Here is a 133,967-nt window from a genome sequence, read left to right as displayed (position 1 = left end):
CAGATGTGAGAGCCAGAAAAGACCACCCCAGAGACAGGGGAGGAGCCCACACAGGGATAGCGGGGGTAGGGAGGTGGGGGGAGTGGAGGGAGCCACTGGGGCTGGGGCTGGGCCTGAAGGCGTGTCCGCAGGAGTCTAGAAGTAAGAACTCACTGCCCATTGAGATCGGTGCAATTTACTGTGTGAAAGACGCCTCTGGAGAATGTACTCCCTCGCCAAACAAGCGCTCTAGAGCAGCGGTTCTCAACCTGTGGATCCCGACCCCTTTGGGGGGTGGAACGACCCTTTCACAGGGGTCGCCTAAGACCATCGAAAACACATCTATAATTACATACTGTTTTGTGATGAATCACTATGCTTTAATTATGTTCAATTTGTAACAATGAAATTGGGGGTCACCACAACATGAGGAACTGTATTAAGGGGGCGCGGCATTAGGCAGGCTGAGAACCACTGAGCTAGAGGGAGAGGCCTGGGGGGGGGGAGGGCTCAGGGGTCACAGCTGGCGGTGTTGGGGGCTGGGCACCAGGCTTTCATTCAGCCCCTACCCCTGGGGCTGGGTGGCCTCGTGGGCACCTTCCGTGGTGGCCAGGCTGTACTCCGACCAGAGCAGGTCACAGGGCGGGGGCACTGCCAGTGGGTGGTCCCAGGGGCAAAAGCCTCTAAGAAAGGAATCCGGCGGCGGCGGCGGTGGGCACCTCGGGAGCCGGGGGCGGGGCGGGGGCGGGGGGCGGGCGCAGCGGGTGTCCGAGGCGCGTCCACAGCCCGGGTCAGCCCGACACTGGCGCGGACAGGGCCCCGGCGCGGGGTCCGCAGCGCCCCGCCGCCCCCTTGCGGCCGGCCAGGGCCCGCAGCAGGTGCGCGGCCACCAGCAGCTCCGCGCCCTGCACCAGCGCCGCCGCGATCGCCAGGCCGCCCGCCGCCCGCACCGTCCCGCGCAGCCACCGGCGGAGCGGCGCGCCGCAGCCCCGCACGTGCACCAGCCCCCGGGCCGCGTCCTCCTCCAGGCCCAGCGCCCCGAAGCCGCACTGTTCGTTGACGGAGGCTCCGTCCTCGCGGGGGTCAAGGCAGCAGGAGGCCGGCAGGCTGCAGGCCTGGACGCCCGGGGCGCTGCAGTTAAAGTACCTGGGGGGGGCGAGGGGGCGGGGGACGGGGGGGCGCGTCAGTGTGCAGGGCGGGGCCCAGGGTTCGGGGACCACACGCTGCACGGGCACCTCCTCCCACCTCCACACCTTTCCAGGGCCACACACAGGCCTGAATGCACACGCATGAGGCACACAGGCGTGAGTCCACACAGGCACACAATTGTGCACACAGACACAGACACGCACACACGTGGCAGGAGAGCATCCTGAATTAACCTAAAAGCTATTTTCATTTGACACTGAGATGGTTCATGTGCTGTCCTTATTAAAAAACTCCCAAAAGTGACTTCCTAGGTGCTGGCTGAGCTTCTGCATGGCCACCTGACTGTGCACGTGGGCGTGTGTAGGAGTGTGTCCACGTGGGCGTGTGTAGGAGTGAGTGCACGTGGGCGTGTGCGGGAGTGTGTCCACATGGGCGTGTGTAGGAGTGAGTCCACGTGGGCGTGTGTGGGAGTGAGTGCACGTGGGCGTGTGCGGGAGTGTGTCCACGTGGGCGTGTGTGGGAATGAGTGCACGTGGGCGTGTGTAGGAGTGAGTGCACGTGGCGGGAGTGTGTAGGAGTGAGTGCACGTGGCGGGAGTGTGTCCACGTGGGCGTGTGTAGGAGTGAGTGCACGTGGGCGTGTGCGGGAGTGAGTGCACGTGGGCATGTGTAGGAGTGAGTCCACGTGGACGTGTGCAGGAGTGTGTCCACGTGGGCGTGTGCGGGAGTGAGTGCACGTGGGCGTGTGCAGGAGTGAGTGCACGTGGGCGTGTGCAGGAGTGAGTCCACGTGGGTGTGTGTGGGAGTGAGTGCACGTGGGCGTGTGCGGGAGTGTGTCCACGTGGGCGTGTGTGGGAGTGAGTGCACGTGGGCGTGTGTAGGAGTGAGTGCACGTGGCGGGAGTGTGTAGGAGTGAGTGCACGTGGCGGGAGTGTGTCCACGTGGGCGTGTGCGGGAGTGAGTGCACGTGGGCATGTGTAGGAGTGAGTCCACGTGGACGTGTGTAGGAGTGTGTCCACGTGGGCGTGTGCAGGAGTGTGTCCACGTCGGCGTGTGCGGGAGTGAGTGCACGTGGGCGTGTGCAGGAGTGAGTCCACGTGGGCGTGTGTAGGAGTGAGTCCACGTGGATGTGTGTAGGAGTGAGTCCACATGGGCGTGTGCTGGAGTGAGTCCACGTGGGTGGGTGTGCCCCCTCTGGGCATGAGGACTCACAGGTTCTGCTGCCAGTCCTGGTAGGAGGCCGCCCCACAGCACTGCAGCCCGAGCTGGACTTGGTCCATGAGGAAGCACAGGTCAGGGTCATCCTGGTAGTGGGTGATGGCCACGTGCAGGGCGCGCTCCAGGCCGTCCTGCAGGGGGCCCCAGAGAGCCACCACCAGGGCCCCTGCCAGGGCCTCCAGCACCAGGAAGGCCAGGAGGCCCCCGGAGAAGCAGCGCAGCAGGCAGGCGTTCTCACAGAGGGCGCCCAGGCAACCCGCCAGGCTCACGGCGCTGACCGCCAGCCCCCCCAGCACCAGCCCCAGCATGGGGTCTGCAGGCAGGGGGCCCCCCCAGCTGCTCCCCAGAGAGCCCTTGACGGCCAGGCCCCAGAGCCCGATGGCCAGGGCCAGCAGGCCGAGCAGAGAGAAGAGGAAATTGGACAGAAAGATCAGGCACTGCAGGCAGCTGCTTCTCAGCGGGAGGCAGGGCAGGGAGGGGGCCCGGCCTCCCCCCAGGCCTGCCCTCCAGGCCCGTCCCTCCTGGAGCTCTGGGCCCAGGCAGCTGGCAGGGAGGGGTGGCTCCTGGCCCGCAGCATCCTGCAGAGGGAGGAGGGCCAGGGGTCAGAGCCTGCAGGGCGAGGGAGCGGTCAGTGGAGGGGGCAGTTCGGAGATCCTAGACAGCCAGGGACATGGGCATGGGGAAGGGGTGCCGGGGAGGTGAGGGGGCTGAGGAGTCGGGTGTTGGAGGGGGTGGAGAGGACGTAAGGGAGGCCCAAGGCCCCCGTGGGCACCATCTCCTGGGCCTGTGCTTTCCTGGGGGCATGGATGCACCCCGTGCTGGGTCAAATGCAAGGGCAAGGCTGGGCCACACCCCAGAGTCCAAAGAGGGTGCAGGGTGAGGTGAACAGCCCACCCCAATCCTAGCAGCTCCTACGGGCCCTGGGCCTGGGGACATCTCCAACTAGGGGAGGCCGCCAGGGCACTGACTCACCTGGGACAGCAGGGGCCTCTTCTCGCCCTCCTCCATCTGCCCCTCCCCCCAGGACAGGTGCGCTGGTCTCCGCGGCCTCTCTGGCGGGGACACAGACATGGGGGCCGGTGCTGTCCTGTGCCCACCACTCTGGGAGCCGGGAGCTCAGGGCCGGGTGAGCCGGGAGCCCCCCCGGGATGCGCGTCACGATGGGATCATGTGAGGAATCACATTTTAGGGCTCAGGACCGCCCCTGCTTGTCCAGACGCAGCCGCCTTTCTTCCTGAGCCAGTTCTCGGCCTCGCTCTGTGGGCACCAAGGGGTGGGCTGCCCCATGGCCATCACTGTGGGGCCCCAGTTGGGCCTCAGCCTGGCAGTGTCCACGGCTGCTCCCCCTGCTCCCCCAGGGACATGGAGACCTGTGACCTGGCACAGTGACCATCTCGGGCCACTCGCCCACGGCTAAATGCCACTCATTCCCTGTAAAAACGAGCCAGGCCGCGTCCTTCCTGGCTACGAGGTACCTGGGATCTGAGCTCCCAAGGGGTAGGACTGCCCCGGATGGTGTGGCTCAGCGGACAGAGCGTCAGCCTGCAGACTGAAGGGTCCCAGGTTCGATTCTGGCCAAGGGCACATGCCTAGGTTGTGGGCTCGATCCCCAGTGGAGGGCGTGCAGGAGAGAATCCAATGATTCTCTCTCATCATTGATGTTTCTCTCTCTCTCTCCCTTCCTCTCTGAAATCAATAAAGAAAATAAAGAAATACTAGGTATACCGGTTAATAATGTGGATTTTTTTCGATAGATAGAGTTACACACATGTTGATATATATGCGATTGGATATGTATGCTGTTGTATTGCTCCTTCAGATGACCACTTGTTCTGATCGACGGCGCACACACTTTCTGAGCAGCACTTCAAAACGTATGAAGAAGTGGAAAATTGGGTCTCTGAATGGTCTGCCTCAAAACAAGAAAAGTTCTATTGGGACGGTATCCACAAATTACCTGAAAGATGGGGGAAATGTGTAGCTAGTGATGGGCATTACTTTGAATAAAGCACTTCTGATGTTTCTTTTGAAATTATTGTTTTCTTTGATTATAAAATCTGCATTACTAACTGGTCAATAATGTGGATTAACTATTAACCAGTTATACTGTGGATTAATGATTAACTGGTTAATAGTGCAGATTAACTATTAACCAGTTAATAATGCAGATTAACTACTAACCAGTTAATGGGGGTTGACTATTAACTGGTTAATAATGCATATTAACTAGTAACCATTAATAATGTGGGTTAACTAGTAACTGGTTAATACAGATTAACTAGTAGCTGGTTAAAAATGCAGGTTAATAATTAACCGGTTAGTAGTGCAGATTAACTATTAACCATTAATAATGTGGATTGACTATTAACCGGTTAATAACGCAGATTTTGTAATTCAAAGAAAATACAATAATTTCAAGAGAAGCATCAAAAGTGCTTTATTCAAAGTAATGTCCATCGCTAGCTACACATTTCCCCCATCTTTCAGGTAATTTGTGGAGACCGTCCCAATAGAACTTTTCTTGTTTTGAGGCAGACCATTCAGAGACCCAATTTTCCACTTCTTCGTACGTTTTGAAGTGCTGCTCAGAAAGTGCATGTGCCATTGGTCGGAACAAGTGGGAATCTGAAGGAGCAATACAACAGCATACATATCAAATCGCATATATATCAACATGTGTGTAACTCCATCTATCGAAAAAAAATCTGCATTATTAACCGGTACACCTAGTACATACTAAGAAACAAAACAAAACAAAAAAACAAAACACGGTTTGGCTCAGTGGATAGAGCGTCGGCCTGCGGACTGAAGGGTCCTGGGTTCGATTCCGGTCAAGGGCATGTACCTGGGTTGCGGGCACATCCCCAGTGGGAGATGTGCAGGAGGCAGCTGATCCATGTTTCTCTCTCATCAATGTTTCTAACTCTCTGTCTCTCTCCCTTCCTCTCTGTAAAAAATCAATAAAATATATTTAAAAAAAACAAAACAAAAAAACCGAAGGGGTAGGACTTTGTCATGGTGACCCTTGGGCCTAGTGCCTAATATGCCCTAAGGAAAATCAGTGTAGCCCTGGGCGGTGTGGCTCAGTTGGTTGGATTGTTGTCCCATAAACTGAAGGTTCATGGGTTCAATTCCCCGTCAGGACACATGTCCAGGTTGTGGGTTTGATCCCTGGTTGGGGCGCTTACGGAGGCAGCTGATCAATGTTTCCCTCACATCAATGCTTCTCTCTCTCTCTCCCTTTCCCTTCCTCTCTGAAATCAATACAAACATGTGAGAGATGGAACCAATCCTTAAAAATAAAAGGATTGGTGATGAAATAAGTCAGTGGAACAGCATGTGTCCCAAACACTGACATTGTAACAGTCACAACAAAACCAGGTGGAGAGGGCAGGGCCAAGTGGAACAGGTCCCGACTGTCTCCAGCACAGCAGTGACATGAATACCATCTGACAGTAAACCACAGGGTTAAAAGCATAGCTTTTCGCCGCTTGGATGTTCAGTAACTGTTTTGCAATCAAGGGTAGGGTCAGCTACAAAACCTGCAGGGCCCAGCGCAACCTGAAAACGCGGCTCCGTGCGCAAAATTACTAACAATTTCAAGACGGGGCGCTGAGCGGGGGCCTCTGTGGCCGGAGTGGGGACGCGGCCGGACAGGCCTGCAGGAGGGACATTGCTCTAAAACGCAGCCAAGCCGAAGCCGGTTTGGCTCAGTGGATGGAGCCTCGGCCTGCGGACTGAAAGGTCCTAGGTTCGATTCCGGTCAAGGGCATGCACCTGGGTTGCGGGCACATCCCCAGTAGGAGATGTGCAGGAGGCGGCTGATCGATGTTTCTCTCTCATCGATGTTTCTAACTCTCTCTCTCTCTCCCTTCCTCTCTGTAAAAAATTAATAAAATATATTAAAAAAAATAAAAATAAAAATAAAACGCAGCCAAGCCCTGGCCGGTGAGGCTCGGAGGCTGGAGCGCCGGCCGCAGACGAAGGCTCCCGGCTCCACCCCGGGGGTCAGGGCCCACGCCTGGGTGGTGGGCTCCCTCCCCAGCGGGGGCGAAGCCCAGCAGCGACTCTCATCATCATGTTTCCATCTTCCTCTCCCTTCCTCCCTGAAATTAAGAAAAAATATATAAATTTTTGTTCAGTTGCGGCGCACATGCAACAGGACTTGACGTCAGCTCCCGGTGTATAGAACCCGCCTCTCCGAGCGCTTTCCCCGAGGCCGCGGCCGGGGCCTGGGCGGGGCGCCGCGAGGGGCGGGACCAGGGGGCGGGGCCCAGCGAGGGGCGGGGCCGCGCAGGGCCGCCGTGCGCATGCGCGGCCGTTGGTGCGCCCGGAACCCGGCTTCGGGGCTGCGCGGTCCGGGGAGCGCGTTCCGCGAGGCACCGGACGTCGCGGCGGTGGCTGTCCGGCGGCGGCGAAGCTGGAGCGGCGGTGGCGGCGGCGGCGGGAGGCCGGGGCCGGGGCTGAGGCCGGGGCTGGGGCTGCGAGGCCCGCGGGGCGGCAGGCGGCGGCGGCCCGGGCGTCGAGCCCGGAGGCGGGAGCGGCCGCCATGGCCGAGAGCATCGTGAGTCGGGCGCCGGGCGGGAGCGGGCGCCGGGATGAGGCAGCAGATTTGCCGGCGCGGCCTGCCGGAGGCCCCCGCGGCCCGCCCGCCCTCCGCGCCGGGCTGGCTGCGGGGCGGGCCCGGCCTCCCCCTCGGCGCCTCCGGGTCCCCGACCCTCGCCCTCACCCGCGGGCCGGGGAAGGCGGGGGTCTCCCCGCGGCGGGGCTGCCGGGCGGGCCAGGCGGGGCGCTGCCCTTCGCTCACCTCTCGTCGCCCCGTCCCGCCCCGCACCCGCCCAGCCGGGGCCGTGTCACGACTCACCGAGGCAGGCGCTGCCTCCCCGCGGGGCCTGGCCGACCCTTCCCGGGAGCCCGTCGGCGCAGGGCCGTGTGGGAGCCGGTTTCCTGAAGTTGGGGCTCCGCACCCTCGGGTCCTACCCCTTAAAGGACCAAGAAAGCCACTGACAATCAGAAACCGCCCCGCGTTCACTCGGGGAAAGTTTCCCCCCAAAGTCAACATGGCAGGTGGACAGAGGGACCCGGGCCTTCAGGGACGTGGGGGTCCCCGCTGCCGGGCCGCGCGGGAGGGGGGGAGCGGCCTGGTCTGCGGGCCCCGGGCCCCTGCGCCGCCTCCTTCCCTTCCCGGGCCCAGGGGGGCCCAGCCCGGAGGCCAGCGCACCCGACTCCTGGGAAGCAGGCTCCCGGGGCCCCCGACCTGCCTGCCCCCCGCGGCCTCCCGCAGCTCTGCCCTTCCCCGCAGGGGCGGCCCAGCTCCCCCGGTTGTGGGGGACGACAGGGGTCCTCTTCCTTCTTCTGAAACCGATGCCAAGGCTTTTTTGTTTTTTAATATTTTTATTGATCTCAGAGAGGAAGAGAGAGAGAGAGGAACATCCATGATGAGAGAGAGTCATGGACCGGCCGCCTCCTGCACGCCCCGCCCTGGGATGGAGCCCGCAACCCCCCGCCTGTGCCCTGACCCAATGGGACCGGACCTCCTGGTTCCGAGGTGGACGCTCAGCCCGGAGCCCCGCGGCCGGGCAGGTGGAGGTGGTTAAAGCTGAGAGCGGCCTTCTCAGAACTTGTGTGGGCATCGCCCCTGGTCTCGGCAGCTCTTGAGACTTCCCCGAGGAGCTCCCAGCTATTTGCTCAGAAGCAGGGAAGCCCGGAACCGGGCCGGCTGTGTCCCCTTGCAGGGCCGCCCTGGGTGTGGGCTGTCTCTGTGGCCGCGGTAGAGGCGGGGCCAGGGCTCCTCTGGGGCCAGGCGCTCGCCCTGCGGTAGCCGGTAGCCCTGCAGTGGAGTGACTCTTAGGCTCCGCGCTGTCCCCGCGCCCCTGAGCCCGGCCTTGGGCTCCTCACCCGGGAGCGTCACAGGGAGGCGCTGCCCCAGCAGAGGGGCTCCCAGATGTGTGGGCAGCTGGAGGCCAAAGCCAAAGCCTCTGTTGGCTGCCCACGGATGAGGGAGGAAGCTACACAGACAGCCAGGCAGCACGCAGGAAGACGATATTCATGCTCCCAACAACGGGTGTCACAGGGAGCATAGAAAACAACCGTAAAAGTGGAGGGGAACATGGGGCAAAGCCTCTTCAGGAGGTGAAAGCGGATAGAATACGAGGACAACCCCCCCCCCCCCCCCAGGTGGTTGGAGCGTCACCTGTCTGGCGGCAGGCATTGCTGTCTTCTGCCCCCGCGGTTGCCAGGTAGCCACTCACCTTCCGAAGGCTTTGATCAGCATGAAATCAAGTCCTGGAAATGATGCTTTTTTACATTTTCTTAAAATCCTGCTAAGTGTTATCACCGTATGACACACATTTCTTTTCATCTTTACTACAAGTAAATGACAGCCCTGCCCCCGCACTCCAAGGAGGCGGGCAAGGTAAATGACAAGCTAGATTTCCTGTGGTGCTTTTTTAAAAATACATGTTTTTATTGATTTCAGAGCAGAGGGGAGAGGGAGAGAGAGAAACATCAGTGCTGAGAGAGAATTACTGATTGGCTGCCTCCTGCATGCCCCCCCGCTGGGGATCAAGCCCGCAACCCAGGCAGGTGCCCTGCCCGGGAATCGAACCAGGGACCCTTCAGTCCACAGGCCAACGCTCTGTCCACTGAGCCAAACCGGCCAGGGCTGGTGCTTTTAAATCAGTCCAGTGTGTGTGTGTAGATCCTGAAACAAAGCTTGGTCTTTTTGAGGAACCCAGCCACTCACGATTCATGGTGGGCTTTTTTCCTTCCCTTTATTGGAGTCTGAGGGTACAAATGTCCGTGTGTCAGACGCAGCCTTTACGCGTGACGGCCAAGCACTGAAGCGGCGTGTCTGAGGGAGACAGGAAGCCGAGAGTCGGCGGACTCCGCCCTGTGCTTCACCTGGGCACATTGGAGGGCACGGCCAGGGGGAGGGGGCGCCGAGAGACGGCACACGTCCTGGGCGTAGAGCCTGTTCCTGGCGGGTAGTGACCGTCCTGTTTCATTCACGACAGATAATCCGCGTCCAGTCCCCGGACGGGGTGAAGCGGATCACGGCCACGAAGAGGGAGACGGCGGCCGCGTTTCTGAAAAAGGTACCGGTGCTCGCTGTCGCCCGCAGGTCCCCGTCCTCCCTGCGCCTGCCTTCTCTCCTCCTGGTCCCTCCACTCCCGGTCCATCTCCCGCTCTGCTGTCGCCCGCAGGTCCCCGTCCTCCCTGCGCCTGCCTTCTCTCCTCCTGGTCCCTCCACTCCCGGTCCGTCTCCTGCTCTGCTGTCGCCCGCAGGTCCCCGTCCTCCCTGCGCCTTCCTTCTCTCCTCCGCCTGGTCCCTCCACTCCCGGTCCGTCTCCCGCTCTGCTGTCGCCCGCAGGTCCCTGTCCTCCCTGTGCCTGCCTTCTCTCCTCCTCCTGGTCCCTCCACTCCCGGTCCGTCTCCTGCTCTGCTTTCCCTGTTGTGACTGGTTGGATCGATACAGGATCAGATGCGGGCACAGCGGGCACAGCGGACAGTTGTAGGACCAAAGTCCCAAGGGATTTAGAGAGACACAGAGAGAGAGAGAGAGAGGGAGAGACATTGATGTGAGAGAGACACATTGGTTGGTTGCCCCCAGAAACATGTCCCAAACAGGGCCTGGATTGAACCTGCAGTCCAAGTATTTGCCCTTGACCAGAAATCGAACCCGAGACCATTTGGTACACAGGCCAGTGCTCCAACCACTGAGCACACTGGCCAGGCACAGGGCTGTATTCATTTTTAACAGTGAATAATTGGGCTGTACATAGGTGTCCTATAGGGGGCATTGAAATGGCCTTCTGCCCTCACAAACTTGCCTGTAGAGTGTGTTGTCCACTGTGGCACTGCTGGCTCCATCTTGCTGTCCCCACAATTGGTGGCCTTGGTCCTTGTTGACATGTGGCGTATGCCTGTAGGAATGGAACAGCAGTTCTCTACCTGTGGGTCGCAGCCCCTTTGGCGGTCGAGCAACCCTTTCACAGGGGTCACCTAAGGCCATCCTGCATATCAGATATTTACATGACGATTCATCACAGTAGCAACATGACAGTGATGAAGTAGCAACGAAAATAATGTTATGGTTGGGTCACAACATGAGGAGCTGTATTTAAAGGCCCAGAAGGTTGAGAACCACTGGAATGGAGGTTGGCAGGTGCGCTGACATCATGTGTGTTGCAAGTGCCTCACAGAATCTCAGGCCTTGGTTCCTGCTCCTCCCTCAGCTCCCTCTCAGGCCCCTCTCTGCGTCTCAGCCGAACCCCAGGGCAGTTCCTCAGGCCACACTCGCCAGGCCCACATCCTGTCTGCCATTGCGGCCCCTGTTGAGTCACCCCAGGTCCGACCTGTTCTTTCTCGGGGCGGCTCCTAGTCTGGTCATAATTGGCCTTTCAGCGGCATGTGACACAGTCCCTCCTTTTAACACTTGGAAACTGTTTTTAAAACCGTGAAGTAAGATACGTACTGAGAGAGGCTTGAAAAACGATGAAGCAAAGGCCCAGGTCACAGTGGCGGTGGTGCCAGCGTTCCGGCAGCCACGGGGCAGCCCTCCGCCTCCTCCACCCCGGCACCCTCTCCTGCCCCGTGGGCTGGGGTGGAGGAGGCGGGGTGCTCTGTGAGGCTCTGCGGAGCTTGTGCCCAAAGGCCAGCCTCGCGTTAGGTGTCGGCCGGCATCTTCAGGTGCAGAGCTCAGACTCTCCTGGGGCAGTGGCTCCACGGGAGCCCTGTGAACACACCGGGACTCCGCCCGCCCCGGGGCCAGCTCATGGGCGGGGCGGCCTCCGCTGTCCACTTGGGCATCGCCGTCCGTGCTGACAGGACCAGGACGCCCGTGGTGTGCTCGTCCGTCTGCAGCCACCTTCGCTCCGAGGGCTGGTCTCGCGGCTCCCCTGCGAGTGTTACGTCTGGGAGTATGTACCGTCCCTACAGCCAACATCCTGCAGAGGAGGGCTCATTCCTGGGGGCAGCTGCAGGGCTTCGTCCACAGGGAGCATAGTTTTTGCAGAATTGGTGAAATACCACAGTTAATTTCAGTTTATATCGAAGCCGTTTCAGAGAAGAGTCAAATTAAAGCTATTATTTTTAGTCTTGAGTCCTAATTTTTTTGTACTTGGGGACACAAAATTTCAGTCTTAATTTCCTGATGCTTAATTTTATAATGCCACTTTTAGCTTGGGAAAAAACTACATGGTATCAAATGCTTATTTCAGTATATCGATATAAAATCGTAACTTTGTCTTAAAGATCATTTTGATCACTTTTAGAATTTCAGAATGACAAGGTGATTTGGAGTTAGTTTTAATCCTTTTTTAAAAATCAGTAGAAAATAGGTTAGTACATAAAGTTAATCATTAAGTCAACTCTTTCCTTATAGTAAATACATGCGAGGCTCTATCAGTAATTCCATGTGAGAGGAGGCATCACTCGTAGGTAAGAGAGCCAGGGAGAAGAGCGCGCGTGCGGGTCTCCCGGGGCCCTGCCTCGTCTCCCTCGGGCTCGCGGGGCAGTGGTGTGAGTTTCCCGTGTGTCACTCAGGCTCCTCAGGTCTGGGTTCTGCCGGGTCCGTGGTTCTGCAGCCTGCAGCGCGCCCACGAGCTCTTCCTCCGTGAGCCTGTGGCCACAGCCCCTGCCTGTGGCTGATGGGAACGGTCTCCTCCGACCCGTGTGGGAGGGTGTTTCCAGCTGCGGGCGCAGGGCTGACAGACCTGACCCCGCGCCCCCGGGACGCCCGTCAGCGTGGGCCCATGTCCCGGGATGGCTTCCTTCTTATTCCTCCTTGAGGTTTGCTGAGCTCCCTGGGCTGTTATTCTATGGTTTCATCCAAGTGGAGGTTTTCAGCCGTTTTCTTTAAGGGGTTTCTCAGCTCTGCTCTTACTCTTTCGGGAGGATCATCTGACATCGTCCCAGGGCTCCTCGGCCTGTTCATTTCTCTCCTGTAGTTTCTATTAACCTATTTTTATGTTAATCGGCTCCTCCTTTTGTCGTCTCCCTTCTGCGGAAGCATCCGGTGAATTTCCACGTCAGCTGCTGCACATCCATGTGGACGAGGTCCTCCTGCCCTTCCCCAGTCTGCGCTGTGGCTCTGCTCAGGCCTCTGCCCAGGCTCCTCAGAGAGGCCGCCCTGTCCTCGCGCCTCACTCTTCCCTTCCTGCCTGTGGTCTCCGTCCTTGGTGACTTTGTCTCCCTTGTTGGGGTTCAGACCCCCGATGGCAGGAGCCTGGCCTGTTGCACTCACTGTTCTGGGTACCGGAGCGGAGCCAGCACGAGGACTGCTTGCCGCGTGCTGGGTGCCCTCGTGCGTGGCCCGCACCCGGCCCAGCGGGCGTTCAGCGCTGATGCGCAGGCGTCTTTCGCTGCTTCGTCCTTCTCTTAGGGTCAGCATTGGAATTGGGTTTTTACACTTGACTTCAACAGAAGTTGCCCCCAGACACAGTCATGGCTCTGAAATGTGCCCTCAGTCTGAGTGTTACGTGGAGCTGTGCTTCTTTTTGGCCACTTTTCTCATTTTGCTGGACATCTGTTTAAGCAGAACTGATTTCCTCACGAGAGCGAAAGTAGCGAGAGATTTGGTTACCAAGGAGCAGCTTCTGAGTTGAGTGAGGGTCCCCGTCTCGCCTGGCGTGCGCGCCGTCAGCACTGACACAGCTGTTTCATGAAATCTGTTGTTGGCTCTTTCAGGTCGCAAAGGAGTTTGGCTTCCAGAATAACGGCTTCTCAGTTTACATCAATAGAAACAAGACCGGAGAGATAACAGCATCATCCAACAAGTCCCTCAACCTGCTGAAGATCAAGTGGGTACCACTGTGAGGAGACGCGGGGGAGGCCCTGGGGGCTGCTTGTCGAGCCTTTTCCTCTGGCGTCCGGGTGGCGGGGGCCACAGCGGCACGCCGACAGCGTGGGCGCCGCAGATGCGTCCTGAGGCGCTTCACTGGGAGCGTCTGGTGAGACAGACGGTGTTTGGGTGGATTCGGTGAATTGTGGTCACATGAGAACAGCAAGTGCAGCCCAGCCGTGTGGCTCAGTGGTTGAGCATCGACCTATGGACCAGGACGTCAGGGTTTGATTCTTGGTCAGGGGTGTGCAGGAGGCAGCTGATCGATGATTCTTTCTCATTGATGTCTCTCTCCCTTTCCCTTCCTCTCTCTGAAATCAATGAAAATATATTTAAAAAAAGAAAAACACCCTGGGGCCTCGGCGGAAATTCCCGACAAAAAAGCAGCATGCCTGGCCCGTGTGGCTCAGGGGATGGAGTGTTGACTTGCAACCAAAGGGTCCCGGGTTTGAGTCCAGTTGGGCACATACCTTGGTTGCAGGCTCCTCCCCCTCCTGTGCCCTGGTGGGGGCTCATGCAGGAGGAAACCAATGGATGTGTTTCTCTCACAGATATTTCTCTCCGTTTTCCCCACTTTCTCCCCCTCTCTCTAAAAAGCAATGGAAAAATATCCTCGGGTGAGGATTTTTAAAAAAAGCAAACGCAGACAGTATGTCTCTGAGACTCGTCTTCATCCAGCAGTGCCGTGTGTGCGTGCCCGCGCGTGTGCAGGAACGAGGAGAAAGAAATGGAAGGATGTGTCCAAAGCAGATAGGATGGGGGGCTGGAGAGGGGGCTAAGGAGCGAATGAAGGGAAGTGGGGGCCAAGCAGAGAATGAGATGGCGGGAGAAGCTGCCTGCCCCCCAGTCTGTGTGGTGACTCCAGCTGGCCCTTGACCCATGAGGGTCTGAGCTGCGCAGGTCCACTCCTATGCAGATGTTTCCCAGTAAACACAGTATTTTCAGTCCGCAGCTGGAAACCGAGGGTCAGAGCCATCAGATATGAGGGTGGCCCTAACGCCGCGTTCCCGGGTCAGCAGGGTGTCCCTCTGTGTGAAGCTAGAGAGGCATGTGGCCGTGTGTCATCAGTGCTCACGTGCAGTTGGCAGGAAAGCACCGTTGCAGAGACCCTGCTGCTGGTCTTTCTAAGCTGGAAGCAGAGGGGAGACGGGAGAAGAGCCGTCTGGTCTCTGTTGAGAGTGGCCGCCTCGTGTTGAGCTTTCAGCCTAGTCGGCCTGGGCTTTGGCAGAGGTCAGACCCTCACATCCAGGTGGTGTCTGTGCAGCTCAAGGGCCCGAAGGCAGATGGGCCTGGACTGTTTGTCGTTGAACAGGCACGGCGATTTGTTGTTCCTGTTCCCCTCGAGCCTGGCCGGACCCTCGTCAGAAATGGAGACGTCCGCCATGGTGGCGCTGAAGGCTCTTGGGGCTCCCAACGTCGTGGAAGACGAGATCGACCAGTACCTGAGCCGGCAGGACGGGAAGATCTACCGGAGCCGCGACCCGCAGCTGTGAGTGCGGCCGGGACTGTTTGTAACGCGTCTGCTGGTCACGAGGGTCCAGGAGGAACCCAGGTTGACCCTGATGTGCCCAGAGAGACCTGAGTGCTCTGTGCGGAGGGGGGAGGAGGGGGGACACCTGGGCGCGCCTGCAGGGGGCTCGCCCTGCCACCCCGTGTAGTGAAGGTGGAGCCGCTCCAGCATCGCACGCACGGACTGGCTTCTGTTCTTCAGTGAGCACCGTGTCTGCGGAAGACAGTGCCCCTTCGAACGTTCGCTTTTCTCCTGGGACCATATAAATGCCTGTGACGTGTGCTTTCCTTTAGATTTTTCAATGCCTTTTAAGGAAAGCAGTTAGAAACACCTGCGTCTGCGCTCGGGGAGCAGAGCTGCCTGAGGGAAGGTGGCTGCCCGCAGCGGAGTCTTGCTAACTGCATCCTCCCTGGGCGTGGAGGTGCCAACACCCAGACTCGGGGGCTACAGACGCTGCCTTTGCAGCTTGTCGGTCTCGGACCCAAGAGCCCGAGTGGTGCTCTGCTGCTGTCGGCACAGAGCCTCTCCCACGTCCTTTCCTCCTGGCGGCCGCTGCCCGCTCCCCCCGTCGGTGCCTTGAGGCTTCATGAGCCGCGTGTGCATGTGCAAGCTGACCTCTCGTCTAGCCATAGAGCCTGCCTGTTAGAGACCAGCCCTCTGCCCAGAAATGTCGAGCTCACGGCACCTAAGAGCATGACCCCATTTGAAAAGGGCTCTGACTGAGCCTGGCCGCGTGGCTCAGCGCTCAGAGCGCCAGCCGGCACCAGTCAGTGGGAAGGAAAGCGCCATTGCAGAAACCCTGCTGCTGACCTCTCTCAGCTGGAGCGGGAGAGACGAGAGGAGGGTTCTGTCTCTTGGAAGTGGAAACCTCGTGTTTACCTTTGAGGGCACCCTGCCTGGGGCGTACAGGCCCAAGCAATCGATGTGTCTCTCACATCGATGTTTCTCTCTCCCTTCCCCTCTCCCTCCCTTCCTTCCATTGTCTCTGAAAAGGCAATGGAAAATACCCGAAGGTAAGGATTTACAAAAAAAAAGGATTATTTGAGCCGGGAGGGACCACCGGGCTTTCACCCAGCCCGTCCTCCTCGTGCCCGGGTGCCCGTCCTCCTCGTGCCCGGGGCACGTCCACTGTGGCTTGGCACACAGCTCCCAGGTTTCTCTGCCCGAAGTGGCTGCACCCGAGCCAGGCATCCTCTCCGGGCTTTTTCCAAACTAGAGTTGTTTACCTACCTCTTTCGGGGTCTGCCGTATCCATGGACCCATTTCTAGTATTTGCTTAAGACTTTTATTTATTTAAATGACTTTACACCCATTCCCTGTGATTTTGTTAGTGTCAGAAGCGCCGGGAGGCGGCACGAGGCTACAGGCTGCTAACCACTGTGTTTCTTTGCCCCGCGCTCTTCGCAGGTGCCGCCATGGGCCGCTGGGCAAGTGTGTGCACTGTGTTCCTCTGGAGGTGAGTCTGCAGCGGTTCCTGCTTCCCCGGCCGGCTAGGCTCTCCTGGAGCCCTGCACTGCCCTCGGGGCTAGAGGACCTCGTCGTCCCTCCAGGGCCCGCCGCACAGAGGCACAGAGGCGAGCCCTTATTTATGGCGGCGGCCTTCGGGTGCATTGTGGATGGCTCAGCATTTGTGTTGCTGTGATGAAGGGCCGTGCTTACCGGGGCTCCTGGGCCGTCCTTTCACCCTGGCACACAGCTGCGCCAGCACTTCTGTGCTCGTCGTCTTTTAGATTTGCTTCGCCCTGAGTCCCACGCCCGCTGGGCTGTCTGGTGAGAGTGAGTGTCACCGTGATAATGCTGATGGCACCTGGCTAGGCTGAGTTACGGCAGAGGCAGCCCCGTCGCCACGAGGCTTCTCTTTCTTGTTCCAGCTTGTGACTTTCTGGGGGAAAATTTTCCCATCTTATTTGACTTAGGGCATTTTATATTTAATGGAGATCCATTTCCATTTCCATCTTGAAAAGATAGGCACCCAAAGAAAAGGTGGGTTCTGACCTAGAGTGGCAGAGAGAGCCAGCCCAGCCCCCCCTTGCCCGTGGGCCTGGCCTTTTCTGCCGCACTGATCCGCCCGCGCCAGCCTGCAGCCCCAGCAGGTGGGACCGCGGGTGTGTGACCGCTCTGTGTCTTGGCAGCCATTCGATGAGGACTACCTGAACCACCTGGAGCCGCCCGTGAAGCACATGTCCTTCCACGCCTACATCCGGAAGCTGACCGGGGGCGCCGACAAGTAAGTGACCTGCGGGCGGCGGCAGTTTGCTGTGTGTTGGTAGGTGGTGGCTGAAGCCTCCGGGCAGATAAATAAGAAAAGCAAAGATGGCATCTGGGCCCAACGCACTTGGACTCGTGGGTTTGCCTGATTGTAGAAAAGAAACAGGTGGGTGGAAACTGATGCCCAGAGCCTGGTGTGTAGCAGCCCTGTGGGTCTGGAGCAGTGGCGCTGGCACGGGCTGGCCGTGTCTGCAGGGTCAGCCAGGCGGGCACGGGCGGCAGCAGCAGGCGGCTCTTCCCGTGAGTGCAGGCCGTGATGGTGGCTGGAGACAGACCATTTTGATGTCTTTTCAACCATGTCAAGTCCTTGCCTGTGTGAGCCTTCTGTCGACCATATCCTGCTGTGATTTCTCACTCCCGCCCGAGTCAGCAGATCGTAGGGCCTGATTGTCGTTTTGCTCTGACAGCCGCTGACATCCTAAAATGACTTTTAAAAATATTTGGCCAGGAGAAAAAACTCCCACCAGACACCCATTCTTGCCTGTCAGTGGGATAAGCTATGGAAGTTTATGGACCAGGGGATGAATTTGCCAGCCTTTCTTCCGTCTGGGTCCAGGACCTTGGGATCCGGGGGCACGTTTGTACCTGTCACCAACCTGCGACCGCCAAGCGCTCCACACACCCTCCGAGCAGAGGCCGGGGGCCTGTGAGATGAGGCCTAGTGTTTGGGCCGTTTTGTGGGCAGGACACTGGCAGAGGGTTCGCCCCAATGTTCTGAGCAGGGCCCGTGCTTCCTCGCTGGCAGGCTTGTAGCCACAGTTTTTGTTTTGGCCAAAAGCAGAGTGAAGATGTCTTTGTTGTGTATCCTAATCAGTTTTTCCTGAGAAAAAGCAATTTTTACAAACCTCTAGGTATGTGTCTCATAGTGAATGTCGCTGATAAATTAAGGAAACTTAAAAAGCACTGCATTTTCCTTCAGGGATACAGGTTAGATCAAAGGATATTCAACAGTATTCTTTTTAAAAAAATATTTTTTATTAATTAAAAAAAATTTTTTTATTGATTTCAGAGAGGAAGGGAGAGGGAAAGAGAAATAGAAACATCAGTGATGAGAGAGCCACTGACCGGCCGCCTCCTGCACGCCCCGCACTGGACCGAGCCTGACCTTCCTGTGCGGGCGACGAGGCTCCGCCCGCTGAGCTGCGCCGGCCAGGGCTCGCCAGTGTTCTTGACAGCCATCGTGGGCGTTAGAGCGGGACGGGGACAATCGAAGGGTTTAGTGGGAACGGCGAGGCGGGCCTGGAGTCCAGTGCACAGGAGCGGCCGCCACTCCCTGCTGCTCCTCCACGGCTCGCCCCGCCCCGCCCCGCCCCGCCCCGCCCCGCGGAACTGTTCAGAGTGGATGGTATTTGAGTGTTGTTGCCAGTCTCTGCGAGTGTTTCCTGTTGTCACGGCTGATGACGTTGGCTCTTGTTCAGGGGGAAGTTTGTTGCCCTGGAGAACATCAGCTGCAAGATTAAATCGGGGTGTGAGGGCCACCTCCCGTGGCCCAACGGGATCTGCACCAAGTGCCAGCCCAGCGCCATCACGCTCAACAGACAGGTGAGTGACAGCGCGGGGCGGGCTCCGGGCTGAGAGTGGACACTGCCCTGGAGGGGAGCTGGCCGAGGAGGGGCCCCTGGTGGACTCGCACCCTGAAGCTCGTGCCAGCAGGGGTGGCATCAGTTTCCTGTTTGTCAGCTTGTGTGGAGGCGAAACTTCCCTGTGGCCGTCCCCACACTCCGTGCTTGTGGCTCGGCCTCGTGGCCCTCGCGTCTCTGGAGCCTCGGGAAGCGGGTCCTGGACCCGCTCGGGGCGCCTGTCCGGGGCTGAAGCAGGAGGGAAACAACCAGGAAAACTGGGGCTCTTCTGGCCTTTGCCACTGGGGCCCTGCCTGCCCCGGAGAACAGCCCACCGTGTTCCCTGCCGCTGCGGCCGCGCTTGCTCCTCAGGGAACCCCCGTCCGTCTGGAAACCGTTCCTCCTCCTCCTCCTCCTCCTCTCCTTCCCGCTGTCTTCTCGTTCTCTTTCTTTTTGAGAACGACTCTTTCCTCTAGAGCAGCCGTTCTCAACCTTCCTCAGGCCGCGACCCTTTAACACAGCTCCTCATGTTGTGGTGACCCCCAACCATAAAGTTATTTTCGTTGCTACGTCATAACTGTAATGTTGCTACTGTGATGAATCGTCATGTAAATATCTGATGTGCTGTATGTGTTTTCCGATGGTCGCGACCCACAGGTTGAGAACCGCTGCTCCAGGGACTTTGAACACCTCCCTTTTAGGTGAAATCCCAGCAAGGTTCATTTGAGTTAACTTAGCTAGGAACCCCTCTCCCCCACGTACCCACTCGAACAGCGGTTCTCAACCTGTGGGTCGCGACCCCTTTGGCGGTTGAACGACCCTTTCACAGGGGTCGCCTAAGACCATCCTGCATATCAGATATTTACATGACGTTTCATAACAGTAGCAACATTACAGTGATGAAGTAGCAACGAAAATAATTTTATGGTTGGGTCACAACATGAGGAGCTGTATTTAAAGGGCCAGAAGGTTGAGAACCACTGCACTACAATCTGAAGTGGTCCTAAGGGCAGAGCACATTCTAAAGCAGTGGTCGCCAGCCAGTGGTCCACAAGGTCCGAAAGGTTGGCAGCCGCTGTTCTAAAGCGCGCATGCGCGTGTGTGTGTGTGTGTGTGTGTGTGTGTGTGTGTAGAGCCAGGTAAAAGCTATTTATTTTTACCTATGTAATTTTATTAACCATTGTCACCCCAATGAATTTAATTTTAAAAAGGCTACTTGCCCTGACTGGTTTGGCTCAGTGGATAGAGCATTGGCCTGTGGACTCAGGGGTCCCGGGTTCGATTCTGGTCAAGGGCATGTACCGCGGTTGCGGGCACATCCCTAGTGGGGGTGTGCAGGAGGCAGCTGATCCATGTTTCTCTCTCATGGATGTTTCTAACTCTCTATCCCTCTCCCTTCCTCTCTGTAAAAGATCAGTAAAATATATTAAAAAACAATTAAAAAGGCTACTTATTCTTATGGATGTCTTTACTTAGCCGCATGTTGTTAACTCTACAGAAATACAGACATGTGGACAATATCATGTTTGAGAATCACACGGTTGCTGACCGCTTCCTGGACTTCTGGAGGAAGACGGGGAACCAGCACTTCGGGTACTTGTACGGGCGGTACACGGAGCACAAGGACATTCCCCTGGGCATCCGGGCCGAGGTGGCCGCCATTTACGAGCCTCCTCAGGTGGGTCTGCGTTTCCTTGTGAGGCTGTGTGGGCTCTCAGATGGCAGCTCCTTTGCCCTGTGTCTGTTTCTGCGTGCGCGCACACACACACACGCACACACATACACACACACACACACGATACTTACTCTCTGAATTATTGGAGAGGAAGATCGTGGCTCTTAAATACTTCAGTGTGTGTTTCCCCGATGGACATAGAGAGTATCAGGACATTCTCTTCCGTGACAAGTACGTTTGTCAACATTGGACGTCGACACTGTATTCGTGTCTCACCTGCCAGGTGCAGTCCACTGCCATCAGCTGCGCCCAGAGTGTCCGCAGTCCTTCCCTCTCCTCTTACCCCGTGTGTCCTCCCCTGGCTCAGCCCTTCCGGGCACAGCGGAAACAGTCACGCAGTCTTCACCCTGCCCCCCCCCCCCCCCCACGGCTCAGAACACGGCCCCGGCATGGCCGCTGGTGTGGACTGGAAACAGGATCAGGCTTTTTTGGTGGGAGAGGAGTGTCCTCAGGGAACCCCTGTTACTACGTGTGTGAGTTTTTTAAGGTTTTGATTTTTGGAGAGCGAAAGTATTGATGTGAGAGAGAAACCTCAGTTGGTGCCTCCTGCACGCCCTGTTGGGGATGGAGCCCCACTCCAGGCATGTGCCCTGACCGGGAATCGAACTAGCAATCTATTGGTGCAGGGATGATGACCAGTTAACTGAGCCACCCCGGCCGGGGCTGTCACTCTGCCTTAAAGTTACTTGGGCCCTGGCCGGTGTGGCTGAGTTCGTTGGAGGGTCGTCCCATACACGGAGAGGTTTGATTCCCGGTCAGGCCACGTACCTAGGTTGTGGTTTGATCCCTGGTCAAGGTGCGTGTGGGAAGGAAACTGATCGTTGTTTCTCTCTCACGTGGATGTTTCTCTCCCTTCCCCGCTCTAAAGTCAGTAAGCATGTCTTTGGGTGAAGGTTTAAAAAATAAGTAATAATTAAAATTAAAAAAGAAAAGTTACTGGGAAGATCCTTCCGTACAACGATGCTACCAGTCAGTTATGGCTCATGCTCATTGGCTGTGTTCTAGTTTGAGTAGCGAAGGGTTGCTTTTCCATATAGTGGACATGAGTTCCAGGGAGCAGTGCCCCCTGACACGAGGGCAGTGTACTTGTGTCTGCACTGGATCATGAGCTGTGACAGAAATAAGATGGACTGGGGGTGGCTAGGGCGCGGGATGGTGGAGCACAGCAGACATTGGCAGCTGAGCGGGGTGCTGGTACACGGTGCGCTGTGTAACATTCTGGTGACTTTGCTCTATATTTGGGGGGAAATTGCACATTTCTAACGTCAGACCTGCAAACAGGCGTTTCCTTCTTCTGTGCCCTCCCTCCCTGCAGGTAGTGCCGCCTGTAACAGTTCCTAGCCTAGGTTGCCAAAGTCTGACAGTTCTAATGTGAGCAGACACACGGCACTCACTGTCCCCAGCCTCCGGTCCTGTGGGTCTGCTCGCACTGGGCACACCTGCCCTGGAGAGTGCGCCAGGACCGCCTCCTTTCTGCATGAACCAGGGTCTGACGCAGGCGCGTGGCCGTGGCTGGTGTGCAGGCCTGGGCTGCCCACAGTGCCAGTGCCTCCGTGGCTGTGCCTGTGAGTAGGTTTGAGTGCAGTCTCCCTCCCTCCCGTTTACTGAGAGCTGCCATGAGGTGCGCGGCCACGCCTTTGTGTGGTTCCCTGACAAGGAGACGAGGTGGCAGCAGAGACCCCTCTAGAAGAGCCTGGCGCCCCCCCCCCCCCACCTCCCCGGCACTGGGCCCGGCTCGGTGTGAGGGAGTCTGATTGCGGAGGATCCCCATGTTCCGTTAGAGTGAGACCGAGCAGGAGATCAGGACAGAACCCTCTGGCGCCCAGACGGCTCCAGCATCCTCAGCCCCCGGGTCCTGGGGGTGCCCCGCAAACCCTGCACCTCCAGCTCGTTAGGCATTAAAGCTCATGCTGCACGTGGTGCGAGCACTGTCCTCAGGTTTGTCCTGCGTGTGACTTGGTCTCTGCTCCGAAGGATTAATGGTCCCAGATGGGGGTGCCAGCAGCAGGCAGCTCTGTGGCTCTCCAGGTGTGGCTGGTGGGCAGGTGCCGGCAGGGAGCTCGGGCCGGGCTTTCGCGCTGTCCTGGCTCTGCGGCCTGTGCCTCTGCTCAGCACAACACTTCTTCCTGCTGACCCACAGCTGCCTTCCAGGGCGGGTTCCAGGCCCCCGAGCATCGCCTCCTGCAGGCAGCTGGGGCCGGGCCAGCAGGCTGGGCGGGAGCCAGCCAGAGTGAACCTGTTTATCAGGAGCGCTTTGAAACCAGCCTCTTCCCCGCAGAGGACCTTACCCCGTGGAGCGCCCTCCTGAGCCCCGACAGCCCTCCTGGCGGCTCAGCTGCGGCATCGGGTCTCCGTGTTCGGAAGCACATGCAGCCGAGGGACGCGTGGAAGCGGCTTGGGCTGTGTGCGTTCTCCGGCGGCCTGGGGTTCTCTCCGCTGCTGTCACCCCCTCTAGGCCTGGGGCGCCCAGCGCTCCTTTGTGACGGCGAAGCCAGGGTGGAGGTGGGGGCCCGCGCTCTTCTGAGCCACTCCTCTGACCCCTCTCCCTTCAATGCCGACAGATCGGGACACAGAACAGCTTGGAGCTTCTTGAAGACCCAAAAGCCGAGGTGGTGGATGAAATCGCTGCCAAGCTCGGCCTGAGGAAGGTACCGTGGAGCCGGGCTCGGTGGGGTCATCGGGAGGGAGCGTGGCCAGGCCCAGGCCGGACGGAGCCCTCAGCTGCTCATGCCAGCAGTACGCTGTCGGTGCAGGCAGCCTGTCTGCAGCCTCGTGGTGTTGACTGGGTTTCTCTGATTCAGCGCTCAATGCGAACATGTCCCTGAGCATAGAATGTACGACCCCAGGGCAGGGCTGTGACACTGAAATCCGCCAGCCACACTTCTTGGGGACGGCTTCATGGGGGGACCCCATCCTGCCAGGCCGTGTCCTCCTGCCCTGCCGCGCACACCTCAGGCGGGAGTTCCTCCCACCTGCACAGTGGCTGCCTCTGGCCAAGGCCCGCCACGTGCTCACGTTCCACATGGGGCTGGCGCAGGTGTGTCCTCTTCCGTGGGCACTGAGCTCCCTGGTCAGTGTGGGCGGGAAGCACTTGGGAGGCGGGAGCTGCCTGCTGAGCCTGTGGACCTAGTTTGTCTCATCACATCCTTCTGAGGTTGCTGCGACCTTGAAGGTGGGTCCACAGCTACCTGTGGGTCTGAGCACAGCTTAGCAGCTTGCTGCCAGTCCCTTTCCTGCCAGACCCACGTAGACATTGAGCACATTCCCTCCGGCGGCAACGGAACAACGGGAAACGTGCTTTCCAAACGGGAGTGTCGGCGAAAGCACTTTGCTGTCGTAAGCAGGATGTCCCTTCGTTTCTGACAGGTCAGCATCTCCGTTCAGGGTCATGTTTCTGTTTTAGTCCTGGACGTTTTCCTCGGTATAATTTTCTGACCTGTATTTGTTACACGCGTGTAGTTCCTGGTAACCGTGACTACCACGGAGGATTTGAAGTTACCTAAGTGCCTTTCTCCCGACAGTCTCCCCAGCCTATGCAGCTCAGGCTGGTTGTGGCTGTGTCCTCGCCACTGCTTACTCACACCTGTCCGCTAAGTCTCATTTTATTCATTGCCACCCTCCTGTGTTCTACATTCATCTGGGCATTTTATTTATTTATTTATTTTTATTTTTTTTAAAAATGTATTTCTTTATTGGTTTCAGAGAGGAAGGGAGAAGAAGAGAGAGATAGAAACATCAATGATGAGAGAGAATCATTGATCGGCTGCCTTCTGCATGCCCCCACTGGGGATTGAGCCCGCAACCCGGGCATGTGCCCTTGGCCAGAATCGAACCTGGGACCCTTCAGTCCGCAGGCCGAAGCTCTATCCACTGAGCCAAGCTGGCCAGGGCCACCTGGGCATTTTAGAGGAAAAGGACTGTCTCCGAATTTGCCTGGTCGTGTGTGCAGCGGCCGGATTTGAAGAGTTCTGTGTCAGGGTTGTGCAGGCGAGCATCTGGGCACCAGCTCGCTCCCCAGGGCACGGGAGTGGGTGTGAGCCTCGATCCAGCCCATGGACTCCCAGCCCGTCGGCCTCAGGAAGGGCAGGGGAGGGCCAGCGGCAAGGAGCCCGCAGACCGTCACGGCAGCAGGACGCACCTCGGAGGCCACCCCTGCGGGGACGCGGGGGCGGGCTGGGAGGCCTTGGCGCCGGAGGTGCTCGCCCCGCACCAGGCGCTCCCTTCCCCGCAGTCCCCGAGGTGCTGCCGGTGCTGCCCGCTCCAGGCCGGGGCTCTTACAGCCCCTGGACACGGCCGTGTGCTTCCTCTCGCGGCGCAGGTGCCGTTCCCATGGACAGTCTGTTCCTTGTGTTGACCGTGGGGTCCCTGCACCTGGCACAGGGCTGGGCGTGAACTTGGCTGGCGGGTCAGTGAGTTTGGCTTGTTTGCACCAGGAGGGTGGCCGCCTTGAGCTGAGCAGGTTGGGGCCCAGGTGTGGCCTGGCTGCTGGGGGAGAGGCTCAGGCTCTGCCCGTGGTCCGCAGGTCGGCTGGATATTCACAGACCTCGTCTCCGAAGACACGCGCAAGGGCACCGTCCGATACAGTCGGAACAAGGTGAGGGCTCTCGGCTGGGCGGCTGGGCGGCTGGTTCATAGGAGGCCGTGGGCGTTGGTTTCGCCCCAGTTCCCGACGAGCTGTAGTTCAGGCCGCAGTGTCTCCTGGGGCGTGGAGGCTACCATGACGTGCTCTCTCCTCAGGACACCTACTTCCTGAGCGCAGAGGAGTGCATCACCGCGGGGGACTTCCAGAACAAGCACCCCAACATGTGCCGGCTCTCCCCGGACGGGCACTTTGGGTCCAAGTTCGTTACTGCCGTGGCCACAGGTATCGTCAAGACCGTTTCGTTGTGAACGTCAACTGTTCACTTGTCGTCCTTCACTTAGTTTCCTGAGACGCGAAGTGATTGAAGCTCTGAGCTGAGAGAGACCCTCCCTCAGGTCACATGTCGTCCTCCTGAGACCTTGTCCGGGATGGAGGCTGCATGCTTGCTTTTGCAGCTACACAGAGACCTTCTCGACCTGAATCCCGTCATCAAAACGGGGGTGTCACCTGGCTGGTGTGGCTCAGTGGATAGAGCGTCGGCCCGCGGACTGAAGGGTCTTGGGTTCGATTCTGTCAAGGGCACGTACCTCAGTTGCAGGATCAATCCCTGGGTCCTGATCAGGGCCCGTCGAGGAGGCAACTAATTGATGTGTCTCTCTCACATCGATGCTTCTCTCTCTCCCTCTCCCTCCCTCTCTTTCCCCCTCCCTTCAACTTTCTCTAAAAATCAATGGAAAAATATCCTTGGGTGAGAGTTAACAACAAAATGGCTTTTATCTACCTGAGTGTGTGGGTCCATTCAAGGCCATTTGGCTGTGAATAGCTGTTGGTTGTGTGGGACTTGCCTGAGCTCAGCAATGTCTGCTGTCTTTGAGGACATTCGGCTACAGCTGCTAACCCTTCCCCACTGCTGAGCAGCCAGCACCTTCCAGATTTTAAGACCCCTCCCCCCATCTGCTGTTCTCGGCTCGCACAGGCTCGGGGCAACCTGCCCCTTTAATTACTGTTTCTGTAGGGAGTGACTCGGTGGCCAAAGGCATGTCTTCAGGATGACGGGCTCCTCTTGGTCTCCCTGGCCCCCCACCCCACTCAGCAGCTCTGACACTCGGCCTCAGCCGTCACTGTAACTGTCACTGGAGGTTTACGGTGGGGATCGAGGGGCATCAAGTGACGTGTGGGGGCCATGCAGGTGCAGGGAGAGCGGTGCCCTGGGCGGCCACGCTGCCGCGCCGCTGGCCCAGCAGGTTTCTCCAAGGCAGAGGCTGCGTGGGGTGACGCCGGTGCTGTTGTTGCTCTCGCTGCCATGGCTCTGTCCTGCTCCTCGCGCCCACTCCCACCTCCTGCCTCCAGATGCATCCCCCTCACTGGAACGAAAGCTTGCTGGCAGGCAGGCTCCAAACCATTAGCCCAGGACTTGACTCTGAGCTGAGTTTGTGCGGATATTGGAGAATGTTTATCGTCTTGTTTCCCGGATTCTGAGAGAGGGTGCCCTGGGTGGGGCTGCTTGAGGTGTGGCTGTGGCGGCTCCATGCCCTGTGTTCAAGGCCTGGTGCTCAAGCCACTTGTAAGGATGCTGTTGGATGTTTTTGAAATCTTAGCTACAACAGGCTCCTGTCGGCTTGTCTGCTCTGTTGGTCTAAAGAGGAGCAGATGCGGGCTTGTCTGCATGTCCTATGGATGCTCACGGAAGGTCTTTCTTGCAGGCGGTCCGGACAACCAGGTCCACTTTGAAGGGTACCAGGTGTCCAACCAGTGCATGGCGCTGGTGCGGGACGACTGCCTGCTGCCCTGCAAGGACGCGCCCGAGCTCGGCTACGTCAAGGAGTCCAGCAGTGAGCAGTACGTGCCTGATGTGTTTTATAAGGTAAACACACGGTGGGCTTCCAGTGGACGGAGGCCGTGTGCACCCTGGCCTGCCTGGGCCCACCTGGTTCTGGTGCTTTCTGGCCGCCTGGGCCCACCTGGTTCTGGTGCTTTCTGGCCACCTGGGCCAGTGGTCCGCTGCAGTGGTTCAGTCTCAGCTGTGGATGAAGGCGTTCCGGGGCTCGGTAGGGCCTGTAACCGGAAGTGGGCATGGCTTCGCTGGATCTGGCGTTTAGACACCAAATCAAACCGAGCAACACAACGAGCTCGGTCTCTAAAAACAAGGAGACGTGCGTGTCAGGGCCTCCCCAGGAGTAAAGATGGAGCTGAGGTCAGTGACGGGCTCTGCGGAAGCTGCCGAGGTTTCCGCTGACGCTTCAGACAAGTGACTGTCCCTTCTAAGTCTTGGTTTCTCGTGGAAGCTGTAAAACCTGTTCTTATTGAGAAGCGCTGTCCGCGTCGACCATGACGAGTCCTGTGCTTCCTGGTGGGACCAGAGACCCCATCTCATGCTCAGCTCGGACTTGTCCCTGGTCGTGACCGAGGCCCCTGCCTGCCCCCACTCCGGGCCGCCTAGGGCTCACCTGGCACCGCCTGCGGCCGCAGGACTTTGTCTTTCTCAGAGCGCGGAGCCGCCTTTATGTCTGAAAGTACTTTGTCTTCATTTTTCAAGGCCGTTTCACTGTGTAGACAGGGCTGAAGGTTTGCGCCACAGTCACCTGACCCACAGGTTTCCCCAGGCGGTCGCTGTCACCCTCGCGGGTCCCTCTGTCCATAGCGCGGCTCTTCCCGCTGCTGAGCCGTCCTCCCGTGTCAGGGTTTTTGCGGTCTCATCGGGATGTGCCCGGGCCCTGGCATGCGTGTCCTGTCGGGTTTGTTGAGCTGCTGGGTCTGTGGGTGGATGGTGTCGTTTTGGGCCCTTGTGTTAATTTCTGTTGCTGCCCTAACACGGCTACAGCTGGGTGGTTATGACACACAATACGTGTGACTCCCCTGACCGCTCCGTGCACCTGCTCCAGGCCATCCCGGCCACAGCGGTGCGGGTCTCGCCTGTCACCTGAGGTGGGAGCACTGGCTCCCGGTTCCCTCCGGGCGGCTCCCAGCCTGGCCCGCAGGAGCATCTGTCTCCGGCCAGCATGGCCTTGAGGGGCTCCTGTCGTTCCACTGGGCGTCCAGGTGACCCAGGTCATCTCCCGATCTGGAGGTCAGCCAGGTAGTAACCCTCGTTACACCTGCACAGCCCTGTCTTGTGGGCTTCTACATGTACGTATTGTAACTCCCGCATGTTCTAAAGAACACCTTCTAAGAGCAAGTTTCCATACCGCTGCTGTTGGAAGCTGGTACACTTCTGTATCGAGCACCTTTGCTCTTTCTGCCCCTTAATTCCCACGAGGGTCCTGTGGGGTTTCCAGGACCGCACCCCGTACCCCCCACCCAGGCCCTTGTCCTGTTTCACCGTCTAGGACGTGCTTTCGGGATTTCGGCATTACCCTGAGGCGGCTGTGGGTGGTTAACTCTGCCAGGTGGGCAGTGGGCTTTCCCGGGTCGTGCTGTGCGCTGCTGGCATGTGCCCGCAGGCCTGTGCTCCTGCCTTGGCCTCACGCTGTTCCCGTGGGTTGTCAGCTTCGCGTTTGTAGCCCCGGAGGGTGGAGGGTGGAGACTGAAGGCGGGCGTGGAAGCCACTGTCCTGGGCGCTGGGTCAGGTTTAACGCGTGCTTGTGAGCGGCCGTGCTGCAGCGTTGGTCTGAGGAGCCCTGGTGAGAACTTCTTCCCACTGCAGCCTGTGAGGTCGCAGGTGAAGCTGCTCACGCCGTGTGCTGCCTCCTGGCTGTTCTTAGGGAAAAACAATGCATTCAGGGTTTCACCTGCCTTTTCCAGAGCAGGTGGTGCCCGATGGGCAGGGTTTGCCGCTGTCCCAGCACCAGGCCCGGCGTCCTAAACGCTCGTGCCGGCAGGGGCCCTGGGCTTCTCCGCTGTCTCCGTGCTGGTGCGCTGGGTCCAGATGTGGCTGTGGCGGGGAGGGAGGCAGGAGGAACCACGATCTTTGACTTAGTGCAGCCGTGGGCAAACTACAGCCCGCGGGCCGGATCCGGCCCATTTGAAATGAATAAAACTATTGAAAAAAAAGACCGTACCCTTTTATGTAATGATGTTTACTTTGAATTTATATTAGTTCACACAAACACTCCATCCATGCTTTTGTTCCGGCCTCCGGTCCAGTTTAAGAACCCATTGTGGCCCTCGAGTCAAAAAGTTTGCCCACCCCTGACTTAGTGTCTTGCTCAGGAGGAGCTAAAACTGCTGACACTTTGGCAGCTGCCTAACGTAGAACGAAGGCGTCTCCTCCAGCTCCTGCACTGGCCTTGCTGACGCCTGTGGAAGTGATTGCCTGTGAGATGGTGGGGCCGCGGGGACGTTGCCTGCTCTACCCCCAGGGAGGAGGGGCCTGCAGCACCTCTATCTTCTGGGGGAGCAGAGAGGTGTGGTTGGGTAGTGGAATTTGAGAGAGAACAGCTAGACAGAGAGAGCGGCTTTAACAAGAGCCCCGGGAGGGGTCACAGCGAGCAGGTGCCACGACTGCTTCTGTGGTCGGAGCTCCATTCAATGTGAAGATGAGTTCCGATGGGCGCGTTACGTGTGAGTCGCTGCAGGTTAGGGCTTGTAGGGCGAGCGTGCATTGTTGGAAGCGGTGGTTTGGTTGGGTTGGATTTGACTCCTGCCTCCTGGTCTCCTCCATCGAGAAACTGCCGCTTCCGGGGCCCCGGGGCCTCAGCAGGCTCCCTCCTCTGGCTGCCGGTGGAAGCCGGTGAGCTGGGCCAGCTTGGCCGCCGAGGAAACCAGCGCAGGGCACTCCCTCCTCCCCTCCAGGCCGAGGGGGAGTCATTCGGCTTCACGGGCTGCAGACAGACAGACAGCTGTGTGTGGTCTCTAGGAAGGTGTCCTCTGACGGGGGCTGATACTCCGTGGAGGTAGCTGGTTAGGTGGAGCTCAGGGGGACAAGTGCTTGTTGGCAGCTCTGTCGGTTGTGAACAGAGAAGGTGAGGAAGGTGTGGATACAGGCGAGATGAGCTGCAGCAGGAATTTCAGTTTCTAAACAAAAGGAGCGAGGCCGGAGGGGGCAGCGGGCTTGGTCTGACCCAGGGCTCTGCGTCCTGGGAGGGTGGCCGTGCCCGCACCCAGGCGGGTCCAAGAGCGTTAAGACAGAGAGATTTTCCGTAAGCCCCGTCGCGGGAAGCACGGTGTCTGACTGCTCCGACTCCGTGAGTGACTACACCATGCGAGTGGTGCCCCTCAACCTCTCATGAGAAGCCTCGGTCTCAGGAGTTCATTTCCAAAGCCCTGTTTGAACACAGCATGTTTGACATAAATCAGGTTTAATTGTCATTTTATGATTAATGACCATATGCTAGCCGTTTCCCCCATAATTAAACTTTATGTTCCGCATCTGACAAAGCAAAACTGTGTGGACTCTGACAGATTGGCGGTGGGTTTCCGTGTCTGTGTCCTTGTGTGCATGTGGCTCATGTGCGCATTTTCTTAGAGACGTGTAAGTATTCAGTTCCATCAAGTGGGAGAGCGTGGGGGTGGGACCCTGGGGAGTCCTTCTGCCCAGCGAGTTCCCGTGGAGGCGGCACAAACAGCTCCTAGGGATGGAAGGCGGGCCCTGCAGGAAAAGGCTCACTTTCCTTCCTGCTTTTCACACACCTCAGCAAGAACTGTCACCATTGACCAGGGGAGACAGCTCGCGAGGGGAGAAAGGTCGCTGGTCAGCAAACCTCCACTCACCGTTGTTTCCCTTTCAGGACATAGACAAGTTTGGCAACGAGATCACCCAGCTGGCCCGCCCGCTGCCCGTGGAGTATCTGATCATAGATGTAAGTGTGTGCCCCCGGTCCCAGGAGCGCGCTGGAGCCAGGGCTGCGGGGGGAAGGCGGCTGGCGCAGGCCAAGGCCCGGGAGGGCTCCTGGCTTCCCTGAGGAGCCCTCAATTTTAAGGGCTTTTTCTTTTAGTTTTTTCCCCTTAAAAACAATTAGGTGTTAACTTCTCCCAAACTGAAGTGCAACAAAGGACCACCAACCGGTCCACGCGTGTGGGTGCAGGTGCTGCCCTGGTCACAGCTGCTGCCACGGCCGGTCCTCAGGGACCAGCCGTCATGGCCTCCAGTGGGGGGCAGTGGGGCTTCCTGGGTGGAGCTCCAGGAGCCGAGAGGGCACCTGCTCCCGTGCATCTGCCCAGGGTCTCAGCTCTGCTCTGGCCTCAGGCTCAGGTCACAGATGAGGCCACAGACCAAGGCGGTGACTGACCTGACGATAGCCCGACAGCAGCAGGCAGTGCTCTGACTGCTGGGACCCGTGGGGCTGTGCTGGGCTTGGGATGGCATGTGAGGCAGGCCTGGCGTTGGAGGGCGGGCCCAGGAGCTCATCCGTCAGTGCTGCATCCAGTCGACAGGTCCCAAGAACATAGCGATTACTCAGGCCGCAGGCATCTGGGTTCAGACCACCTGGGTGTGACGCAGAGGCGGACAGATCGCGGATACACTCTCAGGCGGAGTCGGCGCTGTGAAGCAGCTTCCTTAGGTCTCCCCCAGAGGCCGCCCACCTGCCCGCCCGCCCTGAGTTCTTGCCTCGTGCATGGTTCCGGTCGTGTTTGGTAGAGGAGGGAGCACGGTCCCTGTGACACCCCAGTTCCTGTGGAAGAAGTTCCCGGGCAGCAGGTGCCAGACAAGTACTAGCTCCTCGCCCCCAGGTCCAGGCCGGACCAGGGCCATCTGGTGTCTGAAACCTTGTGACTGGGCGGATGCTCCAGGCTCCTGTGGAGGTTGTCGGAGGGGCCCGCGCATCGGGCAGTCGGCCCCGAGAAGGGCCGGGAGGGAGAGGGTTGAAGCAGAGGACCCGGTGCCTGGGGCCTGTGCCCGCCCCCTGGGCACCCTGATTAGTCCTGGGCTCTCCAGGGCAAGTGCACGTCAAACAAGCACTTCCCTTCGCTCCACTCTCACTCACTAGCAGGTGCTCTGCTTCCCAAAGGGAGGGACCGAGCTGTCCACGGACTTTGTCTCAGCAGCATGGGCTGCCCTGCCATCGTCTTTCAAACGGTGACAGCGGCTAAAACTGAGTCCTGTGTATGTGTGTGGCCATCCTGAGGGCTTGACGTGTCTGAGCATTTAAGCCTCTGAGCAGTCTTAGGTGCAGGCGCCGGGTCAGCCTCATTTTACAGATGAGCAGAGAGGCTGAGGTTGTGTGGCCCACAAGCCACACCGCTGGGACGGGCCAGTGGCTCGGGGCCACGCCCTCCGCCGTGACCCGCCCGTCTGGTCAGCGAGGCACAGCACAGCCCATTGCTGCCCCCCGCCCCCCCCCCCCCCGACCTTTTAGAAACAGCCCGAGGACCCAGAAGAGCTGCCCTGAGTCTGGCCCACAGGCTGCTGCCGCTGGTGCTGAACTGCGGAGGGAACGCTGTGGCCACCGGAAGGGACAGGCAGGCGTGGCCACGTGGCTCCCATGGGCACCACCGCTGGGTTTCACGTGCCCTCGTCATCACCAGAGCACGTCTGAGCTGAACGAGGGCGTGGCTCCCTTTGGACACAGGCTCTTGACTCCAGCTGTTCTGGGGGGACAACAGGGAGCTGTGCCCCATCTCAGGCCCCGATTCCCTTCCCGCCCTGACTCTGGAGCAGCCCATGGACTTCAGGGCTCGCGCGGCTCTCCGACCCTCAGGCTGCTCTGCAGGGCCCTCAGACCCAGAGATGGAACAGAGTCTGCTCCTGAGGTGCCTCCTCGGCCTCCGGGCTGTGCCCGTGGTTCACCCTTGAGGTCGTCCAGGGCCACGGAGAGCATCGGGGGGCGGGAGGCTCGTCGGGTAGAAGCCGCCCCCGGCTGACCCAGGGGGGCTGCGTTGTATCCGAGGCGGCAGACAGCAGCTGCCTGGGGGCGGGGCCGTCTTGGAAGCTCCTGGAAACGGTTCTCAGTGCGCTTCCCAGGGTCAGGTTCGGAGTTCCGCTCGGAGTGGCCCAGTGGTGCCCGTCCTCGTGGGCAGGGAGGCCTCTGGCTCTGTGAGTGCTCGAGGCTCAGGCTGCTTTGTCCAGAGGGGCGCCCACACCCTGTTCACACAGTTCACTGACGCGGGTTTGTCTTTCTGTTCCTTAGATCACGACAACTTTCCCCAAGGATCCAGTTTATACTTTTTCTATTTCACAAAATCCATTTCCTATTGAAAACCGGGACGTGTTAGGGGAAACACAGGTAAGCTCTGGACTTTAGAGACCGAATTTGAAGTACCTGCTGCCCGTTGGTGTAGGGCCAGCGTCCTGGTCCGGAGTGGACAGGCAGGGGGAAAGGGACGTCTGTCGGCCTGGAAGCCCTCAGGAGGCCTCAGGAGGGAGGGCTTCTGGGCCGGAACGATGCATGTTCCTGTCTCCCCTCCGCCCTCCGGTCCAGGACTTCCACAGTTTGGCCACCTACCTGTCGCAGAATACCTCCGCCATGTTCTTGGACACCATCTCGGATTTCCACCTCCTGCTCTTCCTGGTCACCAATGAAGTCATGCCTCTGCAGGTGGGGAGCGAGTGTGCCGTGAGCCGGGGGCTGGGCACAGGGCACCCTCTTCCTCTTCCTCTTCCTCTTCCTCTTCCTCTTCCTCTTCCTCTGGAGAAGGCGGGCCAGTCCCCTGCGCCCTGTGCTTGTTGATGGAGAGGTGACTCGCCCTCGGCGTCTGCCTACAGAGGCGTCTAGGTGGGGCCTGTCTGCTTGGTGTGAGCGAGCCACGAGGGACGGAGGGCGGTTAGCTCGGTCCCCGGCTAAGCCCTGTCCTGGCAGCTCCAGAACCACAGCCGATCCTTCCCTGTCTTCCCTCCCGAGCCAGCTGCTCTGGCCGTTGGCGGGCGGGCGTTGGGCGGGCACCCAGGCCCCACACAGCTGCAGTTGGCACCTGTGGGACATGGATGGCGAGGAGAGGGCGAGTGCCCAGCGCAGGCACTCTCAGCCGGGCAGGCCTGGGTGCGGGCAGCGTCCCGCCAGGAGCCCCCGCGGCACCGGGTGTGGGTGGCCTTTCTGCCCAAGGCCCCAGGAAGCACGAGAGAAGGGGCGGTTTCTCCAGCCTCTGACGCTGACTCAGCGCATTCCCCCAGGAAACGGATGCAGCGGAGGGGCCCCCCAAGGAGCCCAGGCTTTTCTGTCGCTGGCCTGTGGCTGCTCTTGTATTTTACTGGCTTTGTCTGCCATTTCACACCAGGCACCGAGACACCCAGAGAGGTGCAGCTCCGGGCCCAGGATCAGCTGCCGCCGTCCAGTGGGAGGGGTGGTGCAGGGCCGGGCCCGGCCGGGCCCTCCCTGTCAGGGCTCCTGCGGGGCAGCAGGGACCGTCTGCATCACTGCCAGGCATCACTTTCTGCAGGGACCGCGCCCCGCTCTCTCCTAGAAAGCAGTTTAATTCTCTGCCCTTTGGCCCTGGGGGCCTGGGCTGTGGTGTGTATTGGAAGGCGGGATTGAGAAGGTAAGGGACCTGAGGCGGGGGGTGGACGCAGAACCTTGACTCCTGCCGGTCCACCTCAGCCCAGGAGCCTGTCATCTGGGTGCTGACAGATGGCTCAGTGGCAGCACGGCGCATGGGAGGAATGTAAGTGCTGGCTCCGTTTGGCACTTGTGCCTACACGGGAGTGTGTGGCAGTGCCTTTCAAAGTGACGGCCTGTGAGGGTTCCGCATCCCCTCCCCAGCGTGTGATGCTGGGGGAGAAGCCGACAGGTAGGAGCCGTCCACCGCAGGCCACGCATGGACCCTCCTGTTGGCTTTGCAGGACAGCATCAGCTTGCTGCTGGAGGCCGTGCGGACCCGGAACGAGGAGCTCGCCCAGACCTGGAAGAAGTCGGAGCAGTGGGCCACCATTGAGCAGCTCTGCAGTAAGTGCTCCCTCTCTTCATCCCAGGACACCCCTCAGGCTCCCGGGACCAGCGCTCCCAGCTCCTGAGGCCCCGGCAGCCTGGCCGCAGACACGTGCTGACTGTGTGGCGGCCACCGGACGCAGGGGCCTCTGCTGGGCGCACGGCTCTCGGGCTGTGAGTGCGCGTGGTGAGCTGCTCAGCTTTCCAGACTCTGGAGCAGCTGCTCGGGGTCCACGTGGACTCCAATGGGCAGTGAGGTCGAGCTTAGCCGGTGGGACGTCCTCCCTGTGAGAATGACAAGCCGCTTCTCCCCTCTGCAGGCACTGTTGGGGTGCAGCTTCCGGGCCTCCAGGAGTACGGAGCTGTCGGGGGCTCCTCGCATGCTGCCGCGGCCGCCATGTGGGCCTGTGAGCACTGCACCTTCATGAACCAGCCGGGCACCGGCCACTGCGAGATGTGCAGCCTCCCCAGGACCTAGGGCTTCGGCCCTGCTGGCAGGACTGGGCCCCCGCCCGCTCTGAAGCTGGACGTGGAGACGGCCACTCTTCATGGAGGGCGGGGGACTGCCCCGGGGTCTCCCCCACGAAGCCTCGGCACCAGCTTTCCTGGAAGATGGAGCCCCTCCCAGCAGAGGGGCAGGTGCGGCGGACGCCTCTCCGTGGGAGGATTGGCGCCCCGACAGCGCTGCCTGCAGGGGAGGGCGTGCTTGCTGCCAGTCTCCCCCGTCCTCTCTGGACGCTGTTTGCTCTTGCCCACCCCCCACCCCACCCCCCCGGTCGTGGCTGGGCTCTTGCTGGCCTCTGTAGCCTGTTCTCTGGGCAGACCCTGCTGTGGGGGCCACTTCTCCCCCGCCCGGGAGCCATTGTCTGGTGGAAATGCAAGTGGCCACGGGCTCGCGGCCTCCCTTCTGCTTGGTCCGCAGGTCACTTTGCTGCCCACCCCTTCTCCCGCTCTCACCCGACCTCCAGGTGGGATTGAAAGTTGGCATTGGTCGTAATAACAGTTATCAGCAATTCCTGCCCAGAAGACTTTTATTTATTTTTTTAAAGATAAAAACTGCATAAAAGGGGAGTGAGAGAGACTAGTTTCCACTTCCTTCCCTCCAGGGAGTCCCTGTGGGAGTGTGCAGGGTGGTGAGTGCGGACGGGGACCCACAGTCAGTTCTTGGAAGTAAACCTCAGTGCCTGAGACTTCTGCTGGGTGCCCGGCTGCGGCAGCGGAGACCCGGCCCTCTGAGCAGGGGCACAGCCGGGCATCAGTGAGACAGCTGACTAGGTTGCCCAGGACTGGAAGCTCTGGTCCCCTTTGCCCCCATACAGTTCCTTCCTGGGCCCTCGCCCGGCTCTGGCCATTGAGACAGGCCTGGGGGAGGGAGGGGCCTGGCCTGTTGTGAAACCACGTGGGTCTGCCAAGGGCACTGGAAGGCTGCCGATGGTGCGAGGTCTGGCCATCCCACGTGTGCTGTGGGGTCCCCGCACATCCTCTGGCTGGGCTGTGGCCGGGCCCTGCCCAGGATCCTGCGGGCACTGATGCCTCTTTGCCTTAATAAGAGCTGCTGACTGAGCTGCTCTGCACCCACTGGGGAGGCCAGCCCAGGCACATCTGCCCTGGGGGGCCGGCCTGGGGGCTCTCCCCACCTCCCAGTGCAAGGAAGGCGCTCCATGTTGGCTGCAGTGGGAACAGCCCTGTCTGGCACCTCCAGGTGCACCGCACAGATTCATCTGCTCGTCTGGCGGGGGCTGAACAGGGGTCCGGCCGGGACAGAGGGCTGGTCCGGGGGCAGGAGGGGCAGAGTAGCCGCCCAGAGCACAGCCACCTGCACAGGCCGTCGGTCGCCCTCCCAGCAGCCCTGGCCTGTGGTCCCTGCGGCCAGATGGAGGCTGCAGGTGGGCCCGCGCTCAGACCTCGCCGCCCCAGGGCCTCCGCCTGCCCAGCTAGCGTCTCACCAGCATTCTCACTCAGCCTGGCATCCGGAATCCACCTGTTCTGTGTCTTTTAGCGAAAGAAAAAGCATTGTGATTCTCTGCTTCTGGTTTTGAGTCGCTCTTTGTTCAGTAATGCACTTTCTTTTATTGTCCAAAGAGTCAGAGCTCAGGCAGCTCAGCCACCTCCTCCTGCACAGGGAGGGCCCAGCCCCCTGCGTCCACCTGCCCTCGTGTGAGCACAGCCCTCTTTGCTACCAGGCCCCACAGCGGAGGGCGACGCAGTGAACTCGGCCGGCTGCCGGCCCGCCTCCCCCTCGGTGCTCCCACAGCCCTGCAGCGCGCTTTCCCTGTCTGCAGGGCCAGCTCACAAGCCGTGTCAGGTGGGCACCCCTGGAGGGTAGGGACCCCTGCCCCTCCAGGCTCCAGGGCTCTGCTCCCAGCAGGTGGGAGGTGGGGGAGGAAGAGGGGAGCCTGGCCTCCCTGGGTGCCCTTCCTGACCGTCACCCAGGTGTCACTCCTGGGCCTGCGTGCTGGGACAGGTGTGTGTGGCCAGGCAGCAGGTGAAGGGGGCAGCCCAGGAGCCCCTCAGCTGCAGGGAGCAAGGCCAGAGGGACACGCTGCTGGCCTGAGCGACCTGCCCTCTGGGTTCGGTGGCAGCCTTCGTGCACCGCACACTCGGTGACTGCTCCCGGAACAGGCACATAGACACCAGGCCCCTCCCTGAGACAGGCTATCACCAGCATGGCTCGCACCAGCTCCCACGCCCAGGTGTGGCCGCTGTGCTGGCCGAGGGCACCTGAGGCTGCTGAGCTTGGTTCTGGAAGGAGGAAGGTTCTCGGACCTCTCCCAAGTGATCCAGCAGGTGGAGTGCACTACTTGGCAACAATCTCAGGGCCGCCCTCCTACCCTGCACGTGCACCCACCCCATCATGGCTGTGCTGCCTCTGAGCAGCGCCTGGCACAGCCTGAAGCCCCCCCTTTGCTCGTGCCCGACCTCCACGATCAGCACTGCAGGCCCCCTCGGCGTTTGGACGGGCAGGTGATGCTCATCAGTCCTCGGTCACAGATGCAGCCAGCCCGGGCTGGGGCCAGGAGCCGGCTAGCCGAGCAGAAGGTAGCGGGCCGGGGGCCGCCCACTTAACTGGGAAAACTTGCAAGTTTGCTGAGCAGGGCAGCTCAGAACACGTGTGTGTGTGTGGGGGGGGGGGGGCTTTAGAGTGGGACGTGGCTAGAAAGGAGCATGGCACGATGGGAAGGTCTTCCTTGTGCCTGGTGGCCGCCTCCCAGCGTCCAGCATAGAAGGGGGCAAGCACTGCCAATGCCACGCTCCCACTGTCCACCCAGCACCAGAGAGGAGGACAGTGGCTGGCTGCTGCCCGGGGTTGAGTGCCCGCCTTCACCTCAAGGGCAGTGAGAACGTTTGCTGCTGCTGGTTCTGTTTTGGCAGGATCACCAGCCTCCCCTGGTGCCAGCTTAACTCCAAGCCAGAGAACACTTGGCAGCTGGGCCCCTTCAGCATGCCATGCCTGCCATGGCCCCCGCATGCCTCTCATGGGTGGCCTTGGAGACTGTCCCATTGGCTTTTTAAAAAATATATAGTTTTATTAAAGAGAGAAAGGGGGAGAGGGATAGAAACATCAATCATGAGAGAATCATGGGTCGGCTGCCTCCTGCACGCCCCACACTGGGGATCTAGCCCGCAACCTGGGCCTGTGTCCTGACCGGGGATCGAACTGTGACCTCCTGGTTCATAGGTCGACACTCAACCACTGAGCCAGGCTGGCTGGGCCCCCTGGCTTAGAGGAGAGGGGTGTAGCCTGTAGGCACCTTCAGGGGTGCTCCGGTCTCCACTTCTCCCCAGCCCTGGAGGATGAGGGCAGCCCTGTGGGGGCAGAGCTGCCTGCCCTCCCTCCACTCACCCCCGGGATGATGGCTGGTGACCCCTCTCATTTTCTGTACGGCCCTGCCCCCAGCCCAGAATTCCTCTGGCTTACCCCACTGCCCATGCAAACCAACACACCCACACCTGGTTCGTGTCCAGGCACGGAGGGGGCACGTCTGTCCACGTCTGGCTCAGCAGGTCAGAGGGATGGGACCCCTAGGCCCAGGGCCTCTGGCTGTGGAAGCAGCAGGAGCGGGCACCGCCCGCCCGCTCCCGCCCCGCAGCATCCAGGCGCTCCCCAAACCCCAGCAAATGGCTGGAGGAGTGGAGCCCGGGAGGGCGCTGGCCTGGCTCCAGGGCGCGCGAGGGGGGCGGGTTTGGTGCCAGACCGCGTGGCCCTGCGCGGGCGAGGGGGGTGCGGCGGCCCGCAGGGCACCCCAAGAAGCGCCTCGGGCTGCGCAGAGGACCGGCGGGGCGGGCGAGGACAGGCCGCGGGGTTTCCCGCGTTTGCCAAGCTGCTCGGTGTGCCCCGGACCCGGACCCGCCCCGCTTGGCCACGCCCCCGCCCCTTTGGCCACGCCCCCGCCGCGCCGTTTTACGGCGGAGGCCGCGCCGCAACGTGGGCGGCCGTACAGCGCCCCCGCCGCCGCCTCCGCCGGCCTCCCCCGCGCTCCCGCGCTCCCGGGCGGCGGGCCCGCACTATGGCCGGCCTGGCGCCGCGCGTGCGCTACCTGGCGGGCTTCAGCTGCCCGGCCGGGGGCCTGACGGCGGGCGGGCCCCGCGTGCTGCACCTCGGCGCGGAGGTCTTCCTGGCCGCCGGGAGGGAGCTGGTCTACGTCTACGACCGGGAGGCGCGGCTGCTGACCGTGAGCCGCGGGGGCGGGGTCCCGGGTCGGCGGGGGCGGGGGGCGGGGGGCGCGCCCGAGGAGCTGGTTCGGAGCTGGAGCCTCCGCCCTCCCGCCCCGCCGGCCAGGCGGTGTACAGGTTCCCGGGGCAGGTGTGGCACCTGGAGGCGCTGGCCCTTCGCCGGGCGCTCCTCGTCCTGTGCGCGCGGAGGGGCATCTATTGCTTGTCTCTGGACCAGGCCCGCAGGTAAGGAGGGGTCGCTGTGGCAGGTTGCCATGGAGACAGCACGTGCATCTCGGCGGTGACACTTCCCTGTGCTCCCCAAGGTCTGTGAGCCAGCGTGATGGGGACGACGAGGACAGCGAGGCCGCCACCCCCGTGACCCCCGTGGACCCAGACACCTGTGTGCTCCCCGACGCCACGCTGTGCGCGTTCACGGTGCTGGGCGACCTGCTCATCGCGCTGGCGCAGGGCCCCGCCCAGTGGAAGGTGCAGCTGTTTGAGTGTCCGAGTCCCGGGGCGGACCCCGGGCCCAGAGGCCAGATCGGGGAGGTGGAGCTGTCTACCCACACGCCCCCAGCGGGGAGCCCAGGGAAATCCCAAGCCCCCCACTTCCGCCCGGTGCTGTGCTGTGTGTCCCTACCCAGCTCCAGGGCTCAGCACAGCCCCCCACAGGGCCCCAGGGCCTTCACGCTGGAGGGGCCCCTCTTCGGGCTCCTCTTTGGAGCCGACGCCGCCGTCCTGGAATCGCCCGTGATCCTCTGTGGTCTCCCCGACGGCCAGCTCTGCTCTGTGGTCCTGAAGACCCTGGTCAGCTCTCGGTCGGCCCCTGGGGACCCCAAGGCCCTTGTCAGGATCCTCCATCACCTGGAAGAGCCCGTCGCCTTCATCGGGGCCTTGAGGACGGAGCCCTCGGCTGAGGGCCCAGAGGACGCGGACTTGGACTGCCTGGTGGCGCTCGGTCACCACGGCCGGACCCTGGCCATCAAGGCCAGCTGGGACGAGGCAGGGAGTCTGGTGCCAGAGCTGCGCGAGTACTGCCTGCCGGGGCCCGTGCTCTGCGCAGCCTGCAGCGGGGACAGCCACATCTACTACAGCACCCCCTCCGGCCTCTGCGTGGTGGACCTGGCTCGAGGGGGCCCCCCCGAGGACCCCGTGCAGTCCGACGGCCCGGGAGGCCTGCCCCCTCTGCTGTGTCCCACCAGCCTGGGTGTCTGCAGCGTCGTCACCCTCTCCGTGTCGTCTAGGTCGCCTGCAGGTATGAGCGCCGTGGGGACCCGAACACCGGAGCCTGGGGGACGGAACCCCCGTGGCAGGCTTCTCCCCGGGAGCCGGCCCTCCCCTCCCTGCCCGCCCCGGCTGCTGGGACCCTGCAGGCGGCTCCTCCTGCCAGGCAGCCTCGTGGGGACGGTCCTTTCTCGGCGTCAGCGGCTGCCCGTGCGTCCGGGGGTTAGGAGTGGGAGGTGCCGCCCTGCCTGGTGACCAGGTCCAGCCTCGCGGGCAGTCGGGGGCGAGTTGGCCTTGACGTTTCTCCTCCGCTCACCGAGTGGCCGCCGGCGAGCCCGCTCTGCACGGGCTCTGTCCTGTGTTGGGGGACAGCAGTCTGCCCGGGGCGTGTTCCTGTTTGGAGGCCCACGTGTCGGCCTGAGGCCTGCCACGCAGCATTCTAACGTGAAAGAGACGCTTTGACGGGGAAAGGCCACTGTCCACGCGGGGAAAGCGGGCCACGGGGAGCCCGACAGACACGGTGACCAGGAGGGTCCTGGTTTGGCCCCGTGTAGTCCGGTCCACATGCCCTGTGCCCCCGCGCTGCCACCTCCGCGGTGCCGACCTCCCTCCTGGGGCGGGCCCTGTGCAATGTGTGCACGTGAACACGGGCAGCTCCGTCAGGCCCTGGCGCGTGCCCGGCTCTCCAGTCGTCCTGGGTCCTCATTTGGTGCTGGCTTCCTGCCGGCGCTTGTCTGGGGTCTGGTGGAGCTGCCCCAGCAGCCGCCCTCTTCTGCTGACTGAGCCCGGCCCGTGTCCATCTGCAGGGGACACCGAGCTCCTGGCCCTGTCGGCCAAAGGCCGCCTGATGACCTGCTGCTTGGACCTGAGCCGTGAGCCTGCTCAGCCCACCCGGGTGACCGCGGCGGACACGGGCCGGAAGATCAAGGACCTGCTCTGTGGGATCGGCACCGTCTCCGAGAGGTGAGCAGAGGCTTGTATCCGTGGGAGGCGGCCTGGTGTGGCCAGTGGTCCCAGCGAGAGCCCCAGATGTAGAGCTACCTGAAAAGGGGGCTTCCTCCCCCACCGTGTTCTCAGACTGCCCCCCTCTTCCCTGGAGGGGATGTGGGAGACCCCTCCACCCCGTGCTCAGTGAGGCCACCAGCAGCCTTCCTCTGGCCGAGCCCTCACCTGCCCTCCTGTGCCCCCCGGCGCGTCCCTAGGCTGCGGACCCTTGTGGACCAGGGCCCGTCCATAGTGCTGGGCCTCCCTAGGGGGGCGGCAGGCTCCCTGGCCTGGTGGGCAAGGCCCAGACGACGGGACAGCATGGGTGAGACAAGCAAGTTGCTCCCTGAGGAGGCGGGGGCTCTGCGATTGGTTGTCGGAACAGAGTCCTGGTCCCTTCTGACCCTGCACCCCGCTCCCCGCTCCTCCCTGGTGCCCGTCGGCCCTCCCCAGAGTGTCCTCCCTGAAGAAGGCCGTGGACCAGCGCAACAGGGCGCTGACGTGCCTGAACGAGGCCATGAACGTGAGCTGTGCCCTGCTGGCCAGCCGGGAGGGCGCCCGGCCCGTCTCATGCACCACAACCACGGCCTGGAGCCGCCGGGAGCTGCAGGACGTGCTGACCGCCACCTGCCTGCTGGAGAACAGCGGCGGCTTCCGCCTGGACCGAGGCTGGGCCTTGTGCGTCCAGGTGCTGCCCGGCTCCCACGCCTCGGACTCGGGCTCGGCCGTGACATACACCGTCCCCGTGGACCAGCTGGGCCCCGGCGATCGGCGGGAGGTGACGCTGCTCCTGGGCTCCGGGGCGGACGGCACACTAGACCTGCCCGTGACCGTGTCCTGTGCGCTCTTCCTCAGCCTCAGGGAGGTCGTGGGCGGGGCCCTGGCCCCCACGGACCCTTTCAAGGACCCCTCCTTGGACGGGTGCCCCCCCGACGTCCTGCCGGAGCAGGGGGGTATCTGCCTGCCCCTGAGCGAGCACACAGTGGACATGCTGCAGGGCCTGCGCTTCCCGGGCCTGGCTGCGCCCCCCGTGCAGGCCCCCGCGCCCTGCCACCCTCCCGGCGACCCCGTGGGCACCTTCCTGGAAACCTGCTGGCGGCCGGGCAGCGAACCAGTGCGACCCGAGTCCCTGCGCGCCAAGTACCTGCCGCCGTCTGTGGCCGCCATCCGGGTGTCGGCAGAGCTGCTCAGAGCGGCCCTGGGGGACAGTTACTCAGGTTGGTGGCACTGGGGACTTGGCTCTGGCCTTGGGGACCCGTGGACACAGGCTGTGGACGTGGGCTCCTCACTGCCCCAGGGCACGTCCACACTCACGGCCGGCACCTCTGTCCCTCAGGCGTGTCCCTGTGCTGTGCCACGCTGCAGTGGCTGCTGGCCCAGAACGCTGCCGTGGACGCTGTGCGGGACCGAGCCCTGACCTCTGTCCAGGCCGTGGCCCCGGACGGCACCGAGATCCGCCTCATCGTCCACGAGGCAAGCAGAGCCGGCCCTCCTGTCTCCGGGGAAGCCGCCTCGCTGGGTGCCCTGGTGGCCTGGGTTGTCCCGTGTGGGCCGCGCGGGTGTCAGGCAAGGCCACGGCCGTCACCTCGTTCTAGAACGAGTGCCCCAGGAGCAGGTTCTTCCCCAGCGGGGAGCAGACGCTGTTGGTCGCTGGCCAGTTCTTGAGGGGAGTTGCCGGTGGGCAGAGACCAGCTTTGCCCAGGAGGGTGGGGGCCCGCCGGCCCGGAGCTGGCACGAGGCCTCTCCTGTGCTGCAGGTGGCGGTGGCCGACCTGTGCCCGGCAGGGCCCGTCCAGGCCGTGGAGATCCAGGTGGAGAGCTCGTCGCTGGCCAACATGTGCAGGGCCCACCACGCTGTCGTCGGGCGCATGCAGGTGCGTCTGCTCTGGGGGACGCGCCTGGGGTCTGGGGTGCCCTGGTGGAGTGGCAGGCCAGTCCCCACCTCCTCTCTGCCTCCAAGCGCACGTGTCTTGCAGGTGAGCCGGGGGTTGGGGGGTGTGGGGGGCCTGCTGCTGACCCTCCGGCGGCCCCTGGTGGGCACCCAGGACCCGCCTGGCCAGGAGGTTAAGGGGAGACGCCCCTCTTGCCACCTGTGAGGCAGCTGGTTTCTTTACTGCCCGTGTCCCCCAGAGGATGGTGGTGGAGCAGGCCGCCCGGGGCTCCAGCCCCCCCGACCTCCGCGTGCAGTATCTCCACCAGATCCAGGCCAACCACGAGGTGAGCCCCGGTCCAGCCCCTGAGGACTCTGGGCAGGCGAGTGTGTGACCTGCAGGGCCTCCCAGCCCTCAGGACCCGCAGAGGCAGAGTGGGCTCGGGCCTCCTGCCCTGCCCGGCTCCGACCTGTGGGCCAGGACCCTCCTGTCACCTGGGGGCTGGTCCCCCTCCAGCCCAGCTGTGCCCTCCTGTCCTGAGGCAGCTTATCCCACACTTAGAGGCCACAGAGGAGTTTTCCTGGGCTGCCCCCCACGTCTCCAGTGGGGTTTGTGGGTGACCGGGGGGCGGGCAGGCAGGAGCGTGGGGGCCTAGCTGTTGTCACTCACCGCCCCCCCCATTGCAGACGCTGCTGCGGGAGGTGCAGGCCCTGCGGGACCGGCTGTGCACAGAGGACGAGGCCAGCTCCCAGGCCACGGCCGAGCGTCTCCTGCAGGTGTACCAGCAGCTCCGCAGCCCCCGCCTCCTCCTGCTGTGAGAGGTGGGCCCCGCCCCGCCCCTCCCCCCCCCAAAGGCTGTTTCCAGCTCCTGAGCTGGCGCAGGTGCCGGCTGCGTGTGGCTGTGGAAGGCCAGGGCGGGCTTGGCTGTCGACAGCAGGGCGCAGACACCTGCCCGATGGCCGCCTGGCCTCTGGACGTGCTCGGAGAAGGGGTCAGAGAGCGCCTTCTCAGGGTAGCCGAGCTGGACGCTTGCCCTGCTCCTGCTGGCCGCCCCCCCCGCCCCCCCAAGCCTGGCCCGTCCTGTCCTGGGTTCAGGGCCTCGGCCCATCCATCCTCTCCCTCCACAGCTGCCGTGGGCTCACCCTCAGCCTTCTCTGCTGGTAGCCTCCCCAGACGCGGGGGCTGGGTCAGCGCCATCCCCTCCACTCACGTCCAGCGCAGGACGAGGGCCGGCCCAGCGCAGGAGCGGCGTTGCCTGGGCGGCTATCGGAGGCCACGGAGCCGGCTCGGGACCAGGCTGGGCGGGACCGCCTGGCTGTCGCTGTTCCTGGGGGCACTGCCCGTCCACCTGCCTTGTCGCCCACCCGGGAGCCTTGGCCCTGCTCCGGCACCGCTGGAGTCCCCGGGGGGCTCCCTGTGACCAAAGCACAAAGACTGGGGGTGCTCCTAGGTGGCCAGTCGCCTGGACACCCGTCACCCGGCGCCTGTGGCTGGGGCCGCCCAGTGCCCTGCTCTGTACTCCCGGGCTGTGGGTGGGGGCCCGGCGGGTGCGGGCATGCTCCGTGGGGAGGTGACTCCCGGGCTGTGGGTGGGGGCCCGGCGGGTGCGGGCATGCTCCGTGGGGAGGTGACTCCAGATGTCACTTGGTGCTTCTCTGTGGGGCCGAGGGCCCCGCTGCTGCCACAACACGCCTTCCTGTGAGCCCTCGACTCCGCCCCTTTGTTACCCCCACAAACACACACACATTGGGTGGGGCTCTGACCCGGGTCCTGGCACCCCTCGTCCCGCACCCGGTGAGCCCGGCCCTGGCCTCTGTGCCCTGGGGTTGAGATCAAGCTACACGTGGGATAAAGGGGAGAAAACATGTCTGAGAAGAGGCAGGACACTCGGGACAAATGGGCACAAGCCACAGGGCGGGCTCAGCCCGCTGTGACGTGTGAGCGTGTGAACACGACCTGCTGCTCAGGACCACCCGGAAAGGTGCAGGCGCAGGGTGGGTGCGGCTGCACAGCCAGGAAGGGTGATGCTGCTCGGGAGCCACCTGCACCGAGCCCTCCCCTGCCTGGGCCACTGTGGCCTCCACTCGGAGTGGCTGTGAGGCCCTGCACCAGCCACCACGGTGACGTCCTGCCTGCAGCTCCGGCCCCAGCCCTCACGTCTCCACCCCGTCCCAGCCTCCCCCCAGGGGAGCCAGGCCGTGGGCCCCCCTCTGTGAGTGTCCGCCGCCGCCGCCAAGGCGACGCCGGTGGCACAGGGATCCCGGGCCTAGCACCACCTTCCCAGCCTCCTCCCAGCACCGCCAGGGGGCAGCACAGGCTGCAGCTGGGCACAGTCTGTCCCTCCCTCAGTTAACGGGCCTAACAGGAAGTGGGCCAGAGGGTCCTTGGGTAGGGCCTGGGGGTGACATAGCAGGTCCTCTGTCCCAGGACTCCTCCCAGCCAGCCCTGTCCTTCCCTTCTCCCTGGCCATGCGTCTGACTTCCTGGCACCCACTCTGCACCCCGTGCTCCAGGGGAAGGGCAGTGAGAGCATCTGCCAGGTGAAGACACCTGTCTGGGGTCTCGTCCTCCCTCTGGGCTCTGGGCCTTGGCTCAGGCTGCCCCCCCAACCCCCCATCGCCCATCCTCAAGGTCCTGACCAACCCCAGGGGCAAGCCTCCCACCTGCACCCACCTCGGAAGTCCCAGGTCACCCAGGCAAAGGCTGGGGGGGGGGGGGTGTCCTTGTGAGCCAGGGGCCCTGGGCGGCGGTTGCTGTGGTGGGCACACAGGTGGGCGTGGTCACACCCCTGGGCCACAGAGCAGCCAGGTGCAGGGCGAGGCAGGTGGGGGTTTCTGCACAGGTGGGATGGGCTTGGCCCCAGAGCCCCTTTCCTGGGTTGGGGGTGACTGGGTGGCAATGAGGGAGCTTCCGGAACTGAGCGATGGTGGGTGTCACTTGTCCATCAGATGTTTCCAGGATCCCCAAGACCCTGCGCAGCCTGGGTGCAGTGATGCTGGATACACACTCACCCCCGACCCCTCACTGGCCTGCCTGTCGGGGCCTCCCAGTGGCCTCAGACCCGAGGGCGTCTTCTTCCCGGGGTTTGGGGACGAGAGGAGACCCCGGGCTGTGGTTGTGCAGGATGGGGTGGGTGCCGGCTGGACCCTTATCCTAGACGGAGGAGGCCCAGACCCTGCGCTCCGGAGAGGGGTGGAGAGGGTCCGGCGCACGGCAACCAGGAGGGCGGGGCCCAGGGCAGACCCTCCCGCCCATCCGCGCCGCTGCCTCGAGCCACCAGCCTCTGGACAGACGGTTTAATGGGGACACGGGCGTGCTCAGCACCCCCAGGGCTCAGTACTCCCAGAGTGCGAACCCCGCAGGCGCGTCCGCGTCCGCGCGCAGCAGCCCCGAGGCGCCGCCGCGCAGGTACTTGCCGCTCCGGGCGCGGATGGCCAGGCGGCCGCGCTCGCGGAGCTCGAAGAGGAAGTCCTCGGGCCGCTCGCCGTCGCTGCACACGCTGCCGTGGCTGCCGGTGCGCCAGAACCCGCCGCGGCCTGCGGGCGAGCGCGCGTGGGCGGGGCGCTCCGGGGCCGCGCGCCCCACGCCCCTCGGCTCCCCGAAGCCAGCCTCGCGCGCGCTCGGCCCCGCCCCGCGCCCCACCCCGCCCGCCCGGGCCCGCACCTCGGATCTGGTAGGCGCCGTCGCTGAAGCTCAGGTGGAAGACGTCGTAGACGGAGCGGTTGGTGTCCAGCTGGTTGGAGCCGCGCCGGTGGCACACGAAGCCGTCCAGGCCGCGCAGCACCAGGATGGGCCGGTTGATGAGCTTGAGGACGAACTCCTCGTCCTGGCCTGCGGGGAGCCGTCCTGTCCTGGCCTGGCCGCTCGGTGGAAGGGCTCCCCCAGCAGACTCCGCTCCGATTCGTGGGCCCAGACCTGCTGTCCCACGTGCCCTGGCGAGGGGCCTGCGCCCTGGGCTTCCCACAGGTGCCATGATGTGGGCCAGCAGGGGTGGCAGGTGCCAGGGACAGCGCCCGCCCTCGGGGAGGGGAGGCGGGCTCATGGTGGACACAGGGCCCCTGGGCAGGCGTTGTCCCGGGCAGAGGGCCCAGCCGGGCATCCCAGCAGGGGGGAGCGCTCACCCACGAAGTCGCTGATGGCCGCCAGCTGTCCGTTCTTCTTCATGCACACGTAGCGGCCATTGCTGGCCTTGAGGGCCACCCGCCGGCCTCGCCACTCCACCTCGAACATGGTGCTGGCCGAACTGAGGGGCAGGACGCGGGGCTCAGGGCCAGGGCTCCCAGGCCTCTCAAGTCCAGCACCGCGCCCCAGGGGGAGGGACAGGCACTTGCCTTCCACTGATATGCCCACCCCATTCCATTAAGAGCTGTCCCCCACCCCGGTAGGCATTTCTCCCTGGCTGGGCTGCTACAATATCCTGGTGATGGAGGAGGTGGTGATGGAGGTGGAGGAGATGGAAGTGAAGGTGGTGGTGGACGTGGGGATGGTGCCCTCACACTTGCGTGGCTGTGGCCTGGATGCCCCCGTGGGTGACCAGGGTCCAGTAGCCTCCGGTGCTGGAATAGAAGGTGCACTTCTTTGTCTCCCGGTCAATTTGCATCAGGAAGGTCTCGTGGTCCAGCTCTTCGTCTTGGTTGGCTGAGATGTTGACCCCTGCAGGGAGGAGATGGGAAGCCCCTCACGCCTCTCCCTGGGCGGGTGGGGAGCAGACGTGGGGAAGCGTGCTCCTGGGGCAACCCCGAAGCCAGAGCGGCTCATCGAGAACCTGAGAGGGTTTAGAAGGCACCTCTCCAGGATCTGGGAGCTCTGCCCCAGGGCCACATGGGAAGTGGAGCCCACACACCTCCGACCACAGCCCAGGAGCCAGGCCCTGCCTAATCAGCAGGTAATCTGCGTCCCCCTCGGCCTCTATTTACATCTCGGCCCTAAGCTGCTATGTGGGCCCATGAGGTCCCTGCCCTTCCCAGTGCCACAGCCAAGGCCTGGGGTTCACTGGGCAGGGGCTGAACCTGTGTCACCTCCCCAGCCTCCCACTCACATGTGGGGTCTCCCAGGAGTCCCAGAGGAGGGCAAGGCCACCCACAGCACTGCCTGGGGTTCAGATCAAGGGTGGCCAGTGAATGAAAATGGTCCATACAGCCCACTCCTCACTACCACCATCCTCACCATCTCCAACCAACACTACTGCCAGCCTCATCAACACCAACATCACCACCAACGCCATCATCACCACCATTACTACCAACACCACCACCATCAATGCCATCAACGCCATCATCACTACCAACACCAACCTCATCAACACCAACATCACCACCAACGCCATCAACACCACCATTACTACCAACACCACCACCATCAATGCCATCAACGCCATCATCACTACCAACACCAACATCATCAACACCAACATCACCACCAACGCCATCAACACCACCATTACTACCAACACCACCACCACCACCACCACCATCATCCTCACCATCTCCAAACCAACACCACTGCCAGCCTCATCAACACCAACATCACCACCAACCCCCCCACCATCAACGCCATCATCACCACCATTACTACCAACCCCCCCACCACCAATGCCATCAACGCCATCATCACTACCAACCCCCCCCCACCAACGCCATCATCACCACCAACACCATCAACGCCATCATCACCACCAACCCCCCCCCGACCAACGCCATCATCACTATTAACACCAACACCACCAGAATTGCTGGTAGGAGCCCCAGCACCATCTCTGTCACTTCGGCCCCCTTACCACCAGCACAGCCACCTCGTCTCCCACGCTCCACAAGGCTGCTCACAGCTGGACATGTGCAGGTGCTGTGCCCACCATCTCCTTTGACCCAGAAGCAGCTTTTTCGCATTCTAACCTGCATTTCGCTGACAAACCAAGCACCTGGGCCTGGCCCGGGCCGGATGCCGGGGTAGCTGGACCACAGGCCTGTGGTGGGTGGGACAGGGCTGTGCACCCTCTGCTGGAGCCAGGACCAGTACTAGGGTGTTTGCGGGATCCCTGCCCCCCAGACTGGATGGGCTGAGGGCCCTGACTACAGGCAGGGCCCCTATAGCCAGAGTGGGCACCCTCCCCGGCGCTCATGCTGGGCCTCTGCCCTCTGGACGGGGTGGCATTGTGCCAGGTCAGGGTGTGTCAGCCACTCCTGGGTGCACAGAGCCAGGAGCCCAACCCAGGGGGGCAACTGAGACCGCTGGCCCGGGGCCCGGCCGCACCAACCAGGCAGACAGTGCCTTCCCCTGGCGAGCACAGGCCGGGAGGGGCCATCTGCTCCCTGCGTCCCCCAGACGGGAAGGACCCCAGGCTCCCTCCCCTCCCCACTCCTGGGGCTGGACAAGGACCCCAGGTCAGCTGCACTGGGGCATGGGAACCGCTGCTCTGCCTCACTCGGGTCCTGCTGGCTCCCTGCCCTGGCCGCGGCCCCGCCCCAGCCTCCTTTAAAGCTCAGAAAGTGGGGTGGTGAGTGGGCAGGGGGCCTTGCCCACACCCCGCTGGGCACTGCCATGTGGCTCTCAGCAGCTGCCCAGCTGTCTTGAGACAGAGCCCCTTGCTTGTTTTTTAAATATATATTTTCTATATTTTTATTGATTCAGAGAAGAAGGGAGAGGGAGAGAGAGAAACATCCATGATGAGAGAGAATCATGGACCGGCTGCCTCCTGCACGCCCCCCACTGGGGATGGAGCCCACAACCCGAGCCTGTGCCCTGACCGGGAATCGAACCCTGACCTCCTGGTTCATAGGTGGACGCTCAGCCCGAGCCGCGCTGGCCAAGCCAGAGACCCTTCCTTCTGACCCCAAAGCCAGCAGCCCTCCCCGGGGACCCCACACGTGGCCCACAGCCCGTGCACCACCACACACGTGTTCACCACCAGACACGAGCCCCCCCCCCCCCCGCCCGTGTGACCGTCTCGCGGAGGCGCCTCACCTTGCCGCACCGACACGTAGCGGTGGTTGGCAGCCACCAGCACCACCTGCGGGTGACTCTCCTCCAGGTCGAACAGCTCGTCCTTGCCCGGCCGCGTGTTGCGTCCGGCCCTGAGCATGCCCGTGGGCCCCACGGGCGCCAGGTAGCGGCCGTCGCAGTCCTTGAAGGCCAGCTTGCCCGCCTTGAACTCCAGCGTGTAGCGGGCGCGGGCCTCGGGCTCCCAGACCAGGCGGCCATCGCTGCGCAGGTAGCGGCTGTCACAGGCCCGGAGGCAGTACCGCCGGTTCTGGAAGATGAGGGTGACGAGCGCGTCCACGCCCCACGGCGTGTTGCTGTCGGCCGCCATCTCGTCCTCCTGCGGGCACAGGTGCACGTAGCGCCGCCGGCTCACGCTCAGCAGGTGGGCCTGGGGGTGGATGGCCAGGTGCACGGTCCACAGCTCGGCCGGGGAGACGGCGGTGGCGAAGCAGGACAGCCGGTCCTCGGTGCCGCCGAAGAAGCGGCCGTGCGGCTCCGACTGCAGCGCCCAGCGCCCGTCGGGCTGCGGCAGGACCAGGAAGCGGCAGTCGCGGCCCGGCCGCTCCGCCTCGCAGGCCACGCGCCCGTCCTCCTCGGCCGACAGGTAGCGGCCCAGGTGGCTGCTGCGGAACAGCACGGCGGGGCCCTGGCCGGGGTCCGGCTCCAGCACCCATATCTGCTTCCGCTTGAGGCTGGGCGCCGAGGCGTTGACCTTGAAGCCGAAGCTCTCGGCTGTCAGGTAGCGGTCGGTGTCGTTGACGAGGCCAAACTGGATCTTCAGCACCTGGTGGAGGCCGTTGGTGGGCATCTCGGACGGGGACAGCCGGCCAGGAGCCTGGGCGGCGCGCTCTGCGTTCACGAACCCCGACGGCCCCCAGGTGCCCGGCACGGCTGGGCTGGCCCGCGGCCCTCAGGCCCTGCCAGCGTCATGGACCCGGGTGCTGCCTCTGACCAGTGGCCGTGGGCCCGGGCAGCTCTTACATGGCCAGCGGGCAGCAGAGGGCGGGTGGGAGGCGGATCAGAGCTGGGCCGGCTTAGGGACAGCGGCTGCCTGTCGCTACCCCAGCTTGGATTTCAGCCACTCCCGGGCTGCACGGGCTGGAGCGGGGCCCCGGGGCTGGGGGTGCCCCCGCCAAAGCCCTGGCCACCTTCGTGCCCCCCCTCTTCCCGGGGTTGCTGGGGCCCAGGCTCGGGCCCTGTGTCCTGCCTCGTGGCCTCTCCCCTCCCGGCCCCACCCCGGGCCCCAGACCCCCAGCACGGCCTCGCTGCCCAGCACAGCCCGTTCCCTGCGTAGAAAAGGCCGCGGGTGGAAAACGGCGCAGTGGCAACCCGATCAGAGCCGCCACCCTCGCCGCCGCCAGCGCCCGCGGATCCAGTTACCGCTTCTCTGATTCCCACCGCCAGGAGCCCAAGGCCCCCGCTCCGCAGCCTGCGTCGGGCAGGTGCCCCGGGGCCGCCCCTCAGCCGGGCCTGCAGCCTGCGGCCTGGGCCTGGTGCTTCCCGAGGGGGGCCGGCTGGAGAGTGGCAGGCGGGGGTGTTGGTGCCCATGAGCGGGCCGGGCGCCCGTCCTGGCACGGGAGGCACCCAGACCCGAGGCACCCAGACCCGAGGCAGCTGCTCACTGTCCCAAGGGCCCCGGGTGATGGCAGCTGTGACAGAGGCAGCGACACCTGCTAGAGGCTGCACAGGGGAGGGGACACGGAAGGCGACAGCGGGGACCCAGCTGACTCTGCGCCTCGAGCGCTCCAGGGGCCCCGGGCTCCCCCTAGTCCCGCCTCCGTGGGGAGCTCTGCTCAGGCCAGCCTTGCTGGGGCGGCCTTGGGGGCCCCTGAGCTGCCATCCTCGCAGCCAGAGAAGGTGACCTGACTGTGGGGTCTTCCTGGGCCCGGTGCAGGGGGCCATATCGGGATGAGCCACAAGAGGGCACCCCACACCCGGCACCTCCCAGTCCCAGTGGTGGGGGCGTCCCCTGCACCCCTCCCTGTGGAGCCCCGAGGCGTCCTGGGGGGCCTGCAGGGCCAGCACGCCCGGCCGCAGTGCCTGTCTGTCTCCTGCACCTGCCTCGGGGGCTGGGCGCCAAGGAGGGAAACCAGAGCTGCCCGGCCTGGGCCTGGGCCAGCGCGTCCTCCTCCCCTTCCCAGCGTGTGACCCTCAGGCTCCCCAGGACCCACCCGGACCAGGGGCGCTTCCAGCCACGGCTCCGGAGTCTCGCTCCATCTCGGGCCTGAGGCCTGCACCCCTCCCCAGGCCATGACGGGCCCCCTGGCAGGGGTCCAGCGGATTGAAATGGACTTGGGCTGAGCATGTGTGAGCCCAGGGGGGCGGGCAGGTGGCACAGGGGGGCACCGTCAGGAATGGACCAGGGTCAGGAGTCCTCCCTCCATCTCCCAGCTCTGGGCAGCCATCAAGCCTGGCACATGCAGACTGAGGAGCAGACCAGGGACCCAGCCAGGCCTCGTGCAGAGCGAGGCCCCTGGACCGTGGTGCTGTCCGGACCCCAGTCTGTGCGCGGGGCCCGTGGGGTAGCAGTGCCCACGGCCCCTCCTCGCACCCCGACCCCCGCCAGGCGCGGGAGGGGCACCCGAGAGCGGGAGGCTCATTAGCGTGACTGGCGCTGGCAGGTGCCGAGGCAGCAGGTGCTTGGGAGGGAGCGGCCGCCAGGCGCTAAGCGGGCCTGGCTCCGGGCAGCCTCTCGGCGGCAGAGCCAAGTGGCTGTGGCCTCCCCTTCCCGGGCCCCCTTCCCGGGCCCCCGTCCCGGGCAGAGACGGGCGGCTCCTGGGGTGGCCTTTCGGGTCCTGGGGACTCTGGGAGGTGGGCCTCTCCCTCGGGACCCGAGGCCCTTGCCCAGCTGCCTGGGACCCCTTACTGGGACCTCCAAGGTTCTGGCACATGGTAGGTGCTTACTAAGTCCCTGTGAATGTTTGATGTGGAGGCTCTTGTGTGATGGGCTGGGCCCCCCAGGTCCCCACGGATGGCCGTCTGCGCGTGCGTGTGTGCGTACCTGTGTGTACCTGTGCGTGTGTGCGTACCTGTGTGTACATGTGTGTGTGAGTACACACGCACAGGCCGTGCACCGCACTAGGGGGGCTGCTGCAGGGCCCCCGATGCCCCTGCTTCCCAGGCCGGGGCCGCACCCTCGCCCTCGCATCTCCGAGGCCACGTGCAGTGCCCTTGTGGGACCTCTGGGACCGCTGGCTCTGACCCAGGAGCCCACATAGCCGCTCCCTCGGGCACACAAACATGCCGCCCGCGTCCTGTCCACCTGCCCCTCCGGGAGTCCGTCCACCCGGCCCCGCTGACCTCTGAACTGACAGCCCCCTCCCGGGGCCCGACGTGTAACCGGCGTGTGCCCACTGCCCGGGCTGCCCCCCTCAGCTGCTGGGCCAGACCTCAGGCCCTGAGGCCCCGAGCGGCCATCTAGTGAGCAGCACCCTGGCCCCTGCCCCAGGGAGTGACCACGGTGGATGGACACGGCCGGGGGACCCTCATGGGGTTCTGTCAGCTGTTGGGGGCCCCCAGCAGACAAGGCCGGGCTGGCCCTCGGCGCCGGCCCCTCTTAGGAGCAGCCAGTGGGGCCGGGAGCAGACAGGGCCGTGCTGGGGAAACAGCTACTTTCCCGGGAAGCCGGGGGATGTGCAGGCCTGGCCCCCCAAAAGGTCCCCCTCCTGCTCCCCCCAGGCAGGCCCCTCTGGCCACCAGAGAAAGGACCCCTGCCTTGGGCGCCAGCCTGGGCTCCAGCCAGCATGCTGCTTGCTGCCATGGCGACAGGGCGCGTGCTAGGCTGGGTGCCCGGGCAACGCTGATGCCGGTGGTGTGAGCTGGCACAGGCCTGGGTGTGTGGGTGGGGGCGGGCGGGGGGGTTCCCACCTCGGCTGGCCCGGGGCCCTGGAAACTGGGAAGTGGCCCAGGACAGAGCCCCGGCGGCCACAGGCTGAGGGGCCTCCACGGTCACAGCGTCCCTGACCCGGGTCGTGGCCCCGCTCTGGGTGCCCCCAGCAGCACAAGCCCAACGCCCACCCACTTCCCAGAGCCCCTCGGCCCCGGCCCGGCCCTGGCCCCTGCCGCTCCGGGGCACTTGGGTGCTGCCCTGCCCGGCACTCTGCCCCCCAGGCTCAGGCCTCCAGGCCAGCAGCCCTGTGCCTCTGAACCCGAGGCGAGGCCGGGGCCACTGTGCCCTGATGGCCTGCTCCCGGGGTCCCCCCTGGCGGGCGCCCAGGCCCCGCCTCCGGCATTGTTCCTGCGCCTGCTGGGTTACCTCATGATTTTTTCATGGTGAGCTCGCCGCCCAGTTCCACTTACACGCGGGCGGGGCGCCTTCTCTTACTCCAGCCTGGGGGGTTGGTTTACGGGAGGCCTGCGGGCGGTTTAGGGTAACAGCTCCCCTCGGCGGGCGGGGGGCAGTGCTGAGATGAGCTGTGTGGGGAGGGGCCCCGGCCTCAGTGGGCACAAACCCTGGGGGGGCCTAGCCTGCACCTCCTGCCTGCTCCACGTGAAAACCCACCCCCACCCCCACCTCCAAGACCCTCCCCTCCCCCACCCTCTGCCCCCTTTGCCCGTCCACCCCCACCCCCACCCCCAGGACCCTATGTCCCACCCCCTTCCCTGGACTTGGCAGGGCGGCCCCTTGAAATACTGGCTTTTGTGGATCCTCCTGCCTAAACACAGACAGAGCTGTGCTGGGAGGGAGGCGGCCGGGGCGTCAGGGTGGAAAGCTGGGCAGGCTCCGGCTTTGCCTCCTGTAAAACCGTCAGGGGGCGATGTCTGGTGGGGGAGGGGCACCTTGTAGGTGACAGTGAGGCCAGAGGCTCCGAAGCTAAAGACACGAGGCCAGCCTGAGGCCTCTGAGCAATCCGAGAGTTCACACCCAAACCCCAGGACCTTTGCACATGCCCTGGACACGGGAATGCCTCAGGGCACAGGCCAGGTTGTGGGCTCCATCCCCAGTGGGGGTCGTGCAGGAGGCAGCTGATCCATGATTCTCTCTCATCATGGATGTTTCTCTCTCTCTCTCCCTTCCTCCCTGAAATCAATAATAAAAATATATTTAAAAATCCTGCTGATAGCCCAGCCTGTCCTCCCGGCTGGATGCCTCCCACTGCCCCCCCCCCCCCCCCGCCAGCCGGCCCGGGGAGGTGCTGAGGGGCCTGGGCGGGTGTGGGTGGGGCTGCTCCTGGGGTCCTCCCTGTGCTGACTCACGCCCACAGTCCCCGGTGGACACACGGGTGGAGGTGACTCACCTGTCACCCAGGCAGGTGGAGGTGCGGCCTGGCCACCTGCCCACGGGCGTCTCCTGTCCTTCCTCAGCAGGACCAGCCCCACTTGGCTCCCTCCTGCCTCCTGCCTCCTGCCCTCTGCTCCTCTCCCCGGCCGCCCAGGGCCTCCCAAGGCCCCCAGGACCCTGCAAGACTGCAGACCCCTGAGGCTACCCTGACCGTGCCCACGCCCCTCCGTCCCCGACCCTGCATCCCACAGCCTGGGGGGCTGCACAGCCGGGGTGGGGGGGGAGGGGGGGCACTCACAGTCCCACCCCCTCCTCTGCTGCACCTTCCCGCTCTGCGACCTGGGACCCGCCCCGACCTCCCTGAGCCCCCTTTCCTTCCCTGAATTACTGGGCGCTGCCGGGTCCTGGCCAGACACACACCAGTCCCGGAGCAGCCCCTGCCTGGGGTGCAGTCCGCCCTGCACAGAAGGGGTTCCACACAGTGGGGTGGGCTGGCTCTCCCGCCCGTGGCCCTGAGTGCGGGCTGGACGGGTCCCGCCTTCCCTCCCCGCGTCAGCGCCGCCGAGGTCACCGGCCACGCCCAGGCCGCTCTGCGTCACCTCGGGGGGCGGTGACTCACCGGAGGCGGCGGCCGGCACCTCCCCAGACCCAGGGGCGCCCCCCGAGTTCGGGGTGGGGGTGGGGGGCAGGCAGGTGCGGCCGGACTCCCGGCTGGGCCCAGTGGCAGCGCGACCCCCTGGCGGCCCACCTGGGCACGGCACCGGCCTCTCCGGGCGCAGGGCGCCACCTCCCGGCCAGGCCTCCAAGGTTGCTGCCCGGTGCCGGCGGGGAGGCGCGCCTGGGGCCGACGCTTCGCCCTCTTTCCCGTCCCGGGGCTCCTGGCCGTGCCCGGGGGGCAGAGGAGATGGGGGTGCGGTGGGCGCAGGGGCGCTGGCCCCGGGTCTGAAACCCACTGACATTGGGGGCGCAGAATGGCCGCGGGGGGCAGGGCGACCGGGCTCCGGCCCCAGGGTGTGCTGCTTGGGGGCCTCCAGCTGGTTTCCCGCCAGGGCCCACCCCGTCTCCCGGGACCCCATCCCTCCCGGAGGCCGAGCCGGCGCTGGGACGGGTTCCCGCGGGCGGGGGCGCCGCGGGGTGTACGGACCCAATGGGGCCGCGCTGCCCTGGGCCGGGCCTGGGAGGGGTGCCCCGCGGGGTTCACTCCGCGCCCCGCTCTGCAGGTCCGGTTGCTCCCCGGGGGGTTCACTCCGGACAGGCAGGGACCCGGCGGGCCGAGCGCAGACGCGCCCCGAGGAGCACCTTCCCGCGGAGTCTGCGCGGGGGAAGGGGGGCTGCTGAGGCCAGGATGGCCGGTCAGGACCCCGCGGGGGCGAGGGGGTTGGGGACAGAGCGCCCAGAGAAGCAGCCTCTGGCCGTACCCCTCTCCCGCCTCCTGCCCTCTGCGTGGCACGCGGGCGGTCACAGGCCCCAGGTCGCCTCTAGCCCAGGAGCGCGGCTGGCTGCGTGCCCGCCCCGCAGTCCGGGCCAGGGTGGGAGGCGCAGGCGGGGTGGCCGTGCACCTGCCAGGGGCCGCCTCAAGGCCTACCTGTCCCGCCTGGAGCTGGGTGGGGAGAGGGTCGCTGGGCAGTGGGGCTCCTTTCCTCTGGCCCTAGGGCCTGTCCCCCTGGGCACGCTGGGGTCAGGGATGGGTGACAGCGGATGGCCTTTCCCCTGTCCCCCCTCTGCCTCCCAGCGCCGCTCCCCCCTCTCCGCCCCCCACCTCCCTCCGCACTTTCTGGGGGTGTTGGTCCCAGGCGCTGCCCCGGGGACCTGGGCTTCCCCATCAGGCTGGGGAGCCTGACAGTACTCAGGTGGGAAGAGGGTGGCCTGGAACCCTTCCTGGAGGAGGCAGCTTTCCAGGCAGACGGCCGCCAGGTGTTGGCCCGCGGCCGGAGGCAGGGCCACAGGCTGCAGAGGTGGAGGGTCCGGCCAGAGACCCACAGCCCCAGGCAAGGGGCCCAGGCTCCATCTGAGGCCGAGGCCGTGGGTGGCACTAGGAGCAATTGTGGGGAAACAGGAGGTGGGTGGACGAGGGGGGACCCCACAGCCGGCCAGGGGTGTGCAGGCGGGCTGAGGCCTGGTGGGCACCCTGGCTCTGGCTTTGGCCACGCGTGGAGGCACAGGACTGTGGACGAGAACCACTGAGGGGAGGGGAACGCAAGGCCAAGCCCTGGCAGTGGCTGTCGTGCTGCCAGGGGGTGTGGCCTGGGAGTCCTCCCAGGAAGCTGACCCGAGAGCTGGGCTGGGTGAGCGAGGCCAGAGGCCTGGAACCCTCAGGGTGAGGCCGGGAGGAAAGGGTCGCTGGGCCAGCCCATGGCCTCGGGTCCAGTGCGGGGCCACCAGCCTCGGAGCCTCTGCTGGGCCGCGCCCCTCACTGAGCTGGGGGGTGGGGGGGGCGCGGATGGCTGGGGCCTGGGGCCTGCTGCCCCACAGTTGGGACATGGGAACCTCACAAACTCCCACAGGGCCTGACCTCCAATGGCCTGAGCCCCCCCGTGAACTGGGCAGAAGGCAGGAGGGGAGGGGCTCAGGGACCCTGGACCTGGCTGTCTCTGTGCACCTGGCCCCCCAAACTTCACGTGGGGGTGCACAGTGAGCCTCAGTTTCCCTGTTGTGAAGTGGCGTGGTCCTGCGTGTCCCAGGGCAGTGAGACCCGGACCACACGGGGTTCCGCCACCGCACGCTGGCCCAGGACCAGGCACCGCCTCACTCGGCACAGTGACGCACAGTGGGCCCACAGCGCCAGGGGCTGGGCGAGGGGAGCGGCTCGACCCCGACAGTGGACCCCAACAGTGGGCTCCTGTGCCCCAGGCTGAGCTGAGCTGGAGAACAAGTCCCCACGGGGCCCCAGACCAGAGACAGAAGCGTGTGGCCCTGACCTTGTCCTCTGACCTGAAACTGAGGCTGGCAGGCCACGCTGGGGTGGGGGTGCCTGGCCCTCAGGGTCGCCACTGCAGACAGCCACACCCTGGAGGGGCTTAGGGGCATCGGACCTGCCATGGGCCAGGGAGACAGGGCAGTGGCTGAGGGCCGGGACCTGAGATAAAGCCTTGACGAGAGGACTTCAGACCTGCAGGGTCAGGGTGGGCGTTCCTGCAGCTTCCCCGTTAACGTAAAAAACCACTGAAACCTGTAAAGAATTTTGTGAGTTTATTTGAGCCAAACTGTCGATGTCTGCCGGGAAGCAGAACATCAACGAATGGAGATAGTGCTCCGGAGAATGGCGGGTTACATCTGTGTTTATACATCTAGTCAAAGGAGGGATGGAGGTGGGTTACATGAAATCCACTGGTGATAGATTAAGGAGGAGGGATAAAGCAAAACAGGGAAACCCCTGGGATTGGATAAAAAGTAAAATGATGGACACATGCTTAGGTGGGTGCAGGATCAATTAACATGATGATGAAGGAATCTGTGGTCTCTGTCCGGGCGCCCAGCACACCTGGCCGTGCCCCAGGGGCTCCAGATACAGGGAAGTCACAAGTTACCCAGACATTTCAAGGCTGTGTTATCATAGATGCAGAAAGACAGACAGGCTCAGTGAAGGTAAAGGCTGGCCTTCTCAGTGAAGATACCGGCCCAGGACGTAACTGCCCGCCATCACTGCTTTAGTTAAGGTTTAATTTCAGACCGTCCTGTGGTGACTTTAGGTCCAAGTCTGCAGGACGGCCACGCAGGCTGCCCCTGAGCTGTCAGGTCAGCTTGTGGCCCCTTTTGTCCACACCCCCCAGCAGCCCCATCCAGGGGGCGGCGGTCACTGGGGACCGACCTCCAGCCTGGGCCTGCTCGTCCACTCTCGGCCTGTCTTCTGTCCCAGGACCCACCCAGGGGCAGGAAAGGACTCCTGGCAGGTGGCATGGGAGAGGCACAGGCCAGGCGGGGCCTCCCGGAGGGAGGGGCGTGCGGAGGTGGTGACCCCGATCGGGGAGCACCCCTGAGGCTGAGCGGGGTGAGGGCGGGGTGTCCGAGGGAGGAAGAAGGGCAGGACCCTGACTGGGTAGCCGGCGGTGCCCAGAACCCCAGGACCCCAGAAAGGCCTCGGCGCCCCGCCCCCCCGCCAGGGGCGCCCCCTCCCTGGGCCGCAGCTCCTCCGCCTTTGAACGGATGGAGGCGGAAGGAGGCTCCGGAGATCACACCCGCCAGAGGCGGCTCCGAGCCTCCGGACGGGAAGGCCACGCCGCCTGGGGCAGCCGCGACCCGCCCCCCGCCGTCCCACCCCCCAGCTCCAGAAGGGGGCGCCCTGCGGGTCCGGCCCTAAGCTCCGCGGTCTTGGGCGAGGCCTCGCGGCTGCGAAACGAACAATCTCGGTGCCGAAGGCGGTGCTCCTGCCGCTCCCAGGGCCTCGCTCCGCCGGCCGGCCCGCCGCGTCCCCACCCCCGGCCGCACCTCCCCACCCGTGGCCCCCGGACCCCAGGGGTCAGACACCCCCTCCGGCCCCGCCCCCACCGCCCCTCGGTCCGCAGGCCAATCGGCGGCCTCCGTGACTAAATAAGGCGAGGAGCGCGCCCGGCGCCCCGTCCGTTACTTCCGTCCCCTCCCGGCCAGTGACTCAGGCCGGCGGCGGCGGGCGGGGACGGGGCGGCCGGGACGCGGTTTCCCGGGCGGCGCCGAAATCGCCAAATAAGGCCGAGCCGCGCGCCCGCAGGTGCCCCGCCCGCCGCCCACCTGCGGCCGCACCTGGACCCCCGCCCCGCCGCCGCCGGGGGCACAGCCTTGGGCAGGAACCCGCCCCCTGCCCCGCGCATCCCGGCCCTGCGGGTGGGGGATCCATGACCCACCGAGGGGGCCCCCGGAATCCCGGCCCCCCACCTCCCCGCGACTCTGGCCGCGCACCTGGCGGCCCAGGTGGAGGAGGGAGGCGGGAGGCGCAGACGGGCCGGCGCCCCGGCTCCCTCCGTCCGTCCCCAACGCACCGGGCAGCCGGGTGCACCCCCTCCCGCAACGCCAGACAAAGGAGGGCTGGAGGGGTGGGTGGCAGGCGGCCCCCAAGTCAGGGGGCCTGGGTGAGGGGCCTTAGAGACTGTCCACCTTCTCCTCCTCCTCCCGCGCCCCGCGGGGTGAGTGAGGGTGCAGGCGCCCCGTTACCCCGCGGGGGGCAGGTGCCTGACGGACAGCAGCCTTCCTGCTCCTGGGAAGCCTGGGGGGTGACCTAGCGAGGCCCTGGGGGGGCCAGGCCTCAGCACTGGGGTCCGCACTCGCAGGCGAGCGCAGCTGTGTCACCAGCTGCCCTTCCAGGCTCCTGGGGCGCCCCCCCCCTCAGGCCCCTGCCCCCGTCCGGCTGAGTGTGGGGACCACGGCCCTGCCTCCCTCCCAAGGGCGCCCTCACGCCTGGTCTCAACCGGGCGGCTCCAGGAGCCACACATCAGCCGGGAGGAGGCCGGGGCCGCTCCCCCCCCCCCCAGCCGGGGTACCAGCAGGTGCGGCCGGGCCCACAGGCCTCCCGGCGCCGGCTCCCGGGGCGGGGCGATCAGACCCCCAGGCCGGGCCTCTCCCAGCGCACAGGTGCCCCTCGGTCCAGCGGGGAGGTCACCCCGTCCCTGCCAGTGTCCCGGTAATGCCCGCGGGTGGCCGAGCGGAGACAAAGCCCGCACCCCCTAGCGGGCGCGGGGGGCAGATCCGGAGCGGAGCCGCGATTGGGGACAATCAGGGCTGCGGTTTGGGAGGATGTGTCGTGTAGGAAGCGCGGGCTCGGCCTGCGCCGTGCACCCCGGGGCCCTGCAGGCGCCCCTCCTCGGGCGGAGGGACCTGCGCGGCCCCAGCTGCCGATGGGACGGTGACAGCGGCGAGCTCACGGCTCCCCGAGGTGCCCGGACCGCGGGCGGCCTTTGGGGACCCCCCTCCCCAGCCCGACCCCGGCTCCGGAAACGCCATCGCGGCCCAGCCTCCGCGGGAGCTCGCAGGGGCGCGGGGCCAGGCTAGGGTGACACACCACGACTTGGGGCGCGACCCCGCCCCGGGCCAGGCAGTTTCGGGGTGCAGCCGGGCCCTCCTCCACGACGCGCGGCAGTCCCGGGGCGGGGCCGGCCGGTGGGCTCCTCGGGACCCTCCCCCCGAACCCCTGGCAGCCCCGGGGGCTCCCGCCAGCCCCACCCGAGCAGGCGGCAAGGGGGTTTCAGGCGCGGGGTCCCCCGAGCCGAGCGGGCGCGGGCGGGGCCGTTGGGGGCGGTGCGGGCGGGGGGCGGGGCCCGGCCGGGGACCCCACGTGCCCCGGCCGGGCCGGCCAATGGGCGCCCGGCGTTCGGAAAGATCGCCATATATGGACATGTTCTGGGGCCGCGCGCGCCGCCGCCCCACGCGCGCGCCCCGCTCCGCTTAAATAGCGGCGGGGGAGGCCGCGCTCGGCCTCAGTCGCTGCAGCCGCCAGCTCCCCGCTCCTCTCCGCTCCGCTCGCTCTTGCTCTTGCTCTCTGCGCCCCGCCGCCCTCCCAGGTAAACGGTGGGCTCTGCGCGCCCCGGCCCCACTCCGCGTCCCCGCGCCCTCCCTGCGGGCCGAGGCGCTCCCGGCTCCGGAAGCCCCGGCGCGGCGTCCCCGGAACAAAGGGCGGCCGGGCGGCCGGGCCGGCGCCGAGGGGGGGAGGGGAGCAGGGCGGGGCCGGCCGCAGTGCGGGGAGCCCGGGCCGCGCTGCCGCGGGGGACCCTGGGGGTCGTTACTGCAGAGGCCGGCGGGGTTCCAGGCGGTTGCTCCGGTGGCGCCGGGGCAGGCGGGACGGGGCGCTGAGGCCTGTCTGGGCTCCGGGGCCCGCCTGAGCCGGTCGCCTCTGCGCAGGTCGCCATGGAAGAAGAGATCGCCGCCCTGGTCATCGACAATGGCTCCGGCATGTGCAAGGCCGGCTTCGCGGGGGACGACGCCCCCCGGGCCGTGTTCCCGTCCATCGTCGGGCGCCCCCGGCACCAGGGCGTCATGGTGGGCATGGGGCAGAAGGACAGCTACGTGGGCGACGAGGCCCAGAGCAAGCGCGGCATCCTGACCCTCAAGTACCCCATCGAGCACGGCATCGTCACCAACTGGGACGACATGGAGAAGATCTGGCATCACACCTTCTACAACGAGCTGCGCGTGGCTCCCGAGGAGCACCCGGTGCTGCTGACGGAGGCGCCCCTGAACCCCAAGGCCAACCGTGAGAAGATGACCCAGGTGAGTGCCGTCTCCGCCCTCCCCGCCGTCGCCCAAGTCATTTTCTGTTCAGCTTTGTTTTCTGAAATTCAAGTATTTCTTTCGATGTTTCCAGGGTTCTGTTCCTCTCCTGGCATTTCCTCCCTGAAGTCTCAAGGTTTCTCGTTGTGTTTTTGCCTGCTTTCTTTTCTTTCTCCACACATCACATTTGTGGCATGCTGGCATGCGGGTGTGAGCATGGGGGGGCCCGGGGTCCCCCGCCCGCCTCTGAGGGGAGCCCTTGCCTCTCGTCCAGATCATGTTCGAGACCTTCAACACTCCCGCCATGTACGTGGCCATCCAGGCCGTGCTGTCCCTGTACGCCTCTGGCCGCACCACTGGCATCGTCATGGACTCTGGGGACGGGGTCACGCACACGGTGCCCATCTACGAGGGCTACGCCCTCCCCCACGCCATCCTGCGTCTGGACCTGGCGGGCCGGGACCTGACCGACTACCTCATGAAGATCCTCACCGAGCGGGGCTACAGCTTCACCACCACGGCCGAGCGGGAGATCGTGCGCGACATCAAGGAGAAGCTGTGCTACGTCGCCCTGGACTTCGAGCAGGAGATGGCCACGGCCGCCTCCTCCTCCTCCCTGGAGAAGAGCTACGAGCTGCCCGACGGGCAGGTGATCACCATCGGCAACGAGCGGTTCCGGTGTCCGGAGGCCCTCTTCCAGCCCTCCTTCCTGGGTAGGTGGCCGCCGCCCGGTGAAGGCGGGGCCCTTGACCTCCAGCCGGAGGCCCGGGCTGACCGAGCTTTGTCCCTTAGGCATGGAGTCCTGCGGCATCCACGAGACCACCTTCAACTCCATCATGAAGTGTGACGTGGACATCCGGAAGGACCTCTACGCCAACACGGTGCTGTCTGGCGGCACCACCATGTACCCGGGCATCGCCGACAGGATGCAGAAGGAGATCACCGCCCTGGCGCCCAGCACGATGAAGATCAAGGTGGGTCCCGCGGGGCTGGGCCTGGGCTGGGCCTGGGCAGGCTTTGCTGGGAAGATGGCGGCAGGAGCTAAGGCCCCTTGTCCTCTTGCAGATCATCGCCCCGCCGGAGCGCAAGTACTCGGTGTGGATCGGCGGCTCCATCCTGGCCTCGCTGTCCACCTTCCAGCAGATGTGGATCAGCAAACAGGAGTACGACGAGTCGGGCCCCTCCATCGTCCACCGCAAGTGCTTCTAAACGGACTGCGGGCAGATGCGTAGCATTTGCTGCACGAGTGGATGAGCCTCCCTTTGCCCTGGCAAAGGCACCTCGTGCGGGCCCCGAAACTGGAACACGCCTTCAAAAAGAAATTGTCCTTGAAGCCTGTACCTGAGCTCAGCACTGGATTGTAGGCCTGGTTGCTGATGTTGACCTGTATTCAAGTTACCTGTTCCCTTGGTACATGTTTAACGCCCTGTACATACCTTTCATTTAAACCCCTGTACACGCCTCGGTCACTTGATGGCCGAGATGAGAACATGTTTCTTCTGCAGGAAAAACCCAGGGGCCCCGGGAGCCCGCGGGGCCTCGTGTGTGCGGGGCACTGGCCTGTGGGAGCTGCCCTTTCCAGGAGCTCTGAGTGCGGCACGCGCCCTGCCCGTTACCACTGCCCTGCCGTCCACGGGGTGGGGTGGGGGGGGTCCGAGCGTGGGGCCCACTTTCCTTTCTTAGTTGATGTTCCTGCCAGAACCCCTGGGCGGTTACTTGCCTTGAGTTGGAAAACGGTCTGCATTTCCACCTGTAAATCTTCGTCCTTTTAATTTATGTAAGGTTTTTGTACGCGATTCTTTCAGAAATGACAAATTTTGGTTTTCTACTGTCATGTGAGAACATTAGGCCCCAGCAACACGTCATTGTGAGGAAAATAAAAGTGCTGCAGTAAGAAGTGCCCCCTGCCTCAGTCTGTCCGGTGCTGGGTGCGTCCTGTGTCCTGGGTGCGGTCTGCACGGGGGTGGGGGTGGGGTGGGGGTGGGGTGGGGTGGTGCAGGTTCTGCCTTCAGGCCCAGGGGGTTGAGTCCATAGACTCGGCCTGCGGGTGGGTGTGGCTGGCAGGCTGGGCTCAGTGCTGGGTCAGGGAGGTGGGAAAGCCTGGGAACTGGGAGGTTTCTAGTGAAGGTGGCTGGGTGGGGGGGGAGCTGCCCAGCAGGCCTGGTTTCCAGCTGCCCCCCTGCCCTTGGGGGTCGTGTGGAGAGTCCTCGGCGCAGAAAGCGGACCCTGCCTGGCTCAGGCTTCCCTCTGCCCTGGACTGAACCAGGGTGTGTGCAGGGCCCTCTCCACCCTTCCCAGCGTTGGGGCTGGTGGGTGTGTCCACAGGGACCTTGGACTCTGAGTCAGTGAGGCCGCCTGCTGCCCGCACATGCAGGGGTCACACAGCCCTCCCCCCACTTCTGTGGTAGCAGGAAGACACTGGCCCTTCCTGTGGCTCCTGGGACAGTCAGCAGATGTCACAGCCAATCACTGCGGCACTCGTGGCGGACGCCTGCATGGGCGCGGTGCCAGGCGTGCCAGGCGCTGCTCCAGGCCTCACCTGGCCCTGGGCTTGTGGCTGCCAAAGGCTCTGCTGCCAGGACAAGGCCCCGCAGTGACCCCTGGAGCCCAGCCCTGCAGGAAACCTCACCCATCCCAGCAGCTCAGCCCTGTCTCAGCTGAGCCTGGACCAGGAGATGGGGCGTGGCTTGGGGGTTGGGTAGTGACCCCTGAACCAGGAGGTCAGAATTCAGTTCCGTCAGGGTCAGGGCACATGCCGGGTTACGGGCTGATCCTCAATGTGGGGCGTGTGGGAGGCAGCTGATTCTATCTCCCTCCCCCATCCTCTCTGAAATCAAAAACATTTAAAAAAAAATTAAAAAAAGACCAGCCGGAGCCACCGTGACTTGGAAACTGAACTTGCTCACGACCTGGCTTGTGTGGCCGCTCTGCTGGGCGCAGCCCCCACAGCCACGCGGGAAACGTGGTTTGGGCCCCAGACTAAGAACCAAAGGTCAAGAAAAGGGAAACTGACAGGAAAGCAGACCGACAGCATACGCAGACGAGACCTTAGAGGCTGCCAGCGTCACACATACCCCTGAGCTTAGCCCACGGAAGCTTCCGGAAGCCGTGCCTCTGCTGAGCTGTGCGGGTCCTGGGTCCTGGGGTCTCTACCTCCCCCACGGCCACCAGCCATCCCCATGGTGGGGGTGAGTGAGGGACGCTCAGCCAACAGCCCACCAACAGGCAGTTGGAGCCCCCAGGCGAGGGGGGCAGTGTTCAGTGAGTCCCCCCACCTTTCCCGGGGGCTTCTCTCCCTTTCAGCTCCTGCTGGGGCCCTCCCGGGGGCCCTCCAGGGAGACCACCATGGGGCACGGGGGGTTGGCCCTGGGACGGGGTTTAGGCCATGAAGTAGGAGGGGACCACACTGTTGAAGACGGGTTCAGCCCTCCGGCCGGCGGCCTGAGAGGCCATCGGTGCAGGCTGGGCAGGTGCGGCCCGAGGGGCCATCGGTGCAGGCTGGGCAGATGCGGTCTGAGCAAGAGGGAAACCCCACCCGGCCGCTGGTGACCTAGGAGCCAGGAGGTCAGGGGTCGATTCCCGGGCAGGGCACAGGCCCCCAGTTGGAGGTGTGCAGGAGGCAGCCCATCCATGGTTCTCTCTCATCATCGATGTTTCTCTCTCTCTCTTCCTCTCTGAAATCAGTAAAAATATTTAAAAACATAAAACTAAAAAAACAGCGCATCCCGTCTGTGGCAAAGGGCCGCGGAGGAGACAGGCAGACGGGAGGAAGGAGGATCGTGTCCACCCAGGTCAGGTAACCACTTCCTTTTCCCTGCGCTCCGTGCTCCGAGTTCACACAGCTTTCTTCTTCCTCCCTCCCCCCTCCCTCCGCTCCCTCCCTCCCTGCCTTCCTTTCTCTTCTCAATCTTATTTCAGAACCGTTAGGTTTCTGGAAAAGTTGCAAAGAGCGTGCACAGAGTCCCATAAAGTGGGGCTCCCTGCCCTGGTCCGGGGTGACCTTGACGGTGCTGAGGGCTGGGCGGGGAGTGGGCAGACTGGCCCTCTGCTGGGTCTGTGTGACCTTTGTTTCTCTGTTATCTGGCCTCCTGGGTTTGGGGGAGGAAAACCAGGAAGGCAAATGCCCCGCTCACTGGTCAGGTCAAAGGTCATGCTCTTAGCCTGCCTCCTGGTGAAGTGCCCTCGGTCACCTGGCCCAGGGGTGTTTCATTTCTAGAAGCAGGTGTCCTACAGGCAGGATCACACCTGTGAATTGGAAACGCGTTGCTTTCTCTCCTGTATCTTTGCCTTTAACGTCGCCCTCGGGTGGGCCTGGTACGGGCGTCTCGGGCGCGGCTGGACGGGCCTGCAGCCTGGCATGCAATGCGGCGGGTGTGGCGGTTCCAGACTCCTTCTCAGGGTCAGAGAGTGTCCTGTTTCTATTTTGCTGAGAGTTTTTTTAAAAATCATAAATGGGTGTCACATTTTTGTTGGCATCATTGAGAAGATCATGTGTGTTTTTCTGTTTCTTCTTTTCTTTAAGTTGATTTTTACTAAATATGTTTTTATTGATTTTTAGATAGAGAGGGAGGGAGAGGGTGGCTCAGTGGATGGAGCGTCGGCTTGCGGACCGAAGGGTCCCGGGTTTGATTCCGGTCGAGGGCATGGACCTCGGTTGCAGGCTCCTCCCCAGCCTGGGCCCTGGTCGGGACGAGTGCAGGAGGCAGCCCATCGATGTGTTCCTCTCACATGAATGTTTCTCTCTGTCTTTCCCTCTCTCTTCCACTCTGTCTAAAAACAGATCAATGGGAAAATATCCTCGGGTGAGGATTAAAAAATATTAAATAAATTTCACCAAAAGCCTGCAGGGGCCTCTCTGTGGCTGGTTGGGCTTGTCCTCTGCATGGCTGCCTCCCCCAGAGCCTCGGCCTCCCCATCGCTCGGCTCTGCTCAGGCCCGTGCTGTGCCCCGTCCGGGAAGGGCCCCCCACAGGAAGCAGGGTGCCCGCAGGGCTCAGGGCCGAGGTTTTCCCTCCGGCCGCAGGGCCGGGCGGCCTGTGGTCCACAGTCTAAGCAAGTGGCTTGGTGTTTTCCTTCCTGTTTCCCGTTGCTATGGCTGGCGGGCCACTCCATCTCTTTATCGCCAGAAGCGGATGTCCCTCTGTCCTGTGTTGACACACGTTTACACGTAAAGGATATGATTGATCTGAGGTTTTTTTTAATCAACATGTTAGTGACATATTTCCACATAAATACAGTCAATCACGGGCCACAGAATAATATTTGGGTCAATGACAAATCGCATACACACGTGGGGGGTCCATAGATGGTAAAGAAGCTGAAGCAAGCTTCTCGCCTGGTGACATCACCACCACGTGAGCCGTAGTCACGTGACGGTGAGAAATGCCTCACGCGGACCCTCCCATCTCCCGGCTCCGCACAGCGCAGGCTGCCCAGGTCGGGGCCCAGAACCGAAGGGGAAACACACCCAGACGCATCTCTGGCACAAGGACGGCTGTAGGTCAGGGGTCTGCAAGCTGCGAGTCGGCCAACTGTGGCTCAAGAGCCACATGCGGCTCTTTGGCCCCTTGAGTGTGGCTCTTCCACAAAATACCACACACGGGCGTGCACGTACAGTGCGATTGAAACTGCGTGGCCCATGCGCAGAAGCCGGTTTTCGGCCTGGGCGAGTCTGTTTTGAAGAAGTGGCGTTAGAAGGAGTGGGGGGTGTCGGTCGGCCGGCGGGCCGCGGGGTACGCAGTGCGGGGGAGGCGCGGGCGATTCATGCACGAGTTGAGTGAGCCAGCCAGTCAGCAGTCTCATGTGCAGTGGTTAGTGCTAGTGGCGTCCGCAAATCGCGCGCGGGTGGCAAAAATACCTTCTGGAAGCATAACGTTACCTGTATTTTTCCAACCAGCTGCAAATCCTACAGGTATTTTTGTCATCAATTTAAGAATTGTAATTATTTTGTGTTGGTGGCTTTATTATTATGAGGACGTTTTTAGCGAAGGCCAGCTTAGGAGCACTCTAATTAATAACAACGTACCTACCTATATAGTTTAAGTTTAAAAAATTTGGCTCTCAAAAGGAATTTCAATCGTCGTCCTGTTGATATTTGGCTCTGCTGACTAATGGGTTTGCCGACCACTGTGCCATCTGCCGGGGTCCCCCCCACCCCCGGGCAGGAAGAGGGCTGAGCTCACCCTGTGAGCTCTTCTCCTGCGGAAGGAAGGCTGAAATCTGCAGGATGACCTGGCCCATCGATGTACTTCTCCTGGCTCTCCCCCTCCGCTCCCCGCCCGCCTGCCCCCATAGCGGCCTCCCCAGGCCCAGCACCACCCTCTTCTGCAGCGGAAGCTGGTGTTTAGGGGGTGGCTTCAGCGTTTGGGCGAGTTTCTGTTGGCTGGGTCCCTGCCAGCTATTCCCAGCTCCGCAGGAGTACCTGTTACTTAGCTTTTGCTTTTTAAAAAAAATCCTCATCTGAGGATATGTTTCAATTGGTTTTTTAAAAATATTTTGTTATTGATTTCAGAGAGGACGGGAGAGGAAGAGAGAGAGAGAAGCATCAATGATGAGAGAGGATCATTGACCGGCTGCCTCCTGCACGCCCCCTACTGGGAATCGAGCCCCCAACCCGGGCATGCGCCCTGACGGGGAATCGAACCCAGGACCCTTCTTCAGTCCTCAGGGTGACGTTCTGTTCACTGAGCCAAACCAACTAGGGCTCCATTAATTTTTTTTTTAATATATATTTCTTTATTGATTTCAGAGAGAAAGGGAAGAGAGAGAGAAAGAAACATCAATGATGAGAGAGAATCATTGATCAGCTGCCTCCTGCTTGCCCCGCACTGAGGATCGAGCCCACAACCCAGGCCTGTGCCTTTGGCCGGAATCGAACCCGGGACCCTTCCGGTCCGCAGGCTGACGCTTTATCCACTGAGCCAAGCCGGCTAGGGCTCCATTAATTCTTAACGATGTTTTTAGAGAGCGTGGAGTGGGGAGGGAGAGAGAAACATTGATGTGAGAGACACACATCGATGGGTTGCCTCCCACATGTGCCCTGACCCAGGCCTGGGGATCAAGCCTGCAACCGAGGTACGTGCCCTTGACAGGGAATCGAACCCAGGACCCTTGGGTCCATGGGCCAACGCTCTAGCCACTGAGCAACCTGCCAGGCTGTTTTTTCTCCTGCTGCTCTGTCCTTCATTTCGGCATCTCCGCCCGGAACCCGAAGGGCAGAGGGAACGGCACCCCCTTCCCTGCTGACTGGCGGGCCTGGTGTGTGGCCTTGGGCAGTGACATCGGCAATGACACCCGTCTCCTGTAGGGGCCCTGCTCTGCCTGCTGCTTCCTCTCCGGGCGCTGCTTGTGGGCACGGCCAGCCTGGGTGGGCCTGGCTCAGGAGGCCTCGGTTCCCAGGCGGGTGAGGAAGTGAGAGCCGCAGCTCTTACAACCGAATCTCCGAAGTGCCATGGCTCTGCCCTATGGCATTGGTCCCACTGCCCGTAGGCGGTGGGAGGGACCCCAGCACGGGACGGGGCGGCGCTGGCTGCCTCGGAGGTGCTCACAGCATCGGCGGTGCGACTGCCCAGCTGTGTCCATTTAGAGGCTGGTGGCCAGTGTGTTCCTGGGACCTCGGTCCACCCGGAGCAGGTGCGGCCACACCTGGGGGCGTGGCTGTTCTGCTGCGGCTCCTGGACCCTCCAGGGCCTGAGCCCCTCCCCTTCACAAGGACATTTTCTTCCGCGTTGACCACATTCCACCCGCTGTGACCTTCTCTCTCCGCTGCGGCCCTTCCTAGGATCCGGACCTGCAGGGAGAATTCTCCGCCAGAAAAAGCCGCCTCTGACTCCCTCGCCCTGGGGGCTGGCGCCAGTATGGTCCCCAGATGACCTCGTACATTCATAGTCCCTCCCTCACCACTTCGGCCTTGGGGTTTCTCGTTCCAAGACCCTAACACAGGCACAATCCCCACGGCTGCTTCTCCTGTCCCTTTTTATTGTTGATAAAATAAACACCCGATTTTAGGGAAAGACAGAGAGAAACACTGATGTGAGAGAGACACATTGATGGGTTGCCTCCTGCACGAGCCCCGACCAGGGCCCAGGCTGGGGAGGAGCCTGCAACCGAGGTCCATACCCTTGACCAGAATCGAACCCTGGACCCTTCAGTCCACAGGCCGACGCTCCATCCACTGAGCCAAACCGGCCAGGGCTCCCATTGATTTTGCTGAAAAGACTCCTTTTCTGCACAGAAGTCTCTGCATGAGGCTCACAGAACTTGCCTTTACAGGCAATTCAGGCAAAGGAATCACCCTCATGGTCCCCACCGCCTTGCCCCACGGGGAGTTCAGCGCCACCCCTGCCCTGGCCCAGTCCTCTGTCCCCAAGAGGCATGGACAAAGGGCCCGGGGCCAGGGCTGTCACCTGCTGGGGCCTGGACTGCTGGGTGTCCCTGGCTGCGGGCCAACAAGCCAGCCGCCAGGGACAGCCTCCACTCTGTCGTCATCGCACAGGCATGGCCCCGGCAGGGCCTGCGGCGGGGGTGGGGGCATCACCCTCCGTGGGAGCACTTCCTCCGCGCTCTGCTCCACGGGCTCCGTGGAGACCACACACACAGTCCTGCCCCTTTTTAAAGAGAAATTAACGCATCAGGCAGTGCGCGGGTGGGGGAGGGGGAGCTGTGATTCACTGGCTCCTGGGTAAGCATTTCAGGGCTGTGTCTGCTGCCTCCCTCCCACTGCCCGGTGCCCCTGGGCGCCGCCCGCCAGGCCCGCTGCTGTTTCCGAAGCATCAGATGCAAACTGCGCGGGGAGAGACCGCGAAGGGGCAAGGGCGCAGGAGGGTCCGTCCTGGTGGGGAGGCCCCCTGCACCCTAGTGTGGGGCTCTCTGGGGTGGCTGAGGGCCCCACCTCCGACTCCTCATGAAGCTGCCGGGGCCTGGGGGGCCTGCCTCCCGCCAACACCTTCACGTGTGGAAACCTGGGGGCTGGGCCCATCCCGGGGCGTCCGATCGCTGTCTGCTTCTTTCCCACTCAAGGGCTGTTCTCGCCGATCCGGGGCGAATGCACAGTTTCCTTCTGTACGTGACGCAGGAGCTCCGTGCCCGCAGCGCTCGCCGGGCTCTGGTGCGGGACTAGAGGGTCGGCCCTGCTCTGAAGGGGCGCCCACAGAGTTATGGTCGCGACTTCATGGTCAACAGACACTGACAGGGGCCTCCTGGGGGCCAGCAGGACGCAGCGGGGGGCAGAGCGAGCCCACATCCTGGTTGAGGGAAAAACAAGGAAATAAACAAAGCTGGGGCGCTGGGGTGGGTGGGGGGCGAGGGGACCAGAGCAGGGGCTTGAAGGAGGAGGTGGGGGAGCAGTCCCCGGAGGCGGGCAGGGCAAAGGCCCTGGGGTCACAGCACGCCGGGGCCAGTGTGTCTGGAGCCAGGAGGTGGCCGGGCCTGCGGGGCCGGAGGACTTTGCTTCCCCCAGGACTGGGCGATGGGCGGACAGCACAGGGCGGGGAGCCCCGCGACCTCAGGTGCGAGGCAGCGCCCGGCCCGGATCTGACCCCCCCCTCCCGTGTCTGACCCACACCCAGGCGGCCTGGGGAGCGAGCGCTTCCCCGACACCGGGAGCGGGGTGTGTGTGGGGGGGCAGATGGGCGGGAGGCTCCCTGTGCTCCGGCCGCAGGCCCCCCCACCCCGAGGCTGAGTGCCCAGTGGCACAGGGAGGAGCCGCGGGCCCTGCGGCCTTTGTGCGAGGCCTGACCCTGCGAGAGGCCGGCCTCCCGGGAAGAGGCAGGATCCCGCCCGGAGAGACCGGGTCGGGGGCCCCAGGCCCTGAGCTCAGTGACGCCCGTGCGACCTCCGCGCAGGCGCCGGTTCATCAGCCGCCTCCGAGCTGAGCAGCTGAGCGGGCGGAGCGTCCTCCCGGAGCCTTTCCTCTTTTTAATATTTTTACTGGTTTCGGGGGAGGCAGAGGGAGAGAGGGAACCACGCACCGGCCGCCTCCCGCGCCCCACGCTGGGATGAGCCGCAACCAAGGCACCTGCCCCGACCCGGACCCTCCAGTCCGCAGGCCGACGCTCCACCCACTGCGCCACACGGGCGGGGCTGAAGCCTTTTCTCTCAACCTCGCGGCGGGGCTGCGGGCGGGGGCAGGGGCGGGAGGGGAGAAGCGACCCGCGGGACAGAGCGCCCCGCCCCGCCGCAGGGCCGACAGGGACCCCGGACCCCGCCGCTGCGGCCCCGGGCCCGGCCGCCTTTGTCTCGGGTGAAGGGACCCGCCCGCCGGACGCCGCCGCCGGGCCCGGGGCCGCCTCGTAACCCGCGTCTGGCATCGTCCTGCGCGTTTGCTCTCCCACAAGGACGGTCCCCGCTCGGCCTGAGTCCCCCGCTCGGCCCCGCGTCCCTCCCGGGAGGTTGAAGGGGCCCCGGGAGGGGGCCGCGGCCGCACCTCACTCGCAGCGCCGGTCACCCCCGCAGCGGGCGGGGACCCGGGGGACCCCCGCAGCTGCCCTGGGGGCGGCTCAGTGCGCACGCGCGCGCCTGCCTCGCTCCCATTGGTCGCTGGGCCTCCGCCCTCCGTGATTGGCCCGGGCGGCCGCGCTCCTGGCCAATGAGTGCGCGGTTCCTGGCGAGCCTGGTTGCCCCGGTGCACGATCCGCAGTCCCCCTACGCGGTGCCCGCCCTTTGTGGGGACCCGCACCCCACGTGGCTGGGCGCCCCCCCCTCCCAACACAAGGCCTCGGGACGCGAACCCATCCCCATCGGTGAAAACCAACTTCACCCAACGAGTGAGGGTCGGCTCCCTGCAGGTGCGGCGTTTCTCTGTAGTTTGTACGTTCTTTTCAACGAACATGTAGTTTGCAACGAAAATATGACTTTTTAAATGAATGTTACATAATAATCGTGATGGAAGTGACAGGAGCTGGGGAGGGTGTAGAGACATGGACGCCTCATGCAGCGCGAGCCGCCATCATGGAAATGTTAACGTAAAAACCATTGAAACCTGTAAAGAATTTTGTGAGTTTATTTGAGCCAAACTGCCGACACAGGCCAGGAAGCAGAACCTCAACGAACTGAGATAATGCTCCGGAGAATGGCGGGTTACATTTGTATTTATACATTTCAATCAAAGGAGGAACATAGGTGAGTTACATGAAATTCAATTAACATGATAGTTAAAAAACAAACAAACAAAAAAACATGATAGTGAAGGGATCTGTGGTCTCTGTCCTGGGACCCAGCACACCTGGCTGTGCCCCAGGGGCTCCAGAAAAAGGGAAGTCACAAGTTACCCAGACATTTCAAGGATATGTTATCATAGATGCAAAAAGACAGACAGGCTCAGTGAAGGTAAAGGCTGACCTTCTCAGTGAAGATACCGGCCCAGGACATAACTGCCCGCCATCACTGCTTTAGTTAAGGTTTAATTTCAGACCATCCTTTGTGGTGGCTTTAGGTCTGAGTCTGCAAGACGGCCTTGCAGGCCTCCCCTGAGCTGTCAGGTCAGCATGTGGCCCCTTTCACCCACAGAAAGGTGGCCCCCGCGGCTCTCAAAGCGAAAGGGAATGGCTCCCCTCCGAGGGGCACACTCGAGGCAATCGGCAGGGCCTCCACAGTCAGTGTCCACTGCAGCCTTGTCCACAGGGAACCCCGTGTCCACCAGAGGACGGTGAACACACGGGCCTGTCCACACCTGGGACATCCGCCATGAAAAGGGCGCAGGGGCCAGAGGACAGGATGCCGAGTGACAGATGGACACGGAAGGACCCATAGTGCATGACCCACTTACCGGAAACAAGAGGCCCGGTGCCCGAAATTCATAATGGGGGCAGGTTGGGGGCTCAGACCAGCCTGCACCCTCCCGCAATCCGGGGCCTTTCGGGGGTGTCTGACCGCGGGATCGGGCCTAACCTGGCCGTGGACATCCCTCCCGCAACCCGGACCGCTGGCTCCTAACCGCTCACCTGCCTGCCTGATTTCACCCCTAAAACTAAAGCTTTTTATTTTTTTATTTTTAATATTTATATTTCTTCTTTATTTTTTATTTTAAAAGTCAAGCTTCTTGAGAACATGAGGCATTTAACGTCATTCCGTATTCCTTGCAGAGAGCTAAGGCTGGTAAACACAGCAGATACTCAGCACTGACGGGCTTCTGTGCAAACACTTCCACCCGGATGTGTTACCGGCAGCCTCCAAACCCGGGGCCTGGGACCCTAAGAGCAGAGTCCGGTTTCAGGCCTCAGGCCCCTTCGCAGGATTTCCACCCCAATCACACTCTCCTTCTGAGCGCCCAACAGTCGGGACAGACTGCCCTTCTCTGCCGCCAAAGTGTCTTACTCGTCACTGTCCCATCTGCCTCCGCTTCCAATCAAGGCGACAAACGAAACCTTTCATTGTGATTTTCCTCCCGGCAAGGGAACAGCAAACCTCAATCAAAATAATTTCCCGCCAGAAGTCACGTCCAAATACTGCGAGACTGAGGCCTATGGGCTGACTCTGCACATGCGCAGTAACGCTCACGGGCTAGCGGTCGGCGCCCAGGCGGCCTCCACAATCCCACAGTCCTCTGGGCGCCCAGGCGCCTCCACAATCCCACAGTCCTCTGGGCGCCCAGGCGCCTCCACAATCCCACAGTCCTCTGGGCGCCCAGGCGGCCTCCACAATCCCACAGTCCTCTGGGCGCCCAGGCGCCTCCTCAATCCACAGTCCTCTGGGCGCCCAGGCGCCTCCTCAATCCCACAGTCCTCTGGGCGCCCAGGCGCCTCCTCAATCCACAGTCCTCTGGGCGCCCAGGCGCCTCCACAATCCCACAGTCCTCTGGGCGCCCAGGCGCCTCCTCAATCCACAGTCCTCTGGGCGCCCAGGTGGCCTCCACAATCCCACAGTCCTCTGGGCGCAGACTTCCGGTTCTTCTAGCTCCTCAAGTGATGTTTCCTTCAGTCGCGATGCAACGTCCAGGGCCGCTAGTAGGGGGATTTTTCTGTTCTTGGGCGTTGATAGCTGTTTGCTATTTGGAATCAGTGACGTCTCGGGAGTCCTGCCGCTGCCGTGAACACGTCGGGCCCAAGCGCATTCGTGAAACAGCCGCCGGCTCAGCCCACGTCCTGGTTCGCAAGGAGAAAGGTACTGTGCTGGGCCGTTTCCAATCGGATCTTCCTTTTCCTTCCCCAGCTCACTCCACACCGACTCCGGGCCGCGTACCCCAACCCCGCAGACCCTTAAGGGCCCCCCCCCACCCGTTTATTCGACTTCCCTCATGAAACTCGCACCCTCTATCGTGTCGCCTCAGGGCACCCCTACCCGCTCCCTGGGGGCGGGCCAGCCTGGGCGAGGGGCCTGGTGTCCTGCTCTCTGGCTCTTCTGCTCATTATGGAGTTCGGGTCGCTGGCTCTTTCTATATGTAGATAGAGACGTGGACCAGAGATTGCTGAGCGGGGGATAGAGGAATGCAGCATTGTTGCTTGATGATACAAGGTTTCTGTTTGGGGTGAAAAGTTCTGGAAGTGGATGGTTTTGATGGCAGAACACTGTGAATGTTCGCAGTGCCACTGACCTCTGCATAGAAAATGGTTTTAAAATGGCAGGTTTTGCCCTGGCCAGTGTGGCTCAGTTGGTAGGAGCGTCATCCGTCCACCAAAAGGTTGCAGGTTCGATTCCGGGTGAAGGCACACACCAAACCTGCAGTGTTTCTCACCTGGGTGTCTCTCTCTCTCTCTCTCTCTCCCTCTCTCTCTCATGAAAATGTCCTCGCGTGAGGATTAGGAAAAATTGGCAAAGTTTGTTGTATATATTTTGCCATGGAATTGTACACTTTACATGGGGTACCTGTATGGTGTGTGAAGTATGTTTTAAAAGCTGTTAAAGCATTTAAAGCTGAAAGGTTGGAAATGGCACCTGCCTGTCCTCTCTGCTCCCAAGGTGTGGGGAGCGGCTACAGCGTTTGGACAGGTTCAAGCCTCGGACTAATGAGAGGGCACGGTCCTCTCGTGGCAAAGCCACGTGCAAGTCCCCGCACAATGACAGCCAGAGGCCGTGGCTGTGAGCTTGACCTTAAGGTCCGAACCTGTGGGCCCACGTGGCTGAGGGATGTGGGCGGCGGGAGGTGCAGCAAGGAAGCAGAGCTTGACCCGGTGCCTGTCATTGAGTGGATTTGAAACCTGCGAGAACGTTGTAACCGTCTTGACCTCGCCCTTGCTTTGCCTCCTGGAATCTGGCTATAAAATAGAGACTCGGCTTGCAGGCCGTGGCGCTATCAGAGGGCAGCGTCCCACCGACCCCAGCTTTCTTCTCTTGTCTGTCTTCTCCATCCTTCACCGCCCCAAGGCTCACCCCTGGCCGTGCGGGCGCGGCCCACCAAGGTGCTCTGGGCAGTGGGTTACTCCTGAGGGCGCCGCCTCCTCCATCCCACCCGGCGAGCTGGGAGGCGTCCTACCCCGAGGCTGTGCCCAGGAGAGACGTGGACCTGCAGGGGGATAAAAGCAGACAAAGCTCCTGATCCCAGGCCCCTCCCTCTACTCCTCCCTATCTCCGCCCCCTCGGGGCTGGCAGGAGCCCAGCAGTCACTCTAAAAGGCATTTTGCTTTTTTTAAAAAATATTTTTATTAATTTTTTTATTGATTTCAGAGAGGAAGGGAGAGGGAGAGAGATGGAAACATCAATGATGAGAGAGAATCATTGGCTGGCTGCCTCCTGCACGCCCTCCACCGGGGATCGAGCCCACAACCCGGGCCTGTGCCCTTGACAGAATCGAACCTGGGACCGTTCAGTCCGCAGGCCGACGCTCTATCCCCTGAGCCACACCAGCCAGGGCGGCATCTTGCTTTTTACTCTCACAGGGCGGCTCCCTTTGTGGTTCCCAAGTTACCTGCCATCCAATCAGCACCTCGGGGCCCGGGGAGGGGAGCGGCCTGCGCTTCGGGGTCCTGCAAGTCGGCCGCCTTCCCAGCCGCGGTCGCTGGAGGGCGCCCCTGCATCGCCTCTGCCGCCGGCCGGCTCCACCCCGAGGGCCAGTGGTGGCGCCAAAGGTTGATCTCGGGGTTCACTCCTCCCGGGGGACCCAGGTGGGTGCTCCAGGTTGCAGAGGCGGCTTTAGACCTGGTTCCCCGAGCCAAGGGGCGGCGACTTCCCACCCCCCGCCCAAGGCTGCGTGCACCGCCGCTCAGGACGTCGGGCGAACATGCATCAGGAGCTCAAGGGCGGAGTAGCCGCCCTTCCTTCCTTCCAGGGCCCTAGGTCGCCTGCTACCTGCTTGGTGCTCAGCGCACCTAGACTGACCCCGCCTCCCGAGTGCTGACCGCTGACCGCCACCGGCCCGAACACGCAGTCCCTTAAGACACAGCACGAGGGGACCCAAGACCTCACGCAATCGGGGCCTCAAGGGCAGGCGGCAAGAACAAGGGGAGAGCATGTCGCTCTCTCTCCACCCCCCACCCCCAGCGGGCCTCCCGTGGCCGCCCAGGCTAATGTCTGGAGGCGGCACCCTCCGCCATCCCGGCCCCAGGTGTGGCTCGTGCCTTTCCCAGCCTCTGTCCTGCGGTCCAAGTGCTGGCAGGTGGCGGCCTCCCTCTGACCACTGTGTCCTCCACGGGCCTTTGCTGAGGAGACCTCTGCCTGCCTCAGGGGCCCGGTGACAGTCAGCTGACACCAGGGACAGACGGGTCTGGCTGTTCAGGGCGCCACCGAGGCCACTGCGTGGCGGGGAAGAGCCAGGGCACTTCAGCGAGTGCCTGGCCAGGGCGGTGGCTGGGCTGGGAGCCGGGCCGGACTCCCCGAAACCCTGCAGCAGCCCCCGGTCCTGCGGCTGCTGGGCCCCTCAGAGGTGGCCGCCCCGGGTCCGCAGGGTCCCAGAGCAGCCGGCCCCTGCATCCCTGGTTGGCCTGGGGAGGCTTCCGCCCCAGGTGGTGACCAGTGCCCTGGCTCTCACCTCTTTCCTCCCCCGCTGCCTGGGCAACCTCCTCTCCTGGGTGGAGCCTCCCGGCTTCCGTTGGCTCCTGTGGGAGCGACAAAATGCCTTTGAAAGGAGGCTGGTGTCAGGGACCCCCGGCCCCGGAGCCTGGGTGCCTGCATCTTGGAGGAAAAGGGTTTTGGTGGCCAAAGGGGCGCGGGACCAGCCCCACAGTGTCCCCACGGCAACCCCAGGAGCTGGCCCGGCTCCCCTCCCTCCCTCAGGGCGGTCAGCACAGGGGGTCCCTGCCCCCCACAGCAGGGAGAGGGGTGTGTCCTGTTCCTCTTCACCCTGAACCCTCCTGGGGAGACACCCCCTTGGCTCTGCTCCCCTCCTCCTTCCTGTTCACTGGGCTCCCAGCCACCCCGATGGGGCCTGTTTAATTGATTCAATTTGTCCAACAGTAAAAACACTCCGCAGATGTCCGCCTTCATCTCCCCACCCCCAGGGAGCCGGCAGACACCTGCCAAGGACCTGTGGCTGGGAGCCCTTCCAGGGCCACTGCAGGGAGCCTCTGACCCCGGGCGGCATTGCGGGAGCCCAGGCGCCACCCATGGCTGAGGGGCCGCTCCACGGACTCCACGTGGAAGACGCGGAATGCCGATGAGACTAGACTCTCGCTCAGGGAACTGGTCTTTACAGACCCCAGGCTGGGCTGTGACCTTGGAGATGACTTGGTCCAGCTGCTGTCCTCCAGCCAGTGTCCAGGCTCGCCTTCCCCCTCTGCACCCTCCCCCTCTGCACCCTCCCCACCCGCACCCTCTCCATCAGCGCTGGCTGGGGGTTCTAGGTCCCCGGGGTCTGGGAGGGGCCCCGAGGGTTCCCTGGGGTCTGACACCCTGGTCTGGGTGGCTTTGTTTGGGTGTCTCCTTGGTGGCCACCTGGTGGCAGGGAAGGAGCTGAGCCTGGGGACCAGCAGGGAAGGGACCTCAGGCCCCAGCCTAGTGTCGCTGTCGGGGCAGCACTGGGTGGGTGTGTGCGGCCAGAGCTCACTGGGCAATGCTTCCAGGAGGGGAGGGGGGAGAGGGGAAAGCTGGGGGGCTGGGAGGGAGGCCAGCCCTGAGCCCTCTGTCCTTCTGAGGGGCCTGGTTCCTGTGGCCACCACTCTCCACCCAGCGGGGCCGCCGAGAAAAGGGCTGAGGAGGGAGGGGGTTGAGCATGGCCCCGGCCAGGCTGAGGCTCTGCGCCCCCCCATCAGGGACACAGCCCCCACCTGCATCTGACGCAGGTCAGCAGAATCCGGACCCAGCCCCTCCCGGCGCCCCCCCTCCGGCCCCCCCCTCCGTGCCCCTCGCGGGGATGGGCCTTCCCGCCACCCATTGGCTGGTGTGGAGCCGGCGCTTCCTGGGCTCCCCCCCCGCCCCCAGTCCTCGGAGGCGGGAGGGAATAAGGGTCCGGGGCAAGGGCAGGAGCAGAACGGCTGGTCGGCCTTCCTCCGAGAGCGAGCGCGGAGGGGAGGTGCGAGAAGGCCGGTCCGAGCGGCCACCCACCGGCTCCGGGCGGCTCAGACCCAACTCCGGGCCCGGGGTGGGGGCTCCCGCAGCGCCCAGGAGCAAAGAACAAAAGGGAGCCCCGCCCCCTCCCGAGGCCCGGCTGCGGCCAATCGGCGCTGCCGCTGCCCACGGCGCCCTCTGATTGGCTGTGCTGTGGCCAATCGGGCACCAGGGCCGCGAGCCCACGTGGGGCGGTTCGCTGGCGGCGGCGGGTGGGGCGCCTACATCCCGGGCGCCCCGAGACCAGAGGGCCACGCGCGCTCCCTCGCGGCTCCCAGGACCCCCACCCCGGGGACCCGCCGGCCCTGAGGGTCCCTTTGCGCAGGAAGGTCTTTGCTGCGCCCCTTGGTCTGTGTGTGTTGGAGCCCGAGTCGTGGCTGCCTCCAGGGCGCACGCGGAGGTGAAGTGCAGCCTCACAGCCCGGCCTGTTCGGGTGGAGGCCGCTGGGGGCCGGGTCTCCTCCGGGGGGGGGGGGGGGTTGGGTGCAGGGCCCCGCCACCACCCCCTTCGCATCCCTCGGGGGCTGGGCCCAGGGCGCCAGGAAGGCTCTCCTGCGAGATCAGTCATTCGTTGTGATTGGAGCATTGACATTTTCTCCTACCGTGTCCTGGGGGTCCAAACAGGGGGGGCCTGGGGCTCAGCCTGGCCTCGTTCCCAGGAGTCGCTCCAGGAGTCATCTCACCGCCCCTCCAAGTGGGACATACACGAATGTCCTTGGACATGGCCTTACAGGGTTATGGCGCCTCAGACAGGGTGTCAGGGGAGTTGGGTAAGTGGAAGGTGAATGAAAGAAGGAGGGAGGGGACAGGTCCCAGGGCCAGCAGCAAAGGGGGGCTGTGGCCGTCCAGGCCTGGAGGGCAGCGGCAGCCGCAGGAGAGGCCCAGCGAGCAGGAGCTGTGACCTTGGGGATCGGGACACAGCGACCTGGCAGGAAGGGGGCTGTGACTGAGCCGTGACCTCGCCTTCCGCGCCTGCTCATGTCATCTGCGGGCTCCTCGTTGGCTGAGGGCAAAGGGGTCCCCTTGATCCTGTGCTTATAGGTCGGCCTCGGCAGGGGCAGCGCGGCTGGGCAGTAGCACCTGTCCTGCGTGTGAGTAAAGCATCTTAGAGACCTTGCTGTTTGCAGGCAGTGACATACAATGGAAGTGAAGCCATTGCATCCCTTGCAGAGGCCACCTGTGGGGGGTGGGGGCAGCGCTTGGCTGGGCCCTCACTCTGCAGAGCCATTCAGAGCCTCTCGGAGCCACGAGATGGTCTGCAGGTGAAGGCTCAGCACGAGGCAGAGCAGGGCGCCAACCGCCTGCCTGTCAGTGCACCTGGCCGACGAAGTTCAGGCGCTGCCGCCTCTAGGAGGCCCTCCTGAATGCTCCCTTTTCATCAGCCTTGTCCCAGGGCAGTGCCAGGGCAGGCATCCCTGGAGGACGAGTGGACCCTGTGCTGGGCCTGGGAGAGGCATCTCCCCTTGGGGCCGTGTTGGGCTTTCTTCCCGCTGGGGCTCAGCCCCAGGGAGCCCTAAGGAGGAAGGGCTGTGCTCCCAAGGTGGAGTTCACGATTCAGCAGCACAGCTGGGTGAGGCAGCCTGAGCCGCGGGCGCTGGAGGGTCCAGGAGGGAGCGGCTCCTTGCAGACAGGGACAGGGAAGGAGGTGACCTGGTGGCTTTGGGGGCAGTAGGAGTTGGAGCAGCGGGAACAGTGAAGAAAGGCAAGAGCCCTGAGGTGGAAGTGTGGGGTGCGAGGATGCGGCCCTGGGTGGTCAGAGGCTGGGCACCCCACCCTTCCTGTCACGCCGGGCGGGTGAAAGAGCGTGAGTGACGTGCTGGTCCGGTCTCGCCCCGGGTAATCCCAGGCTCAGTGCATACATGTGAGCTGTGGTGTCACATTCATCATGGTCAGGGAGGTAGTGGGGGGGTTGGCGGGGTTCGAGGAGCCTGGTGGGGGAGGGGGCAGAGTCAGGGGGCTCTCAGGGACAGCAAGGCTGCCCTGCCTCCGCCATCACTCGGGCAGTTGTCACTAACCACCAGCCACTCTTCCCTGCAGGGCCCAGCGGTGGCCTCAGTCCTCCGCACCCTGCGGGGTGGCCTCCTCCGCCGCAGCTGGCACACGAGCGCCCCTGTGTGCACCCCGACTCGGCCAGCTCAGGAGCTGGGACCTGGTGGCCTGGAATCAGAAGTGCCAGCTCCAGACCTGGCCTCTGTGAACCCAAAGCACCCCCACCGGACCCGTTTCCCGGGGGGGGGGAAGGTGGAGGGGGTAGGTTTAGGAGGGGAGAGGGCGTGGGGTGGGTCGGCAGGTGCCCTCGCCCTGCTGCATGGCCACCACCCCAGGCCAGGGGAGCCAGTGGCAGTGCCTGTCCTGGGGGCAGATGTGGCTTGGGCTGAGGTCACGGTTTGATTCCCGGTCAGGGCACAGGCCCAGGTTGTGGGCTCCATCCCCAGTGTGGGGTGTGCAGGAGGCAGCCGGTCCATGATTCTCTCTCTTCATGGATGTTTCTCTCTCTGACCCTCTCTCTTTTCCTCTCCAGAAAAAAAAAATTATTTAAAAAACAAACAAGACCCCCCCCCCCATCCCCGCAAAACAAAAAGCATAAGCTCTGCGACCCGCGGTGTGGGCGGCGGTCTGCTCGTGTCTGCGAGCCGTGCTGAGGGCTGGGTGCACACGGACTGTGCCCGCCTCTCGCTCAGGAGCATGTGGGGCACCCGCAGGTTCCCCAGGCCTGGGCGGCCCTGAGCGTGCTTGTGCGCACAAGGGGCAGAACCTGAGCTTTGGTTGACGGGACCCCCGCAGACGTGCCCGCCACCCTCCCCGCAGTGTGGTGCCAGCTCCGGGCGGCCTGTCCTTCCTCGTCAGCCATTGGGGGCTGGGGTCCCTGCGCCACCCCTGAGCCTGTGGGTAGAATGCTCCCGTGTGGGGGTGTGGTCACCATTCTCACTGCGGAAAGGGAGCATCCCAGGACCAAAGCGGCTGGGCCAGCCAGCGCAGGGCAGCCACGGGGTTCCAGTCCCCGCTCTTCCCTGGGACTGAAGCCAGAGCTCAGAGCTGAGCGGTGGCAGGTGCGTGGCAGGTGTGGAGAGCTGGGAGGGCCTGGGGCCAGAGCTGCAGAGTGGGGACTGCAGCAGAGGGGCTGGGAGGGACTCTGGGCGCTGGGGGTCGGGTGGGGGGCAGGACAGGGGGAGGAGAGGGGACGGGCTGTGGGAGCAGAGGAGGGGCTGTGGGGAGGGCAGGGGTGTGTGGGAAGCGCACAAGGGAATCCACAATAAATGCAAGTGGGAGGAGGTAGTGAGGGCATGGCCGGGCCTGGCGAGCCATCTCCCTCCCCCCACAGTTCAGAGCCCCAACCAGTGCCCCGGCCCCTCCCTGCTGACCGTGCTGCCATCGAGCCGCCTCTGACGGGCAGTTCTCTCCCTGGCGGCAGATCGAGCTTCATGCCCGAGTCCAGCTGCTCTCCGGGGGCGGCAAAGGTCCCCATGAACATGTCCGCTGTCCACAGGGGGACGCTCCTGACGTCCCCAGTCCCACTCACGTCCCCCAGCCAGGCCGGCCGCCCCACACCCTCTTGTTCCTGTTTACTCGGTGGTGTGGCCACCGTCCCGGCCTCGGGGGGCAGTACCCGCTCCTGGGAGCCACCCTGGGGCAGCACAGAAGGCAGAGCCCAGGTCCCTGGTGGCACCGAGAGGCTGCTGGCTCCGGGCCTGAGGCGGAGGGAGAGCAGCCCCGAGGGGCCCGTGCCTGCCCCTCCCCCGGCTGCCCAGGCTGTGGGGCCCCTGGGCTGCGGGTGCAGGAAGGCGCCACATGGCTCCTGCCGTCCCCGTGCTCAGACTGGCATCCCTGGGCTGCAGGGCCGGTGGGGTTCCCGGAGCCATCAGGGCTTCTCTGGGCCCACGGCGCGTCCAAATGCAAGGGCGTCTGCTCCGCCAGGACCAGCGCGGGAGGGCCCCCGGGGCACGGGGGCACCGCCGACAGGAGACCCGTGGTTGCTGCTGACAGCGGAGTGTTCCCCAGCGCGGTCCTGGGCCTTCTGCCTGCCCGCTGCTCTGTGCCTGAGCCCGAGGCCTGCGGGCGGGGGATGGCGGGCGCCCGCGGGGGGTCCCGGGCCCTGGGCGGCTAAGAGCTCTTGGGTGGGGAGCTCTCCTGGCATTGCCCGGCCGGCAGAGGCTCAGCTCTGGGCACAGTCCGCGCCGTTGGTCCGCTCTCTGCCTCCTCCAGCCCCGCCCGGCGCATCTGTCACTGGCTCCTTCCAAGTCCCTCGTGTCCAGCCAGATGGCCGGGCCCTGCCCAGGACGCTGTGGGCCTAGGGCTCGGACCCCCAGGCTTCTGTCTGTAGCTGCCCCGGGTCCCCGGGGGGCGGGGCCAGCACAGAGCTGTCTGTAACCCGCTGCTTCTCCCTCGTTGGCAGGTCCGGGGTGTGCCGTGTGCCGGGGCTCCCGGGCCTCTCTGGTGCCGCCTTCTGCCGCGTGAAGGACAGAAGCTGCTGGCGCTGCTCACGGGCGGGCCGGCGGGTGGGCGAGGAGCCCGGTTCCGTTGGACAGTTGGGTTTCAAGACCAACCCCTTGCCCCCAAGTAAACAGGATGTGGGCTTCAATGTGCATTTCAGGGGGACGGGGAACGTGTGGTGGGAGGTACCCCAATGGTGGGACCACAGGCCACACTGACACAGCGGATCCACCGCCCCGTGACCCCCCTGCTCCTCCAGGAGGCGGGTCGGTCCTCGGGGCCCAGGTGCCGCTGCAGGAGGCGCCATGTGGCCAGGTGTGGGTGCTGGAGCCTCACCTGGCTACTAGGGGGGCTGTGCTCACACCCCAAAGCCCGTCACCGTGAGGAAGAAGGCATAGGCAGCCTGCTTGGCCCTGCCAGGGTCCGGCGACCATAGTGTGTGGCGCCCCCCCCCCCCCCCGGTCTCTGTCCATGAGTCTGGCTGCCTCCAGCAGGTATCCCAGGAGGGGGGCTCTGGGTGTCCCCCCGGCCCCCCAACCCCGGCACTTAGAGGCTTTTCCTCAGTGGAGCCCGGTTCACCCTTCTCAGCCACAGCGCCTGCCGCCCTGGGGCCACATTGAGGGGTGCGGTGGACAGGCCAGCCGCAGGCTGCTTTTTGTCACGATTTTTAAAAAACATGCTTATTGGTGTCAGAGAGGACGGGAGAGGGAAACATCCATGAGAGAATCCTGGACCGGCTGCTCCTGCAGCCCCACCCTGGGGATGGAGCCCGCAACCCGGGCCTGTGCCCTGACCGGGAATTGAACCCTGACCTCCTGGTTCCTAGGTGGACGCTCAACCACCGAGCCCTGCCAGCCGGGGAGCCTGACTTTTAGAGGAAGAGCAGCTTGAGGGGAGCGGGTGGCAGGGGGGAGGCTGAGACCCAGGTTCCTGGCAGGAGGGGAGGGAGCTCCCAGTGCCCCGTCAGCGGCTCCCACTTCCCCAGCTGGCACCCGGGCCTCAGAGGCTGTCCCTCCTTCCAGGTCGCCTGGTGCCGCCCAGGTTCAGGCGGCCTCCAGGGGCCAGACAGGCCACTGGCCTCGGCCACTGAGTGCCCAGATGACCTCTCGCCGGCTGGACCAGAGAGCTCCCCCCTTCCCCGGGCCTGAGTCCGCTCCCCGTCCAGCCCAGCCTCCTCGCCCAGCCAGGGGCCTGGGCCATGAAGCCCTTGGCCCCAATTGGTTTGTGGTATTAAAAGCGAATTGCGATCGGCCGGGTTGTCATCTCTACCTGATGAAACATCACTTTTATCGATCTCGCTCCCGGGCCGCCGCTTGTCCTGCTTCAGCGTTTCCCAGAAGGGCTCGTTTGTCTTGATCAAAGTGCGAACGTCTCACCCTGGATTCGCAGCCTCTGTCCCTGCCCCGCCCCATCCAGGCCCTAGTCGGAGGAGGGCGAGGGTCATGATGGGTTAAGATGAGAGCTGGGAGGGGGCAGAGAGGAGGCAGGGCTGGTGGGAATGACCCTGGGGACTCACCTAACCCTGCGCTAGCCCCACCTGCTGTCCTGAGCCTCACCTGCCCCCCCCCCCCCCCCCCGTTCCCCTACCTGCCCACCTTCCTGGGCCTGTTAGCCGCTCCCCGCCCCCCCAGCCCTGTGCCCCTGCCTCCTCCCTTGTGCTTAAGACCTTTCTCTGGGTGCCCCAGGGGCCTCGGGGCTGCAGAGTGAGGGCCTCAGTCTGACTGCCGACCCCCTGCCCCAGCCTCCGTGCGTCCTGCTGTCGCACAGGCCGGGCCGGCCCCACGACCCCACCCTCCCGTGGGTTCTGACTGGGCCTCAGCCACACGCCGCTGCCACGTCGGCCCCGCACTCCCTGGCTGCCTGGTGTTCCTCGCCGGCCCTCCGCCTGCCCTGCACCATTTCCTCCAGGACAGCCAGGCGCCACCTCCTCTGGGAGCCCGCCTGGACCCCCTGGGGCAGTTGTACGTGGGCCCCTTGGATGTCCCTGTTAGTCTGCCCACAGCAGGGAGCCCGTGCCAGAGCCTCCAGGTCTCAGGGCGCCGCGGGGTCGGAGGCTGTGGCGGCTGTGCTGGCTGAATGGGGACGACCCCAGACCTGGCAGCAGGAGCAGTTCCCCGCTGCCCCCGAGGGGTGTCACCGTCCTGTGTCACCATCCTGTCCCGACTCTCCCTTCAGAGCCCCCTCTGCCTGCTCCTGAGCCACAGCGCACGAGGGGCTCCCTTCCCGTGCCTGTGCCCCGGGGACTGGCCTCCCCCCCCCACCCCCCCACCCCCGACTCCAGGGCGCCCGCCACCCACATGACAGTCCAGGCCGCACACCTGTCTCACTCAGGTGAGACCGACCAGGCGAGGGACCTCGTCCTGGCGGTCTCGAAGGCCAAGGCCGCCGCAAGCCGTTCTGGTCACACGTCCCGAGTGGCTTCGTGCCGGCCAGCGGCTCACCCGGGGCCGGCCTGGCCCGGCGGGACACACAGGGACACTGAGGCACAATTAGGGTTCCGGACCATTCCGGAACAATAGTTCATATATTTATTCTTAAGCAAGTTATCGATAAAAAATTTAATACTAAAATGCATTTACATAGAGTCTGCTGCTCATAAAACCTCTGTTTTTGTTTGTTTTTAGTGTTTACATTGAAAAACCCACCCCTTAGTTTACACATGTACAACAGCCGGGCTTCTGCCAGGCGGGCGTCACACGCACGCAGACGGGGGCGGGGGCAGGGGGGTGCGAGGGGCGGGCGTCCGCAGGGGGGTCAGCAAGGACAGGGTGCCTGGCCCCGCGCTGCGGGCTCGGGTTCTGGGCTGCTGTCTCCCCACCCAGGCGGCCACCAGGAATGAAATATTGCACTCGTGGGAGGCGAGGGGGAGCGGGGACCCCCTCCTGGTCCCTGTGCTTCCCATGGAGCCGCCAGGAGGGGGAGGAGGGTTTCCTGGTCAGAAAGACAGAGGGGCCGGGGCTGGGGTGCAGGCACCCGCCGATACCCGTTTCCCGGGAACCTAGGCCGTGTCTGTGGGTCACACGAGAGCGCCTCCTGAGGAGCCAGGGCGAACTTGGGGGGCTTCCCTGGAGCTCTTGGTGAGGACACGTGGCCCTCAGAGCACCTCAGGGGTAAGGCCCTGGGTAAGGCCCTGGGCCAGGTATGCCCGGCCCTGTCGGCCTCAGGAGCAGGGACAAAGTGTCCAGTCCACGGGGCGCTGGCCTGTTGCTGAGGCCTGGGGTGCCTCCCGCCCCCCTGTGCGGCCTGGAGCAAGTGCCCAGCCTCCCCCGCCCCCCCCCCCCGCGCCCCCGCATCGGCCCTGCCCAGCGGCTCCAGGAAAGGCCCGGAACCCCCTCAAGGGCTGCGGGCTGGTCTCCCTCCTCTGGGCAGAGGCCAGGCCAGCGGGAATCAGAAATGACTTGGAATATTCAGGAACTGAAATCAAAACATCACTGCCTCATACCAACACTTTAAAACATTTGTTCATTTTTGTTTCGTTGAAACAGAGGTAAGATACACGTGTTTGCGGCCACACTGGGGGGAGGGGGGCTCGGCTGTACTGCTCCAGCAACCCCCTCCTGAGGGGCCTACCCCAACACGTTCTGCCCAGGAGATGGATTCACATGAAATAAACTCACGTGTGACCTCCATCTGACCAGCCCCCCCCCCCCCCCCCAGAGCTCGGCCCGGCCCCCAGCCGCCTCTGTGGTCACAGACGCCCAGTGGGCCTCAGCCAGGCTGAGGAAACAGTGCATTTTCAAAGAAAACCCCAGCACGAAACCCGCACACACGCACGCGCACACACACATCCTCGTCACGCACGTGGGGAAGAGACCCTCTCCCACGTGCTTTTTTCATAAAACTTCCCGCAGAAACACACTATTTACAGAGAAATAAATAGACAGACACCTGATTCTGCTCTCCCTGGTGGGACAGTCGGAGGTACTCGGGAAGATATGGCTTGGATTCTACTCTCTCGTGAGCCGGGGAGGGGGCGGGGGAAGCAGAGGCCGGGCAGTCCGGCGGGCACGGTCCCGGCAGGCGCGGCGCCCGCGGGGCGGGTGGGACTGGGCGCCGAGCCCCCATCTCTCCTGGGAAATAGAGCCTGGACCCTGCCTCGCTGGTTTGCATATTTGTTCACTTGCCCGCCTCCCGCTCGGCAGGGGCGGCCGGCGTCGTCTGTCCGAGTCCCCCCAGCTCCAAACGCGGGCACCCCCGGGTGGCTGCAGGCTCAGCACAGGATGGGCACACCGTCGGCCGTCACCAGGCGCCCGGTGGCGGGGTCGTAGGTGCCCGCCAGGTAGTAGAGGTCCCGCCGGTCCTGGCACTTGCGGCTCCGCGTCATCTGCTCGTACTGCTCGCGCCCCACGACCTGGCACTTGTGGGAGATGGTCTGCACGTCGTTCTCGTCCTCGTGGCACGACTGGTACAGCGCGTTCTGGGGGGGCACTGTGTCAGGGCGGCCTGGCCCCCCACCGGCAGGGCCCCCACCTGGCAGGATCCCCCCCACCCGGCAGGGCCCCCACAGCGCACCCCCCATGCAGGGCCCCCCAGGCCCAGCCCCCGCCCACCTTGCCGTCGCTGTGCCGTTTGCCCAGCGTGGTCTCCTCCGGGTGGTAGAACCACTTGACCTTCACCACCATGTTGCTGCCCCACGACTCCCACAGGCTCTCGATGCGGCCGATGTAGGGCAGGTTGGGGCGGCCGGCCGACAGGAACACGGCGCAGTCCCCCACCCGCAGCGTCTCCTTGCCCCGCACGATCGCCTTGTAGAACAGCTTCCGGGCCTTGCCCTTCATGCCGCGGCGCTGCGGGCCGAGACAGACAGACATTCAGAGGAGAGTTGGGGGACAGGGCTGTCTTGTGTGCAGGTGTGTGGGTGTGGGCACCTTCCCGGACAAGACAGGCACCCAGCAGCCAGAGCCCAGACCCTGGCGGGTCCACGGGGGGTCGTGGTTAGGACGTCAGGGCCGTGCGCTCAGGGGACCCTGGTCTGAGCGCCGGGAGGCCGGACCGTGAGACACACAAGGTCGGGGCGGGGCGAGGCGTCCGCCTGCAGCTCGGGAGGAAGCGCGGGCGCAGGTGCTTTCCCAGCCCCACGGCGACCCCCACGGCAGAATCTCGGGGGCCTGCGTCCACGGTTATGTTGGCAAAGGCGAGGGCCGGGCGGGTGGCCACGGCAGGCCTGGCCCCGGGGATCATGGGGGGTGTTTGGTTCTTCCCTCGAGTTTCCCAGTTTTTAGTTGAAATTGAACAACGAGAAAGGAGAGGGCGAGGGGGTGCGACGCGCCCAGGGGCCCAGCTACCTGCGTGGGGCTCCCCGACCACTTCCAGAGCTGCCGGGCGGGCAGGAAGGCGGAGATCTTTGGCCGGTTTTCCACGGACGGCAGCCGCTGCCTCCGCGATCCCTCTTTGGCTTTGGAGAAGCTCAGGGGCTCCTTGCGCTTGAGCTTGGATTTGCCGCTGCTGGGCCCCGCGCCCCCGCCCGCCACGGCGGCCCTGGACAGGAAGCAGCGCTGGGCGTGGGTGTGGGGGCCGCCCCCCTTGGAGCGCAGGGCCTCAGGCTGGGCCAGGAGGGCGGGCACGGGGTGGGTGAGGCAGGTCTGCAGCAGCAGGGCCGGGTCCTCGTCGTCCGAGCTGAAGGAGGAGCCCTCGTCGTCGGAGGAGCAGAGGCTGGAGGTGGACAGGGAGCCGGAGGAGGAGGAGGTGGACGAGCCGGAGGAGGACGAGGACACGGACAGGCGGGCCAGGAAGCGGGAGGGCACGCTGGGCGCCAGCCCGGGCCCGTCCTCGTCCTCGTCCGAGTAGGAGCTGTGGCAGTCGCTGTCGCAGGGCAGCGGGTACTCGGCCTGGCCCGCGAACTTGCGCAGCGCCAGCCCCATGGGCAGCGGGTGCACAGGCGCCCGGCCCTTCCTGTCCTTGCCCGCGAGGGCTGGGTGCGCGTAGCTGGCGCTGGGCAGGGGCCGCCCCAGCTTGGGGCCCAGGTCCTTGTTGCCCATGAGCAACGCTTTGCAGTTCTTGTTCTTGGGGGAGGTCACGCCCTCGTGGTCCAGCTTGACCAGGAACTCGCCGCCCGCCCTCCGTCGCCCGCCCTTCTCGGCCTCCACCCGCTCGGCCCTCTTGGCCCGCAGCAGCCTGTGGGCGCCCCCGGGCAGGCCCGGCCCAGCCCCGCCGACGAAGGGCGCGTAGGAGCTGGCCAGGCTGCTGAAGGAGTCAGCGCGGAAGCCGTTGCCGAACACGGGCGCGGCCACGCTGTGCACCGGGAACAGCGCCTCACGCGCCCGCAGCCGCTTGGCGCTGCCGCTGATCTGGAAGAGGTTCTGCAGCAGCCCCGGGCCCTTGCCCCCCGTTGCGGCCGCCGCCTTCCGCTTGGTCTGCGCCACCGCTGACCAGCTCAGCAGCGGGCTGGCCCGGCGGCCCAGGAAGTGGTCCGAGGCCCCGGTGGGGGGCTTGCCACCCGAGGTGAGGAGCTCCGTTTTGCCTGCGGGTGGCAGGGAGAGTCAGGGGTACCGTCGGGTCCCCACACTCCCACGAGTTTCCCCACCCGGGTTCTGGGCAGCCCCCCAAATACCAGCTCTGTCTTTGCTGACGGATTTCTTCCCAGGGGCCTTCGAGGCTTCGGGGCCTTCGTGCACCTTGGGGGACAGGCTGGGGGCGGCGGGCTCACTGGGCGGGGGGGCCTCACAGGACGCTTTCTTGGTCCGGCGACAGCCGCTGGACACCAGCAGGGCCGGCGAGGGCTCCGTGCCTGCAGAGTGGACGCGTGGCCTCAGCACCGGGCCGGGCTGCCGGGGTGACCGTCCCACTCCCACCCCCCCACCCCCCACCTATGGAGCCTGTCCAGCCCTGGGACTGCCCGCGGCAGGGCCCACCCGGCTCACACTGGATCTTGAAGTCCGGAGGCAGCAGCCTGATGTTGGAGACGGCGATGTGGCCTGTGTCCCCGTCGTCAAATTCCACCACCACGGAGTCCAGGTCCTCCTCCTCGGCACTGGAGTTGCCTGGGGGCGGGAGGAGCGGGGGATGGGCTCCCGGGCACCTGACCATCGACACTGGGACCATTCTGCTCCCTGAACGCATTCGACCTCGGAGCGGCCAGGACAGCCGGCAGCCCTCAGCCTCCCGCGCACAGCCTGAGTGGCAATATTGCCTCCATCCGTCACCCCCATGTGGGCACCTCTCCACGCACGAGTGCAAATTCACGTCTGGTCCAGGCCTGCTGCGCCTGCCCACCTGCCGTCCACCTATCAGGCCCTAGGGCTCCAGGGGAGTCAGGAATCACCCCAGGGGAGCTGCCCATGTGGCCAGGTCACGACCTCTGGGACCAGGGCTCACCTCGGACCACGTTGCCCGGGTACAAGCAGCGGGACTTCTGGCTCCAGTAGGCGCAGACCCTTGTGCCGGGCGGGAGGAACCGGCTGGACTGCGGCCGGACATCGAGAACCTGGGAGTACAGCCGGGGCCGGCGCGTGAGTGGTGGGTGGCTTCGGGGCACCTGGGAGGTGCGGGGAGCAGCAGGCCCCCTCCCGGCGGGTGTCCCCTCACCGCCTCCTGCAGCAGCTGCTCCAGCGAGTAGATCCTCTGCCGGTTGCCTCTCTCGCCCTCGATGACGATGCTGTAGCTGAGGGAGACGGGGGCGTTAGGCAGGCCTGCGGGTCACGGCCACCGTCAGGGCCACGGGGTCCCTCCTGCCCACACCCCGGCCTCACATGTCGGGCGGCTGCAGGCTCCGCACGCTGCCCGCGTACAGCAGGCTGTCCTCCTTGGGGATGAGCACGGGCAGGCCGTCCTGCAGGTCCTCCTTGTGGATCGTGCAGGAGCGCGCTGGGGGCAGGGTCAGGGGTCAGAGCCGCCCCGCCCCCGCCCGCGCTGCTCCAGAGGCCAGACCCCCGCCCGCCGCTTACCCAGAGGCCCAGACACCCCCCCCCCCCCCGCCGCTCACCCAGAGGCCCAGACACCCCCCCCCCGCCGCTCACCCAGGGCTGCACTCTGCTCGGCACTCAGGGGCGCGCTGGCCTCCTCCTCGTCCTCCTCCTCCGAGAAGCTGCTGCTGTCATCGAACTCGAAGTCCTCGTCCACGGAGAAGCTATGCAGCAGCCGGCTCACCGCATGGCCCTTGCCCTGCGAGCCGAGAAGTCAGCTCCTGGGGAGGGTGGGGATCCGGGCAACCCTCTGGGCGCCGGGTGGGAACCTACCTGTTTGCCAACGGCCTTGCTGGTCCTCCTGCCCGCCTTCCTGCCCTTTCCCAGGACGGCCTTGGCATTGCGGGGCGACAGGGCCAGGGGCAGGGCTCCGTTCCTGCGCTGCTGGCGGGGGAAGGAACTGTGGTGACTATGGTCCCAGCCTCCTGCCCGCAGCTGCCCAGGGGGTGACCTGGACTGACGCAGGCACAGGGTCCCACGAACAGGGACAGAGGGAGGGCCCGGAGGTCTTTCCCATCTGTCACTGACCCACTGGCCCAGGACCCTGGGGTGCCTGCTGACCGGGGGGTGGGGGGGTGCCTCCTGACTGTGGGGGTTCCCGCTGGCTGTATGGGTGCCCACTAGCTGTGGTGTCCGCTGACTGTGGGGGTGCCCGCTGGCTACTGGGGTGCCCCCTGGCTGTGGGGGTGCCCGCTGGCTATTGGGGTGCCCCCTGGCTGTGGGGGTGCCCACTGGCTGTGGGGTGCCCCCTGGCTGTGGGGGTGCCCGCGTGCTCACCCGCAGCCCCGGCTGGAGCATGGTGCTCTTGCGTGTGGCCCTCTTGAGGCGCTCGCTGGCCAGCTGGCCGCCCTCCGGGCAGGGGAAGGCCCGGGCAGGGCCGAAGAGGGCTTCCCTGCTGGGCGTGGCCCTGGGCTCGGCCCGCAGGCCGCCTTTGGCCTTGCCCCTGGCTTTCTTCTTGCTGGGGGCTCCTGGGGGCCTGCGGCCCGGCGCCCGCTCCAGCGTGGTGCCCACCTTGGCCTTCACCGTCCGCCTCTTGATCTTGACCTCGCTCTCGGGGCTGGACAGGCGGCAGGCCCCTGTGGGAGGGAGTGAGGGCTGTTGCCGGGGTCCCAGCTGCGGGGCCCCCCCACCAGGCCTGCCCACCCGCCCCGGCCGCCCGGTTACCCAGCAAGCCCTGCCGCTCCTTCTTCTGCTTGGCCTTCTGGTCGGCCTCCATTCTGACCACCGAGGAGGGCGAGGGCCCCAGCACGGCCCCCGCGGCCCCCGCGTGCAGGCCCGGCCCCGGCTCCTTGGGGGGCACTTCTGTCCCCAGGCCCTCGCAGCTCTCGATGTCGGAGCCACTGCCTGGGGGGGAGGGTCCGGGTGAGGGCATCTGAGCAGCACCGTTGGGGTGGGGGTGGGGCCCTGATCACGTGTGTATGTGTGTGCATGTGCGCGCGTGCAGCCCCGTCACCGTCCTCCCTGGGGTTGCTCTGGGAGGGTGTCAGGTGAGGTGTCTGGACAGGGATGGGGAGAGGCGATGCCTCTCTCACCTTCCTTTCCCTGCCTCAGTTTCCCTTTTTTTTTTAAAACTGAAATTGCATGATGACAGCCAACACTTGTTTTTTTTAGAGAGAGAGTAGAAAGGAGGCGGGGAGACAGAGAGAAACACTGATGTGAAAGAGACACACCAACTGGCTGCCTTCTGCACCTGCCCTGACCAGGGCCGGCGATGGAGCTGCAACTGAGGGCCGTGCCCTTGATTGGAATCGAACCCAGACCTCTTCAGTCTGCAGGTCGACGCTCTATCCACTGAGCAAACCGGCCCGGGCTGTTTCCCTTTCTCATGCTTCAGCAGTGGGGCGCATGCCTTGCGGGTGGGGGATCCCCTGCCCAGGGCAGCCCTTTCCCCCTTGCTCCTCCTGCCCTGGCCGGCTTCCTGCTTCCTCTCTCTGTTCTCTCTGGGCGGGGTCTGGGGCGGGGCTGCGGAGGAAGTGTCTGTTTTCTCAGCTCCTGGTCTGGCGGTCAGATAACCCCAGGTCAGCCTGTCCGGCTGCCGGGAGGGGCTGGAGCTGCAGAGGGCTATTTTTAGCTCCTTTCCAGGATGCATCCGGGCACTCTTCCTCCTCGTGGCCCTCCTTGGGGGTGAAGGGGGAGGTGGGCACTGGGGGCTGCTGGCTCTGCGCCGGGGTGGGGGTGGGGTCCTGTCCCAGCCACTGCCCACCCTCTTCTGAGTGACCGAGTGGCTGAGGCCAGAGGTCCCTGGGTGGCTATCGCATCGGTGACTTGCCTGCCTCGTGCACCGTGGCCCCTGCAGGCGCGGCCGGGAACCTGGGTGTCTCCCTGTCGCCCTCGTGGCCGCCTGGCGGGGGGTGTCTGGCTGCCGTGGACGCCTTGGTGCTCTTGGCTCGGGACAGCTTCTTCCGGACACACGCCCCGGGGAAGGGGCCGAGGCCAGCCGGCAGCCCCTTGCTCTTCACTGTGGGCTTCAGCTGGGCGACCTTGCGGGCCACGGTGGCCGCCAGCTCTCCCTGCCCGCGGCTCTTCTCGCACCGGACCTTTTCCTGGGAGCGGCAGGCGGCAGCCCACTTAGCGCCCCACCCCAGCCACGTCCCAGCTGGGCCTCCCCGACGTTCCTGGCTCAGAAGGGGCCGTGTGGGCATCTGCCCAGGGCCCAGCGCCTGTCCCCTCTCCCACTCCACTGCCAGCTCGGGCTGGCAGGAGGGCAGCCAGGCTCAGGAGTCGGGGTGCCCTGGGGGGAAGGATGTGCACAGTGGCACCTACTCAGACGCACCTCTCACCTGGATTGGGAGGGGCAGAGAGCACCCCCCCACCGTGCATGCCCGACACTGTGGCCCTGTGGGCTCTCCCTCCCAGAAACTGCACCCACACTGCCCCGGGCTTCCTCTCCTGTGTGTGTGTGTGTGTGTGTATGTGTGTGGGTGTGTATGTGTGTGTGTGTATGTGTCTGTGAGATGGACAGAGTCACCTGCACGCCCAGGGGCCATGTCTGCCGGGAGGGACCTGACTGGCCGCGTTGGTGGCTCAGCTCAGCACTGGGGCCCCAGCTGGGGGTTGGCTGCCCGTCCACTGACTTCCCACCCCCTCTCCCAGCCCCAGGTGTGCTGCCGGGGACTCACCCCGGAGCTGGGCTGCAGGCCCAGGTAGACGCCCTTCTCCAGGCGGCTCTGCTTCTTCGTGGGCTCTTCATCGCCCCGAAGCTCAGCGCACAGCAGGCTCAGGCTGGACCGCACCGCCCTGGGGGCGTGGGGAGCAGGTGGGCACAGGCCGGAGGCAGGCATACCTGGCCATCTGGCCTCGCCCCCTCACAGACCCGTGGTGGCATCCGGGGCGCCATGGTGGGTCCTGGGGAAGGTCCCACTTCCTTCTCGGCCAAGGCTCCTCAGGGCACACGGAGCTGCCAGGGGCGTGGGGGGCGGGGGCTGTGCTGAGCCCCGGCACCTGCCTCCCCAGCAGTCCCCTCCGCCCCTGGCCAGGGCTCCAGGGCCGTGTAGGCTGGGCCGCTGTGTGGGTGGGCCGTGCCTTAGTCTTTCCACCTGGACAATGGAGCTGGTGATAACGGCCTTTCCGCAAGGCTGAGGCCCATGAGCTGCTGGGACCAGAGGCGCCGGGCGAGGCTCCCAAGAACGGCCCCCCCCCACATCTGCTGCCATGAGCCTGGTGGGCAGTGGTGGGCGATCGTGACCACACTCCGCCTTCCAGCCCCCAGGGTCCCCGCTGGGCTCTGCCCGAGAGCTTTGTCCTCTGCCCTCGGTCCTGGGCCTTGAGGGAGGGGCCCTGCGCCTCACCGATCCAAGCCTCAGTTTCCCCGAACCCCACAGGCGAGAGGCTGGGAGCTTGGCTGCCTGTCTTTTGCCGGATGGGGCTGGGGGGTGGGTCATGCGCCTGTCCCCTCCCCCATCCATAGCGGGTAATTGTAATGAGTCATAGATGGGGCCTGAGGGGCCTGGCGGGGGCCTGGCCTTGTGTGGCCAGACCTTTCGGCCCAGAGGGCAGGCCAGAGGGAAGCTGGCCGGCAGCCACCTTGGCCCTGGGACCCCAGCCCCCCACTTCCTGCCTGGGCCCAGCTGCGGCAGCCATCCGGGCAGGGCCCCATCATGGGGTGGAGAGTGGGCAGGAGGGCAGGCCCTGGACTCGGTTCCTTCCCTGTCCTGAGGCCCCTGTCCTCTGGCTGGGCCTGGCTTCTGGGTCAGGGGAGAAGGTGCCTGCAGTGCAAGTCCAGATGGGCTGCCAGGGCTGGGGGCTTGGTGCCAGGCGGGCTCGAGGGCAGCGTGGGCAGCCTTGCCAGGACGCCCACCCCAACAGGACCCCTGGCCAGCAGCCCCCACGGCACTGGCTGATTCTCAAAGGGAGTCGTGCCCCCCCCACCCCTCCCACAGGGACACCTGGGCAGGGTGGGGCGGGAGCCGGCTGGGGTGGCCCCCAGCCATATGGCGCATCCTCTCCACGGCCCGCGGCGGGCGAGCGCCCACCCTGCCACTTTCCCTGCATTCACTAATGTTTTGTGACATGAAGCCCGGAGATTAATTTTTTGCCTCTGTCTTAATTGAAGGAACCATTTAGTGCCGATTTAACTATTATTACCAAATCATCAGGATTGATGCCGTGCGCGCACGCGTGCGCCAATCGCGTTTGGAGGAGCTGGAGGATTTATGCAAATGGGCCTGCCGGGAGCGGCAATTTGTAGCCGAGAAGGACAATTATGCCGGCCGGGAGTGCGCGTCGGTCGGGTAATGGATAATAACGTCGTGGCGGCCGTGAGCAGCGCCGCAGCGTGACCAACGGCTTCATAAGCCGATAAAGAGGCTTTCACACAAGGCCGCCTCGCGCTGGGGGGCTCGGGCGGGGACGCGGGGCTGCCGTGGGGGTGCCCCAGGCCCAGTGGCTCCTGCCGGGGAGAAGCCCAGGTGGCCGAGGGCTGACAGAAGGCGGAGGGAGGGGCCTCTGCTGGGCTCTGTCCGTTGGACATGCCTGTGCCCTGAGTTCTGGGCGGGAAGTGCTGGGTGCAGGAGCTATAGAGGGGTGCCAACAGCCTGGAGACTCAGCCCAGACTTGGCCGTATGCCCAGCAGCCCAGGTGCCCAGTGCCCCACGCACCCAGGACTCACTTGACTTTCTTGGCGTCGCCCCTGGGGAGCTGGCCCCCAGGACGCAGGGCGGGTAGCAAGCTGGAGTATTTTCGCTTCCTCGGCCGGCCGGGCCCTCGCCTCGCTGGGCTCCGTGAGCTCTCCTCTCTCCTGGCGGCCGCAGGAGGGTGGTCAGTGGCGCACACCATGCTGGTGCCCCGACGGGTCCAGGGAGGTGGCAGGCCCTCCTAAGACGCGGCCTCGGAGCCTGGTCCTCACACGGAGGGCAAGGCCGGGCCAGGGTCCCCACCGCCCCCACCGCCAGGGTCTTACACACCTGGACCCCAGGCCCCAGCTCCTCCCAGTGCAGCCTGCACACCTGGCCGACCGTCCATGAGGCAGTGGCCCTGGACTGCGCCCCCCCGCCCCCCCCCCTCCCCCCGGCCGTACTCGTGGTCGCGCCGGCGCTGCAGGCGGGCCAGCTCCCGCTGCTTCTCCTTGTACCGCCTCTGCAGCTCCGCCAGCTGCACGCGCAGCTCCACCTCCTGCGTGTCCAGCCGGTCGATGGCGGCCTTCAGGGGGCACACCTGGTGGGCAGAGGCACCGGGGCTGTGAGCCGCCAGGACCCCAGGTGGGCAGCCAGGCCGGGTGTTCAGGGCCCCCCACTCACAGGCTTGGTCTTAGGGGTCCAGGTGTCCTTGCGCTGCAGGATCTGCATCCGGGGGGTGAGCGTGGGGACGCCGCAGGGGGCGGGGGCAGGGGGCGGGGCTGAGGGGCGAGGGCTGCCCCGGCCGTCGGCCTCCAGCAGGGACCAGGCGGAGGCCAGTGTGGCCAGGCGCTGCAGGTTGAAGGTCAGCACGGCCTCCTCCTCTGTGGAGTAAAGACGGGGAGTGTGCGTGTGGGCGGCGGGCACACACCACCCCCCGGAGCAGCCTGCTTCTCAGCACCGCCCAGAACCCCAAGGCTGCCGGCTCCCGGAGATGTGAGGACCAAGGATGAGGGGGGGTCAGGCATACCCCATTTAGGAAGGACCGGGGCCTGTGACACTCTGAACACACTGCCCATGCCTTTGCGCCACCCCCAGAATTTTGAAAACCTGGGTGCCACAGCCCTTGGGGGTTGGGGGTGGAGGGGGTGGCCCAGTACAGGGTCAGAGCCCAGCCACCGTCTCTCAGGGGCTGGCAGCCGAGATGGGGGTCCGCACGCACGGGCAGGCCGAGCCAGGAGGAGCCACGGCCGAAGGGGCCCTGAGGGTTACACAGGGGTCCGCAGGCAGCTGTGCCCTCCGAAAGCCAGGGAACAGGACACCCAGCAGCAACGAGCACCCCTAGCACCCCAGACTGTGCTGCAAATGCCTCCGTGGGGGACTGGGCTCCTCGGAGCGTAGGCTGGTTCCAGGGGCAGGGACACAGGAAGTGCCGAGCATGAGGGCTCATGTGGGCCAGCCTCCCCCCCCCCCCCCCCAGATCTGACACTTTGACCATGAAACTGAGCAGGTCAGACACGGTCACGGGTTCAGAACAGGGATCCCGTGTCGCATGGACACGAGTGTGTGACTGAGGTGTGTGGAGGCCACGGGTGACCCACTCGGCTACGGAGCAAACCAGACCTCCAGCCGGGGATGCCAGTCTGGGCCCAGGCGCAGGGAGGGGGCGCCCCCTGCAGCCGGGGCGGGGCTCTGCAAGCCGCATTTTGGCTAGAAGTTCCGCAGGGTCTCCCCTTCTCTTGGGGCCACTGTCTCCCTAGGAAGCCCCTCTGCCCTCCCCTTGCTCAGTCGTCCCTGAGCACCCCCACGCCTCAGGCGAAGCCTGCTGACACCCCGCCGTTCCTTAGGTGAACCTGGGGTCCTTTGGGTTCCAAACAACACCCTGCAAGGCTCTGTAATCTGTGGGGGGGAGGGCAGACAAGGACAGCTGCACCCCAAGCCTGGGGGATCGCCAACCAGGACGTGGGCTCCACAGATAGGAGGAAAGTGAAGGCAGCAGCAGCTGGTGGGGCAGGGGGAGGTCGGGGTTCAGCTGGCAGGCAGGGGCAGGTATGCCGCAAGTCAAAGGGGCATGGAGCTCCCTGGCCTGGAGCCAGTGTGGGCAAGCTAAGGTCCTGCTGGTGGGGATGGGGCAGTGAGGGCGGGGCCCCCTCACCTTCCCAGACCTGATGACTCCTCACCCCACGTCCCAGGCCCCCCCCCCCCGGCCTTTCCCCATTGCTCTGGCCGGCCTCGGGGGTTTTGGGGGGTCCCCTCTGGAGTCTTCATGCCTCCGTCTCCGCTCCTCGCCCCCCCCTCCCCCCCGTTTCTCTAGCTTTCCCTCTGCGAGCCCTGCTGTTCCCACAAGAATGCAGCTCAGCTCCTGAGGAATTCCAGGCAGAGCGGTCGCTGCACTTACGGGGAACAGCGGGCAGCCAGGTGTGCAGACGGCACTGGACTGGGACAGGGGCGGGTGGGGCCTGAGGGGTCCGGGGGGGAGGGGGTGGCCTGAGGGGTCCCGGAAGAGGGAGGGGGAGGGCCTGGGGGTCCAGGAGGAGGGGGTGGGTGGATGCCCAGTGTTGGCAGTTCACTCGGTCCAAACACCCTGGTGGCCACTCGGCCTGCCCTGGGCCAGCAGCCACCCCGCCCCCCAGGATGCGTGTCTGCACGTGGGCGCTCATTCAGGGAGTGGGCACGGGTCCAGCAGGCGTTCACGCACAGACCGCGGGCCAGACGGCGCCCGGCATCCGCTCGCCCGCCCTCAGCCTCACTCGGGGGGTCCAGCAGGCGGCTGCGGCCAGGCCGGGCACCTGCCTCTCCTCTAGCTCCAAGCCCCGCACCAGGCCCTCCTGGGGGCCCTCTGGCATGGGCTCCCTGGTGTACTCCCCTCCACGCGGCAGTGGGTCCCGGGCAGGGGACACGGCGTGACCCAGCGGCCCTTGGGGATACTGCTGTACGGGAACGTTCGCTGTATCACCCCGCAGCGCTGGGGCAGGGTCCTTACACGGCAGGACAGGCCGCAGCCGAGGCCTGGGTGGGCTCTTTCTATGAATATCAACGCGGCACACCCGCGGGGGCTTTCCCTGGCGAGGCACCTGGCAGCTGGGGGCCGTCTGGGATCCCCTCACACTAAGCAGAGACCTGGCCCTCAGGCTCCACACTCCCCTGCAGGGCGGCCCCAGCCCCTGCCTGCACCCGGGGTCCTGGGAGCACAGGAGCACCTCGTCCTGCAGGCAGCTCTGGGCTGGGAGCACAGCTCCCCCCATCCAGGGAGGCCTAGGACCCTCTGCTAGGTCTCGGGCCACCTTCCTGGGCCTGGAGGCCAGGGCACATGGCCTGAGCTCAGCCCGCACAGCCCAGGGAGCGACTGTGGAGCCCACGGTGGGGAAAGGCTGGGGGGGCCTGCGGGAGACACGGCTCTCCCCGCCCCTGGCTGTGGGGCCCCAGTTCAGCCACTTCAGCCCTGCACCCCCTCCCTCCCAGCAACAGGTGCTGCCCAGAGGCCCTTCCTCAGACGCCAGTCCCAGCGCCATGGCCCTGCTCCCGTGGCCCAGTCGGCAGCTAGGCTGGGGGTGACACAGGGTGGGCACCTGCCTCTGGTTTCCAGCGGGCAGGGGGCAGCTGTGGGCCACACTGTGGGGCCTGCTGTCTGGCCCGCTGACTTGAGCCCAGGCCTGAAGTTTGGCTCACCTGGCAGGGCTGGCCCGCTCTGCGGAGGCTGGAGGTCCAGGTCGGCCAGCTCGCCGAGCAGGGCGAGGCCGGGGATCCCTGAGCTGGGGGGCGGGGGCGTGGGGGCCCCGGGGGGCTGAGGGCCCAGCGGGCCGATGCCAGGCAAGTCCCCGAGGTCGATGGTGGCTGCCACCAGGGCGTCCAGGCCCAGCAGCACCCGGGGCCGGTGGCTGTGGCCGGGGGTCGCCCCCCAGTCCTCCTCTTCCTCTCCTTCCTCCAGTTTGTCCTCCTCAAACAGGGCCTCCTCCTCTGGGCCCGCCTCCCCGGGCGCCTGCCATGCGTCCCGCTCGTCCTGGTCCAGGGCTCGGGGGCTCCCCGCCTGTCGCTCCGGAGCCGGGGGGCCAGCCCCCCGTGAGGGCCCTTGCGCCCTCTCCTCGCTCCCCTCCCCTGTGGTCCTCTCCCCTTGGGCCCCTCCCTGAGTAGAATGAGCCCGGCCAGTGGCTTCGGGGCCCCGTCCCTGGGGGAGGGCCACATGTTGCAGTCCCTGCAGCCCCTCCAGCGGGCTGGGGCCCACTGCCTTCCCTGGGGGGCCCCGCTCGGCAGGGTGGGGGACGGCAGCAAGGTCCTGGGGGTCCTCCTTGGCCCCCAAGGGCAGACCAGGCTCCTCCAGGCTCTGGGGGCTTCGGCAGGACGGCTCCCCAGGCACAGGCAACCTCACGGGCTCTGGCGGGGCCCGGGGGGCAGGGCTTTGCATAGTTTTGGGGTCTGAGAGGTCCGATGAGTGCGTGCGGCGGGGCAGGGAGAGGCCCGGGCCGGCTGCAGGGCACGCGTGTCCAGGAGGCAGGTCTGCAAAAGAGGGGTGTCAGGGGGCCGCTGGGGCCAGGGGCTCAGCCCCCACCTGGGAGGGAGGGGTTCCCAGCCAGCCCTCTGCCTGCACAACAGGTGAGACAGAAAGGAGGACACGTTATGTGGGGGACCAGCAGGGGGGAACCGGGTGCGGGAGGGGGGCCCGGGGGGCCATCTCCGCCCAGTGCGGTGTGGCTAACAGAGAAAGGGGGGCAGTTCAGAACAGGATGCTCGCATCAGGGCTTCCCCTGAACCAGAACGCGCGGCGGCCTGTCAGAGGCCTCACGCCCCATTAACTGCAAAAAAAAAAAAAAAAGGGAAAAAAGCCTAAAAAAACCGACAACCTCTGTTGGCTCCGTCTCCTTATTGTAGAACGGGGACGCTTTTATGTTCGCCACACGAGTTTCCAGTGTAAACTCGCAGCCAATTCAGAGAATGAAACAGCCGTGGGGCGCTGGCAGGCGGCAGGCGGGCGGCGAGGCCGCGGCTGGGCCAGAACCCTCCTCGCAGGCCAAGCGCTGGCTGTGGTGGCCGGCCGGCAGGCGAGCATGGGCTCCTGGCCGGTCCGAGGCCGGGACAGGTCCCGTGGCTGCCCTGTCCCCACCGGCCAGCCTTTCTTGTGTCCGGGGCGCTGGGGCTGGCCCACCCCATCTGCCTGGGGCTTTCCGGAGATGATGGGGACCCCCTGCTCCTTCCCTGGGCCCCCCAGGAGGATTGTGGGGAGGAAGAGAGCGAGCAGGGGACAGGCAGCATGGGCCAGGCCCTGCCAGGGGGGCTGGGGAGGGGAGGGCACTCCAGTGGTTGCCACGCCAGGCAGCACCCCTCATCTCTGCCACCCAGGGGGGTGGGGGCCTCAGAGGGGGTGGGAGGTCTCACCTGGCACCGACGTGCTGAGGTTGGCTCCTGCCCGCCGGCCCTCCCCGCTCCTGTCCTCCATGCTGGGCAGCCGGGAGCCGGGCCTGGGGCTGCCGCCAGGGCAGGCGGATAAAGTGCAGGGGGCGCCGGGGTGTGGCAGCGGCGTGGGGCAGCCGGCGGGGGGCTTCAAGGGGGGAGAGTGGCAGCAGGGTGGCAGCTTGGCGGGGCCTGCGGTGGCGGGCGAGGGCACGCCCTTGGCCGCGGGGGTTAAGGCAACTGGCTTGTGGGTGGACTTCGGGGCCTTCTCCGGGGCCGGCTCCTCCAGCTCCAGGGGGTGGTCCTCAGGCTTCCGCTGTGGGCAGGGGAGAGCTCAGCCCGCGAGGCCCCGGCTCAGGGCGTGAGGGCTGGGGGGCCGTAGGGGCTCCCGGGCCAGGCCCAGGACGGTGGCCTCGGGTGGTACCTGGAACTGGGTGGCCCGCGGCGGGGGCTGGGGCAGCTGGGGCTGTTGGTGCTGAGTTGGGTGCTGAGGCGGGTGCTGTAGGGCGTAGAGGTCCTGCTGCCGCAGGAACTGGGACCGCGAATACACGGGGAGCTGGCCATGGTGCTGCATGTGGGAGGCAGGGGCCCGGCCCCCGTACATGGGGGGCCACAGCGAGGCCTGGTCCATGACGTCAGCTGTGGGCAGCGCGGGGACAGCTGTCAGCTGCAGGGGTGGGCGCTGGGCTGCGTCCCCTGCCTCCCGAGTGGCCTTTCCACCCCTCGCCCCCAGCCCACCCACCGCCTCCCGCCTCCACCTCCAGCTCGCCACCCTCGCAGGGGCTGTTCCCTTCCTCACACCTGCTCCCCACACCCCACATGCCAGCAGCCTGGCCCAGGATGCCCTTACCGAGCGCGTGGGGGGCACTGTGGGCTGTGGGCTCCGACGGCAGGAGGACCAGCTGGGCAGGGGTGTCCTGGGGGAGGGGGAAGACCGAGGGCATGGAGCCGGGCACTGAGGCGGGGAAGCCGGGGGGCAGGTTCTGGTGCAGGGCCGGGTGGCCCAGGCCTGGGGAGACAGGGCGCAGCGGTCAGACGGTGCGGGATGGGCAGCCAGGCCGCGGTCTGGCCTAGGCCACACTGCTCTCAGGCCTCCCATGCCAGAACATGGCCTGAGCCCAGGCCAGCCGTGCCCCCCAAACCCCCGTGCCCCCTGGCTGCCTTCGGGCACTGACCGTAGGAATGGCCCCCCATCCACAAGGAGGGGCTGCGGGTACGGGGCAGCCACGGGGGGTGGGCGGGGTGGGGGTGGGCGGCCGGGTCCCCGCCCAGCTGGCTGCTCTGCAGGGAGGAGCCACCGGCCAGCATGAGGTGAGGGGCCAGGTCCCGGGGGCAGCCACTGGACGCGTGCATCCGGCCAAACTCCATGAGGTCCTTGTTGTCCCTGCACAGAGGAGGCGGGTGAGGGCTCAGTGCAGCTGCTGGCCACCGGTCCCACCCCCACCCCATGGCCATCGTCGTCAGAGGGAGTGCGGAGGGGCCTCCATTCCAGAAGTCACCATTGGCGGAGGGGGATTAGCAGAGCTCCCCCTGTGAGCAGGCACCCCCAAGCCCAGGGTGTGGCCTGGCCCGTGGGGGCGGGGCTTACTGCAGCAGCAGCTCCCGGCTGGCCAGCCCCAGGCGGTCCTCGCACAGGCGCCTCTCCTCCTCGGCCTCCGGGTCCAGCGCGTGAGAGCGGGGCCCACCGCCAGCTGCAGGGGCGGAGACGGCAGAAGGGATGAGGGTGGGGGGCCCATCAGGGTGGCAGACGGGGTCCACGCAGCCCTGGGAGGGTTGAGGAGGAAGGTCAGCATGGTGCCCCCACCTCCTCTGCGGGATGGGCCATACCTTTGAAGGTGGGAGCTGCCCGGCCCTGCCGCCCGGGGTTGGCGCCGTAGGCTGCCTCTGGCCGGTTCCCCGTGTCCTTCTGCCGGGCCACGGCCACGGCGATGCCCACGGGGGGCTGCCGCACCTCCCCGTCGCCGTGGGGGGCCTCGTGCTCCCGGCTGCGGGCACAGTCGGGCCTCTCCGCCTCGCTGGGGGCCTGGCCTGGGCCCTTGGAGGCCGGGAACTTCACGTCCTGCTGGGCACAGCTGGCCTTGAGGCCGCCCAGGCCCACGAAGGGCGCCTTCTGGCCGGCGACCAGCGCCTGGTTGCTGTACTTGAGCAGGTTCTTCATGGCCGAGACCTCGTCAGGCGGGGCCGGCAGGTCCTGGGGCCGGAGGGCCGCCTGCTGGAGGCCCCCGAAGGGGTCCAGGTAGCCGCCGCCCTTGCGCTCCTCGCCGATGGCCATGGGGGCGCCTTGGCCTGACTGGACACTCCACGGGGACAGCTGGGGCCCCCCATAGCCCAGAGATGCCAGCTCCAGGGACTTGCGCTTGGCTTCAGCCCCGCTGCCCCCCAGCTCCATCTCAGGGGCCACCAGGTGCTGCTGATGCCGGACACGGGCCACCTTCTGGGCCCCGGGAGGGCCCAGGGCGGCCTCCTTGCCGGCGGTCTTGTCTAAAGTGCAGCAGGCCTGGGCGACCTTCCCACCCATAGGGTCCTGGTGAGCCGGCCGGACGCAGTCCTGGGAGGGGGTGGGCAACTCGAAGTAGCTGCCTTTGTCCAGCGCCCCCGCGGGGAGCCCAGGGAAGGGGGCCTCGGGGCCCGCGCTGCGGAGGTACTCCAGGCCCTTCAGCCGGGGGTTCAGGGTCGCCTCGAAGCCCCCAGGCCGCCGCTCGCCCTTGGCCTCGGCCTTCAGGTGGGCGTAGGAGACCCCGTAGTGCGCGGCGTGCTCGGGCGCCAGCGCCCCGTCCAGGTGCCGGTCTTTGCCCTCCCCCGCCACCGCACAGGCCTCGGCCGCCGGGAAGGCGCGGCTCTTGTCGGCCGGGTGTCCCACGGAAGGCACGAAGGTGGGCCCGCTGGCCTTCAGGTCCCGGGGGACTTGGTCCTGCAGCGGGCAGAGCCCGTCGGGGCCGGCGTGCAGCTGCAGGCAGGGGAAGGAGCCGGCGGCCGTGCCCAGGGGTGGGGGCGGCCCGGCGGGCAGGCCGGAGGGCACCGTGTAGGCCGCGTGGTGCAGCGCCTGCCGCCGCTCCGGGCACTCGCCGAAGGCCTGCCCCGGCTCCACAGGTCCCGCCGCCTCCGTGGGGCAGCGCCCGGAGGCCAGGCCGGGCCGCACCAGCACCCCGCCGGGCCCGCCGCCCGCACAGCTGGCCAGCGCGGCCTTGCCCCCCTCGCCATTGAGCACCTTGGTGTTGAGGAGGCAGGAGGCGAGGGGCTGGGGGCGGCCCTCACAGGGGCCCCTGGGCGCCGTGCCCTCCCTGCAGGGGCCGTCGGCCGGCAGGGGCAACACCAGCCTGTGCCGCTCAGTGCCGCCGTCCTCCTCGGCCCCCCGCCCCTTGCCCTCCAGCGCCTTGCCCGCCTTCTCCTTGCCCAGCTCCTTGCCCAGGAGGAAGCGGTCGAACTCCCTGGCGCCCTTCTGCAGGGCGGTGGCCTCGCCCCGGTCGCGGCTGCAGGACCCGAGGGGGTGGGTGGGGGCGGCCCGGGCCACGGCGGGGAAGTTGTGGTTGGTGGGCAGCAGTGTGGGCTGCGGGGGCAGGTTGCGCAGGTAGAAGTTATCTGCGTGAGAGAGAACCCAGGTCACGGGAAGCCGGGGTGGGGACCCCCCAGCGTGTGCCCCAGGGGCCTCCCCGTGGCCGACTGGCAGGGACCCAGGCTTCAAATGGTAAAACAGACGGGACAGAGCATGCATCACCTTAACGGTGTCTCTGTGGGCAGCTCAGTGGCATTAAGCACATTCGCTTGTTCATCCTCCCAAACCAAAGCTCTGACCCATGAAACCCCCCCCCCAAGGTTCTGACGTGTGTCCACCCCCCAGGAGGCGGGCGCTGAAAATGCCCAGCCCGTCCAGCTCCTTGCCCAGAGGACTCAGGGGTGGTGTAAACTGGTCCAGTCTTCACGAGCCCATCAGAACCCTACGCTGAGGAGGCTGCCTCGCCTGATGGCTAATGGGTGGCTGTGCCCACGACAGGTGGCGCCGTGTGGCCGCTGCCCAGTGCACTGTGCCAGGTGCCAGCCAGGGAGTGTGAGGCCGAGGCAGGCGGGACCGTGTCCTGTGGCCTGTGAGGGCGAAGGCCCTGGAGGAAGGGAGGCCCAGGGGAGGCACTGTTTGGAGACCCGCTCGCCTACCTCCTGAGCACGCCCCGAGGCGCCAGCCCTCTTCTTCACGACTAGGGGTGTCTCAGGCCAGGGGGCTGGGGTGACCATTTTTATTATTTTTTAAAATTTTTACACATTTTTATGGATTTCAGAGAGGAAGGGAGAGGGAGAGAGACAGAAACATCCGTGATGAGAGAGAATTCTTGATCGGCTGCCTCCTGCACGCCCCACACTGGGGATGGAGCCTGCCACCCGGGCCTGTGCCCTGACCGGGAATCGAACCGTGGCCTCCTGGTTCTTGGGTTGACGCTCAACCACTGAGCCACGCTGGCTGGACAGGGTGGTCGTTTTTAAAGGGAAACAGGAAAATGGTCCCAGTTGGCTGTCTCCATCCTGGCCCACCCTTGGCTTCCAGGGCCCCCGCAGGGCTGGCACCATCCATTCTGGTGGGTGGTGGGTGTGCTCGGGGCTCCCCGTGCTGGGCGTCCAGCCTGACCCGCCGCCTGGGCAAAGCCTTCCTGCCCGGCCTCGCTCTCTACGTGGGGCCCGGCCGGCCCTGGGGACACCCAGTGGCTCACGCTGGGGCCGGATCCTGTCCTGGGGGCTTTGGGGGGCTGGGCCCCTCCGTACCCAGCTGGGGTGGCGGACAGGCAGCGTGGGCCTGGAGCCCCGAGAGCGAGCAGACCGGGGGCCACGGACACATGTGGGACGGTCACGCTGTCCTCAGTTGTGTAAATTCCTTGCCAGCTTCCTGCTAATAAATGAGGGCAGCCCAGGCGGGACCTGACTGGCTCCGTTTCCAAAACCAAAGCGTCCCTGCGGGCTGCACCCAGCGCCGGGCGGAGGCCGCGGGGCCCACGCCCAGGGGCCAGGCCAAGCGCCCCGCTGCTTCCGGCGGCCCTGACAAACGCTGTGGCAACAGCACAGCCGGCGGGGGCGGGAGTGCGGGGGCCCAGCTGCCGTCCGTGGGCCTGTCGTCTGGGCAGCCGAGTGTCTGCATGTGTCCATCCCCTGGGCGGGCGGGGAGCGTCCTGGCCCCGCCTGCTGGCAGGCCCTTCTCTGCACCAGCCCCGCCCGCCAGCCCTGGGCTGGGCTGGGGGTGCAGGGCAAGGCTGGGTGCTGAGGGAGCCGGGCGCCACCCTCAGGGCGAGGGGAGGTGAGAGGCTCAGACTGCACAGCTGTGTGCCTGCCAGGCCCGAGCGACCTGCTACTTGGCTGGGTCCTGGGGCCTCGAGTTTAAATCCTCCAGGGGCCTGAGAAGCAGCACCCCCTCCAGACCCAGGGGGCGGGTCCACCAGGCTGGCCAGCCCCCGCTCCCAGGAGGCCTGTGCCCCAGTTCCCACGCAGCCCCTGAGCCCCCGCGCGGCACTTGCCTTTCTGGGCTCCATAGAAACGGTGTTGTCCATAGAGAACGTTGCTGTTTCCATGGTGATCCAAGTGGCTCATGGGTAGGAAGGTGGATGCCAGGCTCCCCGAAAATCTGGGGTACCCTGGAGCTAGAGAAGCAAGGGGACGGCTGCAGAGGCCCCTCCAGGCCTCGGCCCACGCCTGCCCTGACCCCAGGGAGGGGAGAAGCGGTGGGCAGCCCTGAGGGACACCCCGTGGAGCCCCGAGAGCAGCCGCCCGAGGGCAATCAACCATCAATACATCACATTAACTTCGACTCCACCGCGACCCCCTCCGTGCGGCTCCGATGGAATTGCTCACGGGCGGGGAGGGAGGGAGGATGGCATGGGGCCCCTTCTCTCAGCACAGAGCCGGGGTGGTGCGGCCAAAGGGCTCTGGGAGGAGGGACACGGCCTGCACCGAGGCCCTCCCGGCCCGGGCCACGCTCCCAGCCAGAGGAGCCTGGCCAGCACGCCTGGCCTATAACTTCCACCCCGCCCGGTGCCTGGGCGGCTCTGCCCCGGCCCTCACCTGGGGCTGGCACAGGGGGCTGCGCCAGGCACCCACCTTGCTGGAGGCGGGAGCACTGGGCTCGCACCTGCCAGGCCGCCTCGGCACTGACGTCTGCAAAGGGCGCTGGTCCCCAGCAGGGGTGGCATCACCCCCGGGCGTTACTTCCCAGCCCCGAGACGCTCCCTGGCACCTTCGAGTCCAGCCAGCAGGCCCGTCTCTGTCCCTCTGAGAGTCTGCCCGCCCGCTCTGCCCAGCACGGGAAGGCCAGCCGCACCCTGGGACCGGTCCCACTGGCTGGCCCTGGGCCTTGGTGGGCTCTGGCCACCTGCACACACGCCCTGCGCCCCGGACGGGACAAGGACAGACAGAACCAATGCCGGCCTGCGTGGCCAGGCTGGGGGAGGGGGTGACTGGCTGCTGGAGCCCAGAGCCACCGGCCACCTGGATCTTGGCCCCCCACTGCTGGCCCCTCCCCACCAGGCCCAGAAGGTGGGGGTGGCCAAGTCGCCCACTGGATCAGGGCAGGCGGGACCCTGACTGACTCCAGAGCTCATGCTCTGAGCATTTCCCCGTGGAAAACGGGCCAGAGGCGTTTCTCTTGGGACCTCACGACTCCCAGGACCCCATCTGGTCCCGGCGACTGGGGATGCCTGCTGTCCAGCTGCTGGGCCGCCCCTGCTGCGACCAGGAACCCCGGGACTTCCCCAGGGGCCTGTCCCCAGGGGCCGGGAGAGGGAGGGGCTGGTGCAGGGCCCAGCAGGCAGCGTCCTGGGTGGGGAGGGCCATGCCTTGAAAAGAGGGAGCCATGAGCCTCACGCCTGGGGAGTGGGGGCGCCAGCACACCCCTTGGTGGCCTCAACTAAGTCCTGCCAAGTCCCGAGGCAGAGCTGTCATCTTGCTCAGGAACTCCGGTTCCCAAACGAGGGTTCTGTCAGAACCCCTTCGTCCTGTGACAGCTCGTGGCTCACCCGCCACGGAGCTCAGTCTGAGAAACACTTGCGCAGGGACAGGCCTCCAGGCCCGCACGTCCGCAAGGGCCGGGCATCGCAATGGCCTGAGGCTCCCTGAGGGGGGCGGGTGCTGAGACCGTTAGAGGGAGGGTGGGGCGGAGTGGCTGGACACTGTCGATGCCAGGGGGCGGCTGGGGCTCGTGGGGGACAGCCTGGAGCACACTGTGAGCAGCAGCCAGGAGGCCCCTGGGCAGGGAGGGGCCATGGGATCAGCTCAGGGGTAAGGATGGAGGGGGAGCCTCAGGGGCAGAGCTCAGAGTCGGAAATGGTCAGGCGTCTAACGGGGCTGCTCCGGGCGGGGTCCCACAGTCCACCTTGACCCCAGCAGGCCCTTCAGCAGTGACAGGCCACCGTTCAGCCCCTGAGGCCACGGTTGGATGTCCCCTGGCCCAGGGGGTCCGAGGTGTGGCCGTCCCCATCCGCCACCCAAGCGTCCGCGGTCCCACCGGCGCGAGGACACCACCCATGGGTCCCGTCTGAGGCCCGGGAAGGCGCCGGATGCCGCCCTGGCCTGTCCCCTCGCAGCCCGTTCCTGCCGGCGTGGGCCCACTGGCCTGGTTAGTGTGCGGGGACACATCTGGAGCAGATGTTTCCTCGATTAAACTCGGCTCCCGGAAGACTTGACAGGAGTGGCTGGGGCGGGGAGGCAGGGAGGGGGCGGGGGCGAGGCCTTGAGCTGCACGGGGAGTGGGCAGACGCAGCTGCCCCTTTAATTGGCGACTGTTAAATGTTTTACGGGCCCTCGTTTTGGTAAACAGAAGTCTGTAAATTCCTCCTTCCCAGACTCCCTTTCCCAGGCGGGCCCCCTGTGACCCTGGGGGGGGTCCGGCCTCCGCCCACCCGCCCTCCGGGGGAGCAGGGGTTCAGCTGGCCAGGGGGGCTCCTTCCTGCCGGGTCCTCAGGGGCAGAGAGGGTGCTGGCCCTGCCTCTGCTTCCCCTTCTGACCCCGAGCTGGGACGTCCCCCAGGAGCGGGGGGGCGGGGGGGAACAGCCGAGGGGCCCCCCTCCATCTGCGGCTGCAGGGCCCCACCCCGGGACCCCAGAGGGGAGTTCCGCGGGGGTGTGGCGGGGGCGGGGCTTGGGGCGGGCAGAGAGGAGAGAAGTCCCCCCCCAACCCAGCCACAGAAAGGCCCTTTCTTCTTCCAACAAGACCCACTCTGAGCTCAGTAAGAAAATGAGAAATGATTTTTATGAATCAGAGCAGCTGTTCCAAGACCAGAAGCCAGAAGTCAGGGCCGCTAGGTCCTTAAAGGGGCTGCTTCGGAGGAAAATGGGGGGCACATCTGGGGAGGCTCAGGGGGCAGGGGGCCCAGGGCAGGGAGAGGACACAGGGACAGGGTGGATACAGTCCTGCAGCTCCCCCCCACACACACCCGAGACCCCACAAGTTCTAAGAGGGGTCCAGGCCCGAGGGGTGGCTCTGAGGTCCCCATCCTGCTCCCCTGTGAGTTGCCAGGAGACCAGCCCTATCCCCTGGCATAACTGACAAGTCTCGGCACTCTCAGCGCCCCGTGGGGTACGGAGAAGTGAGGACCAGCACCCCAAAGCTCATGGGCTGGACAAACAGCGTTGGCCCCTCCCTGGGGGGTGGCACCCACACAGATACTGAGGCTCAAATTGCTAGAAAGTTCTCCCCACTGTCAGCCTCAAAGCCCAGTGTCAGGTCCCGAGGGCAGCTCTCACACCCGCCTGCTGAGCCCCTGGCCGCGGCCGGACATCTGTACTTTCCACGCGGCCTCTGCCCGGCTCACAGCTCCAGGACGGACCATCCGCCTGCGTAAGACCCGGCTGAGGTCCCAGCTCCTCTGGGCAGCGGGGCCCCCCTCCAGGGCCAGCAGCAGGGATGCCCCTTTAGTGGAGCCTCTGCAGACCCCCTTCCTCCCGCCCTTCCTCCACCCCCCAGGCCCTGAAGGACCCCGAGGAGACCCCTGGCCTGGGAAAGGGCCCCGGGCCCAGCGCCCGCCCCTGACCAGGCGTCTCCACGTCACACCCGCACTCGGTGCCAATGGCTGCCAACCGCGGCGCACAGTCTGCTGAGTGGCAGTGACGCCCAGACGCGGGCTGGGCGGGTCCTGAGGCTGCACCCACCGCTCAGGAAGTGCGGGGTCGGCTAGGGGCGTCTGCCTGGGCGCAGAGGGGTCTGAAGGGAGCAGCTTGGTCACAGCCCCTCCCACGTCCTCCCTGCTCCTGGCCAAACGCCCTATGTCAGCCCCCCTCGCACTTGGTGCTCGGACTGGGCATCCAGCTGTGCTTCCGAAAGGCGGGGGGGGGGGGGTGCGAGTGAGGCCCCTCCTCTGGCTGGAGTGGGCTGGGAAGCTCGGCCCCTCAGGGGTCCCCAGCTCGGCCTTTCGAAGCTGGGGGCACTGACCCCCGTGCCCAGGTTCAGGGCCCGGCGTGTGCGCCTGGCTGAGAGGCGCAGCTGAGAGCCGGGGGACGGTGCCAGGCTCCCGCAGGCGCCTCAGGAACAAGAGCGCCGGGCACAGGGCAGACATGCCACCCCCGTCAGAGGCCAGGGGCAAGCGGGGTGACCCCCCAACCTTCCCCAACACCCCACACAGCAGCCCCGACTGCCGGGGGCCCTGCCGTCCTCCTGGGGGCTCCACGCTGCGTGGGAGCAGCCTGGCCACACGCAGGTCCTGGGGAACCCCAGGGGCTTGGGGCTGGGAACGACCTGGCAGCCACAGATGTGGCAGCGACGCGGGCCTCTCCCACCCAGTCAGGCCCAGGACTGCCCATGCACATGCGCCCCCCGCGCCCCCAGCAAGGCCCTGGCCACAGTGGGCAGGGACAGCGAGGACGGCGGGGGCTCCGTGTGGCGCGGGCTGCGGCCTGTCTCACGGAGCGTCTGAACGGCTGTTCTGCTAAGCGGGGTTGGCAGATGGGGAAACAGGCTCAGAGGTGCCGGGCATCGCCCAGCCTCCGCGCAGGCGCCGCGGACCTGCGGTCCACGCAGCCCCCGGGGCCTCGTCCAGCGTCCTGAGCCCTCGCTGCCCACATCGCAAGGTGCTGCTGGGAGAAGTGAGCGAGGAGGGGCCAACCCAGGGCCAGGGGTGGGATAAAACGGCGCCGGCTGAGTGCACGGGGGCCACTGCTGACCCGCACCCGCGCTGGGCCTGGGCCCCTGCCTCTGGGCCGTCTGCAGCTGCAGGGCCCAGGCCCGGTGGCGGGGCTGGCAGAGCGCCCCCTGCTGGGTGCTGGGCCCACGGTGGTCAGGACGGGACCCCAGCAGTGAAGCAGGGCGGGGGCCACCAGCTGGAGGGGAGACGGGGGTGGGAGTGGGGGGGGAGGCTGGGACCCTGAGGAGGCGGCAGGCACAGCAGGGGGCACGGGCAGGGGCAGGAGGTTGGAGGTTCGGGTCAGAAGTCAGGCAGGATGGCCCTCCCTCAGCTGTGGTGAAAGGAGTTGGGGGTCTGTCCCCCGCACAGAGTTCCAGGGAGCGTGTCCCTTCCCCCCACGCCGCCCCATCCCCCCATTTCAGAGCAGCCCGCTGGCCCCACTGGCGGTTGGGGGGGGGACAGGCAGGCAGGGCTGGGGGTGCTGGAGGGGAGGGGACAGGCCGATGGGAAGCGGGCCTGTGGGAGATCCAGGGGCCATGCCAGCCACGGGGCACACAGGAAGGGACTGGGCCAGGGCCAGGGCCGCCCAGGGAGGGCCTCCGGGGCCACACAGAAGCGGCAGCCGCTGGGCTGGACGACGTCCATCCCTCACACGGACGGGGCCCTGCACCTGCCTGCTCCCAGCAGCCCCGGGCGGCCCGAGGTCTCAGAGGAGACAGGGGGGCAGCCCGGGGGACTCGGGGAAGTTTGGGGGCTGGTAACAGCAGGGGTCCCCCTGGAGCCCAGCCCTGATGGAGAAGTGGCTCCCACAGAGAGTCCGACAGGGGAGGCCAGCGCTGGCGCGCGTGCCCATGGCCGCCCACGGCTCTCCCTCCAGGTGGCACAAGAGACCCGAGTAGCCGGGCTGTGCTGCTCAGCGGCTGCCCCCCCCCCAGCTGAGCCCCCAGGAGCAGAACCCCTTTCATCAGCCCCGTGGGTGGCCCAGCCAGGCAGCTAGGGGGTGCGGTGGAGAGGGAGGGGCCAGGCTCCTGACAATAGGACCAGCTGTGCTGTGCCCCCCGCCCCCAGTCCAACCCACGGGGCAGGCTGGCCGGACACGGGCTCACCCCAACACTGGCCAGTTCCGCCTCCCCCTCTCCCCGAGCCCCAGAGGGGAGGGAGCCCGGGGGGCAGGCAGCCAAGGACACCCAGGCTCAGCCGGATGTTCGGGGAGAGTCCCCCAGCTCCAGGCTATGCCCTGCACTCCAGCTGATCCCCCACCTCCCTACCCTGCCCAGGAAAGGCAGAGTCCACCCACAAACAGAGGGGCTGCCTGGAGTGGGGGACACAGGGCCCATCCCCCCACTTGTTGCCCCCTCCTGGCCTCCTGGCCCCAGAGATAAGAACCCCTCAGAGGCCCCGTCCTGGCCAGGCCGTATGGGCACCTGCCCTGCCCCCCCCCCGCTCCCCCCCTCCCGCCCTCCCCACCCCTGGGGCTGGAGAGAGGAAAGGAGGCTTGAGGGTGAGCCAGACTCAGCAGCCTCCCGGGCAGCCCCCCGCGCCGCTGGCCCCCACTCCCCAGCCGTGTCGCGTGCCCCCTCCCCCAATACACACGGCAGAGACACAGGCCCCGGCAAACGGGGATCCAGCTGGCACGCAGTCAAACGAGCAGCCAGGCACGCTGCCAGGGCAGCCAGCCAGCACTGCCACTCGCCACCCGCCCGCCCGGCCTTCACGCTCCCCGTTCGCTCGGCAGCGAGGCGGCCGCACCACGTGGCCTGTCAGAGCTGCGGCAGGCGGGCCAGGCGCGGGGCGCAGGGCGGGGACCCCCGTGGGCAGCTTTACTGAAGGCAGAGACCCGGAGAGGGCAGGGGGCACGGAGGCCAGGCCGGAAGGTGCGTGCGGTCGCATGGGCCGCAGGACGGCACACACACTAGCTGACCTCGGGCGCGACCCCCTCCCCCCCACCCCGTCACCTCCAAGTCCCTTTCTGGAGCCTGGGAGGCAGCTCCCTCTCCTGCACCCGCCTGAGCCCCCACCCGACTGTGGGCGCATAACCCAGGGGGCGCTGGGTGACAGACAGATGCCCCCTGGGGCTGGGGGGGGGGGGGACTCGTGGGGCCCAGTTCCAGCTCTTTCTGCTCAGGCTGCCCGGCCTTGAAGGAGCTGCATCTCCAGGAGCTGGGACGGGGATGGGGGGGAGGGGACAGGACAGGGCGCCGGCCAGGGGGCACCCCCACACTGCCCCCCCAGCATAGCCGTTGCTCAGGGGAAGTGAGGGGCGGAGGCGCTGAGGGCCTCCCACCCCTCCCCGCGCCCCCAGAAGGGCAGGACCTTCTTGCAGGGCAGGTGGTGCTGCCCACAAACCGCCATCCTTGCCCAGGAGGTCCCCCGGGGGGACGGAGCTGCTCCCGGGCCCAGCTCCTGCGGGGAGCACTGCTGCAGGAGGGGAAACCGAGGCAGCCCGCCGTGGGCCTGCACACCTGCGGCGGGGCCAGGGACGGGCAGTGGCCGTTATTTCGGTTGAGGTGGCCCCCAGACTGCGCAGGCCTCCCTGCCAGCTCCCCGACACTCAGCCGCCCCCCTCCCTGCGCGGACGCCTTGGGAGCTTGGGAGCCAGATGCGCTGCTGGCAGCGGGCGGGCGGGCAGGCGGGCAGCGGCCGGAAGGGCCGGAAGAGGCAGGGCCCAGACCCAACTCCCGAATCGCCGGGCGCCCCTTGGGGTGCAGCTAGGCAGTGGCGGGGCGGGCAGTGCGGGGGGGGAGGGGTGTGGGCCGGGCCCCCCGCTGCCCTCTGGGTCCCTCCAGGGGCCTCCCCGGGGGACGCGCTGCTCCTTATCGCCGCCCCACAGCCGGATCATGGGAACCGCGGGCCCTCGGGCACCTGTCCTGCTTGGAGAGCAGCCCTTTCCTGTGGCACAAAGAGCGCTTCTTTCTCTCCCCAGCGCGCGGGGCGCTCATCTCCCGCCCGAACACGTGGCCGCGGCGTGCAGGTCCGCGCTCGCAGACACGGCACCCGCCACTCACAGTCATTGAGTTACAGAGGTGCCGGTGCCAGCGGAGCCCTCTGTGCCCGCTGCCAACTGCAATTGCCTCTCCGCGTGCCAGCCGCCACGTGCTTAACCCTTCCCGTGCCGCGGGGCAGAGCGGCCGGCGGGCAGCAGCAACCAGGGGCCCAGGGCCCCCACCCACAGCACAGCGCCCGGGGCTGCGCAGACAGCGGGAGCTGGGGTGCCCCCGAATCCCGGAATGACCTCCAGCCACATGTGCTCATGAGGCACCTACTGTGTGCGCGGGCTGTGTCCCACTGGGAGCCCGGGCCGAGGAGGGTCTCTGTTCTAGGCCGGCCGGGGCGGCAGCCTCAGCAGGATGACAGCGCTCTCTTCCCCGCCGCCCTCCCTCCCCGGCCTCCCTCCTGCCGCCACATCTGGAGCCCATGCCTCCCTAGGCCTGGGGGGCGGAGGGCAGCCCAGGCTGGCTGGCCATCTGTGCCCCACATTTCCTCAGCTCCCGGGCCCTCCTGGCCCCACCCTCGCTCGCTCCCTGCACATCTGTGCTGCACATCTGGCCAGGACCACTGCCTGGTGCCCACCTCATTCCCACCGACGACTCCCTCTCCCGTGGGGGCTCCAGGCAGGAGGCGGCCCCCAGCCAGAGCCCCTGGCACAGCAAGGGCACCGATGGCTTCACCCGCCTGGGCACCCGAGGGGGCGCTCTGGCTGCCAGCCTACCCGACTTACCTTCGTGGGAGTGGGAGAACCAGAGCTGGGAGGCGGCGGGGTGCGAGCCGCGGTAGGCCTGCTCCGAGGGCGAGGGCGCAGGGCCGCTGGGGTGCGTGGAGGCCGCCGAGCCCAGGCTGCCGGTGAGGAAGCTGCCCATGAACGAGGAGGCCGGGGAGGTGCCCATCAGGCGGCTGCTGGCTGTGGACACAGGGCCAGGGTCAGGCTGGGCAGGGACCCGCCTCCCACGGAGCCCTCAGCGGTGGCTCCCAGGCCCCCAGCTCCCTGGGGTTTTACCTTCAAATACCCAGGAAGCGGGCCGAGAAGTGCCTCTCGGACCCGACAGCCAGGCGCAGGGTCTGGAGGCCCCAGTGCCCTGTTACTGCAAAAGCCTCCAGCCTGTCACTGCCCCGTCGCCCAGCCCACCCACGCCCCCCAGCCAGGTGCCGGGCACTGCTCAGGGCCCAGGGGAGACACTGTCCCAGGGCAGACTCCTGAGCGGCAGAGCCCGACTGCCGGCCTCTTGCCCGCACACCTGCCAGAGTGCTTTGCCCCCGACTCCCGGGAAGGGCCAGGTTAGCAGCACCCCCAGAGGCCCCACCCTGCCCTGCAGGCACCAGGTCTGGCCTTTCCCCACAGCAGGGCCCTTAACCTTCCCCACAGTTCAGTTAATTGACTCATCAGACGGGTGCCTGGTTCCAGGTGAGCAAGTGGAGAAACTGAGGCAGGGGAAGAGAGAGGACGGGAGAAACCAATAGTAGGAGGAGCCTGGGGTGGGAGGAGCCTGCAGGTGGGAGGAGCTGAGGATGGAGGTGTAGGGATTCTCTTGTCAGGGTCCAGTCCTGATGAGACGGGCATGGAGCCGCAGACACACATGTACCCAGGTCACTTGTTGCTTCCCCAGCAGACAGCCTCCGCGCTGCGCCCCCAGCTCTCCACGCCCACCTGCACCCTCCACCAGTGTCCCCTCTCTGGCCAAGGCCAGTGTCCAAGGCCAAGCTGAGCGAGCCTGCCTGGTTTCCATGGAGACGAAAGCACACACCCTACACCCAGCACAGCCGCGGTGCCTGGTGGGTGGTCTTGGGGCTGCTGGGCCCTCAGAGGTAGGGTCCCCTTGTCACCTCCCCAGGACAGTGAGCCTGGCTGGGGACCAGCCCAGGGGATGGGGAGCAGGGACCTGGGGGCCTGTCAGGCCCGGCCCCAGGTGAGTCAGGGCAGCTGTTTCCCAGCCTGGGAGGCAGGGAGTCCGTGGATTTGTGATGCCTCATCCAGCCTGGCGTGGCCCTGGGAGCTTCCCAGACACGAGGTGACTCAGCAGAGAGGCGGCAGGCCAGAGTCGGAGGGAGGGGCTGCCCCGCTGGGAACCCTGCAGCTTCCCTCCCTCCGTGCCCCACCCCCAGGCCGTGTGAACGGGCCCTGTGGACGTCCTCTGTCAGTGCTGCAGAGCTGGGTGTGAGCTGGCCCCGTGGTGGGTGTCGGCCCCGGGCAGTCCTTGAGGGGACCCGGGGCAGGGGGCGAAGGGGCCCGGGAGCCAGGGACTTCCCGGACCGCAGGGCTCAGCTGCCCTGGGCCAAGGCCAGACCACAGGCACGTCCAGCCGGGGCGGGGTGCTGGGCTGGGAAGGGAAGTGCTGGCCTCCCGGCGGTGGGCGGAGGGGGCGGGGAGGGGGCGGCCCATTGGGCTCCGGGGACCCTGGGGGGGCATGCCTGTGGGGTGAGCCAGGCCTTCCTGCCTCGCCCTGCCCGGCCCTGGTCCCCCAGGCTTCCCGCCCCCTCACCCTCCCAGGAAAGTCCCTCACACCCGGCTCCTCCAGGGGACAGTGGGGAGCAGCGGGTCCAACAGCCGGGTCTGGATGAAGGCTTTCTCAAAGCGCGCGGCCTGAGAACCCACACCTTGAGCGCTCCCACACGCGGGCGGGGGGGCGGGCGGGGGCGGCCGGGCCCAGGCTGGTCCCACAGGGCCCTCCGGTCCTGGATCCAGGAAAAGCGAGGCTGGGAGGCCGCTCCCGCTCCCGGAGGGTCCCGCACAGCCGGCCTGAGGACCCACCACCCCCCCCCGGACCCCGCCCCCGCAAGGGCAGTTGGGTGGCAGGCCTGAGGCCCAGCGGGCAGCCCAACTCGACTGGGCCCTGAACTGGAAGATGGAGACTGATCCTGGCCTTGGGCGGGGACCCTCAGGGGTACCCTGTTCGGACACCATCCGGGAAGGGGGTCCCCGCGGCCTGGGGGCTTTGGGGCCAGGTAGGCTGGAGCCTCGGTCCCGGCTCCATGAAATGGGGGACACACCGACGGCCAGAGACCCACACTGGCCTGTCCCCCGACTTAGGGGACCCTCTTAGGTGCTGCCTTAGAGCAGCTTCTCGGAGCCCGTGAGGAAGGGACCCCTGCCCCGCCGGCCCCGCCCCTCCCAGCCCCTGCCCCCTCCCCACCTGACCTGGCCCAGCCCCCGCTGCCACTGGACTCTGCTGACACGCCGGCGACCTGCAGGGGTCCCCGAGTCCTGCCTCCGGCTGGGCCCCGGCTCCTCTTTCCACCCTGAAACGCTAGAGCCTTGTCACCCAAGTGCTCCGCCTCCACGTGCCCTTCGCCGAACGCTCACGCAGCGGCTCGGGAAGCCCCCCGTGGAGGATGTGCGGTGCCCACGCTGGGCTGGCAGGATGCCTGCGCTCTGAGCTCCTCCCCAGCCTAGGCCTGCACAGGGGGCCCCCACGCCCTTGCCGGAAGGGGTCTCTGCTGGCCACCGTCCTGGGCTGGGCATTGGGGAGCAGGGAAGGCCCTGCAGGCTTCGCCAGGCGGGCACTGCGGGGTGTGTGTGTGTGTGTCAGGGGGGGACTACTGGCTCCTGACCCCGGCAGAGCGTCCTGGTTCCCGCTGTCACCTCCATCTCCGAGGAGTTTGGTGGTGGCACTGTGCCCAGCCAGCAGAGCCACGGCAGACCTGGCTGCCACCTCCCCAGCGCCGCCCGCCGACCAGTAGCCAGCCCCAGACAGAGCCGAGCAGAGGCGGCCGGGGCCGGGGCCAGGGCTGGAGCTGATGGCCAAGTCTGGCTGGGAACCGGGCTGCAGGCTGCTTCCTCCTGGCAGGGTCCGTGCGCGGCGCTGCGGTCACCAGCGGGGGCGGTGGGAGCCGCGCAGCGGGTGGGACGGGCTCGCGGTCCGACCCTGATCCTGGCTCTGTCTGCACCGATGGTGGGGGTGGGGGGGTTGACAAACCTCGGTGACACCCTCATCCCAGGTGGGGGGTGGCCATCAGCTGACAGGAGTGGGGCATCGTTAGCCGGGGCCCCCCAGGCCCCAGTGCCAGGCTGGGGTTGGAGTGAGGTCTGCCCGCTCCCAGGCCCCCTGTGCAGGCCTAGGCCCCCTCCAGCGTGGCCGGCCAGGGTGGCCACACCCAGGGGCTGTCCATCCGCTCGGTTCCCGGGACACGGACTGGCTCAGGCTGATCTCGGGAAGGGCCGAGCACCGTGGGGGGTGTTGGCAGCCGCCAGGCGGGCCATTCTGTGCTGAGCCTCACCCCCCCGCCGCCGCCTGGCTGGCCCAGCCGTGTTTGCAGCCCCAGATGCGGGGCTCAGCCCAGCCCCGGCACTGCCTGGCTCTGCCCGGTGCACCGCAGAGGCCTGGCCCGGGCCCCGGGCTGGCTGAGAAAACCGCTCCGGAAGCCAGCCCGCCCGGGAGGCCTGCCTGTCCCACGCCCCGAGGCCCGGGCAACCGGACAACCCGACCGGGAGACAGGGCCCTGGCTGTGGCAGCCACTTCCCTCCTGGCCGCCCAGCTGGAGGCAGCCGGGCAGGAGTGCCTGACACCCCAAGAACCTCAAGTGGCCACGGAGCCCGGCCTCTGCCCACAGGGTCCCTGCGCACCGAGTAGGTGGTAGGGGCGGCCGGTGTGGTCAGGCACAACCAAGGGGGTGGGGCCTCCTCCACCACCTGTCGCCATGCCCACCGCCTCCGCCAGGACGGCCTCGAGGGCACCAGGGATGCTCCTGCCCGCAGCTGGGGCCTCCAGTCCAGCGGCCAGAGACCCCACAGGTCTGCCCGGCCCCTGCCCCAGGCCCAGAGCTGAGGGCAGGCCCAGCAGAGGCCCACCGCCCCACCCCCCACCCCAGCCTGCCACCCCAGCCTGGAGGCAGAGGGAGGAGTGGATGGAGGGACCGACAGACGGAGGGACGGACAGACGGGGGCGGGAGGGCGAGCGGGCGGCGGAGCGGCGGCAGAGCGAGCATTGCTTAGGCTTGAGGGAGCCCCGGATCGGCACCTCCTTTTCTGGAAACTGAAATGGGTTGTAAAAGAAAAAAGGCCTCGCGGAGATGGCGGGCGGCCACTAGGAGAGGCAGCCCCCTCCCAGCCGCTCATTGCTTCCGGGAGCCCCGCCCATGGGCTGCTGGCACCAGCTCCCCCCATCCGGCTCCCACAGCCCCTGCACAGCCACCTGGGCCCCTGGAGCCATCCCTGGGTCCCCCAGAGCACGAGGGGCGGCTGAGACACTGGGGGGGCAGGCGGCCTCTGAGCCAGGCCCCAGGGGGCTGAGGGGGGAGGAGGCAGGACCGACAGCCCAGCGGTGACCTGGCCCGCAGCCCCCGCTCACGACAGGGAGGAAGAAAGGACGTCCATCCGCTGGGCGCCCGGCATGGAGGAAGGCGACAGGCCTTGGTCCAGTCGCCCAGAGGCAGGTGGGCGCCCAGCTGTCTGCCTGCCCAGGAGGATTCGGGGACCAAGCCCTGGAGGGAGGGGCCGCTCGGAGAGCCCCCCACCAGGCGACCCAGAGCGGCTGCAGCGCCCCCTGGGGGTGAGCATGATCCAGGAGGTCCCCACGAGGCTGGAGCCCACGCAGCGAGGGCATCAGGGGTGTGCGTGTGGGCGCTCACGGGTGTGCCCGGGGTGTGTGCACGGATATGGGTGCACATGGGCTTGCACACAAGGTCGACACGCATGTACGTCTGGGACGCGGGCTCTGAGTGTGCCCTCAGATGTGCGAGTACACATCCGGCTCTGAGCCCGGGAGGGGCTGTCCCGGGCCTGCCCACCTCCTCTAAGGGGGGGCACATCCAGGCTTACCCACGCGGAAGGGACCCTGCCCTCGTGTGCGCTGAGACGCTGCTGCCCAGGCGCCCCCTCCCAGGCCCCCCCCCCGTGCCCAGGTTCCCCACAGCAGCCAGACCCCCGGCGGTGGAGACGCTGAGGTGGGCACAAAGCCTGCCCCGTCTCCAGCCATGCTGGGCGGGGTCTGGGGGCTGCGAAACCTCCAGATGGGGGCGGCCCTCGATGTTGGCCTGTCCGCACCACTAGCCTCGCTGGACACAGGGCCGCTCAGCTCTGAGGGCCCAGAGTCCCTGAGATGCCACCCCACAACCAGGCCGCTGCCCACAGCTCCGTGAAGGTGGCTGGACAAGGAGGGGACCTGGGACCAGCACGGGGAGAGGACAGGCAGGAGAAGGGGGGGAGGTGGGGGGGACAACGGAACCTCGATGTGGGAGCAGGAACGGGAGGCGGTGGGTGAGCCCCGCAGCCCAGCCCTGGGGGTGGAGTGGGGGTGTCCGCCCAGAAACATGAGCAAGTCCCACCGGAAGCCCCTCCTGGCCGGCCCGGAGAACCTTCCAGAAGCCCTGGCTGGCCCAGGCAGCGCTTCTCAGGCCATAATAGGAAAACTCTGTGGTTGCTGAGCCACCCGCCCTGGAACAGGGAGGCAATGATGACAGGGAAAGGCCCAGCTGCCAACAGCCCAGAACTAATAAAAGAAAAGGAAACTCATGTGAAAAGGGTAAACTTAGCCCTTTGGCGGGCGGGCGGGCGGCCACGGCCTGTGGGGCCTCCTCGGACGCCGGCTCAGGCCTCGGAGCGAGTGACTCAGAGGCCCTGGGCCAGACGTGGGGGAGAACACACCAGGGGACAGGGCCCCCCACGCCGCTCTGTCCTCAACCCTCCCCGTGCAGGGCCCTCCTGAGGGCGGGGAGGGGACGGGCATCAGCCTCACCCCTCTATGCGCCCCAGCTCGGGGAGCATCCTCCCCAACTGCTACAGGCGGGGTGCTCTGTGCGGGGCACTCGGGGGCACCCACACTCGGCCTCGGGGAGTCTAGAGTCGGGAAGGCCATGACCCACTGGTCCAGGGGCCAGGCCCAGGGCCGCGCCCCACTCCCCTGGGCTCCCAGGGCTGCCAGACCTGCGGGAGCCAGGCGGCCAGGGAAGCCCAGGTGCGCCCAGCACCTGCTGACCTCACTGGGCAGGCGGCTGGCGAGGGAACAGAGGAGAGAGCGCTGCCAGCCGGACGACACCCACATCCCTGACACCCAAGCCACCGGCTGAGCCTGAGCTCCGTCCAGACGGAAACCCTAACCGGCTCATTCACTGGGCACACAGGCGCGGAGTCCGCAGGTGCCGGCCGCCACCCTCGCCCGCGCAGCCTGCGCCCTGGCCTCCCACAGTGGCCCTGGGTCTCGGCGGCCCTCTGGCCGCGCTGCTGTTGGGCCAGCTCCCTGGCCTGCTGGGGGCACACCTCTGAGTGGACGTCCCGCAGGGTGAGGTGACTGCGTCATCTGGACGGCACTGTCCTGACTGGTGAGGGGGGGGGTTGACATCTGCCTCAGGGCCTCCCGCCAGCAGAGGGCGGCCTGGATTTTAGGGGGCAGCCTTGGTCTCTAGCCAGCGAGGGCCTGGGGCCGAGAGGGTGAGCTGGGAGGGGGCCCGCAGCCCATGGACACCGTCACCCAGACTCTGCCCCAGGGAAACTGAGGTAATACACGCCTGCCCGCTGGCCTCTGCAGCTGAGCTTGGGGCGGCCTGTTACGCAGCACGAGCTCACGGATGCACACAGAAGCCACGGCACCTGCAGGGTCGGGGAGGCGTCCACAGCATTTACAGTGGAGCCCAGAGCAGACGAGGAACCTTCCAGAAGGTGAAGGGCGGCCAGTGGGGAGTCAGCAGCACAGGGAGCAGAGCTGCTTTTGCAGACAAGTCAGAACACCAGGCGTGAGCACGAAGTCCTCCGCCTGCAGTGGCCGCACACGGACACACAGGTGCACCCCAGCTCCCCGCGCCCCGGAGCCAGCTTCCCCTCCAGCGGCCCCTGGGCCACCTCAGCCCTTGGCCACGGCAGGTCCTGCCTCTGCCCACGCCCTCGCGCTGGGTTCTAAGGGCTGTGCACCGCCCCCACCGGGCCCTGGGTTTCACCAAGTGTTTATCCCCAACCTGCACGGCTCTCAGGCCGAGTGGCCTCACGTGCGCCTCCCTCGCTTTTCTCGATTTTTTCCACATCCTCACACGTGAGGGCTTTCAGAGTCAGCGTACAGATGCATTCAATTTAATTTAGGTTTAATTTTAATATTAATTTAGAATAAACTAAAAGCTTATTTTTAGGAGACCCAAAGGGATGCAAAAAGTCTCCAAAAGGGGGGCCAGCTTTCGGCAGACTGCCCCTGGGTGACCCGCGGCCCGGGCAGGCCAGGGGACAGACCCCGGGACAGGCCAGGTGCCCCACGGGGCAGACCAGCATGTCTGGGGGGTCACTGGAGTCCGGCTCCTCCCCCTCCATCCCATGGAGGCCACGGGGGGCCCTCCCACCGGCCACAGACACTGAGGTCTGCCATCACCTTCCCGCCGAGGCCAGGACGCAGCAGGAGCCCTGGTCTGGCCTTCACCACGTCCACACCCGGGTTCTGGTTCCACCACCTGCCAGGCCCTGTGGGGAGAGATGGGTCCTGGGCCACGCTGAGTGCCACGTGCCCTCCGGAGCACCCACCCCAAGGCCACCGCGGGGCAGGCCGGGCCTGAGCTGTGCGGGGAGAGGTGAGGGCTGGGAGGCCGGGGCGGGGCCAGGGGCCGGTGGGAAGGACCTCAGTGAGCCACGCAGGCGGGGAGGGCCGCAGGCAGACGGGTGTGGAGGCCCAGGAACACCCACAGCTCTGGGACGTGGTGCGGGCTCACCCCGGGCGGCGGGTGGCAGGGCCTGAAATCTGAGACGCCTGCGGAGGACACACAGCTGTGGCCGCCCCCACCTGGGCCGCCCCCACCCGGCAGGCCTCCCGCATCCGCGGGCGAGGTCAGCAGACTAGGGCTGCGGGTGGGGAGGGGAGGGAAGGCCAGCGCTGGCCTCGCCGTCCCTGCTGCCCCGCTCGGTCGGGATCTGCGTGGCAGAGGGCAGAGCCAGCCTGGGGGTGTCACAGTGACCCCCCGCCTTCTCCCAGGATCTCCCCTGCCCGCCCGTCCTCTCTGGTCCTCACTCTCATTGGCCTGCACTGACCACAGGTCTGGGTGCTGGTGCTGCCTGGGATCAGGGTGTGGGGTATGGAAAAGGGGGAGCAGGGAGGGTTCTGTAGGGCACACTGGGGGCTGAGGAGGGGGGATCCCCGCAGAGGGCGGGCGCGAGAACCTCGGGTGCCCTGGGCTCAGAGCCGATTCTCGCACTCAGAGGTGAACGAGCCACTGGCAGAGCCTCCTGGGGGGGCGCCCCCGGTCCCTGTGCATTTCAGCACGTCCCCCAGGACCCAACGGCGCCCCATCAGAGGATCCGGGGGACCAGGAGCCTCCCCCCTCAGGCGGGGAGCAGCCGTGTTCTGCGTGCCGGGTCCTGCCTCTGACGGAGAGGCTGCCGAGGTCCCCAGAGCCTCAGGGCAGGGCCAGTCCCACCCATCCCCTTGGTGTCAGCCCCCCAGAAACCCCAGACACCCCTGCTGAACCCCCACCTCACACCCAGGGCCCCCGGAAGCCCAGCCCACACAGGCGGGGGGAGGGGCAGGTGGGCCGGTGAACCCCATCTCCGAATTCTGTGGTCACCCTCGACCTTAGGACCCCAAGACAGAAAGCAGGGAGGGGCTGAGGGACTGTGACCCCGAGGCGCAGCCCACAAGGTTCCCCAGGTCCCTCTCTGCTTGTCCCGGGGAACAGGCCCCTGGGCACATCCTGGGCAGGGCCCGTGTGTGTGCGGCCGGGACATGCTGCCCCGAGGAGGCACCGCCGAGAGGGCTGCACGGGGTCCCCTTGGCCCCTCCAGCAGGGCCTGACCGTGGCCCTTTAAGAGATGGGAGCCGAGACCCAGAGGGCCAGTCCCAGAGCCCCCCCGGGGACAGAGCAGGGACCCTGGCTGTGCCCCGAGGGTCCCTGGGGACCTGAGGCTCCGCTCCAGCAGGCGGCCAGCAGCTGGCGGCTGGGCAGGCTGCTCCCCCCGACCCCCCGACCCCGGGCAGCGGCTGCAGGGGGACTTGAAGGCGGGTGCAAGCGAGCGTGTGGAGTGTGCAGACCAGCCCAGGTGCACGCACGGCCGCTGGGAGGCGAGGGCTGCGGGGTGGACCCCTGCCCACCGCGGGGACCGCCACCCGGGCTGCGGGGCTGCGGGGCCGGACGCTGCATCCCAGCCTGGGCCCAATCCTCCTTCTCCCCGCCCCCCCCCCCCCGCCTGTGAGGGGCTGTGGTGCCCCCCGCCCCCCGCTGCCTGTGGAGGTCCCAGGAGAGGGAGCCCCGAGCCCTGCCTCCCGGGAGGACGGCAGCTGGGAGTCCAGTTCTCCGTTCATTCAACCAAGAAGGCGCTCTTCCCCGTGGGGCTGGGGGGCCCCATGAAGGGGGTGTCCCATGAGGGCGCTGCCCCCAAGCTGCCCTTTGGGGCCCGAGCCTGCTGTTCGGAGGCCTCTGGGGCGGCACACCCGTCCCCCGCCATCCCCTCGCCACCATTTCTGGAAACTTCCGGCGGAAAACCAAGACCTACACCCAGGAGGGGCTGCCTCACGGGGCCCTGGCTCCAAGCGCACACAGGCCCCCTCCCAGCACCCACGGCCTTTGCATCTAAAGACACTGGACTCTTTGTTGGGGGGACAGGGGGAGGGGGGTGGGGGAGGGAACCTCCCACCTGTCTGTCGCTCTCCTCCCCCTCCCCCACCCCCCAGTCAGGGCGCAAACAAAACGCAGCACAGGGCTGCCCAGCGGGTCCCATCGCAACCCGAGTGTCTGGACAGCTGCCGCGGCTCCGAGGCCGCCTGCCTGGCTCCTGCCTGGGCCCTGGGTGCTCCCCACCGGCCCACCGGCCGCAGACCCGCTGACCCACTGCAGGCCCCGGCCCCACGCCCCCCCCCCCGCCGGTCCCCCCCAGCCCCATCCTCAGGCAGCTGCTGGGGCCAGGGAGGCGGTCGTGTTATACATCACAACCAGCAGGGCGGCCCACTGACTAATAGGGCCGTGTGATCTCGATGGTATACGATCCCATAAAACCGTCAGCGGGCAGTGCAGAGCCGCCCGGCCCCACGCCGGCTCCCCAGGCCCGGCTGCGGCGCCTCCGGACACGGGGCTGGGCCTTGCTGTTTACTTGTAATTCGGTGCCCGGGGGAGCATGGCAGCCCCAGGGGCAGGGGAGACCAGGGAACCGGGGAGCAAGCCACCCGTCCGCCAACCCCACAGGGTGCGAGCTGTGCGCCCAGAAGCCCTGGGGTGGCAGCGCCGCGGAGGCAGCAGGGCCGAGGCCTCCCGGGGGGCCCTCCACGTGGGCAGCCCCCATGGGCAGGATGTGGGGTGGGCGGGGGGGGGGTGTGTGCCCGCCGTCCTGCAGAGGGGCCTCTGTCCTGAGGCGGCGTGTCTCTTAGGAGACGGCCAAGGCACTCAGGGTGGGCACTGGCTGGTCACCTCACATCCACAAAGAGGGCGCCACTGCCCCCCGAGGGTGTGAGGCTGCGGAGGGGGCACCCCAAGGCCGAGCTGGACTTTCTCAAGGGACTCCCTAGGCAGACACCAGTCCCCCCCCAGGGCCAGCTCCGTGAGAGGGTGGCAGGGCCTGAGGAGGCCCCTCTGACGGAGGGCAGGCGTGGCAGCAGCTGAGGTCAGGGGTCTGGCCACGGCAACCAAGGCAGCTGCCACACGGGGGGGGGGGGGGGGGGGGTGCTGGGGGGGGCAGCTCCCATCTGCCGGGGCTTCTATTCGGATATTTAGGGGCGGGAGGAAGCCAGGCGGGGCTCCGGGCCTCTCCCAGGAGGGCGGGGGTGCGCCCCCCAAAGCCCTCATTCCCAGTGGCACTGGCTGACCTCTGACCTCTGTCTGTGCTTGGGAATTCCCAGGCTCAGGCTCTGGAGGTGGACCAGGGCATTCTGGGAAGTGTAGTCCTTGGGGAGCTGGGCGGCCTGAGGGATTTGGGGGCCTTTGGAGCAGGAAGGAAGCTGAGCCTCCTGGGAAGCGCCTGTGCTGCCTGCGGGGGAGCCAGCGCCGGCTTCCGGCCTCGAGCGCAGGGCAGCGGTTTTTCTGAGCCGCCTGGGGCTCTTATTTTGGTGGGGAGACCTGGGAACTCCGAGAGGAAGGATCCAGGCCACAGTGCCCTCCGTCCCGGCCTCGTCTGCCCGCTGCCCCCAGACACCAGGGGACAGAGGGCCGGCCTGGGGCCCCAGCGAGGCAGCGCCCGCCCGCCCGCCCACCCGCACGGTCCTTAGGCTCACAGCCCGCTCCGATGACATATGTAAGTTGACAGTGAACATCCTATCAACTTGCTGGAGTGTATCTTGATGGTTAAAACACACTCTTAAAGGTGTAGCATCATTTATCAAATTTAAATCGCCGCGCCTTGCCTGTCCTTGCCCAGCCTCCCTCCTCCTCCGCCTCGTGGGCACCCTGCACCTAGGCCCTGGAACCCGGGGGTGGGGGTGGGGGTGGGGGGCGACACTGTCCCTGCTTCTCGGGGCCACAGCTCAGGTGCCACTTCCCCACCCCGCCCCAGGCCAGGGCAAGCCCACTAATTGCCAAGAAGTGACAAATGCCAGAAGCCCCACCAATTAAATTTAAACGCATGCAAAGCTCAGTGGCTAGTAAATTATTATTTTTATTAGCTTGAACCAAGTTCCCGTAAGAGAGAAAGTCGACTTGCTCCCATGAATGGCTCTTGTATAATTTATTTAACTCCGCGCTCTTTGCCAAAGCCTGGAATATTTTTAGCTCGTTCTGTTGTTGGATTTGGCTTTTTTATGTGTGTTTCTGAGGGTATTTTTAGCCCCATCCATGTTATGCTCACAGCCTCCTATGTGCTGTGTCCTGTCTGTGTGGCGGCTGAACCCCGTCTCGCAGCCAAGGAGGGAGATTTCTAAGAATAACCGGGGAGCCCGGGGGTGCGGCGCTTCCAGGGGCAGGAGCAGCGGCACGGCCACTCCCTGCTTCGCCGGGAATTTGCTGGTTCCTCACGTGACCTGGATATTCCTACAGGAAAATCCTTAAAGGGATCAGCAGACATCGGGGCAGCACAAGCCCCACGGAGGAAAGAAACACCCCGCACATCCCCAAAATGGCTCTGGTGGCGGGCGAGCCGGCCGCAGCCTGGCAGGGCCGGAGCCGCGCTGGACCCCGGGCGGGCGCTGGGCGCTGGACCCCGGGCTGGGGGCTGGGCGCCGGGCGCGGGGCGGGCGCTGGACCCCGGGCGGGTGCTGGGAGCTGGGCGCCGGGCGCAGCCGCTTTGAAGTCTGGTTCCGTCACTGGCGGAGCAGGATGGGTAGAGTCTTGGGAAAGTAACTCTTTTCACACCTACTTAGTGTTGGTAACTGTTGCAGAAACACTCCGTGGTGTCACTGAGTTAATGAGGTATTTACGAAAATGTATTTTTTTTCCTTTACAAAAAATATGGAAGGGGAGGGAGAGGAGCCCTGTGATAGGGTCTTTTCACACCAGGAAATTGTCTTTTTTCCCTTCTGAGAAGGAAACCTGCAGTCTCCCTCTGGGAGGGACTAGCCCCCTGTTTACGCCCGACGCCCCAGCCCAGGGCGCCTGGCTGCAGGCCCGGCCATTCACACCCCAAAAGGGGCAGGAGAAGAGGCCGAGAGGACCCACCTTCAGCCAGACGTCAGAGTCCTGCTGGACGGCCCGCCACCTCCGGGGCCTTCCCCTGGGGAGACCCGGTGATTCTCAAAGGCCGAGGAAGAGGGTGGAGGATGGGAGCCGCCCCGGGGAGAGGGGGCACGGCTTCTCCCAGGCCAGGCTGCCGCGCCCGATGGAAACCCGGGTCTGGTGCCTCGCCGATCTTCCCTTTTCCCCCCTTAGATTTCACAGCTTTGCCTCCAGACCATCTGCATTAGACACAGACTCTAACACGGCCCTAAAAATAAGGGTCCCGAGCGTTTTAATGGCACCTTTGGGTGACAAGGTGCCTTCAACAGCTCTTTACCACAAAACCCTGCGTCCCACAAAAAAGCCACGGGCACTTTCATTTTTGGAGACGCGGCAGGAGCGGCCCGGAGCCCCACATCCCACCAGGTCCCTCGGGCAGACGTGCTGAGCACGGGGTGGGGACGGGACAGGGAGAGCGGACGGGCCCAGCCGGGGCCCTGCCGGAGGAGCGGCCTCGGACTCGGACGCCGGGCTGTGTCTCTGGGCTGCTTCCCACTCCCCAGCTCCGGCCGCCACCGGGGGGGGGGGGGGGGGGGGGGGGGGGAAGCTCCCAGCGACCCCAGGCAGGGAGCGGCCGGCAGAGGGAGGGGCCTGCAGCCCCAGGCCACCCGAGGGGCAGGAAGTCCCCCTCACCGGCCATTTGGAAATCCGGACCCGAGATGTAAAAAATCCCATTTTTAACTTAACGAGACTTGGTTCTTTCTACACCAGATCTCAGAGAAATACAGACCGACGCAAAGTGGCTGAGGGCATCGTTCTTTTTTTTTTCGTTCTTTTTTTAAAACAACGATGTCGCTAAATTTCAGAAACCGACACAACATTCCGGCTCCCACTCATTCGCTCGTTTCCAAAGCCTTTTCAGGGGCAGACGATTCTGCTGGACACACTGTCCGCCACACAATAGGTCTCTCCAGTCCCCAGGGGGTGGAACACGTGGCCCTCCCCGCCAGGGTGCCCTGGGGACCCCCAGCGCCCTCTGGGGCACCCTGCCCACGGGGAAGGCCTTCAGGTCAAGGACACGGACCAGGCAGGCACCCACCCCGTTTCTCCAAACCCTCCAGGGCCCAAGACTCCGAGAACCACGTGGTCAGCCGAGCAATGAGCAAGACAATGGTTTGGGCCACACGACCACATTCCCACCTGACTCGGTGGTGCCTGCACGTGGAGACGGGCCCCAAGGAGAAATGGCGGCTGAGCAGGACCGGGCGGCAGGGGCTGGGGAACAGGGAGGGGAACCCAGCCATGCCACGCCACCCAGGGGATGGCCCTGGCTTGCCCGTGTGCTACCCGGAGAGCCATGCCGAGGGCTTTTCGGACCCTTGTTTTCAAGGTGCTGGTCCCTGCCAGGCTGGAGGGCAGGGCTAGGGGGGTGAGGGGGAGAGGCAGTCATGGCCTCCCCATCCCCCAACCTGCAGGCTCAGCCTCCATGCCTGCCTGGATCCAGCAGCAGGGGCTGAGGGGGAAGCTGGCCACTGTCCCTGCAGCCGGTGAGCCCCTGCCCTCGGACCCCAGCGGGGCCTGGGCCAGCGGGGCGGGCAGCATCTCCGGGGCAGGGGCAGGGGAGACTGTCCCCACCGCAGGGGCAGCCGGGGCCGAGATTTTTAAATCCACAGCGGCCCAGGCGAGTACTTCTTCTCTTTCGAGTTATACATGCAGGGGAGGAAAAAGGAAGGGAGAGGAAGGAGGAAGAGGGAGACAGAGAAGAAAGGGCAGCTGGCAGGGGGCTGGCTGGCGGGATCAGGGCCGGCCTCCGCCTGTCGCTGGTCCCCCAAGCCCGGAGGCTGGCCCCCCGCACCCGGCTGTTTGCATCTCCTCACGTTGCAGATGCTGACAGCCCACTGGTGATGAAGCCAGGCCCCGCATTTTTTCTTTTTTCTTTTTAGGAAATGTACGTTTTTCTCCCTGATGGCGGCTCCTTCTGACACGGCCCCTCCTGGCCAGACTCTGCCCTCCGTTTTAATCCACACACTAATTGTAATCCCATTAAAGCTGATATAATTTTATTAGTATTCACAGTTCATCAAGCTAGCAAGAATAACTGTTCCTGCCAAATTAGCAACAACCAGAGGCCAACGCTGCTGACGTTCAGAACAAACTGCCACCCAAGCCGCCCAGCCTTCCAGGGTGACCGCGGGCCCCAGCGCTCACTGCAAACGCGCGGGGCTGGCCAGGGGCCTCCGGGATCTCGGGGAGGTAGCTGCCCCTGCGCCCGGCCCGGCGCCTCCTCGGACCCAGCTCCACCGGGAAACCCACGTCCCCACCCCAGAGAGGGACTGCTCGGAGGCCTGGGCCAGCTCCCGCCGCACCGAGCCTCCGCACCGAGCCTCCGGGAGGGTTCCCTCCCAAGCGAGGGGCGCCCGCTCTCTCCTCTGGGAGCCAATCGGCTCTGAACTCGCCTGCACCGAAATCCCCCGGAGCCGCGGGCGGAGCGGGGATCCCGGGGGCACTCGCTCCAGCAGAAGCGCCCCTGCGAACCCATTCTCGCCCTGACACTTCCAGGCTTTTTATAGAAACGGGATTTGCTCGTCTGACACCACAGCCCCAGGAACGCGCGCCCCGCGCCCCCGCCCTCCTCCCGGGGCCACCGCGCCTCCCCCCCTCCGCCCCCGTCACAACAGCCGTGTGGTCCCCGCGGAGAGCGCCTCGCTGTCCGGCCCGGAAGGCCTCCGGCTGTGACTGCGGCCGCAGGGGGAGGCTTCCGCGGCTGCGGCTCCGCAGGGCGGGCGCAGGAGGCCAGGCCGTTCTGAGCGGCCTCGGGCTGCCCCGTGGAGAGGGCACCGGGAAGGCCACTCCGACCCGCGAGGACCCGTCTCCACGGCCGCGGGGCCGGGAGACCTCGCTCCGCGCGGGGACAGCCGCCGTGGCCGGAGCCGGGAAGTGAAAGCGAAGGCTCCCGGCGAGAGCTCGGGAGAGAGGAGGGCGGGCGCCGGGTCGACCCCGGCCGCGCCCCGCGGGCCCTCTCCGCCCGGCACTGACCTGTGTGCGAGGCCATGGGCAGCGGCGACGGGAAGTACTTCCCGGGCTGGAAGTGCGCGGCGGGCTGCGCGGCGGGCCCGGCCGGGGCGAGGCGCGCGGCGGCCGCGGCGCTGCGGTGGCCCAGGCTCCCGCGCTCCGACAGCAGATGCGGCGGCGGCGCGAAGTCGCGGCCATCCATGCCGGGCCCCGGCCCCGGCCCGCCGCCGCCTCCCGGGAGCAGCGCGGCCGGGGCCCGGGGGCGACTCGGTGCGCGGGCGGCGCGCGGGCGGCGCGCAGGAGGCGGCGTCCGGGTCACCGGCGGCGGCGGCGGCGGCGGCGCCGGTCAGCAGGCCGGCGGGCTGGGCTCCTCGGCGGGCGGCCGTGCGCCGAGCCGGCGGCCGCCGTGCGGGTCCATAGTCTGGGGAGGGAAGCAGAGGAGACTCGGTGACTGGGGGCTCGGCCCGTTCCCCCGACCCCCCAGCCCCCTGCGGCCCCGAGCCACGGCCAGGCCCCACGGCGCGTCGCCCCACGGCACGCACGCGAGCTGGGCCACCCGCCTCCCGGGTCCCCGCCCGCACACGCACCGTACCGGCCACGCTCGGCCCGGAGGACTCCGGGGGAGCCCAGCGCACCCCTCGCCGCTTCCCCTTCGCGTCCCCGCGGGTCCCTGCGGCGAGGGCGCCGCGGCAAAGGGCTGCTGGCTCCGCGGGGTGATAAAACCCCAAATCTGCGAAGCCATCACGCGCGCACACACTCACACACACACTCGCGCGCACACCCTCTCCCCTCCCCCGCCGCCCAGAGGCGTCTCCGTGGAAGGACGGGGTCGCTCGCGGGCCCCCTCTCCCCTCCCGGCGAGGCCCAGCTCCCCTGCACGCCCCTAGCCGAGTAACCGTGCTAATTAAGCGAGTAATTTTATTGATTGTAACTCAGGAGTTTTTTTTATAACCTTCCGTTTCTCCCCTTTCCCATCCCCCCATGCGTTTTCCAGTTCGTTCTTTTGAACTCACCGCCCCCTCCCCCCGCTCCGACCGGAACAGGCCCCGAGCCAGGACCCCGGGCCAGCTCCCTCCAGCCCCGGCTTGGCGTCCGCCGCCCGCGTCTCCGGGGCCGCCACGCCGCAGTGCCCGGCCCGCGGTCCCCGAGCCCCGAGCTTCCTGGCGAGGCCAGAACAATCACCCCGCCCCCAATCCGATCCGCCCAGGGTCTTCCTCTGCGGGTTGGGGGCTTTGGGTGGAGGGAACGCGTTGAGCGTCAGAAATTATTCCCTCTCTCCACGCCCCGAAGCAGCCACGGGGGTCCCCCCGTTCAGCGCCCGCTCTTTGGGCTTAGGGAGCGGCGCCGGGCTCCACGCGGCCCGTGGACCTGGGGTCTGCCGCGCCCAGCTCGGCCCTCGGAGACTCAGTGGGGCTCAGGGCAACGTTCGCCCCCGCCGGGGTCCCAGCAGACCCCGGGCTTCCGTCGTTCGCCCCCATCGCCGGGCAGGGTCTCGTACAAATGCCCCCACCTCCTTCCTCTCTGGCCCCCCACCCCCTAAGCG

At 65.5% G+C, this 133,967-nt stretch overlaps 6 protein-coding genes across 6 annotated transcripts; 3 read left to right on the top strand and 3 right to left on the bottom strand.

Annotated features, from left to right (window-relative positions):
* Positions 1–770: 770 nt before the first annotated feature.
* Positions 771–3,416, bottom strand: TSPAN10 (tetraspanin 10; the record flags this gene model as incomplete). Its single annotated transcript, XM_081108997.1, has 3 exons — positions 771–1,125; positions 2,340–2,923; positions 3,318–3,416. The coding sequence occupies 3 exons, from the start codon at positions 3,414–3,416 to the stop codon at positions 771–773; spliced, it is 1,038 nt and encodes a 345-aa protein (XP_080965123.1).
* A 3,422-nt stretch (positions 3,417–6,838) lies between these two features.
* Positions 6,839–36,603, top strand: NPLOC4 (NPL4 homolog, ubiquitin recognition factor). Its single transcript, XM_081110393.1, has 17 exons — positions 6,839–6,909; positions 9,362–9,442; positions 13,035–13,147; positions 14,501–14,677; positions 16,106–16,154; positions 16,831–16,925; positions 18,385–18,508; positions 20,024–20,203; positions 22,822–22,908; positions 24,783–24,854; positions 24,998–25,124; positions 26,546–26,706; positions 30,509–30,580; positions 32,849–32,944; positions 33,140–33,256; positions 34,495–34,597; positions 34,900–36,603. The coding sequence occupies exons 1-17, from the start codon at positions 6,895–6,897 to the stop codon at positions 35,055–35,057; spliced, it is 1,827 nt and encodes a 608-aa protein (XP_080966519.1). The 5' UTR covers positions 6,839–6,894; the 3' UTR covers positions 35,058–36,603.
* Positions 36,604–39,074: 2,471 nt separating this feature from the next.
* FAAP100 (FA core complex associated protein 100) lies at positions 39,075–45,020 on the top strand. The gene is made up of 10 exons (XM_081110380.1): positions 39,075–39,252; positions 39,360–39,478; positions 39,559–40,490; positions 41,266–41,422; positions 41,897–42,660; positions 42,780–42,916; positions 43,200–43,316; positions 43,573–43,659; positions 44,000–44,134; positions 44,441–45,020. The coding sequence occupies exons 1-9, from the start codon at positions 39,088–39,090 to the stop codon at positions 44,129–44,131; spliced, it is 2,610 nt and encodes an 869-aa protein (XP_080966506.1). The 5' UTR covers positions 39,075–39,087; the 3' UTR covers positions 44,132–44,134; positions 44,441–45,020.
* Positions 45,021–46,594: 1,574 nt separating this feature from the next.
* Positions 46,595–51,097, bottom strand: FSCN2 (fascin actin-bundling protein 2, retinal; the record flags this gene model as incomplete). Its single annotated transcript, XM_081110410.1, has 5 exons — positions 46,595–46,847; positions 46,975–47,142; positions 47,433–47,554; positions 47,808–47,964; positions 50,272–51,097. 5 exons carry the CDS (start codon positions 51,095–51,097, stop codon positions 46,645–46,647), a joined length of 1,476 nt encoding a protein of 491 aa, XP_080966536.1. The 3' UTR covers positions 46,595–46,644.
* Positions 51,098–61,876: 10,779 nt separating this feature from the next.
* ACTG1 (actin gamma 1) lies at positions 61,877–64,583 on the top strand. Its single transcript, XM_081110448.1, has 5 exons — positions 61,877–61,977; positions 62,315–62,683; positions 62,958–63,396; positions 63,476–63,657; positions 63,749–64,583. Exons 2-5 carry the CDS (start codon positions 62,321–62,323, stop codon positions 63,890–63,892), a joined length of 1,128 nt encoding a protein of 375 aa, XP_080966574.1. The 5' UTR covers positions 61,877–61,977; positions 62,315–62,320; the 3' UTR covers positions 63,893–64,583.
* A 23,384-nt stretch (positions 64,584–87,967) lies between these two features.
* On the bottom strand, positions 87,968–132,626 carry BAHCC1 (BAH domain and coiled-coil containing 1; the record flags this gene model as incomplete). Its single annotated transcript, XM_081110377.1, has 27 exons — positions 87,968–88,941; positions 89,075–89,311; positions 89,810–90,984; positions 91,075–91,251; positions 91,385–91,504; positions 91,839–91,947; positions 92,049–92,124; positions 92,213–92,327; positions 92,480–92,624; positions 92,699–92,806; positions 93,203–93,501; positions 93,590–93,765; positions 94,691–94,968; positions 95,545–95,662; positions 97,533–97,661; positions 97,941–98,077; positions 98,161–98,360; positions 101,146–101,970; positions 102,847–103,177; positions 103,286–103,500; positions 103,712–103,870; positions 104,037–104,245; positions 104,450–104,552; positions 104,689–106,440; positions 108,354–108,476; positions 116,664–116,839; positions 132,445–132,626. The coding sequence occupies 27 exons, from the start codon at positions 132,624–132,626 to the stop codon at positions 88,735–88,737; spliced, it is 7,881 nt and encodes a 2,626-aa protein (XP_080966503.1). The 3' UTR covers positions 87,968–88,734.
* Positions 132,627–133,967: the final 1,341 nt, after the last annotated feature.

Source organism: Myotis nattereri, assembly GCF_964212035.1.
Source record: "Myotis nattereri genome assembly, chromosome: 16".
Classification (NCBI taxonomy): domain Eukaryota; kingdom Metazoa; phylum Chordata; class Mammalia; order Chiroptera; family Vespertilionidae; genus Myotis; species Myotis nattereri.
This window is presented reverse-complemented; position numbering and strand designations above follow the sequence as displayed.

What these genes read in the sequence shown, in the direction of transcription:
- NPLOC4 (XM_081110393.1), top strand. An exon ending in CGGAGCCGCGACCCGCAGCT is followed by an intron (nt 14,678 to 16,105) that starts GTGAGTGCGGCC and finishes CGCTCTTCGCAG; the next exon opens with GTGCCGCCATGGGCCGCTGG. An exon ending in CCATTTACGAGCCTCCTCAG is followed by an intron (nt 20,204 to 22,821) that starts GTGGGTCTGCGT and finishes CAATGCCGACAG; the next exon opens with ATCGGGACACAGAACAGCTT.
- FAAP100 (XM_081110380.1), top strand. Translation starts at nt 39,088, where the DNA reads ATGGCCGGCCTGGCGCCGCGCGTGCGCTACCTGGCGGGCTTCAGCTGC. An exon ending in ATCGGCACCGTCTCCGAGAG is followed by an intron (nt 41,423 to 41,896) that starts GTGAGCAGAGGC and finishes GGCCCTCCCCAG; the next exon opens with AGTGTCCTCCCTGAAGAAGG. An exon ending in AGATCCAGGCCAACCACGAG is followed by an intron (nt 43,660 to 43,999) that starts GTGAGCCCCGGT and finishes CCCCCATTGCAG; the next exon opens with ACGCTGCTGCGGGAGGTGCA.
- ACTG1 (XM_081110448.1), top strand. Translation starts at nt 62,321, where the DNA reads ATGGAAGAAGAGATCGCCGCCCTGGTCATCGACAATGGCTCCGGCATG. An exon ending in CTTCCAGCCCTCCTTCCTGG is followed by an intron (nt 63,397 to 63,475) that starts GTAGGTGGCCGC and finishes TTTGTCCCTTAG; the next exon opens with GCATGGAGTCCTGCGGCATC. An exon ending in CCAGCACGATGAAGATCAAG is followed by an intron (nt 63,658 to 63,748) that starts GTGGGTCCCGCG and finishes GTCCTCTTGCAG; the next exon opens with ATCATCGCCCCGCCGGAGCG.